This window comes from Melitaea cinxia, chromosome 16, assembly GCF_905220565.1.
Source record: "Melitaea cinxia chromosome 16, ilMelCinx1.1, whole genome shotgun sequence".
NCBI lineage: Eukaryota > Metazoa > Arthropoda > Insecta > Lepidoptera > Nymphalidae > Melitaea > Melitaea cinxia.
Genome location: NC_059409.1, coordinates 15,135,155 through 15,279,333, shown reverse-complemented (window position 1 = coordinate 15,279,333; position 144,179 = coordinate 15,135,155). Strand labels below are relative to the sequence as shown.

Below are 144,179 nucleotides of genomic sequence, written 5' to 3'. Positions count from 1 at the left end.
CAAAAGATATATCGAAAAAATGCTGTTCAAAGACACTATTCTACGCGTACGAACTCATCATGGACACAACTAATACAGACACATATCCCAAGATTTCTTAGAATCAATTTTTCGTTTCTATAACTATGTCCTAGAAAATAGTCTCATTTCTAATCCTCGTGTGTTATCTTGTACATATTATACCAACATAGAATATGCAGCTACATCTGTCAGTTCTATTTTCATATATTAACAAAACAGTACAGATTAATGTAGTTTTTTTAAAGAATGATTTTTTTTAACCTGAATTGAACTAAATCAGCCAGTTCACATTAAAGTGTTTAACAAGGCCTTCTGTATATTTAGATTCTTGGATAGTTTACACCTCACACACACACATACACACACACATATCTGTTACCTTATCATGTTTTTTAATCATCATCATCATTACAGCCTATACAGTCCACTGCTGGACATAGGCCTCCACAAGTTTACGCCAAAAATAACGTGAACTCGTGTGTTTTGCCCATAGTCACCACGCTGAGCAGGCGGATTGGTGACCATGTTTTTTAATAATATTTTTTAATTTTGACTAGCCCGTTGGCGCATGTTGGTGCCGTGGGTTCGATTCCCACCCCGAGTCTGGTTGTAACATAAATATTTATTTATATATTTATATATGTATTATTTATAAGTATGTTTATCGAAAAAAAATTTAGCTATACCAGTCGGCTGTTACCTATAACACAAGCATTAAGTTGCTTACTTTAGGAACAGACGACCGTGTGTGTATGTTGTAGATATTTATTTAATTATAATATATAATTTACTTAAGTTCTTTGTGTATAATTTGCTTTAAGGAATAAATAATGGAAGAGCACACTGGTTCATTGTGGCTCAGGCTTTGCCTTGAACAAGGGAACTCATTTTTGTATGTAAATATTTTATTATGAATAAAGCATTGTTATTATTATTATTATTTACGCATTAACAGCAACATCCGCTATTGGTTGTGTATGATATGGGCAACTTTTAAAAATTTAAGCTAATTTTAGCTTTTAATTTTTCGTTTCTTAACATTAAAAATCCATACATGACAATTTAAGTACACAAGCGACATATCCAAAAATAGAAATAAATTTTTGACAAATACAAATGCCTGCAAGTGGTAAATGAAAATGCTATCACCTTGTAAAAGTGATTCTTTAACAACATTTAAGATTTTTTTTAAATTTTCACGAGCGGCAGTGTTTTTTTCTATATTACGCCAAAATTTCATGCGAATATGATATCATGACTTATTATTTCGTAAACAATATTTATTATTTTGAAATAAAATATGATCGAATACGATTTCAAAGGAATTGTATTATCGAAATATAAATATCAAAACATATAATATAATAGATATATCAAAATCAAAATCTACTTTAATCAAATAAGCTTCAAAAGCACCTTCAAATTGTCATCTTACAAATTAAAATTTTAATTATCATAGTTAAAAGTGAAGCTACCGCCGAATCAAATGTTTTTATGTATGTAATTACGCATTTCAATAAAAATAGTTGCTAACTGAGTAATATTAAGTTCAACTTCCCGTTACAATATTTTAATTAGCTATATATCTTAATATATATAAATCTCGTGTCACAATGTTTGTCCTCAATGGACTCCTAAACCACTTAACCGATTATAATAAAATTCGCACACCATGTGCAGTTCGATCCAACTTAAAAGATAGGCTATATTTTATTTTGATATATTATGTTATTATTATATTTCAGAAAAAAATAAGGTGATACGAAGTTCGCCAGGTCAGCTAGTATTGATTATAAATAATTAAATTAGTAATACTTTGTAATGTACAAGTTACACCCGCATCCATAATTTTAGGAAAGCGTAAAAAGTTAGTCGGTCATCTTTACATGTCCGCCATATTGGATTTAACGTGACGTCACTTTGCTTTTCGAGTTACTCGAGCTGGCCAGCCTTTCATTTGACACCCATATTGTAATAAAGCATAAAAACTTTAATCCGCCATCTTTACTAGCCCGCCATATTGCATTTAGAGTAACATCACTTTATTTTTCAGTTTTTTAAATTGTAATTTTTTATAGTGTAGTATTTTGTGGTGTAAGTATATTGGCTGTTCTGCCACATTGTATTTAGAATGACGTCACACAGCTCATCATGTCATCCAAACTAAACGTGTACACAAAATTACGGCTCAATTGGTTAAAGACATATGCTTCAAAATTGGTTTACACGTAAATAAAAGCTTTTCAGAAGCGTGAAAGCATCAGAGCGTATTGAAACAAAAACTGGTTTGGTCACAGATAAAATAAAATCCTAGTGATTTTTGTAAGTAAAGCCGTTACTTTTGCTAGTATTGAAATTTAATCGAAAATAATCTGGAAATAAATAACACATCAATTAGTCCCTAATTAATACGTTACTGCTTAATTTAGATTAATGATATTGTGACCGCAAAAATTCGTTTTAACCTAAACATACTAAATCAACTATAAAGGAGCATGCACATAAACAATTATATTACGATTCAGTCTGTGACATCCCGCTGTGGAGCATAAGTATCTTTGTCAATGTAGAAGAATGATTAAAGCATTATCCACCACGCTGCTCCACTTCGGTTTGGTGATAACAACTGGGACCGATGGCTTAACGTGCTCTCCGAGGCACGGTAGAGAGATCCACAAGGACAGACAACCAGACCGAAAAGGAATATTTGGATAAACACAAATATCCATCCCGAGCGGGAATAGAACACGTAATCGCTAGCTTATAGACGCCTCCAGCACCAGAAGCATCACAAGCGCGTCACCGACCCTGCCCCTATCCCCCCAATAGCCCTCGTCACATTATTCACCACAGAAACACAACGCTGCTCTTGAAAGCGGTATTATTATTGACTAGCCCGTTGGCGCAGCTTGTACTTTTGTAGTGACCCTTTCTGCTCCGAGGGTTGTGGGTTCGATTCCCACCCCGAGTCTGGGTATAATATAAATATTATATATATATATAAAATATATACATATGTATTATTTATAAGTATGTTTATCGAAAAAAAAAGGATCTCGTAGCTATACCAGTCGGCTGTTACCTATAACACAAGCATTAAGTTGCTTACTTTACGAGCAGACGACCGTGTGTGTATTGTATAAATATTTATTATCATTATTAAGCTGTTATATATATCTTTAGGTATTGAGATGTAAATAGATACTTTAAGAATATATATGCATACTTTTTAAGTACGTTTATCAAAGAATCCATGACGTAATCGCAAATGTGTAAGTACCTTAATATATGAATCAAACTTTCCAATTATAGATATATTTAAATAATATAATTATTTCATGTACATACGGTATTACACCAGTTTAGTAGTCGACACGAACTAACCAGTGTTAACCAGTTTTAAAATAATTATTACTAATTGTCGGTAAGTTGTAAAACACCTTTTTTTTGCTTTCACGGGGGAACTCATATACGAGTGATATCCAAGATGCCCGGGTAGTAAAATACCTATTTAACGTACCGATTAGCAAGTTTTTTATAACACTTTCACTCACTCACACACACACATAATATTTATTTTTATCTTATTATTGTATTATAATGTATTTATCGTATTATTGTAAAATAAAAAGATTGTATATTGAAGTGAAAAAAGATAAATACGTGAACAAAGCCGTGAATTAATCGGACGAATATTTTGTGCTTCACAAATTAGATATTCACGAAGAAATGGCCGAAATACCGGCCTATTAAAAATAGTAACAACAGTGCCGTTTATCAGGAAATAGCAAAACTATCCACAACGCTACAAACCAAATCCTGCGCAAGCAAACTAATTAACACAAAGTACTTTGTCGGGGAGCCATCTTTTTTTTTCTATATAACTAAGTCAGCAAACAAGGGTACAGCTCACTTGATCGTAAGCGATTACCATAGCTAAACACTAAATGCATCGCAAGCGCGTTGCAAACCTAATCCCAAGGAGCTCTGGTCACCTTACTCACCAACGGGAACACAATACTGCTCGAAAACAGTATTATTTAGCTGTGGTCTTCTGTAAGGTCGAGGTACTACCCCAGTCGGGCTGCTCCATATTTTGAGCAGGAAATTCCTGATGTGCCCTACCTCAGTTAAAATGTAGTGTATCTAATTCTCCACGACTTTTTTATCGATTCTTTTATTAAGGAATTAAGTTAAATTGAAATGAATTGTTATATACTTTAACGCAATTATTAAATATTTTTATTAAATACTAACAATGCCCACGACTTCGTCTGCGTGTAATTTAACAAAAAAAAAATATTATTAAGATCGCAGAGTTATAAAATAAATAAATTTCTTAAATGAAAGTAGCTTAAGTTACTCCTTACTACATCAGCTATCTGCCTGTGAAAGTCCCATCAAAATCGATTCAGCCGTTTCAGAGATTAGCCGGAACAGACAGACAGACACAAAAATTGTAAAATGTTATTTTGGTATATATACCGTGTATAAATCCATATGCATTTAGTAAAAAGTGGTTATTTTAATATTACAAACAGACACTCCGCTTTTATTTATTTGTATAGATAATATGGACAGGTAAAATCTCTAAAAAATGTAAATAAGAAATTGACTTTCTGAACAGTAAATTCTGAACAGTAAAACAAAAAAAAAACTGAAAAAATATTAATGTCTGTACCTTTGCAAAATTTCCCACGTTGTTACCAAACTTTCGTGGAGTGGACGACAAAATGTCCATAAATCACTATTAATTGAGCTTATGATTATGAATGCTTCGGTTATTGGACTGAAAAAAAAATACTTTCGATGGAGCACAACTGTATAACAAATTTAATGGATTTAAGTCTCAACTATCAAATTATATTTTAGAGAATACCAACTTTTATAGTGATTAAAATATATAAAACGTCCTAATTATATTCTATTCCGTTAACTAAGTACCTACAATGCAAATATTTGTATCATGTGTATTATGTTGTTCTAATGTAGGTGAATTTTTCTTTTTGAGAATAAAATTCTTTAAACCTACTTACCACGATTGATATTTTTAAGCTTCCGATATTTCGGCGACGACGAAATTTTCCAACAATTGCCAGAAGCCACTCTCGGCATATTCGTTATCAGTTCTATCGTGAACCTCTTTTTTTCAAAGCTGCTTCAAGACTCAAACGATTACTAAGGCCCTTTCATACCATCAGACTATCAAGAATAGCAGGGCCTATAATAGGTTTAGGTATACCACAATCTATCAACTGGATCATGGCTCATTACATGATGTCTCCCGCTAATATATACGTTCATCAGTCACGTGACAATGTTGTCACGCTTATGTTATTTACGTTGGCATTCAACACCTGAGCTTAAAGGGTGTCACGTTAATCTAATGTTTTGACGTGATTTAAATGACATGTTTATGTAACAAATTCTAGAATGTTCATTAATAGGTTTACATTACAATTGAACATCTATTGTGTTTTATTTCGAAATTAATTTATTTTTCTTAGATTCTTTTTTGTTTGTTGTTTATTTGTACTCTTTACACGTCTTTAATATTTTCGTAAATTAATTTAGATAATTCTTTTCTTCTGTAAATATATACATAAAAAAAGTTATAATTAAAACAATTTAATACAAGTTTTTACGAATTATTTTTAATGAAATAATTTATTGTTCTCTCTAACAAGTAAATCTAACCTATAGAGAGAAATTGACCGTAAATACTGTTAGAAACATAATTATTAAAATACCCATAGTTTCCTCAAAATACTTTCTTCTTCACATCATATAGATATACATAAAGCTAATATTTTTAAAATCTGCATAATAACTCGACCTACTTATCACCTTTTATTGCAAGTATATTCTATCCTTGACTCTTGAAAACTTTTACCCAAGCAAAGTGATGATAGCAGACGCTAATAGTAAGAAGTGTCGTTGGACTAAACATTTGAATAACGTTTTTTTTTCTAGCTGCCTTTTTACCGGATTTCGATTTCTCGTCTCTAGTCGGGGTTCGTCTTTATATTGACTTTACCATTCTCTACTAGTCAAATTCTGTTTATAATAGAAAAACATAAAAACAATCTTACACAGTAAATATTTCTGTGACAGGTGTTATAAACAGTTTTAATGTTTTATTTGTTTTATTGTGACTAGCCCGTTGGCGCAGTTTGTAGTGACCCTGACCCTGCTTTCTTGCTCGGACGGGTTGTGGGTTCGATTCCCACCCTGAGTCTGACTGTAATATAAATATGTATTTATATATTCATATGTGTATTATTTATAAGTATGTTTACCGAAAAAAAAATGTAGCTATATACCAGTCGGCTGTTACCTATAACACAAGCATTAAGTTGCTTACTTTAGGAACAGACGACCGTGTGTGTATTGTGTAAATATTTATTTATTTATTTAATTATATGCATAGAATTCATACTTAGGTTTATGTATAGAAGAGATAGAACATAATTATTTTATTGCACACCACTCAGAAAAGATTAACATAAAACAGTTATTTACACATAGGGTTAGTAATGCACAAAGACGGTCTTATCGTTTAGTAGCGATCTCTTCCAGACATCCTTTAGAAAGAGTAAAATATGTATGGAAAAGGTAGGTTTAATTGTAATCGTAATTATCTGTATTATTTGTAAATAAAACATTATTCGAGTTCTACAAACTAAATAAAAAAAATAAAACAAATATATACTTAATACGCCCACAGCTTTTTTGATAGTTATTATGGTAATTGATCGGTGTCACACTTTTCGAGTCTCAAAAGATAGCAAGAAAACTGAAAATAAAAATAAAAAATCATTGTTTACCTTTAAATTTTTTCTATGTATGTTTTAATTACAATGGTCGTAAAAATAAAAATTAAATAAAAAATATATAATAAGCACACTAAATGTATCGGTACCCGACTTTTACTTATCTGTTTTCTTTTAAGTAATATTTTTTTAATAATCCAGTATTTACCGTGTGATCTGTTTAGCACTAAACGAAATAAAAAATTTCATATTTTTTATTAAAAACATTTTTGAATTAAATTAATCTGGTCGGTCGGTCTATCGGCATACACACAGCGTTTAACCGATTGATGTGTGACGATTATTATATAATTAATAAATGCTAGCTATAGTAGAATGGTGTACTTCAGCATTAAGTAGAATATATTATGTACCTAGTTACCTACTGATAATGTTGACAATACCGGTGTCCGGTAAAATTCGAATGAGTTTATGTTGCATCTTATTATTAGTGATTGTAATTTATATTCTTTCGTGTATCATGATAAAAAAATAATAAAAATTAAGCGTTAAACTTGATACGTTAACTGATATATTCGCAAACTCAAAATCTCAATTAAAAAAAAGTTTAATAAAAATTTTAAAAAAGTAAATTAGGAATCACATAAGCAATAATTATAAGCGAAATAAATGTAATAGCTACATACAAGTTATATACTACTACTACTACAAAGTTTTATTATCTATTATTATATTTGGACTCACTGTACTTGTTCTACGTCTTGTTGTTAGTCTGTGATACTTAATGTGATGGGTCATGTATCTTTTATGTTACTATTCTTTATGTAGCTATCCTATTAACTTAATTTTGTTTTGTTTTTCAAATCATTTTAATATCAGCTCTTAATATATAAATACTGCCCTTTTGTAACAGTACTAAGATGTGTAAGATAGGAAAACCTATTATTGGGCTTATTATTGTTAATATTATGTTAAATGTTATACATATACGAATTGTAACGCTGTTGGTTTTCGAATAAAATAAATAAATAAATAAAATATTACAATTGAAACATCTCGTTTTCTGTAACGACCCCTCTAGTCTAGTGTTGGCGCCTACACACCGGCGATCATGAGTCCGATTCCCGCTTCGCGTGGATATTTGTATTTTGTACAAATATTTATTTTCGGTCTAGGTCTGTACTTGTGAATCTACCAACCATGCTTCGGAGAACACGTTAAGCTGTCGGTGCCAATTGTTATAATAGATATCTGATAGCGATACACATATTATGGAATATATCCACCAACCATCGGTGAAGCATTGTGTTGGGTTAAGCTCGAATCCTTTTCCTATGTGGAGAAAGATACCTACGCTCAGCAGTGGGATATTAAAGGCCAAAGCGTAGAGTAAGCCAATCTCATTTTCTATCTCCATATTTGTAAACATTTTATTAACAGAAAAGGAATGATAAGCTTGTATAAAAATAAATTGCGGTGTGGAGGTTGGTTCATTTCCAAGTATGTCCGGAAATTCATGTCATAAAGACCGAAACAGATGTATTCGGTTTAATACAGCACAAAAATGAAAAATATGTTATGGAAAACATTCGACTACTTTAAATAACTTTATAAAGTAAAAAGTTATGAGGTATATTACAGCGTAGGTCGACGAAAAAATAGTTTAGTAAATACACATAATTGGAGATAATATCTCAAGAAGTACTTGTCAGAAAATAGGACCACATGTAGTGGCACCTCATCTCATTATAAATGTGACTGTAAGTTTGTTCGTTACGCTTTCACGCGAAAACTACTGAATCGATTATCATGAAACTTTGTACACATATTCTTGGAGGTATTAGAAGTAACATAGGATACTTTTTATGAAAAAAAATTATCCGTTACGAAAAATAAAAAAATTGTTTGTCAAAAAATCTCAAAATCTAGCTACTTCAACGCCATCTTTGCAGTTCAGTAGTGAAGTTCCAACCCTGAGTACTATAATACCGTTGTACTGTATTATGGATGGTCACGTCAATATCCAATCCAATTGACTATAGTTTCAGCTGTTTGGGATTTTTTCTATATGTATTGTTATTTTATTCTGTCAGTTTGTTAGTTACGCTTTCACGCGAAAACTACTCATCCGATTATCATGAAACTTTGTACACATATTCTTGGAGGTATTAGAAGTAACACAGGATACTTATTATTTTAAAAAAATTCAATTCGAGCGAAGCCGCGGATAAAAGCTAGTTTTATATATAAACCATAGCGCCAGTGATTTTTTTTTCATACAACTAGGTCAACAAACAGGCGGACTGCTTATCTGGTGGTAAACGGCTATCAGCCTATAGACGCCTACAACACCAGAAGCATGGCAAGCGCGTTGCCGACTATCCCCAATCGCCCCCAGAAACTCTGGTCACCTTACCAGGAACACAATACGACTTGAATTTTGAGCAGGATATTCCTGGTGTCCGCTACCCCAGTTAATCATATATATCAGTTATATATAAATGATTATGAAAGTTTCAAAACCTTATTATCAGATTCGATGTAGGTAACTGCATATTGCATACAAGTGGAAGTGGCGTTAATATCGGAATATTTTGTTAAAAAATCCCTTGTCATTTATAAAAAGGTATACGACGTATTGATTAATGAAGGGTCGCCATTCTTTCGTGGGTTCTAATAAATTTAGAACATATAAAATAAGAATGTTATGTGTGTGTAATTTTTTTTAAATTAATATGATCAGTTTTTCTGTCTCAAAATAAATGAAAACTCTTTGATATATACGACTATATACCTATTTACTATCATATATATATATATATATATATATATATATATATATATATATTTATAATACTGTTTTTTCTTGTCTATCTATCTATATCTATCTATAATATATATTTACGCGAAAGGTCATTCATCACGAAATCTCCGAAACTATAACACCTACAAACTTGAAATTTAGCAGGTAGGCTCCTTATAGGGCGTAATCTATTGCTAAGAATGGATTTGACGAAACTCGACCTCTAAGGGGGTAAAACGGGGGTTGGAAGTTTGTATGAAAGTCCCATGTTTTCGAAGTAAGAGACTTGAAATTTAAAATGTATGCTCAATAGATGGTGAGAAGATGTCCAAATAATGTATCTTTAGAAACCAACTCCCTTTTGGGGTTAAAACGGGGGATGGTAGGTTGACTCACTCATCACGAAATCTCCGAAACTATAACACCTACATACTTGAAATTTGGCAAGTAGGTTTTGTATAGGACGTAAAAGATAAAACGGGGATCGGAAGTTTGTATGAAGGCATATGTTTTTAAAGTAAGAGACGAAATTTAAAATGTATGCTCTATAGATGGTGAAAAGGAGTCCAAATAATGCATCGTAATCTATATATATAAAAGAAAAAGGTCACTGACTCACTCATCACGAGAACTCAAAAACCGCTGGATGGTCCAGCCATACAGGATGGACAAAGATGAAATTTAGCAGGGAGGTAGATTATAGTTAGTAAACGTCCGCTAAGAACGGATTTTTTGATATTCCACTGCTAAGGGCGTTTGACAGCAGTTGGATGGATATCCCGCCACCGGTCGGCTTTTTAAGTTCCAAGGTGGTAGTGGAACTATGTTATCTCTTAGTCGCCTCTTACGACACCCACGGGAAGATAGGGGGCGGCTATATATTTTATTGCCGTAACAACAGAGATATTTTGTCCAAATGAAAGTCCAGTAATAAAATAAAAAATAAATAAAACAACTACCGCAGGTTAGCTGGAAGAGACATCTTCTAGAGTTATCTCTACCGGCTTTCTACATATAAATTATATAACGCCTGACTGAGCGCAATAGTCAGTGGTCGTCATCCAGGCTACATCTGACGCCCGTTAGCAATAGTTTTCATTCATTAATTTTGATTCATTGCATATTGGTAAATTACTAAAATCGGAAACATCGACATTTTTTTTATTGTCCGCTTAACTTAAACACGCCAATACGCCAACACGCCAATACGCCAACACGCCAACATGTCAAAACGCCAACACGCCAACACGCCAATGTGCCAATACGCCAACACGCCAATACGCCAATACGCCAACACGCCAATACGCCAACACGCCAATACGCCAATCCGCCAACACGGCAACACGCCAATGTGCCAATACGCCAACACGCCAATGTGCCAATACGCCAACACGCCAACACACCAATACGCCAACACGCCAATACGCCTATCCGCCATCACGGCAACACGCCAATGTGCCAATACGCCAACACGCCAACACACCAATGCGCCAACACGCCAACACGCCAACACGCCAATACGCCAACACGCCAACACTCCAATGCGCCAATGCGCCAACACGCCAACACGCCAATACGCCAACACGCCAACATGCCAACAGTCCAACACGCCAACATGCCAACACGCCAATACGCCAACACGCCAACACGCCAATACGCCAATCCGCCAACACGCCAACACGCCAACACACCAATACGCCAATACGCCAACACGCCAACACGCCAATACGCCAACATGTCAAAACGCCAACACGCCAACATGCCAATGCGCCAACATGCCAACACGCCAACACGCCAAAACGTCAACACTCCAATACGCCAGCACGCCACACGCCAACACGCCAACACGCCAACACGCCAACACGCCAACACTCCAACACGCCAACACGCCAATGCGCCAACACGCCAACACGCCAATGCGCCAACGCGCCAATGCGCCAACACGACAGGACACCAACACGACAGGACGCCAACAAAAATAACAAAACGAACCGTTATTTATGATATTATATCTGTCCCGGTCCGGAAGAAGCCACTTCGCCATCTAAGGACATCGTGGCAAGTTTGCCGGGAAAACTTTGTGACTCACTGATTTAAACGCGGGCGAAGCCGCGGGCACAGCTAGTTTGTTTATATTTTTGACTAGCCCGTTGTCGCTGTTTGTAGTGACCCTGCTTTCTGTTCCGAGGGATATGGGATCGATTCCCACCCTAAGTCAGTGTGTAATACCTTTTATTTATAATATGTATTGTTTATATGTATGTTTATCGAAAAAAAAATGTAGCTGTACCAGTCGACCGCTACTTATAACACAAGCATTAAGTTGCTTACTTTAGGAACAGACAGTCGTGTGTACATCGTGCAGATATTAATTTATTATTTATTACAATTTTTTCTAACCGGCTTCCAAAAAGGTTCTCAATTTAATTGTAACTTTTTTTTATGTATTTTACCTCTGAACTTTTGACTGGGGTGGACCGATTTTTATTTTTTTTTTTTTAAATCGAAATGTGGTGCGCTTCATGTGATCCATTTTTAAATTCACTTGAGATCTGATAAGTACATTTTGAGTTATATCTAACTAGCCGACCCGTGCCCACTTCGTTGGGCGTTAATTATTATTTTTAACCGACTTCTAAAAAAGGAGGAGGTTCTCAATTCGACTGTTTTTTTTTATGTATGTTACATCAGAACTTTTGACCGGGTGGACCGATTTCGACAATTTTTTTTTTAATCGAAAGGTGGTGTGTGTCAATTGGTCCCATTTAAATTTATTTGAGATCTAACAACTACTTTTCGAGTTATATCTAATAATTCGTTTTTACTTGACGCTTTTTTCGTCGACCTACGTTGTATTATACCGCATAACTTTCTACTGGATATACCGATTTGGATAATTCTTTTTTTGTTAGGAAGGGGATATCTCTAGTTTAGTACCATGATAAGGAAACCAGGATCTGATGATGGGATCCCAGAGAAATCGAGGGAAACTCTCGAAAATCCGCAATAACTTCTTACTGGGTGTTTCGATTTTGATAATTTTTAATTGAATGAAAAGCTGATGTTCATCATGTGGTCACATTTAAATTTTATCGAGATCTGATAACTACTTTTTTAGTAATCTTTGATAACGCGTAGTTACTTGACTATTTTTTCGTCGATCTACGTTGTATTACTTGTCGATGTAATTGAAGTCGGTTTTTTTTTTTGTTTGTCTAACACAATTATTTTAATGCAATATAGTAAAGTTTTCATCTCGCTCGTATTTCTGACTTGATTTACATATACTGTTATTTTTCACTAATTTTTTTTTTCAATTACAATAAAATATAGCCTATATCACTCCTGAATAGTGTAACTTTCTGTTAGTGAAAGAATTTTCATGATCGGATCAGTATTTGCGAAGATTACCCCCTACATACAAACAAAGTTATAAACTTTACCTCTTTGTAATATTAGTATAGATAGATAATGCGTATTGTTATGTATGCTACGTTGTATTGTACCTCATATCTTTTTGTCAGGTGCACCGATTTTGATGATTCTTATTTTAGTCGCAAGCTGGTGTTATGTGATTTTGTTTTAATTTGATCGAGGTCTGACTAATAATATTTGAGTTATCTCTAATTATGCGTATTCACTTAATTATGTTTTGAGTTACTAATGTTATTGAAGTCTGTTTTTGTTTTCGTTTGCAAGCACACACAATTATATACTACAGGAATAGACTACCGTATATGTATTGTGTAGATATTTATTTATTATTTAATACTACATAATCAGGTGTATATTTTGTGAGCGTTAATGTTACTTTAACTTACTTTACTTTTATTGTTAATATTGTTATAGAAATAATTTATACACAATTTTGTACTAAAACACAGTTTATATATTAATTTTCAAAAGAGTAACTACGGAGTTTCTTGCCGACTCTTCTCTGCAGAATCTATGTACATTCCGAATCGGTGGTAGCTTTACTTCTACCAGTATAATAATTTATTTTTAAAGTTTTAATTTGTAAAATGACGATACGAAAGTGCTCTTAGGGCTAAAGTCATTTTTGATTTTGATTGGAGCAGCGTGGTGCATTAAGTTCTGCTCCATCACAGTGGGATATTACAGGCTGAAGTATTACATTACAAAAAAAATATCCTTTGTTTGTAATCAATTAACTATAAAACTTAAAACCTAAGATATCTAAAAGTTATCTCAGTACCATGCCGTGTGGTGTCGGCCGAGTAGAATAGCATCATCCCCTTTCATTCCGTGGCGGTCGTAAAAGGCGACCGAGGGCTAACCTTGGCTCAAAATCATCAGGGTCCTGGAGAAGGAAAACTTCATTTCAAACCCGGAATGGGGTCTCCGTCTAACATTCGTGGCATAGCTCTAAAATGCGAAAGACTCCTGCAGCCGAACTGGCTCCACACGTATCGACTCGTCGTTCCTGTGAGCCAGTGAGGTCGAGAGGGTAGCGCAGAGCTTAACGAACTGAAACTGTCTAAATCGTCTGCAATAGACGGACTAAGGCCAACGATGATCTCAGTACCAAAACAACACAAACCTACTTAGTTCAGTAAAAACATGAATCATAATTTGTCAGCAATAGTGTTACTCTAACTCGTACCACGAGTCGTTCAATACTTAATAATATGAAGATAGTACTTCACACCGTACGTTGTGAAATCCCGCTGTAAATGATTTAGTATCTGAGCGTCGAACAAATCGTGTTTATAAATAATATACCAGCCACTTACTCCTGAACGACGCCCGCATCAAGAAGTAGGGGAACAAATTTGATACTATATAAATCTTTGGTAAGGCTTGCACAAAATATTTGTGTACTGTATATTTTATTACACTTAAGATCAATATGTCTCTTTTCAAGATCATTACTCGACGGCTTCTTGAAGATAATAGTCTAATTAATTTTATAATATTATAATAACAGATAATTTTTTTCAAAGATTAAGAAAATTTAAATGGCCTGTATCCGCACGGTATGCCTGACGGTAAGCGGACACAGGGGGTTATGGACTGCAACAACAGAAGCATCACAAGTATGTCACTGACATATACGCTACTACGTAGGTTACTAGTTGATATATGCAATTGTTTTTCGTTGTATGCTATATTGACCTTTTATTATTTTATGTTCAAATAAAAAAATATAATTATGAAAAATCCACGATATCATGGAATATATGAGTCATAAAATTCATTGTTTTTTAAAAACATTAATCTTAAAGAGTTTTGCGACGTAAGAGGCAAGACATACTTAAACAAAAATCTATATCTATACAAATAAATAAAATTGGAGTGTCTGTTTGTAATATTAAGAGAACCGCTTTTTACTGAATACATATATTATGGATGTATACACGGTACATATACCAAAATTACATTTTTTACAAGTTTTGTCTGTCTGTCTGTATTTTCTGGCTAATCTCTGAAACGGCTGGACTGATTGTGACAGGACTTTCACTGGCTGATGTAATAAGGAGTAACTGAGGCTACTTTTATTTAAAGAAATTAATATTTTGTAACTCTGCGAACTAATTTTTTTTTTAATTCCACGCGATTGAAGTCACGGGCACAAGTGGTACACACATATATATATGTTACTTAACGAAAGGTAATTAACCAAAACACAGAGTAAAATACACATATCTAAGATAAACTATGTTTTAAAATAGTTATATACAATATAAATAAGCATTATAAATTAACAATATCATTACACTATCAAGTTTGTTTGAAAAATCTAACAAAAACATTAAATGCCCGGGTCAAGGTATTTTGTTGTATAGCAAAATTACAAAAGAATTTTACAGCCAATTCAATAGGTTTAAAGTTATTGTTTTCAAGTCTTGAATAACTAAAGCATGTCATTCCGGTTCAAGGTTATTTCGAGGGTAAAATTATAAAGGTATTCGTTGTGGTAGCATAATATCTAGTAATAAGTAAAATAAATTGTAAATTTGCTATCTTTATGACAACAAATAGGATTTATATCGTTTATTTTAGTTCAAAAACTCAGTAAGTAGTTACTTTACTAAGCAGCTACCTATGAACGAAAATATGTCTCTGATTAGAACATTTTTTTAATGTGAAAAGTAACTTTAAGACATTTATTTGTCCTCCAGCGGAATGCTGAATGTGGTTGTTGACCGGTGTGACTCGTCACTGGTGTATCCGTGGGTGCAGTTTCACAAAATTGAATTGTGTTACACTGTGTACTAATATTAGTTTTTAACACGTTGAACGCCATGGGGGACAGCAGTTGGGCCTCACTTGTTTAGTCCATGGGGCCGGTTTAAAAGTCCTTATTTACAAAAATTCTTCGATTAGTTTTTATTGCACTACCATACCCATTCTTAAAGATCTTACTAATTTCTCCTTACGCTGTTTGAAATATTTTTCTAAGTCATTTTTTTAAGTTGACTCTGGCTCGCGTTCATGTGGTGTCCCCCGCGCCACCAACGGAAGAATTGTGTGTCGACTACATGGTGTCTCCCATACCCCAAACAAAAAACTAAAAAATGAAGCCGGCGTTTAACGTGTTAAGTTTTAAAATGTTACTAAAAATCGTATTAAAGTAAATTTAAAATAATTAAACTATTATTATTTTATTCGAAGTTTTGTTCGAAGTACGTTTTTTTTAACCGACTTCAAAAAGGAGGAGTTTTCTCAATTCGACCGTATAATTTTTATGTATGTTTGGGGATAAGCGATGAACCGATTTCGATAACTCTTCTTTTGTTGAAAAGGAGATATTCCAAGTGAGATACCATGATAAGGGAACCAGGTTCTGATGATGGGATCCCGGAGAAATCGAGGGAAAGTCTCGAAAATTGTAGTGACAACTAGTGCGCTTGTAAATTTTTTTGGGCAAAACACATGATTTCACGCTATTTGTGGCGTGAACTTGTTGAGGCCTATGTCCAGCAGTGGACTGTGATGGACTGAAATGATGATGATGTTGTCATTGAAGTCGGTTTTTTTTCGTTTGCGAGCAAACACAATTATTAAATATATTAGTTTTAAAATTGTGTTACCTTTTTCAATGAAATATTACCTAACATTAATTTATAGTATTGTAATTCATAGTATTTCATCAGCTTGGACCAAAATTAATCAAATATAGTTTAATAAACCGTGTGAAGAATACTTATATCTATGTTAATAGAGAAACTAATTCAGGGAGTATTCTATGTTACATAAAAATTATATTAAACATATTAGAAATAATTGTGTTTGCTCGCAAACGAAAAAAAAACGACTTCAATAACATCGACAAGTAATAACAACGTAAGTAGACGAAAAAATTAACAAACGCCCTAGTCGTCACTACAATTTTTGAGGGTTTCCCTCGATTTCTCTGAGATACCATCATCAGATCTTGGTTTCTTTATACCACACTTAGAATATCTCCTTTCCAACAAAAAAAGAATTAGCAAAATCACTTCATAAACATCACGTAACAAACTCTATCTAGGCTTCTTTCTCAAAATAAAAAAATTCTATAGAATTAGTTGTTTTCAATTACAGCCTAAAAAACAAAACTTTACACAAACTAATCTGGCACGAAAACCAACATTCACTAAAAATACGACGAAAACATCCTACCTAAAGAAGTAGAGAGATTGATGAGAGATTTTTTCGATTCGTGCTTCGAGTTAGAACCGTGAAATTACAGTGACATGGAAGAACCAATCATTGTTTTGTAGGCACCATTGACATCTCAAAATTGAATTTAAATTACTACTAACGGCCATTTTTAATATTGTATCTCTGAATTTACTTACAAGAGATAGAATTTTGATGTAAGTTCCACACAAATTGTGTCATAAATCGATTACTATTGGGCAAAACCAGAGATAAATAAATGATTGAAAACGACCGTAAATGTTAAAGAATTGATAAAAAAGTATTTGATCTTTGAAGTAAAATTTCTTTACGCATACTTGACTTGGGGAGTATGCTGATGAATGCATGAGCGTTACGAAAAGTGTGATTGGACGAGATGAACGTAAGTTGAGGGAGATATACTATAGAAAGAGTGTTGCGTTTCATAAGTTTTACTTCGTCGTGTGGTCTAAAGCACACTCGTTTTTTTTTAAGTATTTCTTTATTATTTAATAACGTCTATATTTTAATGTATGTAATTGTAATTCTATTTACAGTTTAAAAAAACGCAATCAATTCGAATGATAAAAATGGATCCGTTGAGTGTGAAGCGCTTATTAATTCTTAAAAAAAATCGTTAAAATAAATTAATAAAAAAAAACTAAAACACTAGCTAGCTACTTAATTATAAAATGTTGCAAACAGAAAAAATACTCGTCAACTGACTTTAATTTTTGCAGATTTCAACGAATATGAAGTAAATTATTTACTAATTTTTTTTTAATCTTAACTCTTAAATTTTAAAACAGAGCTTAATTAATTTATTATTTTAGTAATAATTAGTAGGTAACCCACCTAATAATTATAAAAAAATCTATAAAATAGGTACGGAAATATTCAACGAAATTTATATAATTTCGTAGACCACATATATTTTTTCTGAAAAAAATATTTATAATAGTGATAAACAAAGAACAAATTATTATTTATTAATTTTTTTATTATTATTTTAAAAAGCATATCAATATGAATAAAAATGAATGTTGCTAAGCGCATAACTCGAGGATTCAACCAATTCAGCTAATTTATTTTTTTGTATGTTCCTTAAGGCCCACGGAAGGTTTTGATACCTAAAAAAAATATAAATTATTAACTTTTGACAAAAGGAAGTCTGTCCGCTAGTCTGTCTGTAGCTAGTTCTAAATATATTACATCTCTGTGTATAAAACAATTCAACATAACCCAAAGTGTATTATTGAATTAAACGACAAATAAGCTAAAATGAGGAAATTATACCCAACAGTAGATGGGACGAGGTCCGAACTACATCGAACGCAAACACAGGCATCCAGGCCACAACAATTATCTGTATGACGTAAACAAAATTTTACAATATATAAAAAGCATGCTAAGATCATGAAAAGTTACTGTGATCGCTACAGTAACAACTTGACCCATCAAAATAGCTTGAGCCAACTTAAAAACACTATTAACTTTCCGTGACCGCTGTACTAACCAGATGTCACAACAGTTTGAGCTAAAGTGTTCTTCCTTTTTAACTGCCTTCAAAGAAAGGGGAGGTTACTCAATTCGACCGTATATGATGTATGTTCGGGGATAACTTCGTCGTTTGTAAACCGATTTTGATAATTCTTTTTTTTTTTTTTTGAAAGGAGATATCCCATTTTTGATAAAGAAATAAGGATCTGATGATGGAATCCCAGAGAAATCGAAAATCGTAATGATAACTAGTACGCTTGTCAATTTTTTTTGTCTACTTACGTTGTATGTCATTTCGTCGATGTGTCGATGTATTTGAAGTCGGTTTTGTTCGTTTGCTAGAAAACACAATTATTATTCTCCTTCTCATAAATAATTTTGATACTGCAGACTTTACAAATACAAAATATAATAGCACCCAGCTCTTAGTTAAATTAAAACAATTCCGTTATTAATTTAAGTATAAATTATTTACGTTTGTTTGTATCTTTGTTATTTATAGCCCTTTACACCCGACTTGATATGATAGTGAGACTTGATTTTCAAAAATTCTGGCGCGTGCGCAAATTGATTTTCGAGACGCAACCGGCCTCGATAGATCGTGAGACTATCCTTTTCTTATAAAAAACTCGCGCGGGCCTCTTGTGATCATATTTGAACCTGTTAGTCGCCCGTAACCACAGTGAAGGATGGATGCCTTTTTGGGCGCGCGAACTCGCCCAAGTAAGTAATTTATTTTCTATCAAATTATTCCAATTTTTATAGTTTTGTTTGTGTGATTTACTTAAATAAGTGTTGTTTTATACCAATATGTATCTAATTTGAACCTAGCACGCTTACTTAGGCATATATTGTGACTCAAAATCAAAGACGCACGATCGTGTAGGTTAGGTGTTATGTACTAAATGAAAATTCATAATTTTTTTGTACCTTAACAGGATTTTCCTGTATTTATGATCGTTTGACAAGGGTTTTATCTTAATTTTTAGGAATACCCTAAGGGATGACCAAGTAGCGCAAATATTAGCAGATGGAAATGACTCGGAAATTGTGGAATTTGCCGATGATGAGGAAGATATTATAGCGAGAGTCTAAGACCATCTAGAAGAGAGTGGATCTGGTTCTGGCAATGCGTCCTCTTAAGTGGATGAGGTACCACTACTTATACCAATAATTTTCAGAAGCAGGGGATCTTGTAGAGGCAAATCAGGTAGAAAAATATATGGAGGACTGGCTAGTGCAAGAGATAGAGGGCAAGTTACGGGAAGAAAACAGGCTAGAGGAAGAGGTCAGGCTAGAGGAAGAGGACAGGCTAAAGGAAGAAGAGAGACAGGTGAGAGAGTTTGGGCAGAAACTGTCTATACAGATAAAGCTCATGATTACACTCCACTTATGATAAATCAAGTTCGCTCTCCGATTGATTCTTTCCGTGATTACTTTGATGATTCATTCCTGGAAGAAGTTGCTAGGTGCACGAATCTATACCATTTGCGCAAATCCTGCATTGAATTCAAAACTACTAGACTGGAAATAGTGAAATTCTTTGTTCTTCAACTAATCATGGGCTATATCCAAAACTATCTATGTACTGGAAAATGGAATGAAACTGGCATTGGTCAGCGACACCATGACCAGAGACAGGTTTCTAACTCTACGTAATGCACTTCACGTTGTCGACAATGACACGCCAGTAAAAGCTTAAAACGGCAATGCTCTGTGGAAGGTGCAACCCATCCTAAAAAAGGTCAAAGAAACGTGTAACCGATTGGAGAGCCCCCAGCTACTGCTCAATAGACGAGCAAATGATACATTTTACTGATCGATGCAAACTTCGCCAAGTAGTAAAAAACAAACCAAGGCCAGTATTGTTGAAATACTGTGCTTTAACAACCAGTTTTTGTAACTTTTATACCAAAAAAGACTAATAACCTAAGTAAGGAAGAAACATTTTAGTTTTCTATAAGATTGTTGATTCTTTTGTCAAAAACATTATACCAAATGTATAAAAATTACTCATTAATAATATCGTAAATAAATGATTATATGGACTGTTCAATTAATTTAATTTTCATTTAAATAATATTAAAATATATCCACAAACTAGACAAAACTCACATCTCGAGCTATCTCCTAAGCCCCACGCTCGTGAGGGTAAGTTTTCAGGAAACCAGAGACTTCAGGATTTTTTTTAATATTTTTTACATAATACTTAGACGCCCATGAAATAGTCATGTGAATTTCAGAAAAAGCTGAGTAAATTATTTTCTTCGGTTGTAAAGGGATAGGACATCGCTAGGTTACTAAGTCTCCCACACGGCTACGTTTGGCTCGCTGTGAGTCGCAGTTACCCGCACAGTTTTCTATCCGTAGGAATTTTGAATAAAAGCTGCATCTTTTGATTGCGTTGGCTTAGAAGTTTGATTTTCTCACAGCTCTAAGGGACAGTAGACTTGAGAATTTAATATGAATATCAGCTTGACAGCTTCACGCATTCCAGAGCAAAAGGATCTTGACAGACAGACGGACAACAAAGTGTAAGTATAAGGGTTCCATTTTTTCCTTTTGAGGTACGAAATCCTAAAAAGAGTAACAAAAATACTATCATCCTCAAACACTATTGTATACATATTAAAACACTATACTAACTAATAATAATAAAAAGGAATATTAATAAAGGTGTATAAAAAAAAAAATATCCCCTTAACTGTACTCAACATTTCCATATCAAAACAAATGCCTTGTTAAAAAGCGTTCTGTTCTCGAATGTAGCAATTGGTGTCCATTAAAGAGTCTCTAGGTCGCTTGATTCAATTGTAAGAGGATGCTGCGAGGCGCCGTACCTCATTTTATACCAAGATACTTCGCCCCTAAGATCAAAAGTGCTACATAATATCGTTTTATTAGTTAAAAAGTTGTTGTGAATGTGAAAGTGGAAAATGTTCATTCGGAAGGTAGTTCAAGATTTATTTTTGTACATTTTAATATGTATAGCGTGTTCAAGTTGTAACTGGTGATATCGTGTTGGTTTTTTTTTCTACTTTCACCGCAAATGCATCGTTCCTATCTAGTAGCTGACCTGGCGAACTTCGTACCGCCTTATTTTTTTTCCTTTAATATAATAATAACATGTATTAAAATTAAATATAGCCTACCTTTCAAGTTGGATCAAACTGCACACGGTGTGCAAATCTGATGGAAATCGGTTAAGTAGTTTAGGAGTCCGTCGCGGACAAACAACGTGATTACGTGTCGCATAATTATATTAAGATTTCAAAAAAGGAATTTCTTAGTTATATTATTCTTTTTTATTTGTGTTACCTCCTAAATTTTATTAGGTGTACAGATTTAAATGATTCTTTTTTTATTCGAAAGCTGTTGTTTATCATTTGCTTTCATTTAATTTGAGCAAGATTTGACGAATAGTAATTGAATAACGAGCGTGTAGTTGAATGTTAATTGAATTCAATTTTGATTTTGTTTGAAAACACACAAAACTATAATATTATGATATAGATTTGACTAAGATATTTGTTTTTACTCTGGATGATTGTCTTTGTACATCGTAGAAGACGCATGAGTCGGCACCGGTTGTTATCATTAGCACTTTAATACAAATGTCACACTTGTTAATGAAATCATCTGCCAACTCACGCCAGTGCAGCATTCAAGAATAAGCATGTTGAGTCATTCTGTACCCCAATTGTAATTCTTCTAGCGTTATTCGCGTTATTACTCGTTCGTTTGTTATTGTAACTTGTAATGTTTTGCATGCTGTTTTCACAATATCTATACAAATAAATAAAATTGAAGTGTCTGTTTGTAAGATTAAAATAACCACTTTTTACTAAATGCATATGGATACACGGTACATATACCAAAATAAAATTTTTTTAAAAAAAATGTCTGTCTGTCTGTCTGTCTGTTTGTTCCGGCTAATCTTTGAAACGACTGGACCGATTTTGACAGAACTTTCACTGGCAGATAGCTGATGTAATAAGGAGTACTTAGGCTACTTTTATTTTAGAAATTTAATTTATTATAAAATTTATCCACGCGGACGAAGTCGCGGGCATAGTTAGTTTATAATAAGTGACATTACGTTATTTGAGAAAATTATTTTGTTCATTTTCGTCTTATTTACTTTCTCTACAAAAAAATTTGGAGATAATTCTAAAAATTAGGAAATAATATTGTATGTGTGTGAAAAAATAGTAAGTAAGTTTCCTGCTATGTCCTACCTCAGTTAAATCAAAATAATCAAACATTTTTGAATATCATATCAAAAATTGACCGCTCCAGCGGGATTCGAACCCGCGTCTCCGACTGACCGTGTCGGCGCTCTAGCCAATTAAGCTATGGAACGATGTACCCATCCCATGTGGATTACATATTAAAATAATCAAAGATAAAAAAATAATCAAAAATAGCCTGATGCCATGATGACACATTATCCATGTTTTTGTGAGGTTTACGAGATTTTTTGAATTTCTACAAAGCGAAGAAATCGTTATAAGTCTATATGAATAACCAAAACTAATACATTTTTGATGTCTCAGTTATCCTGACCCACATCAACCCAGCCATCCATAAATGACGATATTTCGTACTTACGGTAGTTGATTTTTTATTAATATATGTAGATTAATGGCTTCCACTGATGAGAGGAGGCCACGTTCATTACGGCCAGAGATTCAGAATTGCGATTCAACGAAATATTTCGAACAAAAATTGCTTTAATTCACCCGGACTACATTCGTACAATATTCAACAAATTACTCATAAATATTTTTATGAAGATTTACATAAAGACATAAATATTCATTTACATGTAATATTAACAAAATTGTATAAGTCGGCTAAATATATGTAACACTCTTACAAAAAAGGGTATCATAATTAACATACTTATAAATATTTGTTCAGATCAAAACTTAATTTTTAATATATTGTATCCTAATGTTTAATTATTGTTTATTAATTATTTTAAATGACCGACGTTTCGGATACTTTACAGCAACCATGGTCACGGGAGGACATTTATTTTTAATAATTGTCAATGAATCTCAGATGGTTTGGTCATGTCGAGAGAATGAGTGAAGAACGATTGACGAAAAAAGTGTATAAGGCGAGTGTGGATGGAAGGGTTGGAAGGAGTAGACCTAGGCAGACGTTCCGAGACCAAATAAGGGACGTCTTGAAAAAAGGCCAGGTCAAGAGTACCCTAAACCGAAGAGCATGTATGAAGGGAATAATGAAAGTGGACGAAGCGAAAGAAGTATGTAAGGATCGTAGCAAGTGGAAAGAAGTGCTCTCTGCCTACCCCTACGGGAAAGAGGCATGATTATATGTTATGTATGTTTGAATTATAAGAGAAAATTTCAAAAGTCTAGATATAAAAGTCCCAAAAATATATTTTGTATCTTTCGAAGACATCTATCATATCCCTGGAAGATATTATGTGCACATTGATATGCACACAGACAGACGAAACGACAGTGTGTTAGTACTAGAGATAGCTTAAAAACAGTGAAGTCAATACTTCACGTACCTTCCGATAAATTATTCAACTCTTTCTAAATTAAAAAATTTCGAATACCCCAAACCTCCACGGATTCGGACTAGAGTGTGAATAAAAAATACGCATAAGTCTATCACTCTTCGAAACTTCTTTATGTGTAAAACGACATCAATTTCACTGTAAATATATTATAACTAGCTGACTCGGCAAACGTTTTTTTGCCGCTAAACGCTATTTAAAAATAGGGGTGGTAGAAGGAATTTTGGATTTTATGTATTTTTCAACGCCAAATTATAATAAAATAAAAAATAAATAATTTATCTAAAAATTAAAAAAGATTAGTGGTGGACCCTTAACATTTAGGGGGATGAAAAATAGATGTTGTTCGATTCTCAGACCTACCCAATATGCACACAAAATTTCATGGGAATCGGTCAAGCCGTTTCGATGGAGTTTAACTACAAACACCGCGACACGAGAATTTTATATATTAGATATTCTGTAATATTTGCTTGACGTTCACAAAGCAAAATCTCACCATACATTTTTTCGAAAATTTGTTTTTTTTAAGGTAAAATCTATTTATAGGCATTACAAATTTTCCTTTTTCCTCGTCAGCTGAGCGTTAATCTCATTAATGTTACAATCGTTGAACGAGTCTTCCGTCAATAGCCACTAACTATATTAAGGTCGAAAACGCTATTTATAGATAAAGACGCTATGAGCAAATTAATTCAACGAAGCATAACTTCATTAATTTTTTTTTTAATTATAAGTTCTTTACGCACGCTTGACTTGGGTAAGCTGGTAAATACGTAACGAAAACGAAAAGTGTGATCGGGCGAGGCGAACGGAACGAGAGAGAGGTGCGAGCACACATTTTCTTTCTCTCTTTCTCTCATAGCCAGTTACGTTGCGTATATCCAAGACACAGTGCAGTCCTATTGTGCAGAAGTTCTATTACGGTCGTGTGGTCTAAAGCAGACTCGTTCTTTTTTAGCTTTTTCTTTATACTGCAACTAAAAGAACTAAAATATAAAATGGCGCTCCCCAGAGTACAAATGCAAAAAAATCTGAAATGATTTTTCTTCTCAAATTTGTATTATAATTCTTTGCATAAAAATCATAAAATGAACTGTTTGCTCTTAATTCACTAAATGTATCAAAAACTATGAATAATAATTTATATTACATTAAATTACAATCAAATATTGAGAAAATACTCGAAATTAGATTGTTACTCTGTGACTGCTACCCTCACCTCCTTTTTCAACATTTTCCTTTCATCGTAGCGTGTTGTTGTATAGCCATTTTCGATAATTAAACTTTCTGGCGTTAATTTTTTTCTAATAAAAATTTATTTAATGATAACGTCTGATAAATCGGTGAACACCAGCTGCACGGACGAAAAAGTGTCACGTTCCGCCTGAGCCTGAGTATGCAAGCGGCCCAGGCGTTGCCTTGTGTCACAATTATCTCTCTTCTCGCGCGACGTCAGAGCTAGCAATTCAAAACAATTCAGTGATAATAATTCAATTCAATTTATAAATAGTATGCGTTTTTTCATCAATGTTTCTTTATGACGTTATTATGTAAAGCTCTCATCCGTCAACCGACTTTAAAGACAACCAGTTTTTTTTTATTTCCAACCACTACTTCATATTATAAGGACGCTCAACCAAACAGCTGAAACTAAACAATATTAGCACTAATAAAGCTAAATATAATATTTAAATGTTAATTAATCTAGCTGCTCAAATCCGCTGTATCAATTTTTATATACTTAATCAGTCTGAGAACACAGCGTCTTAAGACGTCTTTACCGCTCCTCTTAAATAATTTACATACAGCATCCACGTGTATTTCTAAGATAGTCTTAAAATCCCCAGAGCTCGAATTTAAATTTGCATAATTAAGTGAGATATTTTGTTAAAAGTACCCTTTACAATTGACGTGCTCTCGAGGAGTGCTCCGTAAACCTGCGGTTGTTTCTCTCAGATCACTTTTATATTAAAGGATTTTTAGATAATTTAAAGTTTTTAAGATTCGTAGTTTAATTCAAGATTTAAATAATATATTTTTAATCTGTAGTGATGCGTTTGCCATGTACGCGCCCGTACCGGCGCTTGAGTTTTGAATTTGTAGAAATATTTCTTTTCGAAATTTAAATATGTATTGCATTCAGCTCGTAACATCCCACTGCTGGGCATGGGCCTCTTTCTCTATGTAGGAGAAGGTTTGTAGTTTAATCGACCACGATACTGCGGTACTGATCAACTAAACTGCGGATTGGCGCATATGTTCCCTACTATGAATAACGATCGCTATCAGATATTTATGATAACAACCGGGACATACAAATTAACGTGCTCCCTGAAGTATGTTGGGGAGACCCACAAGGACAGACATCCAAACCGAAAAGAAATGTTTGTACATATACAAATATCCATCCCGAGCGGGAATCAAACCCGCAAGCCGTCAGTGTTTAGGCGACTACTCGCACAACCACACCAGGGCGTTTGCGTCTCCCAATAATTCTGAGTAACTAATAAAAAAAAAGGGAATTATCTTCATTTGAGACCTACACACATTATGATTAAATGATGACACACATGAGGATGCATAAAAAAGAAATATAACTCAGACCGTTATATCATTTTCCGTAATATATTAATGGAAAAATAAGAATCGTAATCATTAATAATAAAATCAATTTGTTCCAGATCCGCGAAAATTGGAAGATGAGTGGAAGATATCGTGAAAGCAATCACAATAAAACTCCATCATTCCAATCAAATCAAGAATGCGCCAAAAATAAATTACAATGAATCGCTTACGCGGGAAAATTGACATGGATGTCAAGTTATGCGTCAACTCGTGCAAGAATATATCAAAAATAACGGCTTTCACTCTCCGACCACCAGATCTCCAACAAAACAGAACATTCGTGACGACAGACAACGAAACGGGATTCGCGAACTATACAATAGATTTTAGTGAATTAAATTTTGACAGAACGCTTAACGAAACTTTTTCGAATTTGACATTTAGAAATGAAACGTGTAGTGATGTGCATTATAATCTGTGGGCGCTGTCGTTGATAGTGTTCCCTCTGTTGACATTATTTGGAAACGTTCTGGTGATATTGAGTGTTGCTAGGGAAAGGAGTTTGCAAACCGCAACAAATTACTTTATCGTCAGTTTGGCGGTTGCTGATTTGCTGGTCGCTGTTGTAGTTATGCCGTTTGGAGTTTATTATTTGGTAAGTTATTGTATTTTAATATTTTAAAATTTAAATATCGTTCAATAATGATTATTTTTTACGTAAGTATGACTAAGTGAACTAACGAAATACGATGTATTGTGCGTCAGAATATTTATATCCTAAGCTACAATAATTTACTACTTATTATAATCACGATACGCTTTAAAACGAATAATCTCAGTTCAGTAAAATTTCATAATATAACATAAATTTAGTAACCAAAGTTTTAAGAATATTTCAAAACCCTATTAAATACATTTTACAATTCCTATAATAAATTATCAATGAAAATAAATATTCCACCTCCTCCGACCTCCTTCCGAGTCCTCTCGCGACCATGGTTGCTGTAAGGTATCCGGAACGTCAGGCATCTAAAAAACTTAATAACCTGAAAAAATGTGAAATATATTACACCCAGACTCGGTGCGCGAATCGAACCTACAACCCCATAGAAAAAAGCTTTACTGCAAATTTCGCCAACAAGCAAGTCAATATACATACCTACGTACATTTATATATACATATCACACTGAACACAGGGGCGCGTCGGTTAATACAAATTACAAGCATTGTAGTCGGGATAGCTCTGTATCCATCAGCTGATTAGTTTGTTTAACATTATTAAATTTTACAAGCTGTTGCCGCGATTTCGTTTCATCTTATTTTGTATTTAAATATTTCTAACAACATAAATAAAAACTATATGTCTGTATCATTCACAAACGGTTGTCTGTTCCTAAGGTTCTTGTGTTATAGTAACAGCCGGCTAATATAGCTACATATTTCTTTTATAAACATACATATAAATAATACATTTATAAAAAAAAAAAAAAATATATATATATATACACTCGGACACGGAGTTGGAACCAAACCTAATCAAAATAACATGAATCTAACAACCCCCTGTGCAGAAAGCAGTCAAGTTAGAACAGTCAAAAACATGACAAGGAAGTGTATTCTTAAATTAGAGTTTAAGCATCCATAGATTTATTTGACTTGTCTAATAGGTAAATTTTAATATTATTTATTCATTTTATTGTATCTTTCAAACAAACAAACTGCTAAGTTCGTTATATTTATAAAAACAGAGAAAATATGGTACATTTTTCTGTTTTATAAATTTGCTCAGCACCAGATGTTGACTTGCAGAAAAGATGAATTTAACAAAGTAAGATAGAATAATTTATCGTTCAAGAATGTATCTCAATTTTTGAAATATTTTGAAATAAAAATAACGTAATATTTGCCTTAGTTCTTTTGATAATTCAATTGCAGATGAAGATTTTAATAAAGATTCTTTCTACTTCATAATATACAATATCTACAATGTAAAACCATTATAATATATTATTCGGTTCAAGATTATATTAATTATAAAGACATGTGGATTGGGTGACGCTGAATTTCATGCAAGCCATAAATAACTTAATAAAAATGGGTGTCATTTTATGTTTAAATAGTAACAGAGCTTATTAACGATTCATCTCTACAAAATCAACGTTTCTTATTTTATCTTCTTCCTTTTAAAATTTCTGTATCACTGAATCCTTTTTTTTCTGTCGATTAATCAATTTGTTAATATTAAGCAAGCACCTCTTCTTAACTTTGTTATATGTTACATGTTCTATTATAACATCGAAAATTGTTTCTGATTAAGTTATACTATTTTTTTTTGTCATACTGTACAGTATTGTAATACCGTTTGTTTCCAAAATAGAAAGAAAATAAAATAATCAGTGGTAGCTTCACATTTATTAATTTAGAATTTTTTAGGATTTCCCATTAAAATCAAATAACAACAATAATACCAAAATAAACAATCTATATCTATCTAATACTATTAAACGAGCAATTATTGTCGATTTTTATGAAATTTAGTATGTAGAACGTTTCAGGGGCAATAAATCCATCTAACTAGGATTCATTTTTAGAAAATGTCGTTTTATCCCTGTTTTATGGCAATTAAGAAATGGCTTCAATATCGTTAGAATACGAAAACAATTTCGCAATTGTCAGTAAAGTTGCAATAGTTCGAGTGGGAAATCAGCCGGTCGGAAACGACTGTGAAGACCACGGTTCAATCCCCATGTCTCCAGGTCGATAATTGTTATTTATTTATTTTTGATTTTTTATATATTATATATATTTATATTTTTATATATTTATATTTTTTATTATTATCGGTAAAATTGAAAAATATTATATTATTTACATTTTATAAATATGTAACTCATATTTAAATATGAATTCCATAAAACACGATTTACTAAAAATACCGAGCTAAGCTCGGTCACCCAAGTACAAATGATTAAAAAGTATATTTCTATTTATTTTTAAAGGTCATAAACAACATGAATCAATTAGTTAAAAGATAAATATGAAAATATTTAAAAACTGTGTTATTTAATTGGATAAATTGCCACAGATTTTTAAAAAGCAATATAACTCTTTGAAATAGTTTTAACAGTGGGCAATACCAACATTATGAAAATTAAAAATTGAAGTCAAACAATATCGATGACTCATTAAGGAAAGAAATAATTAAGAATAAAAAAAAACTGGTCAATTTCAAACTTAAGGCAAGTAACCTATCGAAATAAACGTCGAGGCCAAAAATCTTTGACGACAGATCGTTGTAAGTACGTGCCAGGGCTAAGGGGTTTAAAGGAAGAAACAAAGAAAGTAAACGTTTTTATTGGCCATTCACAGCTTACAAATGCTGAAACTGAACACATATATTATAACAAAACAATACAAAAAAAAATGGAACAAAAAGGACGAGGAATACAAAGATAGAAATAAAAAGGATAGGTCAACTAGGTTACTGCCTCAGCATTGTTTTTGACATCAAAAATTTGCTGCCAAAAACGCTGATATTCTGGCATAATAGCCAAGTTACCCAAGTTGGATCTGTATTAGGATTTTTTTTATCGTCAGGATATTCTCATAGATACTCTCCGCCCTGGGTATAGGGAGAGTTATGTCAGACCCTTACTGACTAAAACCCCATGGAGTACCCTCGCAGCGCAATAAGCGTGATTATGGGTACGCTTTCGCATTCTTCGACAGTCCTAACTACTATCGTTCGAGATTGAACTCATCAACTCTTCCTGTGTACTCATTCTATATCAACAAACGTGCCAACTAAAATTTTATTGTATATTGTACTGCACCAACTGTCTTTCGTAAGAGTTTTTACTTTGACTACCATTTGGTCGGTATATGCGTCATCCATGCAGCAATTGTTTTTGAATTACAATTAATTTTTAAAGACTTATACAATTTCAATTTGTAAAATGAGGTCTTTGGTTCCAATTCTAATTTGGTTTGGAATAATAGATTCAGCTAAAAAAATGGTAAAAAAAATTACAATTGTTTTCTGCAAAGAATTTTAAATTATAATTCAAACGTAGTTCAACATTCAGACACATGCGTTATGAGGTTAGTAAGTTTGATAAAGTTATATAAGTTTTAGTCAGGGAACGTACATACAATAACAGTTATAGGTCACCAGTGTAGGAATATATCGCTTGTGGGATAAATAAAATGTTCAAATCACTTGGTGTCTCATATATTATAACTCCACCACAAGATATAAACAACAAAGATGGAAGAAGAGAGAGCCACTAGCACAAATACAGTACAAGTACACACGTACTAAATAAAAAGCGAAAACGAAACAATACAATTATCTTTCCTAAAAAGATTTAAGCTTTTCTAGTTCTTAAAAATGGCATAAACGTCTTGTTACTATGGTTATGTCTTGAGATTTCTTTTTACGAAAAAATAAAATTATCACGTCATTATAAGATCTGTATCACACAGAACGTATATAAGTAAAAATAAAGATATGTGCCCACAGTTCTAACTGATTTCAATATTAAAATTTCGCGGTACCGGCTTTTAAGTGCCTTTCTAAAAATTCATGCAGTCCCTCAAATTACGCTTTGCTCAGTGAGGCTGTGGTCACTTAAAAAGGGTTCGCTATGTCCTAAAGAATTTCGCCATTAATTAATCCATGTTATTTATATCCGTACATTATTTTTTTTCTGTTGATTTTATTTCGACAATCACGATTCAGCCGGATACACTCCACGGCTGGACATAGGCCTCTTTCTCCATATAGGAAAAGAATTGGAGAATAATCAAACACGCTGCTTCACTGCGGGTTGGCGGATATGATCGCTATCAGCTATTTATGATAACAACCAGGATGGACAGCTTAACGTGCTCTCTTAGGCACGGTGGGGAGAAGCACAAAGATTTATCACATACTCATGGAATGTTGCGGGTCGAACTGGAAAAGCAGACCTTTATTACTGTTAACGATATTAATCTGCTCGATATAGGTATGGTTAATGTAATATTAAGTCATCCACAATCGTCAGAAGCAAAAATTCTTTATTGTATTTATAACTTAGCGTGTAAGCGAAGGTAGTCTTAAGATGGGGATGTCATTTTCAATACTTGAACAAACCCTCTTTAAGCATTAAAGAAAAAAAAGAACATCAAAACCGGATAACCGGACCGGAGCGGAAATCGAACCCGCAAATTGGTAGTATTTTAGCTGCGGCGTTGTTTTAGGCGCCTAGACGCACTATTACACTAGTGTGGATTTGATTTGATTTTATTATTTTTCTTGAATTCATATAAACCCATAATATTGTATATGTTATATATGTAGGACAAATATATGCTACACAAATATATATGGCCCCACGAACTCCGTGTAGTTTTTTTTTAATCGCGATAATATTGATTTTATTAAAATTTTCTTATACAAAAACATTGTTTTGATAGTTTGTACGTAGTTATGCTCGTACATATGTTTCGACGATTCCTTCGTTTTGTATACACAGATAACAGTCATTAAATTATACAATGGAAATTTTTAAACATTTTGAGAGCAGGACGGATATACGGATTGGCAAATATATTCCTTACTATGACTAGCTATCGCTGTCAGGAGTCTATGATGACATCCAGGACCGACAGCTTAACAGGCTCTCCGAAGCATGGTGGGGAGAGTCACAAAGACACATGAATGTTCATATATCTCCTGAAAACATTACCCTCCTGTTTTGTGTTCGATTAAACAGTTATTTCGATCACAATACAATTGTAATTTTAACATGCATTGGCAATTCCCAAAGTCGTCATAAATCAGTAGAATTAAACAACTGTTTTATTCTATTGATTTATGACGACTTTGCTCAATTGGATGAGTGATATTCATATTCTGCTAAATCAATCAAATGTAGGAAGAAGGACAAATGGTTATTCCATTAAATTAGATATATATAATTTTTATTGTATATAACTAAGTCGGTCGGTAAACAAGCGTATGGTTTACCTAATTGTAAGTGATAACCAGAAGCATCGCGAGCGCGTTGCCGACCCTATTCCCAATTCCCCCCTGGAGCTCTGGTCACCTTACTGACCTGTAAGGTCAAGTTCTTCAGTCGGGCTAAACCAGATTTTGAGCAGGATATTTCCTACTATGCCTTACCTCAGTTACAGTTGTTAGTGATTTTAGATTTTAGACTATTCGTTCTTAGACTATTGTAAAATTGATCTAAAGATGCTCTAATGCTTGCCTCTAATGTTCCTATATTAACTTGATTGAGCTGAAATCTTTATGAAATAATACAAGCTTTTACTTTTGACCATTAAAGTTTATAGTACAATAATTTAATACATAATTGAATATTTTGAATTTTCAATAAATTCTCCCAAATCTTTTTTTTTTAAGTTCTTTTTTTAAATATTCTATTATCTAAATAAAAATGACAGTCAAACTAGCCAGTTTATAAAATGAGTATAACACCTACCTATACAGACTTTTTAAAGTATATATTACCTTTAACAACTATATTAAACTCGTTTCACCTTTCCATTGTGACCTGTGGCAGGTAATTCTCAATTTCTCCTCATCGAACTAATTGTGTACATAAGGCAATTAGCACTTAGTAATACAATGGCTGTAATTACCGTGCACGTGTCAAGTTGTCACGCTTCATTCTGACACGTGCTCGGATTCCACTGACTTGGGAATAGTAATTAATTATGACAAATAAACGTGTCATACTCAACAGCGTTCGAACGACAATTGAGACTTTAATTGGATAATTGTTGTCAAAAATATTGTTGTATTTATGTAATTATAACTTTTTTTAATGTGGAAACTTGATTGATTTATGTTTTGCTAATATTTTTTATTAAATAATTATTTTAACAATAGTTTTTGTCAATATTACTATGGATAAGTACTTCCATTTAAGTATTCCGTTTAATTTACTATAAAAGTCTGGTAATGTTGTTCCAATATGAAAAAAAAAGAAACCCCAGTTAAATAATTGTGTTTGCTCGCAAACGAAAAAAAAAAGCGACTTCAATTACATCGACGAGTAACAACGAGACAACGTAGATCGACGAAAAAATAGTCAAGTAACAACGCATTATCAAAGATTACTCAAAAAGTAGTTATCAGATCTCGATGAAATATAATGTGACCACATGATAAACATCGGCTTTCGATTAAATTAAAAATCATTAAAATCGGTACACCTAATAAAAAGTTATTGCGGATTTTCAAGAAGTTCCCTCGATTTCTCTTGGATCCCATCATCAGATCCTGATTTCCTTATCATGGTACTAAACTAGGGATATCTTCTTTCTAACAAAAAAAGAATTATCAAAATCGGTACACCTAGTAAAAAGTTATTGCGGATTTTCAAGAGTTTCCCTCGATTTCTCTAGGATCCCATCATCAGATCCTGGTTTCCTTATCATGGTACTAAACTAGTGATATCTCCTTTCCAATAAAAAAATAATTATCAAAATCGGTACACCCAGTAGAAAGTTATGCGGTATAATACAACGTAGATCGACGAAAAAAGCGTCAAGTAAAAACGCATTATTAGATATAACTCAAAAAGTAGTTGTTAGATCTCAAATAAATTTAAGTGGAACCAATTGACACACACCACCTTTCGATTAAAAAAAAATTGTCGAAATCGGTCCACCCGGTCAAAAGTTCTGATGTAACATACATTAAAAAAAATACAGTCGAATTGAGAACCTCCTCCTTTTTTGGAAATCGGTTAAAAATAACACAAAACACCTAGACTCGGGGCGCAAATCGAACCCACAACCCCATAGAAAAAAATCTTTACTGCAAATTTCGCCACAGGCAAGTCAATATACATACCTACGTACATTTATATATACATATCACACTGAACACAGGGGCGCGTCGGTTAATACAAATTACAAGCACTGTAGTCGGGATAGCTCTGTATCCATCAGCTGATTAGTTTGTATAACATTATTAAATTTAACAAGCTGTTGCCGCGATTTCGTTTCATCTTATTTTGTATTTAAATATTTCTAACTAACAACGTAAATAAAAGTCTCTTCCTAAGGAACTTAATGCTTGTGTTATAGTAACAGCCGGCTAATATAGCTAAATGCTTTTAGCCTGTAGCTCCTGGAGGGATTGGGGATTGGGTCGGCAACGCGCTTGGGAAGCTTCTAGTGTTGCAGGCGTCTATAAGCTACGGTAATCTCTTACCATCAGGTGAGCCGTACGCTTGTTGACGAAAAAAGCGTCAAGTAAAAACGCATTATTAGATATAACTCGAAAAGTAGTTGTTAGAACCAATTGGCACACACCACCTTTCGATTAAAAGAAAATTTGTCGAAATCGCTCCACCCAGTCAAAAGTTCTGATGTAACATACATAAAAAATAAAATAAAAAATACAGTCGAATTGAGAACCTCCTCCTTTTTTGGAAATCGGTTAAAAATTCACACGGCCACGGTTCGCTTAAACCGAAAATAAAAATCATCATATCAAGAATTTCGCTCTAGCGGGTACATCGTTCCATAGCTTAATTGGCTAGAGCGCCGACACGGTCAGTCGGAGACGCGGGTTCGAATCCCGCTGGAGCGGTCAATTTTTGATATGATATTCAAAAAATGTTTAGAATTCCTAATGTGTGGGTACACAAAAATAAAATCGTACATATTAAAAATGTATTTATTAAAATAAGAATAGGGACATAATTGGTATCAAATACTTGTATATAAAGAAAATAATATCCAATTTCAATTTTCTTTCACAGAGATAGTTATAAATATTTGGAAAAATCGCGTAATGGCAACATACTCATTCTCCTAATTTATATTACTTTTATTTGTTTGTTAGAAATAAGAAATAAATATTTTATGAATATACAAATAGATTTGAGATAATATTTATTGTAGAACGAGATCGGAAAATAAGCGTACGGCTCACCTGATGGTAAGCGATTACCGAAGCTTATGTCTATAAGACTTCGGAAGACGTCTGTCTGCAACGCCAGAAGCATCGCGAGCGCGTTGCCGACCCTATTCCCAATTGCCCCCAGGAGCTCTGGGCACCTTACTCACCAAAAGGAATACAACACTGCTTGAAAACAATATTATTTAGCTGTGATCTTCTGGTACTGACCCAGTCGGTTCTAGTATAAAGTTTCACAAATATACTTTTAATACTATTTCCTCTCGCCTAAGATTATCTGTAAGAGATTGCTAACAATAAAACAAACCTTGCGTGCTCTGTACATTTTCATTTCTTATTTCCATTTTTATATCATGACTTCTATAAAATCAAAATAAAAAATGTAATACTTATTTTCAGCTTTATATTGTTAATAAAAAAATATTTGTCTCTTAAGCTGAGTGCCTTGGAAATCAAAATTATTAAGATAATAGCTCCCAATTTTTTGAATACAAAAGATATATTTGAGTTCTCTCGCATTTTCTAGAGATATGGAACTATAACTTTTGGATTATATTTCATTATGATAATGTAAATTCGCCGATCCGCAGTGGAGCAGCGGGGTGAATTAAGCTCTAATCCTTCAAAAATTGAAGCAGCCGGACTGGGGAAGTACCTGAACCTTATAGACCACAGACAAATAATACTGTTCTCAAGTAGAATTGTGTTCCTGTGGTGACTAAAGTGGCCAGAGCTCCTGGGGAGGGTTAGGTAGGGTAGCGCGCTTGCGATTATTCTATTTTTGCAGACATCTATAGGCTATGCGTGTGGTGTCGGCCGAGTAGAATAGCACCACCCCCTTTCTTTCCGTGGGGGTCATAAAAGGCGACCAAGGGATAAACCTGGCTCAAAACCATCAGGAACCTGGAGAAGGAAAACTTCATTTGAAACCCGAAATGGGGTATCCGTCAAGCATTCGCGGCATAGCTCTAAAATAGAAGACTCCTGCAGCTGAACTGGCTCCACACGTATCGATTCGTCGTTCCCGTGGGCCTAGCCAGTGGGGTCGAGAGGGTGACGCAGAGCTTAGGCAACTCTGCGTTTTCTTGAAGTGTATCCTAGGCGACACAGTGTCTGTCTGACACTGTCTAAATCGTCTGCAATAGACGGACTACTGCCAATGATGATAATGATAGGCTACGGTAATCGCTTACCCACAGGTAAGCCGTGTGATTGTTTGCCGACTCGCCTCGTTACAAGTTAGTATTTTTTATCTTGCTTAGTAATACAAGTTAGTGATTATAATGAGACAACTTTTTCTGATTTTATCTCGGTTTATTAATTTCATAGTCACGGGAGTACATGTGACATGGTTGCTGTAAGATATCCAAAAGGTCGAGCATTTAAAAACTGGTTCCAAAAAATGGTTTCATTGTAATGGATGAAATTCGCGTTAATATTAGAAAACATTAAGTTAGTAATTATTTTAAAGATTAACAATGATTATTCCTATATTAATATTCATTATCGAACTCATTGTTTGCACCATTATTGTTAAAGCTTAGAGATTGACTGTTCAATAACGCCTAAAGGCATTAAGCCCCTCTATTGTTATAAATATGTATTCTATTCATCATTACAGTAAATTAATAAATTTACTTTTCGAATTATTAAGTAACAGACAACCGCTCTGGTGTAGTTGTGTGTATGCCATGTAAGCACCGTTGATTTGGGGATTCGATTCCTACACGGGACGGATATTTCGATAAATATTTCTTTTCGGTTTGGATGTCTGCCCTTGTCTTCTACCATGCTTCGAAAAATACTTTAAGCTGTCGGTCCCGGTTGTTTTCATATACATCTGATAACAAATGTTACTCATAGTAATAAATATATCCGCCAGCCTACAGTGGAGCAGCGTGGTGAATTAAGCTCTAACACTTCTCCTACAAAAAGAAGGAAGCCTAATCCCAGTAGTTGGATGCTATATTCTGAATCACGAAGTGGCAAAATATTGAATATTCGTCTTGCTTAAAGACACGCGACAGCGTGTCAAGTGACAAATATGTATTGATAACACGCTATGTGTAGTAGTGTCACCAAATATCCTAGTCAAATGTTGACCTTGTATTACATCCCAAGTGAACACAGAAGTTAGTACCTATTAGATCTCGATTCGTAGAAGTCGAGAACAATGCGTTCGTTGATACTGAATTTAAAATTTATTGTATTAAAGCTCATTAGCTTTCCCAAATAAAGAGTTACATTATACAACCCAAAATGAATAATGCCTGCGGTTAGAAATGCTACGTCAGGGAACAGACCAATTATGCAATATAAACGACGAGTGCCCGTGTGAGCGAGCTTAGCGCGGTATTTTTAGTAAATTGTGTTTTTTGGAAATCATGCTTAAACACTAATTATATATTGATAAAATATGAATAATATTTTCCGATTTTACCAACATAATAATAAAAAATATGAACTGGTTATTTAAATCAAAAATCGTGAGTGAAATTAGAAAAAAAAGAGGAAAAAAATAATCGAACTAGACATGAGGATTTGAACCGTGGTCTTCTCGGTCGATCCCGACCGGCCAATTCCCACCTGAGCTATTTATTGACAATTGCGAAATTTACCTTCGTATTCTAACGCAATTCATGTATATATATACAAGAATTGCTCATTTAATAGTATTAAATTAACAAAGTGTTAAACAAAATTTCTAGCAGGGTCTCAAGAAGAAATATCTATATATTATAATACGTAAAGTAAAAACATTGTACCCCTTTTTTAAGAAAATTGGGCGGACGGACGAGTATGAAATTTCGTACACTTATAGTTTATATAGAGAAGGAGTGCAGAATACTAATATTTTTTTTAATTATACATAAAATTTTATCATTGTATAAAAGTATAGCATTCTTATTTTCTTCTGTTTAGCGGATTTAAAATAATATCTTGTCTTCTAAGTTAAACTTCTTAGTAACTTCTAAGTTTTTTCACTGTTAATTGATATTACTATCGTGCTATCACAACAAGATACACTTGCCCAATGATTATTATAATTTTTTTTTCCTACTAATCCCACCACTAACTAGTTGTCTTGAAGAGATTGCTATTAAGCGATAAAGCCTGCGATTGTACAATTTCTTTTATTTTTGTATACATTTATTTTTATAACTATTTTGAAAGTATCCTCTGGCGTACCGTAGAATAAATTTCTTTCATTCAAGGTCATCTAGAAGGAAAATTTGAGTAATAATAGCGCTTTTTCTATACATATAATAAAATGGTAGGAAAGTCAAAACTGTACATTGAATATTTATTTTAAAAGAATACTTGGGGTGTGATCTACAATCGATACCGAAGCCAAAAATATAGTTTTTAGAATTTTTGTTTTTTTGTCTGTTTGTCTGTATGTATGTCCGGGATAAACTCAAAAAGTACTGCATGGATTTTACTTGAAATTTGGCACGAATATTATTAAGAAGTCGGGTCAACATATAGGCTACAAATTATCACGCTATCTACGGTGAACGAGCAGTGAACCTCTATTTCTTCAAATCCTTCTGTAACAACGTGTAATCTAACGACGCATATTTGAATGTTGTTATTATGTTAATAACCATGCCATAAGCTAGCTTCATACTATAAATAAAGACATTCTGTAGTGTACTTAGTATCAGCATTGCACCCGTGCGAAGCCGGGGCGGGTCGCTAGTTATGAATAAATATAAATTTGCTTAGCGCACAGATTTAAATCACAGTCACGGTAGGAAAATTAACTAGCCCGGTGACGCAGCTTGCAGTTGTCCTCCCGTGACATAGTTTGCTGTAAAATATTCGAAATGTGAGGCATCTAAAAAACTCAATGAACCGCGATAAAATCCGAAAAAGTTGATTCATTATAATCACCAACATATCATATATTAGTATTATTCCGATCATTTATTAGTATAGATTATTTATCTTTTCAACGTATTGTTCAACTGGCATCCTTAAATTTTACTGCACTATCAGAATCGATATTACAACCTAAATATATACCTAACTAAATGCCTAAATATATGCCTCCACGTATTTCTATAGGGCCCTAAAACGAAGGACGCCAGCTTAATAACATTTTGTATACATAATCATTAAAAACTGTTTTATTAATTACTTTTTAATATGTTCTAAGTATAAAATTTATTATATACTGTACGCTTCTATTAAAATAAATAAATAAATCAAATCAGTAGTAATCAAACAATAAAACAATCGGCATTGATATAACACGCAGCGTTTCACCAAAACGTTGTTGTTTTGATTACACAGCTGTAAACCAATTCTAGGACGAAGGACACGTAGAGCACGCCCGGGGGTGGGCGCTTACACGATAATATTGAATAACCCTAACTTCGGCTATGATATTCCTATTCCCTTTGTAGTCACACGCTGTCTGCAATTTCATATGTCACGTGTCGCTTTGGAGCGGATATTAGTTTGAGGGAAAACTGTGTTAATTATTGCAATTTTGAGATATTTAAATTAATTATTAGATATAATTTTTTATATGGTCTAAGGAGGTTATATGTTGATTTGAGCGTTGACGCACTGATTCCATCAACGACTATTTAACAGAGCTAATATATCACTACATAGTATAAAACAAAGTCGCTTTCTCTGTCCCTGCACATGTATGTACGCTTAAATCTTTAAAACTACGCAACGGATTTTGATGCGGTTCTTTTTAATAGATAGATTGATTCAAGAGGAAGGTTTATATGTATAATAACATCCATTAAATAGTGGAAAAATACTGTTATTTTTGAGTTTTCTAATGTTATGTCGTAAATAATAATTTTTTTTTTTCGCTTAAATTGCAAACGCAGGCTGAACCCTACGAGATTTATCAAAATAATGTACTAAGTATTGTACACATTCATAAGGTCTACAGAAAACTCCGCGATGGTATATACCTATCTCTTATGGATATCCCACAATAACATTTTTTTGTCATTTACTTTTTACGACAAATAATGGCTAATTTTCGAAGCGATTTTAACCAATACAGCATTAATTCTTATCCAATTAAATACCTTAAATATATTTCTTATTTAATATAGATCTATATGGCCCTTTACAGCATATGATTTAAATGAATATTTTCGAAGATATTACAGATTTAAAAATCGCGGTACGTAGCGTTTGCGGCGGTTCCGCGTGTGCGGGCCACGGGCAGTAATGAATAAATCAAAACTACTGGATCGATTTTATTCATTTTTTCAGTGAATGACATAGGCTATAATTATATTTTATACCCGTGCGAAGCCGGAGCGGGTCGCTAGTATATATATATATATATATATATATATATATTTGTGTCTTAAACTCGATTTCAGAAATTACTAATACATTTTTGCTGACCTATCGAACTTTGTACCAGCATATTTTTTTTTCTAACAACAATGCATAACAAATTATTGTATAATTTGATTAATTTCTTCGGATGTCTGGTTTACTTTGTACATGCATGTTAGCGGTTTATTTCACTAACATAGTTTACATATTATTTTCAAAAGCGTAACTGCGGAGTTCCTTACCGATCCTTTTCTGCAGGATCTACATTCCGAATCGGTGGTAGTTTCACTTTTAAAAATAATAATCATCACTTTAAAATTTTAATTTGTAAAAAGAAGATTCGAAAGTGCTTTTGAAGTCTATTTGAATAAAGTTTTTTTTTTTTAATTATTTTATCTGGATTTACGTACCACATATGATAAGCTTTGTGTTGATAAGCTTTTAATAACGTATTAAATACGCGTATTAAAAAATCTAATAAGCGCTGAAAACCAACACAGAAGCAACCATGCACATCTTTTAATTTTTTATGTGGAACAAAATCTACATTGCATAATCTTTGAATTAAATTTCACGATAGTACCTTATAAAAATGAAAATATCGTCATAAAATTGTTTCTTATAATAAATTTTCTTTCCTCCACAAGTTTTAACTCCTAAGTAATTTTGCAACTAAGTTCACTAAGACTATGCTTCTCAAACCTTGTCCGCAACACGCAAAGCCATTTATTTAAACTTGTCCCACGAATAATAAAGTTCTAAATTAGAAAACTATTACGAAGCACGATACTTCTTATTTTATTAGTTTTTTTTTTTACACTAGGGCTTCCACCTGTGTCATGGGCCGAAAACATGGCGTGGCCTTGTTGTGAGCGAGGCCACCCTCACCATTGTGCCAGGGCCCGGAGGTTTCGTCCGGGCCTACCGCCGGGGTGAGGTGGCGAATGCTAGCGCGACCCCATCTCGCCCCACCCAGGCGGACGACTGCTCACACGTGGTGGTTTTTTAGTCAGTAGGAATCTGACATAACCCTCTGGCGCCCTCGTACTGGAGGGTATCCATGATGGATTTTCCCCACGTAAAAACAATAAAAAAATGGGTCCGGAAACATTACTGCGAACGTACATTTATAGAAGTTTACAGTTTTATTATAATGTTCATAAACTAAAAGTTTACGTTAAAAGTAGTCCACACAGACGAAACCGTCGGAAGAAATCTATTATGTAATAAAAATATTTTGATTTTTCTACGTAGCAAAATATTAAAGTCATATGATCAGAGAAAACATTGAGAATCGCTGAACAAAGAAGTCGATATGACGCACTCGTGCCAAGCAAGTTTCTTTTAATCAATTTTGTCATACAAATTTACCTTGCATTTTGTTTGCACAGGTATAGAGTACCTAAGTAAAGTTAATTATAAATTGTTTGGTTTATACTGTCTTGTTTAGTTCAACGCTTTCGTACAATGTTTGACTATGTACCTACTAGCTGACCCAGCGAACTTGTTATCGCTACAGGATTATATGTGACAAAATTCGAGAGCTAAAAAGTTTGGAGAAATGAAAATTTCTGCACAATATGCCTACATTGTGTCTTAGATATACGAAACGTAACTGGCTATGAGAGAAAGAAAGAAAGAAAATGTGTTCTCGCACTTCTCTCTCTTGCTCCTCTCACCTCCCTCGCCCGATCACACTTTTCGTAACGCTCTCATCACGCATTCACAAGCTTACACCCCAAGTTAAGTGAGCATAAAGAAGCTTTACTACAAATAGAGGTAGAAATATCACATCTTTTAAGTGGGATCTAATTACAGATATTTTTATACATAGATATGTAAATATAACCGCCAGAAAAACTAATTTAAGAACTTTATTGAAGTCGACTTTGAAGTAAGAACCATAACTATAAGGTATTGTTAGGACCCGAAAACGTCCCAATTCTGGGAAAATGTAATCTCTCAAATTGAAAAAATATATATACTCGAAATAAATCCGCAACGCCCTTCTACTGCGGATAGACGATGAGAAGTGTCATCATCATCACTTCAACCTATCGCAGTCCACTGCTGGATATGGGTCTCCACAAGTTCGCACCAAAAATGGCGTGAACTCATGTGTGACTACATAATGCTGGGCAGAGTTGGTGAACGCAGGGCTGATTTTGTCGCGCCCAAGACGCTGCTAGTCGTCTTCGACCTTTGTATTTTAAAGACAGCAGTTGAATGGTTATCCCGAGTTAGATGGTTATCCCGAGTATGAGAAGTATACTAAAACTTAAATTAAACTTACTCAGATTCCAGTATATAAACATACAGTTCCTTACCAACCATAAAACTGAACCAATGCTTGGTCTAAAAACTCAAAGCGCAATTTTCTTTGATCTCATAAAGCTTGATTCAGTGTTCATACGGGATTTTACTACGTGAGTATATTCTGGAGACTAAGATTAACCCGTTTATTGTTTTACTAGCTTTTAGTCGGATTGGTTACCTACTTTAACAATTCGTTATGTTCGGTTCGGTTGGTTACTTTAAATAAATAATTAAATATACCATTTATTTATCTCATTCTAAAGTATTGAACATAGAATATAAAAATTAAACTAAATAAAGAAGTACAAACAAAGGAGGCAAACAATGAATTTTCATTAGAAAACAATTTTTGTTTTTATTTTACAATACGTTCACATGTGTTAGAGTGCTGAAAAATGGGTCTCACTCTCATCAACTTATTATTTTAACTTTAAAAGCCACTATACTCACTTAGATTGAAAATTCAATAGGGCGGGCTGAAGTCGGTGAAAAGCGTATTTTTTTTTGTATCACATGATTATTGATTTTTGTGTTCGTCAATTTTTATACCTTATATACCGTCGGCCAAAAAAGTGGTGTGCCACACTAAGGTTGAATACCGCTTGCAGATTCATAGGTGATAAAGATTAGTTTCGCTTGCAGATCGATCTGACAACTTCTTTTGCCGTCATTATCTGATTATAGACAACGATATTATTTATACCTAATAGAGTTTAAAATGTCATGTATAATAATGACGTATGAATACTTATCAATTAGGTTTACGTCATTATTATATGTCTCTTTCAATAATATCTTTTAATAACGAGCCTTGTTGTAATTTTCGATGACCAGCAAACTAAATCAAAACTGGTACACCCTTTCTTGGCCGACCGTACATGTTCACACAAATATAACATTTTCTCTGTCTGTCCAGCTGTACGACATTCTTTCCTGACTAGTGTAGTCAAGTCAATAAGTTCAAAAACGTGTTAAATAGATATAAAACTCCAGAAAATATGAGCCATAGTTCATTCGATCCGGAATGACGTCTAGAAAAATGGCTCTGAAGGATCTAGCAACCGAAAAATTGCAAAAGTTAGTAACCAAATAAGTTGGAAAAATTAATTTTGGTTTTCGTCGATAACTCTGAAACTGTTAACATTTAAGGAATTTTAATAACGCTCTTTAAAGAGGAGGAACTTTTCGATAAAAATATCCACCTTTCGGAGTTCTATCTCTATTATTTATAATTTACCTTTCACATTGAAAAAAAGGCTCAGTAAGCGCTGCCACCAAAGCAAGTACGTCTTTAATTATTTTTTTTGAGTTGAATATTAATAGTAAAATTCAAGAAAATTCTAGTGTATTTTAAACACTTGAATAAATTAATTTCCGTTGAACAATTTTTCCCAACCTCCGTCTTCATTGCAGATAATAAAAAATGTTTAAATAATTCCTTTATAAATTTTTCGCTTCTTGGAGCCTTTCTTATATATATATACTCAATAGAGATATGTGTGTGTAATATGTTTATAATTATTACGTGTATTTTGTTTATAATTATTTTTTACTTAGGAAAAAATGAATTTTCTTATTTTAACATACAAAAAATACAAATAGTATTAACGTTATTTGTAACAGGCAGTTGAAACATTTGTTAAAATATTAACTTTAATTACTCATTAAATTTATACTTTTAATTCCTGTACATTTTTAAATAAAATAATACATATAAATAATTTTTATAATGGTCTTACGATACACAAACATACTCTTAACTTCACATCACTTCAGCCTATCGCAGTCCACTGCTGGCCATAGGCCTCCACGAGTTCGCGCCAAAAATGGCGTGAACTCATGTGTTTTGCCCATAGTCACCACGCTGGGCAGGTGGGTTGGTGACCGCAGGGCTGGCTTTGTCGCAGCAAAGACGCTGCTGTCCGTCTTCGGCCTGAATATTTCAAAGCCAGCAGTTGGTCGGTTATCCCGCCATCTGTCGGCTTTTTAAGTTCCTAGGTGGTAGTGGAACTGTAATATCCCTTAGTCACCTCTTACGACACCCATGGGAAGAAAGGGGATGGCTGTATTATCTACTGTCGTAACCACACAGCACAACGTACTCTTCAATTTTAGTAAATTACTAAAAATAAATACAAGTAAATTCAAGTTAATTTCACGGAACAGGATCAATACTGTCAAAATAATATTGTCATTTCAAGTTTATTTCATGCTCAGCATGGAGTGTTTACTTAGACGCACAAATTGTAATTAGAATTTCAAATTATCTTAATGATGTTTAGATTGTATTTATTCGTGTACATCTGAGGACCATTTCAAAGCGTTTGTAAATTGAAATGCGACCGATATCGCAAATGCAAAACGTTCGTGTCGATTTCAGGAGGTCCAAATTGAAATATTCAAATGTCTTTGATGTCCACTGTCATGCAAATATCGTCTGAAACAACTTTTAAAGGCTTGAAATATGCTTTTACGTCTAACATAATTTACTGCATGTAAAATTTTGATATGTTTCACGTTTTTTTCTATTGGTTACCGAGTTTAGATGTAAAATGGTCGATGTGTTATGAGTTATAGATTATCATCTCTATATTCTAGGAACGTTTCATAGCTAAATAAAAAGCTTGTGAATATAAGAGCCAATTAGAAAAAAACGAGTGTGCTTTAGACCACACGACTGAAGTAGTTCTTTAGTTTTCAGTAATATTTGAAACGTAACTCTCTTTCTCTCTATCTTCAGTAACTTACATCTCCCTCTTAACTTCCTTAAGCCTCGTCCGGTCACACTTTTTGTAACGCCCTCGTCACGCATTCGCCAGCTTACTCCCTAAGTCAAGCATGCGTAAAGAAGTTTTACTCAATTCTCGACCTGTTTGCAGGATAGCATACAAAGAGTAGCGGTATGTTATGCCTGCGTCTGTGAAGAGGTTAATGGGAATTTATTCTGCGTCTAGTCAATTTCGATATTCATTTCATGGATAGAGTAGCATTTGGTTTAGTCTAGTTTGAGACGATCTACGTAAAATTGCCGGTGTAGGCTGGATGAGGATTGCGGAAGACCGGGTTATCTGGCGCGAACTTGGCGAGGCCTTTGTCCAGCAGTGAACTGCGATAGGCTGAAATGATGATGATGATGAGAAGATTGATAATCGGGGATAGTAATAACGAATAATCTATTAACGCGGCATTTATATATTTATACTAGCATCCCGTCCCGGTTTCGCACGGGTATTTAACAGAAAATTTAAAAATATTTTTTTCCCTAATTTTTGAAACTATAATATAGCCTATGTCACCCGCGGATAGTAAAGATTCCTAACAGTGAAAGAATTCTTCAAACCAGTTCAGTAGTTTCAGAGCCTATTCAATGCAAATAAACAATCAAAGCTTTCCTATTTATAATATTAGTAGTATAGATAAGTATAATAAATTAAATTCCAATGAATGGGTATATTATTTTGACGTTTTTCTTTTATTCAAAGTTCTATGTACATTTCCTTAATGATTTTGTTGTGTCTTTTGTTCGTCCTTATCTGGCGGAGATCGTTCTTCTAATGATAAGAACGCTTTTAGAAGTCTGAGTTCTGTTTGAATGCGCGATTTCTAAACCAAAAAAAAAACAACGAACAACCTTGAACCTGTCGAGAAATTTGTATCGCAATATTTAATTTTTCAAAATGTAATCAGATTATACTTGTATGTAAAGACAATATTCTGAAAATCACAATTTAATTTGCAAAAAAAAATTACACGTGATATCTAGGTCTGTGGGGGGATCTAAAACCTCACTAAATATCACCAGGGGGCTTAGGAAGTCTAAAAGTTGATAAAAATACATCACGTGATTACTGGAAGACCCCTTAGTACTATTATTAGAAAATAATCAAGATAACCGACTTCTAAAAAAGGAGAAGGATCTCAATTCGATTGTATTTTTTTAATGTATGATACTTCAGAACTTTTGAGTGTGTGGGCCGATTTCGTCAATTTTTTTTAATCAAAAGGTGGTACATATCATTTGGTCTTATTTAAATTTATTTGAGATTTAACAACTACTTTTCGAGTTATATAATGCGTTTTTACTTGACTATTTTTTCGTCAACCTACGTTGTATTATGCCGCATAACTTTTTACTGGGTGTACCGATTTTGATGATCTTTAATTTAATCGAAAGCTGATATTTATCATGTGGTTACAATTTTATCGAGATCTGATCACAACTTTTTGAGTAAGTAGTAGAGTACTTTTCGATATAATTGAAGGCGGTTTTTTTTTGTTTGTGAGCAAAAACAATTTTTTTTAATTATGCATAAAAATATGTTAAATCAGTAAAAAAACACAATACACACTACCATATATTTGACACATATACGCATAATACTCTTTTGTTAATTGTTTATATGTCTTTGACAACAGGTCGAATTTCGACCACTAGGCGACCACTAGTAAAGTCAAATGGTTCATATAATTCAGTTGGCATTTAGTCGATACGAGTCAATTAGACCTAACTCAATTATAATACATCTAAAGTCAATTACCGGATTCAAAAACATTACAACCTATCCCCTTTTATACGGGATGTTATCCTCGGTTACCGTAATTATAGTGAAAAGGAAAATTTGATACTTGTTGTTGTTCTGCTCTTAGCAAACGATTAAAACTTATTTATGATGCTAAAGTTATTTTAATTTTAAACACCCGTATAAAAGAATTGTTTTAATGAACCATAACGTGATATTGTTAGATTACTACAGATTGGAGTGTATGACTTTACTCGCATAGTTTTTCATACGAGTTGTATAGAAAAATTTTATTACATAAGAACTTTAACTTTTATTACATAGGAACATAATCATTATCATTATCATCAACATTACAGCCTATACAGTCCACTGCTGGACATAGGCCTCCACAAGTTCACGCCAAAAATAACGTGAACTCATGTGTTTGAACATAAACAATGCATAAATTATAAATATGAATTCTTACAATTTAATAATAACATTAACATAAAAGAATATAATAAAAAAAGACTAGGGCACACAGAGACAGCAATAAAAGAAAACAGGCCAACTAGGTTACTGCCTCAACATTGTTTATGACAGCAAAAATACCTACTTAATACTATTTGAACTGTTGAACACCTATTAGTACTAAGTGGAGAGGTACGTTTAAACACTCTATTCCTTAAGATATATATATTCCAATTATAACAAATGTATTGGATTAGACATCTATTTATTGAGAAAGTTTTATTAGTTGTTATTAGAACAAACAATTAATAATCAAAGAAATAAGATTTTTAATATAGGCACCTGCGTTCTATAACAAATTGCTTTTGCTTGGTGTTGTTTTTAGTTTCATATAATCTTCCTAAAAATATTCAATTATAAAGAGAATTCATTAATATTTCACGAAACTATTAGAAACTAAATTCAATCCACAAAAATCATTAAAACTTTTGGACAAACTATTTTTAGGATAAGTAATTTTGTTTCTAATATGTAAAGTGATCTATTCGCTTAAATAGATATCGAATAAAATACCCATTAACATACGTTATAAACTAAAAAAATGAGAAAAACAAAACTTTCACTTTTACTTGACATTCATTTAGTGGATAAAGTCGTTCCAACGCTTTTAAATTCTGCGCCAGTAAAGATTTCTTATAACCGTTTCACACCTGAAGAACTTTTCATTTCAATGAACTAGATCACTTTTATGAAAGGCGTTCGAATATCTTTATGACGAAATTCAACTGACTTCAGTTATGTTCTCTTATTCAACGAACTTTCGAAAACGACGTACTCGTAATTAAAAGATTTCCAAGACAAACGAAACGTTTTTTTTTTTTTAATTGAAACTTCGTTTGCTGCATGAGGGGTAAAATCTTTACAGATCTAACGCGTCACGGCGTCACGATTTTTAAGCGTTCATACCACGTTGAATACATCGATTCCAGTCCGATCACCGAAGTTAAGCAACGTCGGGCGCGGTCAATACATGGATGTGTGACCCCTTTTTTATTTGTTTTTTTTAACCTACTTCCAAAAAAGGGGGAGGTTCTCAATTCGACTGTATTTTTTTTATGTATGTTTTGACTGGGTGGAGCGATTTCGACAAATTTTCTTTTAATCGAAAGATGGTGTGTGCCAATTGGTCCCATTTAAATTTATTTGAGATCTAACAACTACTTTTCGAGCTATATCTAATAATGCGTTTCTACTTGACGCTTTTTTCGTCGACCTACGTTGTATTATACCGCATAACTTTCTACTGGATGTACCGATTTTAATAATTCTTTTTTTTTTTTTGTTGGAACGGAGATATCCCTAGTTTGGTATCGTAATAAGGAAACTAGGATCTGATGATGGGATCCCAGAGAAATTGATGGAAATTCTTGAAAATCCGCAATAACTTTTTACTGGGTGTACCGATTTTGATAATTCTTTTTTTTTGTTGGAAAGAAAATATCCTTAGTTTAGTACCATGATAATCAAACTAGGATCTGATAATGGGATCCCAGAGAAATCAAGGGAACTACTTGAAAATCCGCAATAACTTTTTATTGGGTGTACCGATTTTAATAATTTTTAATGTGTTCTGATGTTTGTCATGTGGTCACGTATAAATTTCATTGAGATCTGATAACTACTTTTTGAGTAATCTTTGATAACGCGCAGTTACTTAAGTATTTTTTCGTCGATCTACGTTGTATTACTCGTCGATGTAATTGAAGTCGGTTTTTTTTCGTTTGCGAGCAAACACAATTATTTAATTAGTTTCCCAAAGAAGTTTTACTTCTGACATGTGTACTTTGTACGCACGCAATTATTCATATACAAACTAGACTTAGTCCTAATAAGTCTGAAAGCATGAAATTTTAAACAGGATATAAAACTCCTCGTGCCTCGTGCAATGTAGGTGATTATTTAGGTATAAGATACTGACTTGTTGTTGTAAAGGATCATAACCTAATCTCCTGAGATGCTCCAGAGGCTAGTTAAATACCTAAGCTTTAGATTTTCTCAGTAAACGTACATCTTTTCTCGGGTTTGCTTATACTTGTGACAAGTATTGGCAATTATGTAACGAATAGTTACTGACAATTTATTTTGTAGCCACGATTATTTGTGTCTGTAACTGTTTGGTTGCAAATTTATCAGTTTCCCGCATGCTACTTGCCTTCATCATTATTACAGCCTATACAGTCCACTGCTGGACATAGGCCTCCACAAGTTTACGCCAAAAATAACGTTAACTCATGTGTTTTGCCCATAGTCACCACGCTGGGCAGACGGGTTGGTGACCGCAGTATTGGCTTTGTCACACCGAAGACGCTGCTGCCCGTCTTCGGCCTGTGTATTTCAAAGCCAGCAGTTGGATGGTTATCCCGCCATCGGTCGGCTTCTTAAGTTCCAAGATGGTTATGGAACCTTGTTATCCCTTAGTCGCCTCTTACGACACCCATGGGAAGAGAGGGGGTGGCTAAATTCTTTAGTGCTGTAGCCACACAGCACTCTACTTGACTTACTATTTCGTATACCGTTTTAGTGCCTATCTAACTGGATGCGTTAACGCATAACATGCGGGTGGAATTCCATTCACTAACTTGAGTTGTGTTACAATATTACATTATAATTCGAATCAGTCAATTAAATTGTACAGTTGATGAGCTCATGTCGACAAACAAGCTTACGACTTACCTGATGGTAAGCGATTACCGTAGCTTATAGACGTCTACAACACCAGAAGTATCGTAAACGCATTGCTGACCCTATAACCCCCCTAATTATATAAAACTAGGTTAGTAAACAAACGTACGATTCACTTGATGGCAAGCGGTTACAGTAGCTTATAGAAGTTTGTAACACCAGAAGCATCGCAAGTGCATTGTTGACCCTATCCCCAATTCCCCTCTGGAGCTATGGTCAACTTACTCACTACAGGAACACGACACTGCTTAAAAGCGGTATTAGTTAGCTGTGATCTTCTGTAAGGTCGAGGTACTACCCCAGTCGGGCTGCTCCATATTTTGAGCAGGAATTTTCCTGTTGTGCCCTACCTCAGCTTAAGTTAATATATACAAAAGTCACGATCAAACCTTATCATCGCTCCAATTTTCAGATGAATTACTATTTATACTTATTTCTCTAATTCCTCTAATAAAGCTGAGCCCTTTGTTATAAATTATCGTAGTATATAAAGCATTTGAAGCCACAAGAAATATTTAGTTCATTTCACACATGAACTATTTCATTGTTTCTCTAAGTTCTCCGGCAAGTTAGTTACTAACTTACTTGCTTAGATTAGTTTGTATAAGACGTTAAATATTAGTGCCGGAGCTTGCGATCAAGTTTGATACAATTAGATGATGTAACAAAATCCTCGAAAGTTAATAATTTATATAACTCATATTTATAGGACTTGAATGCTTCCTTCGTAATCACTTTTTTTTTTTCACACACACAGAAGTAAATTTAGAATACATGTTTTGTTGCGTGTGCCTGTGTAAATGTAGACATGATATCCTGTATGTAAACGTAGGTAAAACATGCATAGGGTCGGCAACGTTCTTAATATAATAATATTGATCACTACTAATGATGATATATGATAATATACTTAATATAATAATATTGATGACTGTAAACGCTTACCAAGGGAAACGCGTGCTTATTTTTCACTTTATGGTAATTAAAAATAAACACGTATTATAATATTTTGATACACTTTTTTTCAAAAATTCGATAAATAAAAATATAATTTAATTAAATAAATAATAATTTTTTAATCGGTCACCAACCCGCCTGCCCAGCGTAGTGACTATGGGCAAAACACATGAGTTCACGCCATTTTTGGAGCGAACTTGTGGAGGCCTATGTCCAGCAGTGGACTACGATGGGCTGAAGTGATGATAATTTAATTTTTGATCGACTCAAAAAGGAGGAGGTTTTCAACTCGGTTCACATTTTTTTATGTGTTTACACCGATGACGACGAAATTTCTTATCCGATTTACGTAATTCTTTTTTTTATACGAATAATTGCCATTATTTTCATTTTATGAGCATTTTTGTTTACTTGGACGATATAATTGTCACGATATTTTAAGTACGGATCTTATTAGGTCCTATTGTTGTTTATAAAAAACCTATAACCTATGAACAGTAAAACGTAAAAAAAAAGTTTATTTCAAAAAACCGACTTCAAAAACTAAAAAGCAAATAACTACTCAATAAAATTTTATTAATATTAACATTATCAGACTCCTTAAACTCAATCTTCTATACTTGAAAACGTAGTTTAATACTACTAAACTTACTATGGTAGTTAGTAGTTCTAACTTAGTTTAGAAATCACGCAAAGGGTAAAGGGTATAACAAAACATTTAGTATCATTGAAGAAACATTTTGGTCCACAGTTCGTAAATGCTACAGTTCATAATCGTTATAAACATTTGTGGGGCATAAATGTCTCGCCTTGAGCTACCTCCAGCGCTTGATTCCCAAACGCCGTCGGCCATTTTGTTCTGTACTTCAATTACTGTGACTTTTTTGTTTACGCATACAGATTATAAACCGTCATGATGTCATCTGCTCTTTTGCTGAATTTAAATGCTTTATTTCGCTTAACTGTGACCACTGCGCCACTGCATGATCTATTATTGACAAATCGAAGTTTTATTACATTACATTACATTTTTTATTACACGCAGATAAGTAAATATATGCTTTTTTGTCTACACAACCTACTCATAATTGCAAAATTAATCAAAAGCTTTAAAATCATTAAAACTACCATCCACATCCTACGAAACTCTGACTATTATTATGTAACAAAATCGCAAACCACATTTGTCTTTCTGTTCGGCTATAACTTCGGAGCTTTTAAGTGAGCTTCGATGCGGATCGGAACGATGTAGGTTTACTATGATAATGTGCTATTCACATCGGCACAAATGTCGGCTATGTCTTATAAAACTTCGTCTGCTATTTTGACTTCCAAAAAGCAATAGGTTCTCATTATTTATATTTTTTTACAAATATTTCTTCCCGGTTTGGATTTCTGTCCTTATGGGACTCCTCACCGTCCCTCATAGAGGACTTTAAGCCATCGGTCCCGGTTTTTATCATAAATTTCTGATAGCGATCGTCACTCATAATAAGTAACAATTCCGCAAACCCGCATTGGAGCAGCTAGTGGATTAAGCTCCAATCATTCTCCTACACGGTCAACTTTACAGAAGATCGATACGATATGACTCAACCTGTAACATTCCATTGGTACACTGCACCATGCACTTACTTTTACTCCGTTTACAACATACTGATTCAATTCCCAAATTTATATTTTAGTATAATAGATGGAAAAAAGTTAATTAAAACTATTTAAAGCTATTCAAAGTAATCAATTAAAAATAGATGCCATTAACTGATGACACCATGTGATTTGTAAAGGTAAAGAGTTAAAAAATTATAGTTTAAAAAAACTAAAAAAACCACGCTTTTATAGCTAATCGAACTAAAAAGTTTAAAAATATTTTTTTATTACAAAGAGTTTATATTACTGTAACGCCACACCATATTGCCTAGCCGAGCCTTATGACGCCACGCCATAGCCAAGCGAAGCCAAGCCAAAGCCAAAGCCATACGGTTCGATAACGATCTTCCGGTTGTGAGTGACATTACGTTCCACCGCCAAATAAAGAGGGTATAAATGAGCCGATTGTTGATTTATGTGATTATTCTTGTGTTAGCATTCAAATAAGTAGAAACGCTGCCAGTTTGTATAAGTGATTTTTAATAAAGTAATAATTGTATAAAGTGCTTTAAGTGTTTGTTTTACCTCTGCCGTTTTACTCAGAAGCGGGATAATGAAACGTAATCGCCCTAATGAAGCCGGCAACAGAGTCCGACCGCCTGGATGGAGTGAGCAAGAACAATATACCAGCGAAGATGAAGAATGTCCGTCACCACCCGCAAGAAAATTATTAAAGTCCTTGCTAGAGAACAAAGTTGAAAGAGCTATACGCGAACTTAATGAAGAAAGCGTACCACTTGGTAATTTTAAAGATCATCGCGCCGCGTCCCTCATACCAGAATTTGACCCCGATGGAGAAGATTGCACAGTATCAGCATGGTTAAAGAAGATTGATCAGTTGGGTGACATACATGGCTGGGATGATAAAGTAAAAGCCTTTCACTTACAAGACAAACTTCGCGGGCAAGCTCGAAAGTGGTACAACAGACTCGATGAATATAACTATACTTGGAATGAGTGGAAACATTTGTTGGTACGAGCTTTTCCCAAACATCGCGATTATAGTGCTTTATTAGACGAAATGATGCATAGAAAAAAGTTACCGAACGAGACAATGACGAAATACTATCAAGATAAAATCGCCATGTGTTTTCGCTGCAATCTTTCTGATGCTGCCAGTGTCTCGTGTATAATCAGAGGATTACCGACTTCACTACAACCGAATGCACGTGCTTTCCAATGCCAGCGTCCGGATGAACTTTATGAGGCATTTCTCTGTTCCCTCGATGATTATCGTTCACCAGTATTCGAAGTACGCGCACCAATCAAGGATACTAAGCAAATGTTCACCGCTGATAAAAAAGTTAATCCTGAAATCGATCCTTGTCCGCGTTGCAAGAAGACAGGTCACATTTTACGAAATTGTACGCTACCTGATCAACGAGTTTGTTTTAAGTGCGGTCGGCAAGGTCATATTGCCTCCCGCTGTTCAAGTATATTAACTTCACAAGCCAAACCGAACCTTGAATCTGATAGCAATACCAAGGAAATCAGAATAGTGCAAAATTATAACGAAATTTATAAGAAAGTTGTGAAGGTCAACGGAATTTTTCTAAAGTCATATATAGATACGGGTAGTCAAGTGAATGTTATAAATTCTCAAATTGTTTCTCTTTTGTCACTGAAAGTTTCACCTACCAACACTATTCTAAAAGGTTTTTCTGGTGGTTTACTTACAAGCCGCGGGGAAGTACAATTTGATTTAGAAATCGATAACACTGTAGTACAATGTACTGCACATGTTACAGAAATGGATATGCAAGACATTCATTTATTAATTGGACAACCAATTATAAACGCTGATCACATATCACTTGTGGTGACAAATGGGACGGCTACGCTAAGAGTGGATTCTGGTCCTTTAACTGGATTTGATGTAGTGGAAAAAGTTAACAAGTTTAAAGTGGTGACTTCAAGCAAGGAATCTCTACCACCCGGTGCCTCAATCATCAAAGTTAGAGTGCTGGGTAATACGTCCGGGAACGATGTTTGTACAACGCCACGGCACTATGAACTGCAGGGCGTGTCCTACATGTTACCAGCGACCTTGCTCCGAGGTAGCGAGGGTTACATTAAGGTTGTCAACACTGGGACCGTCAATGTTGACTGGGAAGCCGGCGAGATTTTAGCTCGAGCCGAGAGCTATGACGAATTAGCCAGTCAGCCTAGCCAGGTGAGTCAAGCCAAGCCATTTTTATCCAACTTGCCTGCTACTTCACCAAATAATAGAAAATGCTTAATGACTTCTACTTACAATATAAATAATGTAAATTCGCCTGCCTCCATCTTTACGGTGAACCAAATATCTAGTATTCACATAGGCGGTGTACCTATTTGCGAAATTAGTATGGGAAGTTTAAATGAAAACGAGCGTAATAGTTTAATAAATTTATTGCTACAGTATAAACATACCTTTGCAAATAATACGAAAGATCTTGGTTGTACAAACATAATACAAATGAAAATAAAACTTACTACGCAGCAACCAATATATCGTCAACCTTATAGGTTATCGCATACTGAGCAACAAATAGTTAATTCCAAAGTCCATGAATTATTAGATGCTGGTATTATAAAAGAGTCCGAGTCAAATTATGCCTCTCCGGTTATCTTAGTCAAGAAAAAGAATGGTGATAGTAGATTATGTATTGATTATCGTGCTCTTAACGCTATCACTATTAAAGACAGATATCCATTGCCTAACATTGACGATCATATTTCTAAATTAGCCGGTAAGAAATATTTTACTAGTCTTGATATGGCCCAAAGTTATCATCAGTTATTAATGGCACCAGAGGACACTCACAAAACTGCTTTTATTACACCTCAGGGTCAGTACGAATATTTACGTGTTCCATTTGGCTTAGCAAATGCACCATCTGTTTTTATGCGCGTGGTTAGCAAAATTGTTAATCCGATTCGTTGTACACAGAGTGACAGTTCACGTCATGAGATTCTCGCCTTTTTAGATGATTTACTTCTACCCTCAATAGATTTTATTTCGGGTTTAAGAATGTTAGAAGCGGTATTACAAAAATTTCAATCGGAAAATTTAAAATTAAATATGAAAAAGTGCTCTTTTTTTACAAGATAAAGTAACATATTTAGGACATGAAATTTCTCAAGACGGGATTAAACCTGCAGAGCCAAAGTTGATTGCGGTTTCACATTTTCCTATACCTAAGAATGTACATGAAATACGTCAATTCATAGGACTTTGTAGCTATTTTCGAAAATTTATTAATAAGTTCGCGATTATCGCCCGCCCTTTGACAGAACTAACAAAGAAAAATGTACCGTGGGTATGGGGTGATAAACAAATTGATAGTTTTAATGAATTAAAGAAATGTTTGTGCTCTAAACCAGTTTTAGCTTTATATGATTCTACTTTAAATACAGAAATACGTACCGATGCGTGTAAGTTAGGCATAGCGGGTATATTATTCCAGCTGCAGCTTGACGGAACCCTACGTCCGGTCATGTATTTTAGCCGAGTAACTTCTAGAGAGGAAACTATGTACCATGGCTATGAGTTAGAGACGTTAGCGGTCGTGGAATCTTTGCGTAAATTCAGAGTGTACGTTATAGGTAAACACGTAAAAATAATCACTGACTGTACTGCCGTCCGTGCCACTCTTACTAAACGAGATATTATTCCCCGTATCGCTAGGTGGTGGTTGCTAATACAAGAGTACGATATTAGTGTAGAATATAGACCCGGGGAACGAATGAAGCATGTGGATGCGTTAAGTAGAAATCCTATTGATGCAGTAAATATTAATCGCCTCGAAATCTCGGATTGGTTCTATACGATTCAGTATCAGGATGATAAATTGAAAAGCATAATCGATCAACTAAACTCTAAGTCTGCTGGGCCCGATATAGTGAATAATTATGTAATATTAGATAACAGATTGTATAGAAAAACGCTCAACGGCAATCGCCTCGTAGTTCCTGGGGCGGCAAGGTGGAAGATCGTTCAAATGCACCACGATGAAATAGGCCACGTAGGATTAAAACGTTGTACAGATCTAATTAAAAATGAATTTTGGTTTCCTAAAATGACACGGTTTATTCGAAAGTATGTAACATCTTGTTTGCACTGTGCTTATGGTAAGGGGGAATACGGTAAAAAGGAAGGTATGTTACACCCGATTCCCAAGCCAAATGAACCCTTTAGAATGGTCCATATCGACCATTTAGGCCCTTTCTGTAGAACTAATAAAGGTCACGAATACATGTTGGTTATAACGGACGCATTTTCGAAATTTGTAATCGCAGAACCTACTAGGACAGTCAATTCGGTAGAAACATTAAGAGTACTCAAAAGAACATTTTCATTATTTGGTTATCCAGATAGAGTAGTGACGGATCATGGTAAAGCTTTTACCAGTAGGTATTTTAAAAAGTTCGCGATAGACAAACAGTTCAAACATACATTAAATTCAATTGCGTGTCCGCGTGCTAATGGACAAGTTGAACGCACTAATCGAACTATACTAAATGCTCTACGCACCACTGACCCTAGTGAAGCAGCTAATAACTGGTCTAACTGCCTCCCCGACGTTATTTGGGGTATAAATAATACCGTAAATGATACTACTGGTTTTAAGCCCTACGATTTGATGTTTGCACGTGATGGTAGGCCAGTGTGTGATGTAACGATTCCAGATCAGGTATCAGAGTCAATTCAGTCTAAGCGCGAAAAGGCCAGTGCACGTATTGATAAGGCCACCGCTAAGATGAAGCGAAACTTTGACAAACGCCGCAAAAGGAGTCATATTTACAAAAAGGGAGACTTGGTTCTATGGAGGCAGGCGCCTACAAGTAGTGCTGCTAAGGTTAACACTAAACTAGATGACTTATATTCAGGCCCTTATATTGTAACTAAAGTTATAGGTAACGATAGGTATAGAATTAGGAGCATAAAGGGGTTAAGAGGCTACAAAAACTTTACTGGGTTAGTTTCCGCTTACTCTTTGCGACCCTATCGTAGTGTAGCCCTAGTGTCAGATAGCGCGAGCAGCTCTGACGACCAACTAGAAACTGAAGATCTTATTGACCTTCTAGAAAGCTAATTGACAACGTCTTCCCATTGCGGGAGCAATTGTTTCAGGATGGCCGACTGTAACGCCACACCATATTGCCTAGCCGAGCCTTATGACGCCACGCCATAGCCAAGCGAAGCCAAGCCAAAGCCAAAGCCATACGGTTCGATAACGATCTTCCGGTTGTGAGTGACATTACGTTCCACCGCCAAATAAAGAGGGTATAAATGAGCCGATTGTTGATTTATGTGATTATTCTTGTGTTAGCATTCAAATAAGTAGAAACGCTGCCAGTTTGTATAAGTGATTTTTAATAAAGTAATAATTGTATAAAGTGCTTTAAGTGTTTGTTTTACCTCTGCCGTTTTATTACAGTAGTAGAAGATCGGACAATCAATCATAATTAATTACTTCAAAATAAAATTAGAGTAAAATTTAAGTTATTAAGAGAATAATTCAATTCAGAGTAAAAAACGTGGGGTGCATTTTACTATATTTTCATAACTTTTTACTATGTTTTTATAACTCTCCGCACATAGATAGTTGCAGGTAGAATAATTGTTATGTTTAATATATCAAGCAAATATATAAGCAATGGACGTACAGAATGGTTCAGATTGGTTGTTGCGTACTCCTATATCATAAGGATATAGACATGTGTAGGGTGTTTTTTTTCAATTTAGTTTTTTACCTAACTTTTGATCATTATTTTTTATACAACTCGGCAAACAAGCATACTCTTGAGTTATGCCTCCCCTGATGGTAAGCGGCTGCCGTAACTTATAGACGCCTGCAACACCAGAAGCATCGCAAATGCGTTACCGACCTTACCACCAATCCCCACCAGGAGCTCTGGTCACCTTACTCACCAAGGAACACAACACTTAAAAGCAATATTCATTAGCTGTGATCTTCTATAAGGTCCAGGTACTTCCTCAGTCGGGCTTCTCTGAATTTTGTGCAGAACATTTCCTGCCATGCCCTAGCTTCGTAGAAATATATGACTATCTCAGTTTAAGGGTATAAGGCAATGTTTTACCTAACTACTCATTCCTGCTTTGTTAAGAATCTGTAGTAAAATGTACAACAAAGGAACGAAAATTTCGTAAATATTTAAACAGTGTAGAAACTTCCTAAGGGTTGTCGGACAGTGTTTTATGTAAATATGTTTGCGCAACACACTAAAGTCACTGAAATCTTAAGTAAAACAGTTTAACAAAGCACAAGTAATTAATATTTCATGAAAATGTTACATGAAAATTTTAATTAATTTTCTCTTGTATGATGAGGAGAAAAAGTTTAATATAACTGTATTACTTAAGGAAACTTTGACAACGCTTATGGTCCGTCTCATGGTACACAGTTACCGTAGCTTATGGGTGGCTGCAACTCCAGGAGCAATGTTGCTACCCTTAGAGCTTTCCTAAAACAAAACATCCCGAGGAGTTCCAGCTACATTACTCACCACTGCAACACTTACTTGAGATCAGTGTAATGTGGCTGTGATCTTCTGTACCGTTCTGATCGAGTGGTGCGTGTAGTCACCTAAAATACCGATAATTTACGGGTTCGGTTACCGCTCGGGATGGATACATGTATTTGTACAAATATTTCTTTCCGGTTTGGATGTCTGTTCTTGTGTGTCCCCACTATGTGTCAGAGAGCATGGTAAGCCTTGTGTCCCGGTTGTTATCATAAATACCTGATAGCGATCGTAGGGATCGTACCCACCAACCCGCAGTTTAGCACGGTGGTGTTGAAAGAGGCCTATGCCCAGCAGTGGGATGTTACAGTCTGAATCGTATCGTATACATCTTCTATAAGGCTAAAATCGGGTGGATCCAGATCCGGAGCAAGATATAGTATTAACCTCTCATCATCATCATCATCATTTCAGCCTATTACAGTCCACTGCTGGACATAGGCCTCCACAAGTTCGTGCCAAAAAATAGCGTAAACTCACGTGTTTTGCCCATAGTCACCACGCTGGGCAGGCGGGTTGGTAACAGGGCTGGCTTTGTCGCACCGAAGACGCTGCTGCCCGTCTTCGGCCTGTGTATTTCAAAGCCAGTATTTGCATGGTTATCCCACCATCGGTCGGCTTTTTAAGTTCCAAGGTGGTAGTGGAACTGTGTTAACATCTAATATCTTTTTATCGTTAAATTAGTCGCTTCAGCTTCGTTCCCGGTTGTTATCATGTACACCTGATAGCGATCGTTACTTATAGTAGGGAATATTTCCGCCAACCTGCATTGGAGCAGCGTGGTGGATTAAGGTCTGATCCTTTTTCTACGTAATTAGTACATAATTATATAAAAATAACAAAAGTGAAATAAATGCAAAAGTATGTATATTTAAATGAATCTTCAGGAACTTCGACTTGTTTGTATTGGAGCTCCTGGAACTAGTAAATATGCAAGTACATCACGGATATATCGGTTGACACTGGTGATTATGGTACAGATCAGAACCAGTAGCGATTTAATTTTAAATTATAACGATTATATATTGCAAATATTATATAATGGATAGTGCTTTTGAAGCATAATTACGTTTGTTGCGTTGGTAGAACATATTCCTATGAAAAGTAACAGGATAGAAACTAGATTAGTATAGATTAGTGTAACGGGCCAGACGGGCCAGATGGGCCAGGCGGGCAGGCGGGCAGGCGGGCAGTTTCAAAATAAAATTCTTACTCTGCAAAAAAATATAAAAAATCACGTCAATTTAATATTATACATGAATATATTTAACATATTTAAACATTTGAAGATCTATGTATTTATGTTTCTTCGCTTATCGTTTTTTTACTTTTTTTTCTGCATAGTGAGCGGTCTTACCATCAGTGTAGTGCGTTTCTACCGTCACTTTTTTACTTCCTGTGACGATATCGTATAATGAACTATTGTATATTACCGATAGGCGTGGCTAGAATTATTGTAAACTTATAACTATTTAAAATTGTATTCTTTCTAATACATTTCTTATATACTCTTTTTTTAAATCTTTTATTAAATGGGAGTTTAATCACTTAGTGATTTTGTCACCCTCGTAACATAACTGATACAAAATGACAACAACAAAAACATAGCCATATAACAATGAGTAACATTATACTTAGTTAAAAAAAATACACTGCGGACCAAGAACAAAACCACAGTTATGTGTGATTTGTTTTTGGTCCCCCGCATATCCTAACTTGACACTTACAATATGATTGATCTAACCTTAATTATTCTCTTAGATATACAGCAAATAACATCCTGCACAGAACCCTAGCATCCTCCGAAAAGGGGGAGGCCAAGACGCTGTTGCAAGCCCCTATACATCTAATCTCCAGCCTAGCACTTGTCTTTCCGATACGTTTCGGTCACACTCCATCAACACATGATAAACATCATCAATGACATCACAAACTCATATATTCTTATAGGAATAAACATCTTTGACCTGATATAGTTCAAGTTACAATAAAGCGAAAACCTTCTATAGTGTACGAATTAGGAAGTGAATTCAAAGCAGAACCACTGTTGGAACAAGGGAGACGACCGTGGTACCGACGAAATCGTCTTTGCTCTTGTGCTCATCGGAAACAATACAAGTAAACAAAACTACTTGGATTGACAATTTAATGCGACTATAGTCACTATGCATAAGAAGGTGTTGTACAAGTAAATGTTATGTAAAATAAAAAAGCTAAACTAAAACAATCTGCGTCTGTTATTGAACGTCTGTTCGTCCAAGTTGTGCTGTATAATCTGGAAGTTATATCATAACTAGCTGACTCAGCAAACGTTGTCTTGCCGCTAAACGCTATTTAAAATAGGGGTAGGTGGTAGAAGGGTGAAAATTTAGAGTTGTATGTATTTTTCAACGCCAAATCATAATAAAATAAAAAATAAATAATTTATCTAAAAATTAAAAAAAAGTAGGAATGGACTACCCTTAATATTTAGGGGGATGAAAAATAGATGTTGTTCGATTCTCAGATATACCCAATATGCACACAAAATTTCATGAGAATCGGTCAAGCCGTTTCGTAGGAATTTAACTACAAACGCCGCGGCACGAGAATTTTATATATTAGATTGTTTTCAAATAGAATATATTAAATTATGCAATGTAAAACATATATCTACGTTGACTTGGCTATCTGCAACTAAGCAGTTTTTAAATTTAATACTAGAATAATATAAATATTGAAAAAAATGGATAAGCTTTTTAAATTTATAATAATAGTAACGTAGTCTTTCTTGTATTCCAAAATACAAAAAAGGTTCAAAACTAAAGTTGCATTAAAGCGATCTTAATATTAAAAGGCCAATTTCTATAAAAGACGCAATCTTTGGGCACAAGACACAATAATATAGCAGACGTAGAAAAGCTACTATAGGAACACGTTTTGTATTCCGCATAGCTGCAAAAAGTTTTTTCATTAAATCTTAAAAATTATGAGTTACAAAGTGTGATTAGGTAACTTGACAGCATCGTAAAATGATGTTTATGAAGAGGTCGGTAAAGGTGGAATGGTAATAAAAAATTTAATAGACGAAACACATGACAAATAGCATGGTTATAACTTTTTACGATAAATGCGATGACTAAGACAATTTACGACTTTGGATCTTGAAAACACAGAAGATATGAGATCCAGAAATGACCATATTTCATACATTTGAAGTTTAACAAAAGGTTACTGAGTCATCGCTAAGGGTTTTTTTTCTGCTAAGATAGTAAAAAACATATATTTAAAATTCTGCAGTCACATAAAGTGTGATACATTTTTCCTATGCTTATGAATTTTAAACTTTTTTTTATGAATTATGACTTTCCTTAACTAGCACAAAACTTAGCTATTTAGCTTTCTTACTTCAGTAAATGAAAATTTATAACGCTTGCAAGGTAAATAATTCTAATTTATTGTGTCACGCTACCCTCAGCGGAACAGTTTTTTTTTTTTATAGAAAATCAGGACTGTTTGAAAAAAAATTAGGACATAAATGTTTCTAATCCGGATTTGAAGTTTTCAAGGCAGAAATCAAGGTGTTAAGATAGCTCGATTGGAAATATATGAAGATCCAAAAGAAGGTATCTTGACGTCCTCTTAAAATCCGTCAATTTCGATTTAACATGAAAACGCCATTTCTTTTAACTCAGACCATTGTTGATTCCGAACCACTCTAAAGTTTACTGTGCATACCCATTTATTAATTACAAATGAGAGATAACATTTCGTTCCATTTAGTTGAGTATACATCGAGGACGATTTACTGTCTGATTTACCGGAAAATTATTACTTTTGAAAACGAACCTAAATAACGTATCAGCAATTTTTAAATATATACTACTTATAAAGCATTAATTCCAATTAAATTTCAAATCGGATTAATGTGGTTGTAAGGGTCTATTTCATTGTTTGTGGATAAAATTCATCCAGTATATAAGCTACGAATAAAGTAATGACTAGGGCTACACGCTTGTGAAGTTCCCGGTATCGCAATCTGGTATATCATCGCTTTCTTACCATCCTAGTCCAAAAAGTTCTAAGCCTTCTTCTAAGTTAGGCTCTTTTCCCAAATGTGGTATTGTTATATAATACTAAAAGAGTAAAATTGTAGACTAAGTTATTACAGTAAACAAATATTCGTTAATAGGTATACGTGCTTATCCCGTAGGGTTTTCCCACCTTGTCTCGAAAGGTATGTAAATTTTCATAATCACCTGACAACGATCTTTAGCGCGTGGTTGGTAATTATCGTAGTCTAAGAGGTTCTTAAGGTGAAGTTCAGATGTTTGTCGCGCCTTAATTAATGTTAATTCTTAGTTAATTCGTAATTAATGCTAATTTTAATTTTAATTTTATTTTATTTTTATATCTTTATGTAGAATAATTTGAATACTGTTTTTGTAGTAAAACTTCTTTACGCTTGATTTGGAGAGTAAGCTGGAGAGAGTTACGAAATGTGTAATCCGGAGAGGCTAACGGAGCAAGAGAGAGAGGTGCGAGCACACATTTTCTTTATCTCTTCTTCTTCTTCTTCAGTTAGCTTCTAACTGCAATGTATAATGACAATTTATTATACTGTTAATATTGTTTTTTTTAACATTGTACATTGTGTTGCTCTTCCTATGAAATATAATATATAAATAAATTAAATATTTTTAAAATGTTAGAATAAGCAGTTTTCGTTAAAAACTTCGCTAGCATAAAAATGTCTGATAAGTAGAAAACTGATAAACTAAAGCTCGAGCGATTTCTTTGTATTTTGACACTATTCCTCTGAATGCTGATTGTTCAAAATCTTCCGTTTCCACTTTTTTGTACAACTTCATAGAATGCGTCCTATTTATTAACTGACTTCAAAAAAGGAGGAATTTTCTCAATTCGACCTATATATGTGTGTGTTCGCGGATAACTTCGTCCTTAATGAACCGATTTTGATGATTCTTTGTTTGTTAGAAAGGAGGTACCCCAAGAGTCTTACCGTGATAAGGACAGCAGGATCTGATGATGACATCCCAGAAAAATCGAGGGTGAACCTTCGAAAATCGTAGTGGCGACTAATGCGTTTGTTATTTTATTTTTTCCTTTGTTTACTTTGTATTATTTGCCGATGTAATTGAAGTCGTTTTTTTTTTCGTTTGCTAACAAACAAAATTATAATATATGAACTTTTAATATTTATACGTGTCTTTTTGCATTTACCTTAACGTCATAAGCGTCTAGGATTTTATTTTTATTTATGTAGTTTGACTTAACTTCACAAAACAGAATAGAATATGAGAAACTTTGATGAAGTGACTTCCAGAATCTCATTACATTGTCATTTAATACACATTTGTAAAGTTTATGAAGTACTACTTTAGTCAACAAATCTAATAATTATTCTGATTCAAAATGACTTCAGAATGACGACATGACAGGATACCGACGCATCAATTGCATGTCAGAATTTCAAATCGACAGCAGCGCTAACGAATACGATTTAACGCACTAATTCTGTCTCTTTTGCGTTTTGGTCACAGTGGGGGATTGACATATGATTGATTTAGAATGTATCGTAGTTTAGCGTTGGCAAAATTATGCAAACTACCTATCATTTATTATGATAAAGGGTAGGGGGTACATTTTTAAGGAAATGAACTGCAGCTTAATGTGCAAAAATTTATTAATAATTAATTTATACCAGTTAGTAACGAAATTTATTTCAAAATATATTCTCTCGATTATTTCCTTCATAGCCAATTGTGAAATGACTTGTAAACCACGGTAGACAAAGATCAAAGAAAACTAACCTTCACTTAAAATCGACTCAATCCTTAGACCATCTTAAGTTGTTTCGTAGGAAAGCTTTTAGTATGGGCCATGTTTCAACCGACGTACATCTGTTGCATCCACGACCTTGACGAGTCAGCTTCGATCTGTAACACACGTTAAGTTACCGTGACTAGTTGATAGTGTTATTTTCTGTAAAATAGTCTTTCTGATTTTATGGATCTCAAGTTATTTTCATCAGAATCAATTATATCAATATTAAGTAGGTCTGAGGAACAAAAAAATTTCAGAATCAAAAATACCCGTCATTTAAAAATACTATAATAATCATGTTCAATCTGTATTCTTAAAAAAAAAATTCCAAGTAGGCGTCAAAAGTACTTTTAAGATGTCATTTAACTTTATTTACATTATCTTAAAAATGTAACTACTATTAATGTTAAATTAACACCACCAACCCAAATATACATTCTGCAGACAAGAATCGGGAAGACACTCCATCTTTACTCGTAAAATCTTATAATAATGGTTGAGGATATGCAAATTGATAATTTTAATAGTAACTAATAATCTTTTTTCCAGTTCAATGGCGTGTGGTGTCTACCAGCCCTAGTGTGTGATTGCTACATCGCAATGGACGTCACGTGCTCGACTTCAAGCATTTTCAATTTAGTCGCCATTTCTGTTGACAGGTATGTACTGTGAGAATTTTTACTCTTGATCTAGTTGTTGTTTGTCACTCGAATGACTTACTATTATCGCTACCGACAGTTTTCTTACGGACGAATACCGAATAGTAACTAAGTTGCCTATAGATTTTTCTATGACGGATTGATGGCCGTTAACCGATACCGATGGCCCTCTATAACTTTAACGTACACTCGATTAACAGATTCTAATACTATCAAAGACTAGCTTTTTATTAAATATATAGGTCGGCAAACAAGTGTACGGCTCACCTAATGGTAAGCGATTACCGTAACTTATAAACGCCTGCGACACAAGAAGCGCGTTACCCTAATCCCAATATCCACCAGGATCTCTAGTCACCTTACTCAACACAGGAACACAACACTACTTGAAAGCAATCTTATTTAACTACGACCCTTATAAGGTCAAGGTACTTCTCAGTCAAGCTTCTCCAGGATAATAGGATATATCCTCTGCCCTACCTTGGTTCAATTTATCTCTTACTCACATGAGATGTTGCGCCTCTCGTCTCTGTTACGCTATTTATTAACATTGCTCAGAATACCTTCAATGTTCTGTATTACTGGATCAATTACAGTTTTATTATAACTTATTAGAGCTTAATCCTTAGGAATCGTATTTCACATAAGGCCCCCGGCATGAAAAAAATATGAGTAAAATCTACTAAGCGAATGACCTCGTTATGTTGTTGTTAACGCTATCTAGCGATATAGCGTTACGACGTTTTCTAATAACGCCATCTATTATTATATTGGGTTCCGATAGATGGCGTTATTTGATTCGTTTGTTTACCATTTGATATAGTATTAACATTTTTCTTAAGCTAGTAATAATTATAATAAGTGATGTGCCGGATCGTCAAAAATGTATATCCGCGGATATGGATCCGGATACTGTTATTTAGTGTCAATATCCGCGGATACGGATACGGATCTTTATTTACTAACTCAATCGGCGTCGGCGTGTGACCTGAAAACGATAGTTGACGTCACGCCCGCCGTAACGACGGGTAGAACAGGTTTCAACTTGAATTGCGCGCGTATTTTTTTAAAATGGAGGAGATTCTTAATTCGTCGGTATTTTTTATGTATGCTACCTCTGAACTTTTTACTGAATGGACTGATTTCGATGATTTTTTTTTAATCAAACGGTGGTGCGTGTGACATGGTCCTATTAAAATTTAATTGAGATCTACAAGTACTTTTCAAGTTTGAACGATTACGTATACGTATTTACTGGACTATTTTTTCGTCGATTTACGTTTGTATTATAACGCGTAACATTTCACTGTGTTCACCGATTTTAATAATTCTTCAATCGAAAACTGGTGCTTTTTTTATCATTACAGCCTATACAGTCCACTGCTAGATATAGGCCTCCACAAGTTGACGCCTAAAATAACGTGAACTCATGTGTTTTGCCCATAGTCACCACGCTGGGCAGGCGAGTTGGTGACCGCAGTACTGGCTTTGTCGCACCGAAGACGATGCTGCCCGTCTTCGGCCTGTGTATTTCAAAGCCAGCAGTTGGATGGTTATCCCGCCATCGGTCGGCTTCTTAAGTTCCAAGGTGGTTGTGGAACCTTGTTATCCCTTAGTCGCCTCTTACGACACCCACGGGAAGAGAGGGGGTGGCTAAATTCTTTGGTGCCGTAGCCACACAGCACGTGCTTTTTTTAGTTTCATTTAAATTTGTTCGAGACGTAATGAGTAATCTTTGATGACGCGTATTTATGTAACGGTGCGTATGCGTCGTTGTCGTCACTTATTTTTTCATTAACGTTATTAGAAACTACTTCGATTTGAAATATCGTATATCGTACTGAGCTATATTATCCACTAGAGGGCAGTGACAGTTTATTGTTTATAAATAATTTTAAGATTCTTGTTTTAATCGAAAGCTGATGTTTATCTTGTGGTCCCATTTAAATTTGACCGAGATCTGATAACTACTTTTGTAATTGAAGTCAATTTTTTTTTTTTGCAAGAAGCAATTATTTAGCAATCAGGTCCAGAAAACGTCGGGCATCTAAAAAGCTTAATAAACTGCGATAAAATCCGAAAAAAATGTTTCAATAAAAAGTTATTTGTTTTTCATTTTATTATATTTATAAAAATAAAGTCATAACTTTCTATGTGTAATAGTGATCTTATAAGATAGATTTAGTATCTTTGAGTTCTATATTAGTATGGTAACATACTAGAATATATGTTCGGTAGTAAAGGTGCCAAATATTTGATTTTAAGAAATAAAAAAATACTCTGAATGGGCCAAAACGCCAACACGCCAACAGACCAATACACCAACACGCCAACATACCAATAGGCCAACATGCCAACATGCCAACAGGCCAACACGCCAACAGGCCAACATGCCAACACGCCAACAGGCCAACACGCCAACACTCCAACACTGGGCCAACACGCCAACACACCAACAGGCCAACACGCCAACGCGCCAACAGGCCAACATGCCAACACGCCAACAGGCCAACACGCCAACACTCCAACACTGGGTCAACACGCCAACACGCCAACGCATTTTTTAACACGTTCGCGGACTGTATCATTGTAATTTCTGTTCAAGAACAACAAAAAAAATATATACAAATAGACTTGACGTTACGTACGTCGTGCTGGCATCATATTAAATGTTTTGAAGACTATACGACAGAAACGTCTTATCACGTCGTCGTATATGTTTTATCATTAAAACTACAACTTTTAATATGTTAATGCAGGGACTACTAAATGCAGGGGTGCGGGTAGTTAGTGGGATGTATTGACACGCTGATCCTGTATGTAACGTTGCCGCAAAGTCCTTACTATCCATCATTTTGACATACGCAAATACTTGTTCAATATGACAGTAAAGTTTAGAGTATTTGATATCTTGTGACACAAGGTACACATAGTAGAATTTTTACTTTAAAGTTCATCAGAAACGAACGTTCTGGTATCATCATTTCATCATCATCATTTCAGCCTAATACAGTATCTAATACACTACTGGACATAGGCCTCCACAAGTTGGCGCCATGACTTGATGATGATGAAATGGCGTGAAGTTATGTGTTTTGCCTATAGTAAGCCCATATTTCAAAGCAGTTGGATGGTTATCCCGCCATCGGTCGGCTTTTTAAGTTCCAAGGTGGTAGTGGAACTGTGTTACGTTCTGATATACAAGACCGTATTTTTTCTAACGGCAGGTACGTTGTGCTATTATATGATAATCTTACATTCTGACGCACTATCACGTACTATCCGCGAAAGTGTTAATTATACTACTTAATCACATGATCTAAGTTATTATGCAGCATTTTATCCTGTCAATTGAATTTGTAAATTAATAAAAGATCCGTAAAAGTTCCGCATGAAAAGTGACGGATACGGATCTCGTTCCCCGCGGATATTCGCGGATACGGATGCGGATATCCGCGGATACGGATACAGATATCCGGAACATCACTAATTATAATAGTATAAAGTAGTGTTATATATTAACTTATTATATAATGTATTATTAAAGTTGTAAAATTAGTTATAGTACAGGCTATATAATATCCCTTAATGATTTACAAGTGTGGTTTTAAAACCATAAAATGGAAATAATCTTAAAGGAAAATATAGATCAACGGAATTATTAATTTAAATGTTAATTAAATTTATTTAAAAGATTGGTATTGATGTTTAAGCTCTTCATTAGCAGTGGAATCAATCTAATCTCGATGTAATTTAAAAGGCCTGTTTCACACTTTACTGGTAAGGTTATCAGCTGTTATAATGTATCAAACACATCAAATTTTAAACTAATAAAATTTGACCCGGCGAACTCTTACCGCCATTTTTTTTTTTTTTTTTGTTTTGTTCATGAACTCATCGATAATTTTCTTTAATGCAAACTTTGTTCTAATCATAAAAAAAAAACAAAAAAGAGTTTTTCAAGTTGATACAATCGTTCGGTAATGGTTAACGGTAAACATTTCAACAGTTTATTTTTATTTATATATATATATATATATTTTTTTTCAACTGGATCGACAAACAAGCGTAGGAACGACCCGATGATGCCTTACTTCAATAAAAAATATAAATTTTTCTTTTTTACCAAACTCAACTTTAACAGCTAAATATTTCTATTCGCTATTTGCGAAACCACTTGTATTTTATTTGTTAAATCTATCTGATAAAATCTATCAGTACCTTATTTATAAGATAAATATTATCAACAACCAATGAAACATGCTCCTAGACGCTTCATTAGCCGCTAAATCAATCTAAACGCGATATGATATTGAGTGCTCTAAATACTGGGGATTCAATCAAGCGTTTATAAAGGCTATTAACGACTATATCACCTAACTAATCAACACTAAAACTATAGCGCTGAAAGCGAAAGGTTAAATGTCAGTTCAATATCAAAAGCAATTTCAATATCAGATTTTGCATTAATAAATGTGAAACTTCTTTAGAATCGTTGTGATTTCAAACTCAATCTAATGAAAATGCGTTACGATAAAGAAATAATTGTGTTTGCAGGCAAACGAAGAAAAACCGACTTGAATTATCATCATTATCATCATCATTACAGCCTATACAGTCCACTGCTGGACATAGGCCTCCACAAGTTTGCGCCAAAAATGACGCGAACTCATATTTTCTGCCCATAGTCACCACGCTGGGCGTGTTGGTGACCGCAGGGCTGGCTAAATCGCACCGAAGACGCTGTCCCCCTCTTCGGCCAGTGTATTTCAAAGCCAGCAGTTGAATGCTTATCCCGCCATCGGTCGGCTTTTTAAGTTCCAAGATGGTAGTGGAACTGTGTTATCCCTTAGTGCCTCTTACGACACCCATGGAAACAGAGGGGGTGGCTATATTGTTAAATGCCGTAACCACATACCACTTTATTTTTATTCTAATAAGACGTACAAAACATATCTACATATTAAAAATCGGTAAACTACAGAATATAGGCCTCCACAAGTTCACGCCAAAAATGGTGTGAAGTCATGTGTGTTGCCCATAGTCACCCCGCTGGGCGGGTGGCTTTGTGACCGCAGGGCTGGCTTTGTCGCACCGAAGACGCTGCTGTCCATCTACGGTCTGTGTATGAAAGGAAATGTCTTATGAAAAGTCGTATTGTGCTTTAACGGTATCATTGAAGTTACATTTATTTTTGATTTATATGATTGTAAACCACAATTTCTTTTCTTTACATTCCCTTACATACCCTTAACATTCCCTCTCTTAACTTCGATGAGATTAGAATCTTTTCGAAATCTTTCAATCCCACATAACCTAATATCAGTTCATTTTTTTTTTAGAATATCATTTTATATTTCATATTTATATCATTTTATTTTCATATTTTATGTTTACATATTGAAACATGGACAAATACGCTGTACTTCATATATATTACTCGTATAAATTTATTGAATAATAAAAACTTGATCCATAGCTGTGACTATTGCCACGCTATGAACATAATATGACACGCCATATGACACGCCATCCCGTTGGTCCGGTTGCAACAACGTAACTACATTTATAAGTATTATAAAGGGAAACCTATTATTGGCCTTACTTTTTGTAATTGTTAATAATATGTATTAACTGAAACGCTGTTAGTTTTCCTAATAAATAAATAAATAAATTAAAATAAATAAATAAATCATTTTCTATATACGAGGTATGGTTGGGCCAAACAGTAAGTGTACAAACATCAGTTTTCAAATAGAAACACAATTATTTAGTAGATCCCCTTCAAATCTGAATCTAAAATATCCTTAGAGATACTTGAATTCCTCAACCTTCTTTCCCCGCTTGGCTCCAGTATTTATAATGGAATAAACAAGTAGATATACGCGAGAGGCAAACAATTGAACTACGTAATACATACTTATTTTAAGCTCTACCCAAAAATCAATAAAAAATTATGAGTTGTCATGGGACACCAGGTAGGAACGAAGTTCCTTCGGATGGTATAGAAGCAACACAATTTTTAAAAAAATGTTGAATTTTATATATATATTTTCTAGTTCTTGATTTTTTTTTTTAATTTTGTTGATTGGTTTTTAATTAAGTACATAGTATTTAGGTAATTTAGTATTTTAGAAAATAACAAATACCGTAAAATAAAATAAATCAAAGAAAATAATAATAATAATAATAATTCAAACTATAAAGTGAAATAAAAACATATGTCTTTATTTATTTTTGTCGACAGTATAAAATTACATAAATAATTTAAAATTTACTAGTAATATTTTAGTTTTACAAACGTCATATTATACAATCGTGTAACTGATATTACGTCACTTCCGTTATATATTTTTCTTACGGTTTTAGTATCACATTTTTTTCAGTTCGGCCGACCAGCCAAATATCAAGCCTGCCATAAGGAACTTCGTACCAATAAAATAGAAGCAGTTCTTTTCTATTGTTTTCTAATGTTTACGCAAATTTCACTCATTATAACGAAACAATTCTATCGGATTTTATCGCGGTTTGGATGCCCGACGACTGTCAGTCCTCCCGTAGCCATGATTGCAGTAAAGTATCCGAAAGATTGGACATTTAAAAAACTGAAAAAACTGCGATAATTCAGATTCATTATAATTAGTTCTGTACTACTTTGTTCCCAAAATTGTAAATACGTACTTTAATTTGACACATCTTGCTATTGTTTGACAGGATGGATCAACTAAGTAAATACATTATAACACAAAAGAAATACATTACAAACAAATAAAATTATATCCACAGGTATATAGCCGTCACACAGCCAATCAAATACGCAAAGCACAAGAGCAACGCGCGTGTCTGGGCTATGATAGCAGTGGCCTGGTTGGTCTCGGGAGCCATCGGCTCACCAGTAGTCCTGGGTCTCAACAACACTCCCGATAGAAGTCCCGACCAGTGCCTCTTCAACAGCACCGACTACGTGATATACTCATCGCTCGGGTCCTTCTACATTCCATGTATCATCATGATGTTCTTGTACTATAAAATATTTAAGGTGAGTTAATGTTTGATCTTTATTATGTCCTTTAGCTAAGAAGAAATATTTCATGAACAGAAGCACTAATAATCATTTATTTAAATCAATAACTTTCATTATTGTCACAATAACAAGAATGATTTATCCAATGCCTCATAGAAAGGGGAATATGCAAAATTAAAGCGTAGAGAATGTATCGCTTACGAAATTATTACAAAAACTAATTTGTTAAAATTAAAAATTTTGTACAAAAATATATCTTTTAAAAAGTATACCAGAATATTTTTTTTTTGCTATTCTAGAGTATAATTAAAAATTAAACTTCGTAAATAAATATAAATCTATTTATCAGAAATAACATTCATTTAAATAATTTCCATTTTGTCAATTATGAAAAAAAAACCTTCTAACTTTGTAATAAAACATGAATACTGTTCTAGAAATCGTCAGAAAGGATGCTCCTTATTGATTTACTAAATTCTGTACACAAGCCCTTAAGCTGACGTTATCGTTTAGGCGAATAGCTGCAAGTGACTTATCGAGACCCTTAATATGTCCAAAGTGTCGGATAGTTATTTGCTGTACTCTACTACAACTGTCACAAGGACTGAAAGACATTTTATAGATTTTCTTTTTCGCTCATCTGTCATTAAAGCGAACGGACGTGTTTTGGTGTGTCTCCTAATGTATAGATCAAAACAGTGGTTAAAAGTGATTTTCTGTGCTTAGAAATCGTTTAATATCATAATTTGAATTTACAATTACAAAGCGTACTGTTAGTTTATATATTCAACTGGTGTTATCATTATTAATCGGCGTGTTTCGTTATTCAAGCTGTGAGTACTTTAAAATTATATCGTGACATTCCGAATAATATTTCGAAGTGACCGCATCTTTGTTACGATAATTGAATGACTGGAAGAGTGCGTTTTGAAATATACGCAATATTCACAAGTTATATGCATGTCACTATAGCTTTTCAAGTTATAACATAGATTTAAGACAAGAATAACCAAGTTCGATCCTCACGCCCTGCCTGTGTTGCTCTTTTATTTTAATTTTGTTGTAGCTTTTTATTGCTTGTTTATTTATTTATTTTTTATTTCATTCTTTATATATCTATATTTATTTATTTATTTTAATCTTTTTTTTTTTTTTTTTTTTTTTTTTTTTTTTTTTTTTTTTTTTTTTTTTTTTTTTTTTTTTTTTTCATAGATTGTTGAGTATAATACATTGTCCACACAACCTGTACATACGTTAGAGATTGTTACATTTATCTAAATTCTTAAACATAAAAAAATAAAAATGATGACTCGTGGATCCAAGGCGCGCCAGGCGGAGGAACAACTCCGGCTGGCGCTCCAGGAGCTAAAGACATACAGGGTACAGTGTGAGCAATTACTAAGGGAGAGAGACGAAAATGAGAAGGAGTTAGAGAAGATTTTCAAAAAAAATACAGAATTAAAAAATCAAATGTCACAAATGTATACTGAATATACTAATGTAAAAAATGAAAATGAAAATCTTCTCAAAATAGTCAATGGGTTTGACCAGTGCAGAGATGAGTATGAGGAAACCCTCAAATTCAACAGTGAATTGAAACATCAGCTGCATGAGGCAAATAAACAAGTTATTCAGCTTAAAAATATAAACCATAGTCTAACAGCCTCTCAAACCCAGTGTCTATACAATGAATTGGTTGAAAACGCACCAAACTTAGTGTCTTCTGTCTCAAACTTGAAAAATAATATTAGTGTAATAGATTTGACCAGTGATGACTCGAACACTACCATCCCTATGCCAAGTAAAAATAAATTAAAAAAATATATCAAAATTAATAAACTCATCAAAAAATGTCACAAATTCTTAAAAACAAAAAATATTTATAAAAAGTATAATAATATTTGTAAAGAGAAAATAGAAATTAAAACAAAAATGATATCATACTGTCAAGAAATTAATATATTAAAAAAAGACTATGAGGCGGATGTTAGCTCACTGCGGTCTGAGATTGGAAATTTAAAGCATAGTTTAGAAATATTAACATCTAAATACAGTACTGCTCAGAAAGAAATTGCTGAACACATATCTGCCATGGATGACCTGGTGAAACTTGGCAACAATAACCTCGAGCGTTTTGACTCTTTTATTAATTATCATAATTGCGAATGCCACCTTTCAGCCTCCGGTCCAACAGGGCAGATAGATACTAGCTTAACTAGTGAATCCCTTACTCGGCCTGCGGGGACTCACACCGACCCCAAATATTATAATGTACAACTACCTGTACATTCCATATCTATTCCTGAGGAAAAAAATAAAATAAAAATTTACAGTGATGAGTTAGGAAAAGGTATGGGAGTATTATTGAGTGATTTTTGTGTGGGCCAGCGAGTAATCAATCATTGCATGCCCGGAGCCACTTATAATCAAATAGTAAATAGCATTTTGAGTGAGGCTCACTGTCCCAACACAACTATTATTTTATTAATTGGGAGAAGGGGTAATGTAAACAAACACCTAATGGAAAACATTTTAAATAGATTGAATCAGTTAAATATAAATAAAATTTTATTGTTTACACTACCTTATTTAGCTAAATTGCCACAGGAAAATAGGTTAAGATATGACATTAATAATCTAATGCACACAATAACTACTTGTAAGTATTTAAATGTAAATATTAAAAAAAGTAACAAAATTGATGTTATTGACATAAATAATTTATGGAACAATAATAATTATATGTTGACATATAGTAGGCTGAGCCTACCATTTTTCTTTAAACGACAGATAGCATCTGTGCTATCATATTATATACAAACTGACATAGCCAATAATCTGGTTACTTTGATATCTGCTCATATTGAGCAAAATTGTAATATGACATTTTCTGACGTGGAATCCGTTCCAAATAATAATTTAAATTAATTATTAAGACAACAGAGGAAACCTCTAGCATATTAATAATCCATGACATTAAATCAGATAAATGTCATAATAATTTGGTAAGGAAAGCCCACAGTTGTAAAAATTTATATACTGTAAACCTGGTGCACCAAAATATACAGGGCATGCTAGGTAAAGATCTTGAACTGGAGTTATTTATGAATGGTGAAAATATCAATATTTTATGTTTAACAGAACACTGGCTCTCTATTTCCCAGTCCATATTTAACTTCAGCGGTCACCAGGTAGCTAGTATGTTCAACAGAGAAAAAGCTATACGCGGTGGCTCTTTAATAATTGTAAGTAAACTTTTTAAATATAAAGAACGTAAAGACATTGTGAGCCTCTCTGTTGAGCAAACTATTGAATTAGCCTGCGTAGAGCTTGAGCACTTCATTGTTGTATGCGTATACAGACCTCCTAGTGGGTTATATGAGTACTTTGAGAAAGTATTGGAAGAAGTTTTGTTAAAATCAAATAATTCTAATAAGGCTATTGTTGTATGTGGGGATTTTAATATTGATTTATTAGATAATTCTAATATAAGTCTGAGATTTAAGTCCATGCTTCTATCATATAACCTACATAACTTATTTACTGAACCCACTAGAATCACTGCTACTAGTGCTACATGTATTGACAACATATTTACAAACTGTAAACCTTATTCTAAAGCTATTATTAATAAGTTAAGCTCAGACCATTGTGGCCAGTTAGCTTCCTTTTCTTATTCTTTAAATGTCAACAAAAATATTTTAAAAAAGACCTTTGTACCTATAAGTGCTACACGTATGGAGAAGTTTAGAGGTAGTATTGTGGCAAAACTTCCTTATTTATCATACATTAATGACCCTAACTACTTATATAACTCTTTATTTAAATTAGTAAAAACTGAATTTTCTACAATATTTACTTCAAAAACAGTCAATTCAGGGGGTCTCTTGACATTTGGTGAATGGGCAACTACTGGCATATATAAGAGCAGGCAAAGGCTTTATGAATTGTACAGTGAAAAAGCCTATAATCATAGTGTATCGTTTGCTTCTTTTATAAGTGCCTACTCAAAAATGTTTAGAAGAGTATGTTCCATGGCAAAATCCTTGTATATTAAAGACAAAATAAGAAATGCGCATAATAAAATTAAAATGACATGGAACATAATTGCTTGTGAAAGTGGAAGAGTCACAGATCGCAGCTTCGATTTTAAGTTAAATGTCAATGATAAATTTGTTACCTCAGACCGAGAAGTTGCATCTGAGTTTGAAAAATTTTTCACTGACATTCCGCTTTCAATAACGCAATCACTTAATTCGTCTCCAGGCATTGCCGAATTTTTGCTAAAGAAAAACGTTAAAGAATGTAATGTAATATTTACATTTAAACCTGTAAACCCCAAAGATATAATAATAGCCTTCAGAAGCCTGGACGTCAAGAAAACAGCTGATCTATGGGGTTTATCTGTAAAAGTCGTTAGTTCGATAATTGATGTTGTCGCACCTCATCTAGCTACTATATTTAATGGCTGTATAGAACATGGTGTGTTTCCTGATCTAATGAAACACAGTAAAGTAATTCCTATTTTTAAATCAGGCAGTACCCTAGATCCTAATAATTTCAGACCAATTTCAGTACTCCCAACATTTAGTAAAATTTTTGAAAAAATCATCCTCGGGCAAATGTTATCGCATTTTAATGCACACAATCTACTACATAAGAAACAGTTTGGTTTTACAAAAGGTCGCTCCACAACAGATGCTAGTGTTGAGCTAATTAGAAATATTTTTGAGGCATGGGAGAGGTCGCAGGATGCTCTTGGGATATTCTGTGACTTATCCAAGGCCTTTGATTGTGTGCACCATGAGACGTTGATCAGGAAACTGCATCATTATGGGATTAGAGATAAGGCACTCAGCCTCCTGAATTCCTATTTGAATAATAGAATACAGAGGGTTGATGTAAATGGTAAGAGATCTCCTGGGGCTCCTCTGGATATGGGGGTTCCACAGGGCTCTATCCTTGGCCCATTTCTCTTCCTTATTTACATAAATGATTTGCCATTTTTTGTACAGGACAAGCATGGGATAGTATTGTTCGCTGATGACACTTCACTTATTTTTAAGGTGAAACGTAATTTACTTATGTACGACGATGTAAACGATGCTCTCTCAAAGGTTGTCTACTGGTTTGATTCAAATAATTTATTATTAAATAACAAAAAAACAAAATTAATAAAATTCACGACACCTAATGTTAAACTTGTTGATAATGGTGTAGAATTGGGAGGAGAGATGTTAAAACCGGTGGAGTCCACTAAATTCCTAGGCATCACTATAGATTCGAAATTGCGGTGGGATCTTCATATTGAGGGGATAGCGAATAGGCTCAGCTCTGCAGCGTTCGCGGTTAAAAAAATTAGACTTATTACTGACGTAGATACAGCTCGCGTAGTATATTTTAGTTATTTCCATAGCATTATGTCATATGGAATCTTATTATGGGGAAATGCAGCTACTGTCAATACTATTTTTGTCCTGCAGAAAAGAGCTATTCGTGCAATTTATAGTTTAGGCCCTAGAGTATCATTAAGAGATAAGTTTAAAGAAATAAAAATATTGACTGTTGCTTCTCAATATGTGTACGAAAATGTTATGTATGTTCATAAAAATATACACGAATTTCCCAGGAATTGTGACATGCATAGCATTAATACTAGGAACAAACATAAACTTGTAGTGCCTGTAACTCGCTTACGCCGAGTCAGTAATTCCTTTTATGGACAATGTATACGCTTATACAACAGGCTCCCAGAAAACGTTCAAAAAGCTTCTATTGCTAAATTTAAAAAAATTGTGAAAAAACGATTGTGTAGTAAAGGATATTATTCGATTAATGATTTTCTAGAAGACAGTACGCCTTGGGAATGATGTGATCGCTTCCAGGCTATTTCAACTTATAAAATTATTGTTCAATTCGATTTGCTTTGGGGAAAAAAAAACATTACTGTAAAAAAAAATGATATTAGTCCCGCTGAGTTTCTTCCGCCAGTTCTTCTCAGGTCAGAGGCTTCTTCTTTCCGAACTGGTAGTAGACTCATGACGTTCAGTAAGAAATTGTAATAATTTTATGCTGAATAAAATATTTTGAATTTGAATTTGAATTTGAAGATATATGTTTAGTGACTAACCGAATACTATAAATAATTTTGACGACGCGTTGGCGCCAATTACCTTACTGCACTTATTCTTTAAGATCTTACGGCAAAAATGAAATGTAATTTAAGCATTATATTGGTCACAGATATTCTATAAACCCCATATCGACAACCTCTAATATTAGGATTGGAGCTTAATCCACAACGTTGCTCCACTGTGGGTTAGCGGATATGTTCACTATAAGTGACGATCGCTATCAGGTACTTATGATAACAAACGGGACAGACAGCAGTGCTCTCCGAGGCACGGTGGGGATACCCACAAGTACTGACATCCAAATCAGAAAGAAATTTTTATACGAATACAAATCTTCGTCCCGAGCGGAAATCGAACACGTAAATCGTCGCTGTTTTACGCGCCTACACGCACCACAACACCAGGCGTAAATTTAAACTATTTACGTGATACGGACTGATGTTAAAGGAATCTTGGTAACATCCCTTGGGTACCCTTTTGGATACCTAACCCTAAAATGTAAATTTTCATTAACATTGTAGTAATATAGCCAAGTTGTAATCACTAGAACTACTTAAATTCATCTGCTACTCAAAGTTAGTTGGTGTTTCAAATGCTTATAATTATACCCAAAACGTTATTATTAAAAGTGTAGTTTACGCGTGTTACATTTTGGATTAATGTTTGAATTTGTCATTTTGCTACAGTGTAAATATTATAGTTAATGAAATAATGAAAGTCATTCTAAGTAAATTCCCGTTTCTTATACATATAAATATATATACATAACAATCTTTAATGTCTTTAAGTAAATTCAACTTTAATACATATGTTTTTACTTTATGCAACTAAATTGGAAAACAAAATTACAATTTGCCTGATGGTTAGCGGATAACTCTACCTTACCACATAATCTTTGGTTATGATCTTCTAAAAGATGAAAGTAATTTTCCAGTTGAGCTACTCCAAATTTTGAACAAGATATTTCCTGCTATGCCTTTCTGTTTAAAATTGGATTGGTCGGTTAGCAAAATTTTTTTTCCACAAATAGGAAAGAATTTTTTCGAAACTGTGTCCGGGTTTCAAAAGTGTTTTAAGAAAAATTTCAATGTTGGAAACATAGTTGAAATGAGTAATTAAAATGAAGGTTCATGGGATGAAAAAATTTTGATTAATAAATACAAATTAATATTCCGATCGTGCGAAATATACGCGTAAGCAATAATTATATTAAAAACACGCTATAATCTTCGCGTAACACATCTCCGGTCACGTAAAACAAAATAGCGTAGAAAAAAATATCCCTTTATTATAACCTAATCAATTACTACAATTCTCATCATCTATCTCATCTATAATTGAAATGGGTTCATTCGTATATTAAAGATTCAATATCTTTCAATTTCGTTAGTGAATAGTACGAGCATATATATTTACTTTATTAAATGTCTATTTAATTTTCACAATTGTATTGTGAACTAAAAATGATTGAATCCAACCTTTCCCTTTTCCCCTGAAAAGGAATAATAAAGCAGACGTTTGTGAATAGGAGACGTATATATCAAAAAAGGATAAAGGTCAGGCATCGAATTTTTGTCTACTGAGAATAGTTTCATCTTAAAGCTATCTTCAATAGCAACGAATCTTCAACCTTATGACCAAATTAATGTAGTGTAATTAGCAAAATATTTTTGTATTATTCCCGTAGCACATTTTAGTTGATAGGAATTGATACAGTAAAATCTACTCAAATGGTTAAGTAACTTGCTAATTTATGTTCTGCTGTAAGTTTTTAATTATCTAGGGTTCTAGACTATTCTTAAAAGGAATTATTGATAAAATTTAAGGAATCTGATAGAATTTAACTATTTGTGGGGTATATATAAGAACTGACCCGCAAACTTGTTGGGTAAAATCCTACTGTTGGCCTTTTTCTAAATCTACGCTGCTCCACTGCGTGTAGTTATGTGTGTATTGTTTCAGTATAGAAGTGCATGTAGTCCCATAAACCAGCGGTAGCAGGTTCATTGGGTGTCGGTAGTCGAGTCGTTCATCACAGCAGCCTTTCGCAGTCCACTATTGAACAAAGGCCTAAAAATGACGTGAACTTTTGGAGCTCTTTTTTTGCTCATGTGTTTTGCCCATAGTCACCACGCTAGGCAGGCGAGTTGGTGACCGCAGGGCTGGCTTTGTCGCACCGAAGACGCTGCTGCCCATCTTCGACCTGTGTATTTCAAAGCCAACAGTTGGATGGTTATACCGCCATCGGTCGGCTTTTTATGTTCCAAGGTAGTAGTGGAACTGTGTTATCCCTTAGTCGCCTCTTACGACACCCACGGGAAGAGAGGGGGTGGCTATATTCTTTGATGCCATAACCACACAGCAGTCGGGTCGTTGTATTTATGTAAATATTAATAATAATAATAATAATAATAAATACTCTTTATTTTACACCACAAAGAAACATTACAAAAAAAAGTGATACATGAAAAGAAAGATGTACAAAGGCAGTCTTATCGCTAAGAGCGATTTCTTCCAGAAAACCTATATATATGTATAAATATTAGTTTGTTGATTTGGGTGTACGTTCATTAGGATCTACCTACCGTGCCTCAGAGAGTACGAGAAGCTGAACTACAAGAAGCTCGGCCTCAGTTATCATATGCGCCGAATACTTAACTTTACGGTGGGGAAATAATCGCAGCCAAACCCAAATAAAGTATGTGGTAGGTTTTTTTTAAATTTGTTCAAAAATACAAAAAACACATACTTAAAACTTATACATAAGCCTGCCACGAAAACTCACAAGAGCTTATCCGGACAAGCCGCCGCTTCGGTGATATATAGGTGGTAGTTAAACTAGATTCTTTTCTTATATGGAAACAGTGGCCAGAGTTCAGCAATGGGATGTTGCAGGTTCATTCGACAGTTCAGTAAAAGTCATGCTAACTCTTTTTACGAACTGTTGTAGCTATAAACCCACAACAAGACCTTTTCATAACTCAGTTTTATCGATATCCCAACATACTACACATAGAAGCACGATTTCCTTCTTTTAAAGGAAATACAGAACAATTTACCTTTTTATACACATAAAGATATCCCTGATTTACCCGAAAAGGTTTCCCCAATGACCCTATTTCTCGGGTCGCGGAATAGCTCTTCTAAACTTTTACGATCACTAGTCACTGATTAGATTTAAACACGATACAAATCTCTTGCCAATTTCCTGTAACGAATAAATATTGTGCTTATTCTTGGGCATTTTTCCTCTTATCTTTTAACGTTCTTAGGTATCTATCTATCAGTACGTCGAAATAAATCTAATAATAAGTCTATTCTTTCTCGAACGAGCCTATCCGAATAAGATCTAACAATTATCTACTGATATATATATATATATAAACATAATGAACTAAGGAATACTGGATGTCCGTTTATAAGGTATTATCTGGATTCTATAAGAATTTGATTGTCTTTTGTTTTGCGTTACAAAAATATACAAAGTAAATTATTAGAAATACATTAAACAATACTAGGAAATCTTCACTATGGTAAAGAAATCAATGACTTATAACTAAGCTCCTAACTTATCCAACTGTTCTGTTTTTAATGAGAAAAAAAAAACCTTTGTTCAGCAATAGAAAAATCACTGGCAACTACAATTTCATTATTGGTATATACGTAAAATTATTTAAGCAATTAAAGAGGCATTTTTAATTTAAATTTAATAGTAATAATTGCACAATATTTGCAACGGGCTTGGTTATTGTTAGTTGAGTGACAAGCGACTTAGTTGACTAATTCATACTTTAGAATAATTTGAGAAAGCGTGACATTGAGGTTTACAAGTATATTATATTGTACGTTGTATTTTTATGTGTTTTACATGAATTAACTAATAATAAAGATCATCTTGTTTGTTCATATTTAATATTACGTACGTGAGATTTTTATTCGTATAACTATTGATAATAATTATTATTTTACTGACGATGCGTTGGCGCAACGGTCACAGCGCTGGCTTGTGTCTGTTCGCGCTGGCGGTTGCGTGTTTGATCCCCACATATGGCAAACTTTTGTATTGGCCAAACATATGTTTGCCGTGGTCTGGGCGTTTGTGCTTGTGTATTGTGGGAGTTTTCCGACAATATAATCAAAGTAAATCCTCGTAGGGCTGTTGAGTGTGAGGCATTTATTATTTTTATTATAGGCTTTTAAATATTATTTAAATACGAGTATTATACTACTAGTAATGGTTACGTTGAGATAAACGTAAGTTTGCTAGGAACATAAGTTCTTTTTAATTTCTTATACTCATCCATTCCAGGCTATTCGCCAACGCGCTAAGAAACAGCGAGTGGCTAAAACATCCTCAGCGCTCAGTTCCGCCGTGTCCAGCGGTACAGCCGCTGTTGTTATCGAGAACTTCGCGCAGACGCAGAAGTTCGTCGACGTTCCAGAAGATAAACCGACCAACACTGCTTCTGGAAGCAATGAAGATGATGATGACAAGTGAGTTTTAATTCGTTTGCCTTGTATATTCCTTTTTCTTTATTTCTTTGGTTTTATATGGGCTGTTACAATGAAATGCCAGCCCTAGCATACACAAAATAAACAAAAACTTAAAATAAAAAATAATGTTATAAAGATATCTGTATATATATGTATCTGTGTTTTTCTCATTAATAATCATCAATCATCAGACTATTTCTTGTTGTTTTACTTTATCAAACTATACCTTACTTATTATTAGGTGTATATAAAATTTCGGACTAAGTGTAGTATGGCTGTAAATTTTAACCTTTACTATTATCAAGAATAGACAGAACTAATAAAATTTTCAAACACGAGAGACAAAAATAAAAGAACTTTATAAACTCTTATCCTCTGTAACCACTTAAAGGTAACGAACTTCGAAAAATCATTTTGTAGGACGCTTACAATATAAAATCAATAATTTCTGAAAAATGTCAAACGTTTTTCACTAGGGGTTTAGGCTAGACTTTGACAAGTTAGATATTCGTTTTTTTTATATTAAAAATGGATTGTTTCTTTTTTGCAAAATTAATTTTAAACCGTATAACGTAAATATAAAATTACATATATGAAAAAAATTGCGAAACATCTCACACACATTTGTTAATACTCAGCGAATTGAAATGACACACATTGAACCGAAACATTTGAACCTATCTTTTATAAAGAGGTCATAAAAGAGTTGAATATGAAATACACTTAGAAATCACAAAAAGAACTAAATGTGTATACATTTACGTGTATAGAATCTAGACAGCTCGAAACATAATCCAACGAAAGGAAAAGCGCCGCCTTATTCGTTTTATTAAAGGACAGCGTGTGGATTTATCCAGAATTTATGATATCTTTGTCTTCTTTTATTTGTCATAATTCCGTGAATTATATTCAGAGTTCGTATAATATTCTCCACGTAGTATATAAACTATGTTATGTAAAATTTAATAAGAACCAAACCACGTGATATAAATATATAAACAATTTTTTTCAGCTACAACATACGACTTTTGAAGTATAACTTATTAAATGAAAAGAGAAGAAAATTCGCTGAAAAAAAGGATCTGGGTTCAGATTCAGTCGAAATATTTCTAGAACGTTCAGCGTGGTGACTACAGGCAAAACACATGAGTTTACGCCATTTCTGGCGTGAACTTGTTGAAGCCTATCTCAAGCAGTGACTGTGTAGGCTGAAATGATGATGATGATGATGACTTCTAGAACTTATTTTTTTACGATTGCCGTCTCTAACTCGAAACATTTTTAATTGAACCCTTTGTTCTGCGTGAGCAGAAATGTTTTAAAGCTATGTAATAGAACGCTATGCGAAGATATCAGTGATATCTATAGACACGTCTATAAACTTAAGTTCTATGTTCAATTTGTTTCATGTTTTATGTTCATGTGGTTATGTTTTGATCAAGAAACACTTGATCGTTTACATGTTGTCTCACGGGAACGTCACTCGCGATAATACTAAATTACAAGATCTTACGTGCATACAAATCGAACATATTGAAAGTGTCAAAATAAAAACCTCTTACATAAATAAATAACAATACGCTTCGGCCTGTAATATCCCACTACTGGGAATAGGTCTCTTTCCCCATGCAGGAGAAGGATCAGAGCTTAATGCACCACGCTGTTTCAATGCGGGTTGGTGAATATATATTCTTTATTATGAGTAACGATCGCTATCAAGTGTACATGATAACAACCGGGACCGATGACTTAACGTGCTCTCCAAGGCACGGCGGGGAGACCCACAAGGACTGCACAAACACCTAGAACATGGCGAACACCTATATGGCCATACAAATGTTTGTCATGTGCGGGGATCGAACCCGCAACCGTCAAAAATAACGTTGACAAAATATCTAATGTATACTCGTAGTATCCTCCTTTAATTTTTGCCTTTTGTACGTTTCACCGTATATACTCGTACTACTTATAACAACAGCATATAACACTAAGCCACTTAGTGTTAGATCGACTTTCATTGGGTTTGGTTTATCTCATGACCTTCTCTCATAAGACGTCTCTCACTCACTTGTAGACTGCGATCATTGCACCTTTGATTTTTACCCGACTGCCAAGGAAGGGTTATGTTTTTCGCGCGCGTATGTATGTATGTATGTAATATTCTTTACTATCTCATATTTCCAGAACCACTGAACGGATTTACATAATTGAGGTATTGTTAGGTTTGTTTTAGCTGCCCAAGTGTTCTTAGATAGGTGAAATTAAAAAAAAAATTAAACATGGCGGCTGCGCGAAGCCATTGTAGTTAATGAAAAAAGTTTTTTTTTCTCGAATACTACAATATGGGTATCAAATTAAAGGGCACAATACAAGGATTTTAAAAAGTTATATCATGATTATTATTACCGTAATACTAATAAAGAAATACAATATTAAAGTTTAAAAAATGTGGACTTTGCTCTTTCCCACGCCTATGCCATGCCAAACTCGCCTCCTAGGCGACGATCAACTTCGGGGTGTAGCCTTTCTAATAAAATACAATGGTTAAAAAAGAAACATACAATTAAAATTACAAATTAAAATTAATAAATGTCGCACCAATTTACAATTACATTAATAAAATCAATAACAAATACATAATACCAAATACAAACAAATAATATTAATAATAATTTCATTATATTAAAACTAATAGTTGTTGACTTAAGCAGTCACCTATTAGCTAAAGGTCAGGCTTACGTTGCTTTGAGCAGAGTGAGATCTTTCTCCGGGCTTGCTATCAGTTCTCTTGACCCTAAAAAATTACTTAATCAACCACATGATGTAAACTGTTTTAATGAATTGAACCGATTACGTAATTTGTCTGACTAAAAAGACATTAATTATTAATATTTGTCATTATAGCGACCATAGATATATCAAGTGTGTCCAATCAGGATATAAAATACATCCTGTCATAAACAAAAGTATGAACAGTTGTTTTAATTTATATTCTTTATTGCACTTTTAAAAAAACATAATTCCAAATTAGTTCTAGTTTTAGTACTAGGTCTCGTTACAGAACCCTAAAACAAAAGTTTTTCTTAGTTTTGATAGATCAGAGATGGGCGTCTACGCTGATGATTTAGCAACGACTCGCTCAGCAAGATTCATGCTTGCTGCTGTCGTCGAGGAGACAGGGCTGTAAGTAACTTTAGTATTATTTATATACAACTAGGTCAGCAAACAAGCTTAAGGCTCACCTGGTAAGCGATTACCTGCAACAACAGATGCATCGCAAGTGCGTTGCCGACCCTACCCGCAATCACCCAGGAGCTCTGATCACCTTACTCACCACAGGAACACAACACTGCTTGAAAGATTTTGAGCAGGAAATTTCCTGCTGTGCCCTACCTCAGTTATTAGTATTTTATTGCCTTACCTTATTCTGCTTGATACTGCACCGATTTTGGCTCACCTGCCTCGCATCACCTCCACACTCCACGCCAGGTAATACTCCACTGCCGCAGTATTTCCTTTCTATCTTCTAATCTCATCAGTGTTATAGTACGGTCCTCGGCCGATTTCATACATACAAATAGAGTTCAAGAACATTCTTCTCAAACATTATTTTATACATTTCTTGTATCCATACATATGTATGTTATATTAACACCTTTACGTTACATTGGCGAAATCATTCGTAATATTTTGACTATCTTCTTTTGACGATGATATATCTACTTGTTTAAGTCTTCAAAAAACTATTTTTCAAAATATTTTTAAGAATACTTACTTATAAGATGAGAGATGGTTGTAGAGTCATATATGAATCCTCCAATCCGCAATGGAGCAGCGTGGTGGATTAAGCTCCAATTCTTCTTCTACATAGAGAAAAAGGCCTATGCCTAGCAGTGATGCTACTGGCTGAATCGTATCGTATATGTGTTAACCCATATTTTACTTTTAGCTGTCCCATATGGTAGTAGATACTTATATTTGTTTCTGATTATGGTGTATGTCTTTCTCGAACTCCCCAATTTGCATCGGAGAGCACGTAAAGCCATTGGTGCTGATTATAATCAGAGAAAATAACTTTTAATTCGGAAATTAGACTAGCCCGTTGATGCAGATTGCAATAGCCCTGCTCTCTGCTCTGAGGGATGTGGGTTCGATTGTCACCTGAGTCTGGGTGTATTATTTATATATGTATCATTTGTATATATATTTATCGCAAAAAAAATATTTAGCTATCGGCTGTTAAATATGATACAAACAATAACTTGCTTACTTTAGGAACAAACGACTGACCGTGTATGTGTGTAAATAAGTATAAGTTTTTTTTTTTAATAAATAAACGTTTAACACTCTCGTGCTCCAGTAGGATTTTCTTCTGTGTCGGGGGTCCAGAAACGCAAGCACAAACGCCCAGACCACGACAAGCTCCGGAGTTTATCGCTAACATACATCGTGATACGAAATTTTTATACATATATTTTCAATCTTATTTTATTAAAATATTAGCCGTAATTTATCTTTTTAAGAACTATTTACTGACAGACATAACTCAACAAGATTTCTTTGTCATATTTTGTAAGGTCCTGTTTTATGAGGTTCACTGGATTTTCTTTTAATATCGCCGAAATAAATATTATATAGAAAAGAAAGAAATCGCAGAGAAATAGAAGTGAAATGATGAAGACAGCTAATCTTGTATTAAACTATATACAAAACATAACCTAACAAGAAGATTTGGTATTCTAAAAAAATAGGTACTTATTTTTTTTCATATTTAAACACGTGACCAAAAAATTGCTGAATTGCTGTCATGGATTTGGAAATGCACAGACTATAAATACAAGCAGCAAGCTCGACTATTAAAATAATATGTATGACACATACAAATATCTATGATGTCAGCGGAATGTTGCTCTGTGTGTTGATAACACAAACCCATCAATAAATCACACGAATAAATTCTCTTATTCAGAATTATAATATTTACGATACACGCACACATACAGCCTACAATCACTAACTAAATTAATTTGATAAAGTGTCTCAAAACAAAGCACATTATTCAACATATTTAAATTGAAAAAAGAAAAAAGGGTGATAACAATATACCAAACTATAGCAGTAATCACGCGTGTTCTCTTAAAATGAACTGTTATTCCAGGATAATGGCAAACCTGGCTTCACCTATCCCAATGATGGACCCTAACACGAACAACGACTCGGGGTATGCGCCATCCAACATGGACGTCGATAAGGAACACACCCCACCCCCCTCCCCGATCAAGGAGGAGAAGAAACAAGAAGAAGTACCAAAGAAACCGGAGTTGAAGTAAGTGTGTAATATGTTCTGCTAGGTGAAGTGATTTTAATAGGACGACTCAGCTTGTAACATACCACTGTTGGACATAGGCCTCTTTCCATATGTAGGAGAAGGGTTAGAGCTTAATCAATCTCACTGCTCCACTGCGGATTGGTGAATATATTCCCTACTATGAGTAACGTTCAAGTCTATAATATGATAAAACAACCGAGGCCAGCTTATCGTGCTCTCCGAGGCACGGTGGGTAGACCCACAAGGGCAGACAGCCAAACAGCCAGGGCAGAAATTTTAGTATAAATACAAACATTCATCCACATCCAGTGACCACGCAGCTCACGACTTAGTGGCATTTTGTTTACTATAATCACATATGTGTATAATTTCGTATTCCTGTAGAACAAAATCTTACCACATTACCAAGTATCAAAGCGGTATTAATGAACTCTATAAACACCAAAATCACAGTACTAAAACATTATGTCACATTGTTAATTGGACATTAACAATTACTTAGATTAAAGAGAGGGTATATCAAAATTATGCTTGATAAGCTCTGCTGGAAACCAGCTCACACTTAAGCTTCAGAATATTTAGTACATATGTCTCAAGACGTAGACTCCAAAGAGAATACAGTACTTATGATTTGATAGGCCTTAAATAAACTAGTGGTAGCCCAGTGTTCGAAATTCGACCATAATTAATTTAAATTATAAGTTTGAACATTAAACAAAAGAGTATATATGCGTGTGTGTGTGTGTGTGTGCGTGTGTGTCAAATACATGGTAGTGTGTGTTATGTATTTTTATGCATACATAATTTAAAAAATTACCATTCTGCACTCCTTCTCTATATAAACTATAAGTGTGCTAAATTTCATACTCCTCCGTCCGCACAATTTACGTTAAAAGGGGTACAGTTTTTGCTTCACGTATTAATAATTATATAGATAAATAAATCTTTATTTTAGGTAACAAATGACAACCATTTTAGATAACAGTGACCTATAGGACAATTCTTCTTGTTTTTCTGCTTTTACATCTTTATAATACCAATAATAATAATAAAAACTCTTTATTGTACACCAAGAGTGAGCAAAATTACAAAAATAAAAACAGGAGATAAGTACAAAAGGCGGCCTTATCGCTAAACCAATATTTCTAACTAACAACGACTTACATAAAAACAAAAAAAAAACCAACTTAATGTTATATTTATACTTCAGGAGATGTCCTTTGAAGGTACATAAATCTATTTAATAAGTAAGTCAAGGCAATCAAATTTTGACACTCAAGTAGTAAATCAGCTATAGACTTTCGGTGACTCAATAATTAAATTTTTCTAAAAGAAGTATTTATTAGGAAAATTTACATGTCTTTCTGTGGCGAGGTGCGTGTAAGATATTATTATATATGCGTGCGTGCGTGCGTGTCTTTTTAACCATTTTAAAAAAAAAGGGGGAGGTTTCTCAATTCGTCCGTATGTATGCGTATATGTAATGCTATAACGGGTGGGAGGTGTAAAGTATCCGAAACGTCGAGCATTTAAAAAAAACCGCGATAAAATCGAATAATAACGAGTGAAATTCAAGTAAACATTACAAAACAATATCTGAACAACTTAAGTTTTACCAAAAAATATTCACCACATTTTTTTTTTTTTTTTTTTTTAATATCAAAAGGCTTTTGATATATACGTTTGGGTCTCTTATAGATATTTTGTAAATTTAAATTTTTAAAATGGTTAATATTTAAATTTGTCGGACTGGAACTCTCATAATCTTGAGACAAACGTGACTGAGCTTGAATTTTATTTGAAATGTTTTTTTTTTTTATAACTCTTATTTAAAAAAATAAAGATGTGACGATAATTTTATTTTATAAGAGTTAGCTTTTTTGACTGTAAATGAAGTTGGAACAATGATTCATGTTGATTATAGCTAAACAATTCAATATTTCTATACAAGCTGATTAATGCTAACATGGATGCTCCTCAGCTTCTATCTTTGTTAAAATATATATTATATATAAATACACCTAAGCGCCTACCGAAAGTCAACAAATACAGGCCTTTTGCTCAAAAACGTGCTAGATCCAATCTGGGGCTGTTTTCTCCTTTAAACAGAGTCACGAAAGCATACAATGCTATTCATAATACCACTGTGTCCGTCAACCACTCAAGCCATGAAATTGATATATTCTCTAATAGTCTGAATTCATTTAGAAAACGTATAGGCTTAAAATATTATAAATTGTAAGCGATAGTTTGTACTTGGAATTCTTGATGTATGTATATAATGTCCTTATAGTTTTGCATTTATCTACGTCTATTGTCAAAAATTCACATTTAAATAATTTTTAATTTTTAATTCAATCTAGCTTATACCGTCTCTTTATATTTTTATTCTCATTTAGTTAAAATAATTAAGTATTAATCAATGTTATTCTAATTAAGTGTTTTATTATATATGTTCTAATAATTGCAATTTAACTCGGTGTTAGTTACTTAGTAATTACTTGTTATGTTAAATTGAAGTAAAAATTGTCTAATTCGCATTGTGGTTTGCACCTGTAATTGAGATGACACTCAACAATCAACATTCTATATTCATGCTACTTTTGATGTATTGGTGTTTATCTTGTTGGTGCAACTAAATAAATAAATAAACAAAATGTTAAAAAAATATATAGTAGACTAGGAACTCGCCAGGAACTTTGTCCCCCTTATATTTTTTTTTTGTGGCATAATAATGATACATACTGAAATAAAATATCGCCTATATTTTAATTTGGACAAAGTTACATATGTGTACAAAATTTAATTGAATTCGGTTGGAAATATCTTGTATTTATTAGTCGAGGTGAAACCAATCATCTGTTGATAAAATCTATCATCAACTTATGTGCTAGATAAACCTTTTTCAACAAGCGTTCAAGCAGGCCTTGTATGTATTATATTGTGTACACATGTACACAACGTGGAAGTGAAAGGAACAATATACAATATTGTGTCGAAGTTAAAATTTCAATTTTATTTTCTTATTTCGAACACAGTAACAAGCGGCTCGTTGGTCTAGGGGTATGATTTTCGCTTAGGGTGCGAGAGGTCCCGGGTTCAAATCCCGGACGAGCCCAATGTTTTTTATTTTTTTATTCTTTTATTTTGTTTTACTATATGGAGTTACGCGAATTTATTACCGTGTCTAACTTTTACTCGCGGCTTCGTTCGTATTGATTTTTTTTTTTAATATCCTATATTACTTTTAATACCTCCAATAATATGTGTACAAAGTTTTTTCGTGTGAAAGCGTAACAAACAAACTTACATTCACAATTATAATGTTAGTAGAGGTTATCTATATTCTATATATATATAAAAGCGAAAGGTCACTCACTCATCACGAAATCTCCGAAACTATAACACCCACAAACTTGAAAGGCAGGTAGGCTCCTCGTCCTTATAAGACGTAGGCATACGCTAAGAACGGATTTAACGAAACTCGACCGCTAAGGGGGTAAAACGGGGGTTGGAAGTTTGTATGAAAGTCCTATATTTTTGAAGTAAGAGACTTGAAATTCAAAATGTAAGCTCTATAGATGGTGAAAAGGTGTCCAAATAATGTATCTTTAGAAATCAATTCCTTTTTAGAGTTAAAACGGGGGATCGTAGGTTGACTCACTGATCACGAAATCTCCGAAACTATAACACTTACAAACATAAAATTTAGCAGTTAGGCTCCTTATAGGGCGTTAACTACCGCTAAGAATGGATTTTACGAAACTCGACCCCTATGAAAAAAGAATCAAAATTGTAATTCAAAAAAAAAAATCGGCATTAAATATGAGGTTTATCAAGGGAGAGAAGATTACTGTCCTCTCCTCGATGTTAGATGAGCAGATCCACTTTTATCACCCTAATAACTGACCTAAAGCTGAGTCACCAGTACATTTATAGCGTTAGTCGATGCTGTAAGATTTTTATAGCTTTTAATACTTTCAATTTTTTTGACTTCATTTTTAATATAACTAGGTTGGCATACAAGCGTACGGCTAGCCTGGTAGTAAGCGATTACCGTAGCTTATAGACGTCTGCGAAAATGAAAGCAGTATTATTTAGCTGTGATCTTCTGTAAGGTCGAGGTACTTCCCCAGTAGAACTGCTCCAGATTTTGAGCAGGATATGTCCTGCTGTGCCCTACTTCAGCTCCTAGGAGTTTTAGAATATGTACACACAAATATTTTATTTTGTCTTTTATCTGCGGAAGACGACCCTTAACCATTTATCTTTTGTCTATGGAGAACAGCCCTTAACCATCTTTTTCTTACCACTTGGCTACTAAGAGCTTTGGAATGACGTGATATGTTATGAAAGAGATTTTGTATACTTGACGCGAATAATATATTATTTCACTTAACTTTCTTATGAAAGTAATTTCAAAAAAAATATGTATTGATGTAAAGTTTTTATTTAATTTGTGTCCTATTGTTACTGTTTATAGGAAATCTTAGTTAAAGAACTTGGGTAGTTGCGAGTCATTCCCATAAGTATAACCGATAACTTGTTGGAAAGACTCAGTGTAATTAATATTCGTAATCAAGATTTAAAAAAAGAGAAGTACATATTAAACGACAACTATTCTAGTGTAGTAATGGATGTTGTCGCATAACTGGGGTCTGGGGTTTGTTTCCCGATCGCAATGTTTGCTTAGTAAAAAAAAAATATTTTCGATGGGTGAGAGTGCCTCGGAGAGCACATAAAGTTGACAGTCCTGGTTATTGTCATAGACACGTTTTTTTAAAGATGGGGAAATGCTATTTACGCACTAGACCTGCCCCCCGAGGGCGACGGGAGTGTGGAGCTTCCAGTTGAATGCCAGACTATCCACTAAAACCACCATCTGTTTTCCGTCGCCACCTTATTGCGGACACCATGGGATCGTATTCTACCACGATACCACCGGTTGTCATAGACACCTACCTGATAGCAATCGTTACTCAAAATAGAGAATATATCTGCCAACACGGGCTAGTCTCTAGATTAAGGGCAGTCAGTTTGAAGTTAGATAGGTTAAGGTATTTTTTTTGTAACGAAATGCTGATAAACACTCAAATTTTGAACTTATTTATTTTTATTTATTTATTTATTTATGCATTAAAAAAACTTAGAACTAACATTACAGTAACCCAATGCGTTAGTTAAGTTTATCACAACAAGTAATTACTTAGATAATTCGACGGCCCTTATTCTAAAGACTTACCCCAAGACGCAGTGGAACAGCCAGCGTGACCTCCGATCATTCTAATAAACGGAGAAAGAATCCAATGTCCAGCTGTGGGATGATATCGATCAATCAATTATTCCACGTTTAAAGTAGTTATTATTACACCTTTATATAAAATTTCAATTTCAATTTTTTTTTATTTCAATGTTAATGTAAAAAAAAAACCAATGGAAAATAAATTTACTGCTGGGTATATAATTAGGCCTCTCTACCCATTTGGGAATAGGATATTTTAAGAATGTATTATAATTTATAAGATACTGATTACATCTATGTGGGTTCAATACCTTCCGACTATTCCCTTTTTTAACCGCCTTGTAAATAATTGTGTTTGCTTGAAAACGAAAAAAAAACCGACTTCATTTACATCGACAAGTAATACAACGTAGGTAAACAGAAAAATAGTCAAGTAAATACGCGTTACCAAAGACTACTCAAAAAGTATTCATCAGATTTCGTCAAATTAAATTAAGCACGAGCTTTCGATTGAAAAGTCTAAAATAATCGAAATCGATCCACCCAGTAAAAAGTTCGAGGTAACATACATTTAAAAATAGAATCGAATTGTGAACCTCCTTCTTTTTAACTGACTCCAAAAAAAGGATGATAGATTAAAGATGATAATGGAAAGTTTGCCTTGCGGTCCCTGTTACATTAAAACGATCTCAAAGCAAAATTACAAAGAATCAGACGATATACAAAACCTCTCGCGAACGACGTAAATAATTACACACGAATAAGCCTCTTTATAATTAGAATACAAATTTATAAAACGGTTTATTAAATAACCTTTTTTAATAAACCTCCTTCAATATCATTTAATCTGTGCTCTCAACGAGAAAGTGTTAAAACGTTTATTTAACAAAAAACATTAATCAAATAAATATCACGATTCTAAAACCAATTAATATGCTAAATTGTTTAAATCCAAACAACGAGTGATATAAATATAAGCTATTTATATAATAAGTCGACGCGGTTGCGTTGAAATGTCGTGTTTTGTCACATTTTTAACGGACTTAAAATAATTTTGTTTGTAAACCGACGCATATGACTGTTGAGAAGAGTGGCAATAAATTCAATAGTAAAAACTGTCAATACATTACTTGACCATTATGAATTCAGTCATAATATACCCTGCATAAAACAGCGCTAATAAACCTATAATTATTATTATTATAATATAAAATGTAACAACAAAAAGTTTATAACGCTAAATAATTCATTTGTTTTTCAGTTTAAATTTACGTACAAGATTACAAGAACCGTTTTGACGTTAGAAGTTATAATTATAGTATAATTATACTTATCATTTTAATTCGAACCTAATTGGTAGGAAGCCTCTACCACGTAATTTATTCGTAATTATAATGAATATTATGTTATATTAGCTGAGGTGAAATTAATAATTTTGTCATTAATCGTATTAATGGATTTTTAATGAATTTCGGTACATATACGTAATTTCAATATTTGAACGTCAAAAAGTATCAATTAATTTTTGTCATAATTAATTTTAAATATATTAACTGTTAAAATTATAATTTATATTAATATGCTGCATACGCATTTACACCGAATTAAAAGATACTATAGTTTGTAGAACTACCCACCTTATTTTTGATTACTTAAATGAGCTGTATTCAAACTTAACACTCCGGAAAAATCTCTGCGATTTTTGGAGTGTATTACTAACTAGTAATTTTTTTAATGTAAAATGAGTTTGAATAAAAAAAAATAATAATTTTATCTGTTGAGTAATAATGAGGATTGTTGAGTTTATTGACGGTTCTTCTCAACAGAATCTACATTTCGAATGGACGGTAGCTTTCTATTAATAATACTTAGTGAATTGAAAACTAATAATGAACTTAGTTTGTTAAATGACAATTTAAAAGACCTTTTGAAACTCTTAAATATAGTAAATTTTAAATTTCTTTGATTCAAATATGACATATTTTTCCAATGAATGATGGATTTTATATAAAATCCCGACGAATGTTCTAAGCCCTTGAAATTCGGTTAGTCCGGATATATCCGGATGGCGTCAAGGCTGTGTAACAGATGGCTCAAATTTTCCTGACGAGTTATCACGTACTTGCAATTCCCATATTTCACAGAAATCTTTTTCGAAATTATTAATTTAAATATTATTTGTAACTGTATTCCTTACCAATCCTTCATTAGAGGTACCTATGTATGGTTAATGATTCAGCCCTTAACATCCCACTGCTGGGCATAGGCTTCTTTCTCCATGTAGAAGAAAGATTGCCGATTAATCCACCACACTGTTCAACTGTGGTTTGGCAGATATTTTGACGTAAAATCTGTTAAACAATCTATATATAATTATTAATTATTTTTTATCTTCGCAGAAAGAAGCTCAGTCGTATCAGCAACAGTTCGTTAATCTCAACGCCAAGGAGGAGATTCAGGAGTGCAGCGTCCGCAGCGAGATTTACAATATTCAGAGCGAACAGAGCTGGGAAACTGAGGGCAAAATCTTTTGCAAAGAAGGAGAAAAAGGCGACGCAAACTTTGGCTATCGTTCTTGGTGAGATATATTTCGTTTTTTTATTTACATATATTTTAATATTTTAACTGAGGTAGGGCACAGCAGGTATTTCCTGTTCAAAATATGGAGCAGCCCGACTGGGGTAGTACCTCGACCTTACAGAAGGTTACAGCAAAAAAATCTGTTTTCAAGCAGTGTTGTGTAACTATTGGTGAGTAAGACTCCTTAGAGCTAGGGGATTGGGGGATGCTTCTGGTGTTGCAAGCGTCTATAAGCTACGGTAATCGCTTACCACGCTTGTTTGCCGATCTACTTATACAAAAAAAAACTCTCTGATCTGATGAATTTTCTAATGCCATAAATTTTTTTCATACAAACCTTACTCTCGCAATACCGAACACAAAAAAGTGTGTGCCAGCTCCCGACTGGAGTTTACTCCTTTAGATCGACTGTCTAAATAGGCACAAAAAGACTTTACAAAAGATCAATACCATATCAAATGGTAAATAAACGAATCAATTACCGCCATCTATCGGCGTTATTAGAAAACGTCGTTGCGCCAGCGATTTTGCATGCCATAATTCAAAAATAAACAACAAAACTACTAACCGTATCGAGTGGGATATTAAAGAACTTGATTAGCTGATTTCAAATATAAGTACATATATTTGTTACCTTTAAATTCAATGCTAAAAAAATTATCCATATTTTCTTACGCCTCGCTGTCACTGTGTATTGTTTAAAGCTATGCAAAATTTCTTTAAAAATTATAATTTAAACCCGAGTCACACGTATATGTGAGGGTGAAATTTCACAACGTCTACGAAAACTTAGCTCAGTAAGCATCAGAGTGCCTAGTGCGAGTTTTGTTCTCCGTCTCGCAATAACGGGCGTAAATTTTAACTTCATTTTGTATGGGAAATTCGGGATTTCAACCTAGTTCTTGCGTTTGCCGCTAGATGACTCTGTATCGATTGTATCGTATACTATTCTTTATCGTCTAGGCTGCAATGTTCAAATTCGCATGCAAAATAATCTTCACGTATAAACGCGTTTCTCTCATGTTTCTGTAAATAAAACTCGCACTAGGCACTCTGAACTCTCCGCGATGATAAACTAAAAAGTCTGTAATAAAAATTAATTATTAAAAAAACAACTGCTTTATTGTTAAGAGTATTCAGTGCATCGTGTTATTATCATATTCCTTTCGATACTTTCATAAAGTACAAATATTTTAGTGTATTAATAATAGTACCTGGGTGAACGAGCAGGGCTCGGTATTTTTAGTAAATCCTGTTTTTTGGAAATCATATTTAAATATGAACTACATATTGATAAAATATGAATAATATTTTCCAATTTTACCGACATAATAATAAAAAATATGTACTAGTAGGAGGCATAGGATTTGAACCGTGATCTTGCGGAGCGATCTCGACCGGCCAGTTTTCTATCTGAGCTAATACAACCTCATTACCAATTGCGAAATTTACCTTAGTATTCTAACGATATTGTAGCCATTTTTTCATTGCCTAAAAACAGAGATAAAACGACATTTTCTAAAAATAAATCCTAGCTGTATCGATTTATCGCCCCCGAAATTCCCTGCATACTGAATTTCATGAAAATCGTTGGAGCCGTTTCCGAGATTCAGATTAGAATTGCTCGTTTATCAGTAGAATCAGTGTCTTGTAGAACTTTTTTGTCCCCGTTTGTTGTAGAACTCGTTTTTTTTGTGCTTTATCAACTTTTCTTATTTCCACTTCAATATTTAATTATTAAAAGCCAGTAAACACCAAAGCCTTACACGTTCAGTCTAATAATAAGGGCCAATAAATGCAGATCATCCATTGTAAATTTGATCTTGGGTTCCGACATTATTGAGAAAGGTTTTTGTAGTCTTGTTACGTACAACCATCACAAGGGAACAAGAATCCCTACTTTGGAAAATGTACACTTCCAAGAAATACTATGCCAACGGAATGTTGAATGCTTTCTGGTTTTAGGGAAACTTCGCTTATAGAATGCTTGTCTTAATAGTATGCTTTTACCTATTGATTACAAACTGATTGATAGGTTTAATTACTTGCAGTTCCTGTAAAGCTTACTAAGATTGTTTAAGTAAAGTAGCGGTTACCGACGTTTTTTGACACGATAACGTCTAATTAATAGATGAACGCCGACGGCATGCACGAAAAAGGATGATTCATTGCGTTACGCCCATTGTCCCGTTACGCTCAGTGATAGTATATGGAATATAGATAGATGCGACTATCTCTCGATTGGTATAGTACATCCGAGGAGATGTTTTGTTATGGCGTTGTCACGTTAAACTATCGTCCGTAAACTTACTTTAACCAACTTTACAGACAAGCCAATTTATTGTTATAATGGAATCTTTACACTTTCGATTCATCAAGATATATGACATTAGTTAAAATAATTCTCTTACTTTGTAAACACTTTTTAATCCCTTCAATGAGTTATTAATAAAAGATAATATTAAAGAAAAAAGGGATTACAAAGCGATCCTTTTAAGACAATCAAAATATATCCCCGTTTTAATCAATCAAATTAGTCTGTGGCCGTCACGTAAATTTTCTTACCTTTCGTAATTTACAATTCATTTAATTAATTCAACAATTTCATTCTTTTTATGCCATGAAGCAGGAATTCGTTATTACTTTGTAATATCTGTCTTTTGCTACGTTTTAACTACGTAAATCAGATCGATATATCTATTGGTTAGATTTTTATAATTTGAAAACCCAACTAAAATTCTCCATTCGACTGTATTTTTATGTATGTTTACTCATAGCTTTTTACTATACCTCTATAGTAGATAGATAGGTGGTGCTTGTCGTGTGGGGTACTATTTAAATTTAATTGAGAATTTACGAGTACTTTTTGAGTTACCACTAATAAATGCGTATATACTTGACTATTTTTTCATCTACCTACGTTGTATTACTGGTCGATGGATTGAAGTCATTTTTTAGGGTTCCGTGCCTCAAAAAGAAAAAAACGGAACCCTTATAGGATCACTTTGTTGTCCGTCTGTCTATCAAGACCCTTTTTCTCAGGAACGCGTAAAGGTATGAAGCTGAAATTTTTATCAAATACTCAGGTCTACTGTCTCTTAAAGCTGTGAAAAAAATCAAACTTCTAAGCCAACGCAATCAAAAGATACAGCTGTTTATGCTGCAAATTTTCTACAAGGAATCAAAACCTACAGGGTACTCCCCGTGAACTCAGAATCTTGAAATTTAGTACGAAGCAATTTCTTATAGCGATAGATAAAGGAAAAATTGCGAAAAACATAAAATTTTAGTTACATCATATAATAAAATATTTTAAATAATTTTGTTTGTACGGAACCCTCGGTGCGCGAGTCCGACTCGCACTTGACCGTTTTTTCTGTCTGCGAGCAAACACAATTACTTTTCGATAATAATTTTAAGGAATAAATGACGACACATTAGAACATGGTCATAGCACCTGGCTGGTGGTAGTGTTGGCGAGATCGATCCCCACATAAGACAAATGTTTTTATAGGTCACATAAATGTTTGTCGTGGTCTGGGCGTTTGTGCTTACGTTATATGTTCAAAGCATTCTACCGATACCGACTTATCTCAAAAATATCTTTAAATTACTTGTAAAAAATATTTCAATTTAATTTTTGAATATGTTATCAATTAAAATTTGAGATTAGATGTGAAATGATTCTCATTTCATCTTCTTGTTTCTCAGCGTGTTAAAGATCATTGTAGTGTAGTCACAGTATAATAAAATCACAGCTAAATAAAACTGCTTACAAGCAGTGTTGTGTTCATGTGGTGAGTAAGGTGACCAGAGTTCTGGGGTGATTGGGGGCAGGGTCGACATCGTGTTTACGATTTTGCTGGTGTTGCAGGCGTCTAACGCAAGGCAAATAAGCTAGGGTAATTTCTTATAATCAGATGAGCAGCCCTTGTTTGCGGACTCCGGTGTAAAAAAAACCATTAAATTAGAATACTTACCCAATACTTTACCAATTTTCTAATTAAATATCGTGAAGAAAATCACATATTCCTAAATGTTTTTTTTTCGCAGGCGTCTTCCTGTTCTGCTGGGCACCTTTCTTCACCTGCTCCGTCTTGGACGCGATTTGCACCAAATTCGGCTTCAACCACTCCCCAGGAGTCACGGTCTTTATCCTGACCACTTGGCTGGGTTATATCAACTCCTTCCTCAACCCAGTTATTTACACCATCTTCAACCCTGAGTTCAGGAAGGCGTTCAGAAAAATCCTTCACTGCTCCTAGCGCGAGGATTTTTACGTAGTATACACATAATAGTTTGATATTGGTCGGTTGTGTATGTTAGCGATATGTGTAAATAAAAGATTTATTTTAATTTTCAATATAATTACTGTTAATGTGTAGCTTTTAATGTATCATATTATGTATAGGTGTTATAAATGTATATGTATATGTATACTAGATGATCCTACAAAAGTTGTTTTACCATATATGTTATTAACTCCCTTAACCCCCCCCCCCGCCCCTATAACTTAAGAGTATTAAAAAATAGATATTGGCCGATTCTTAGACCTACCTGATGTGCACGCGAAATCTCATAATCGGTCCAACCGTTTCGGAGAAGTATGATAACTAACATTGTGACATAGAATTTTATATATAAGATATTCATTCATTTAATATGATGAATAAAATTAACTATGTTGTGTAGATTGATTATTTTGAATTGTGTTTCTTTCTATTTCTTTTGAATTGTCATATACTATTTTTCATAAAAACTTATCGTTTAAAATATACTTATATAATAACGAGATTCAATGCACAAATTAATATTTTTTTATAATTAGCTGTGCCCCGCGGTTAGTCTCGCGTTCCTTGCCAAATGGTCTATCAAACACAAAAATAATTTTTCAAATCGAACCAGTAGTTCCTGAGATTAGTGCTTTCAAACAAACAAACTCTTCAGCTTTATAATATTAGTATAGATTGTGTTTTTATTAAAAATAAAAAATAAACGTATTTTGGTGTAACTAAAATGTACGAACGAATAAATATTAAATGTATTACATGTTCAAATTGTAAATGTTAAAATAAATGTAAAACCTATATTGTATAATAAGATTATAGCATTTTAATTTCAAGAGATGATCAGATTAGCGCGACTGTTGATGTAGATGTGGACAAAGCATAATAGTCTGCAGATTGGTTTTAAAAAGCTTGTAGCAAAATAAAATTAGCTCTCATTGTGCATTTGTGTTCATTAAAGACAAGTTGATACAACTGTTTCATTGAAAAACGTTGCAAGCTGCTACGTTCTACTAATTCATCTGTATTATAATTCTGAATCAAATATTTTGATTCAGTCTGTAACACCCCACTGCTGGGCATAGGCCTCTTTCTCCGAGTAGGAGAAGGATCAGAGCTTAATCCATCACGCTGCTCCACTGCGCGTTGGCGTAAAATATATCCTTACTATGAGTAACGATCGCAATCAAGTGTAGATGGTAACAACCGGGACCGACCGCTTAACGGACTCTCCGAGGCATAGTGGAGAGACCCACAACAGATATCTAAACCGGGAATAAATACTTATACAAATACAAATATCCATCCCGAACGGGAATCGAACCTGTAAATTCACTTTCAGTGTTTAAGTTAGTCGTGTTATAAGGCGACCTGTCAAAAAAAACTACAAACAAGCATAAGTGTCCTGTTCGATCTCCGACAGTAGAATTAATTTCAATTTGTTTTATTAATTTGAATTTTATTTCAACTGGAAGTCCGAGGCGTTATTTTTTTTATTTTTTATTTTTTTCATAAAACGAACGTCGTATACAAAGGTACAGTCTTAATCAGATAGCGTACTCAATGGTAGCCTACAATACCAAAAGTCCGACCCACCCCAATCCTCAGGGTACCTTACTAACCACAGGAGCAGTATTGTTTGGCTGTGATTTTCTGTAAGGTTGAGAATACTTCCACAGTCGGGCTGCTTGACAAATTTCGAAGATTTTTTCTGCTATACGCTACTTTAATAGATTTAAGTTGACTTTAAATCATAACACATTTTTCTAAGTGTAAATGTTATAAAGCATGAAAATATATGTACTAAGAAATTTTCATTACTTATCACTTATTAAATTTTCATTTACGGTTGTGAAATTAATCCTTGGAAAGCTTTAAATACATTTTAAGACGAATTATTTAATTATTTCGATCGATAATTTACTTTTGTCCAAATATGTAAAAATTAAATTATAAATTTAGTAATAGAAGTAAAAAAACTATTTTATCATTGATGTAGTATTAAAGTAATGTGTAAATAAATGTATAATTAAAGAAATATAATTGATGTTGAAATACTTACTTCTGCATTTTTTATTCTCAATAAAATATGAGCTTATTGTTTCATTCATTTTATCAACCGACTTCAAAAAAGGAGGAGGTTTTCGATTCGATTGTATCTTTTTAACAGTTCAAAAAGAAGGAGACTACTCATTTCGACCGTATATATACACATATGTATATATATTTTTATGTATGTTCCGGGATAACTTCGTCGTTTATGAACCGATTTTGATAATTCTTTTTTTTTTTGTTGGAAAGGAGATATCACTGCTGTGGTACCATGATAAAGAAACTAGGATCTGATGATGGGATCCAAGAGAAATCGAAGGAAACTCTCGAAAATCCACATAACTTTTTACTGGGTGTAGCGATTTTGATTATTTTTAATTTAATCGAATGCCGATGTTTATCATGTAGTCACATTTAAATTTCATTGAGATCCGATTACAACTTTTGGAGTAATCTTTGATAATGCGTATTTACTTGACTAATTTTTCGTCTACCTTCGTTGTATCACTTGTCGATGTAATTGAAGTCGGTTTTTTTTTCGTTTGCCTGCAAACACAATTAGGTATGTATATTCAACATGCCTTAGTTGAAAGAATACAACGTTGTGTACTTTAACCTTATTGTCTTTTGAAATGAATAGTAAAAATAGTCAAGTAAGTCCACGTTATCAAAGATTACTCAAAAAGTAGTCATCAGATCTCGATCAAATTTAAATGGGACACAAGACATGCATCAGCTTTCGATTAAAAAAGAATTATCGAAATCGGTCCAGTAAAAAAATACAGTCGAATTGAGAACCTCCACCTTTTTTGGAAGTTGGTTAAAACCTCTATAAATCATTACTCACCAGCGTCACAGCTGTTACTTTGTTCCACATGACTCGTCCATATTTTTTTGTTATACAGCGTGCCTTATATCATTTCTTAAGATGTACGATCCAATAATCGAAATTTAACGCGCTTTTAACCAAGTGCTGCATCAAGTGATGAATGCATTTCCTCCAAAAACAAGTGTGCTTTAGACCACACGACCGAAGTAAAATTTTCTTTGCTTTTCTGGGCTGCACAATAGGCCTGTACTGTGTCTTAGACATACGAAACGTAACTGGCTTTGAGAGGAAGAGAGAAAGAAAATGTGTGCTCGCACCTCTCTCACTCTTGCTTCACTCGCCTTGCCTGACTACACTTTTTGTAATGGTCTTGTCACGCCTTCACCAGCTTAGTCCCCAAGTCAAGCGAGCTTAAAAAAAATTTTACTTCAATAAACCCTTTGTTCTGCGTGAGGGGTAAAAAATTTAAAGCTGTGTAATAGGGTGCTATGCAAATATATCAGTCATATTACTCCTAAAATTTCACAAAATAGTCTTAAAGGAAATCTTAATCAACCGTTTGATATAAACTTGCCTTTTTCTATTTCGTCGTCAAACAAAATTCCAAACGAATCCGTTTTGCCTTTACCAACGAGCCTTTTGAGCTAATTCTCGAACTTTCGTCCGTATTTTTCCTGCTTATAATTACTTTCATATGTCAAAGCGACTCTTGTCAGATTTGCCTTCTGTGATTAAGTGAGAGAGGCTTTGTCTAGCCGATGTTTTTGTGACTTTGATGATATCAAGGTCAAAGCGATTACCTTAATTATTTTTTAGAGAATGACATCAAGAACTCAGCATCTCTCATTAATGCCACTCTGGGTAATTCCACAGATAATCAACGAGGCATTCTTGTACCTGTCAGCTAAGCATAATTATGACTAGCGCTAATCGTTAAATATACGTAGGTAATTATTCCGTAAATCTTAAAACTGACTGACAGGGAGTCAGCCAATGAGTAAAATTACATCACACCTATCTAAAATATAATGATTTTTATTTCTTTATTATTATTATTTTTGATGTCACTAGGTCGGCAAACAAGCGTACGGCTCACCTGATGATAAGAGATTACCGTAGCTTATAGACGCCTGCAACACCAGAATCATCGCAAGCTCATTGCCGACCCAATCCCCAATCCCCCCCAGGAGCTCTGGTCACCTTACTCACCAACAGGAACACAATACTGCTTGAAAACAGTATTATTTAGCTGTGATCTTCTATAAGGTCGAGGTCCTACCCCAGTCGGGCTGCTCCAGATTTTGAGCAGAAAATTCCTGCTGTGCCCCTACCTCAGTTATATTATATAATGATAACTTTACCAAATCACACGTAGGGTTGCCTTAATTTTAATGGACTCGTATTCTACAGTTAGTATACCCACGTGTAGATTTTAGTTAAATTCCAAAAGCCGTATTAAAAGCTCAAGTTCCATATGATTAGTTTTTCTAATCTAGAAAAAGACTGTCCGATATGTAAATTTCACCGAGCATTCGTACTTCGTCAACACAGGATTCGACTGAAAACTTAATACTGTGAAAGAATAAGAGATATGTTTGCAAAAGAAAAGAAACCATGCTATCGTTAACACACGAAACAAAATAACGTAAGTGACAAGTAAATAATTGTGTTTGCTGCAAACGAAAAAAAAAACCGACTTCAATTACATCGACGAGTAATACAACGTAGATCGACGAAAAAATAGTCCAGTAACTACGCATTATCAAAGATTACTCCAAAAATTGTAATCAGATCTCGATGAAATTTAAATGTGACCACATGATAAACATCAGCTTTCGATTAAATTAAAAATTATTAAAATCGATACACCCAGTAAAAAGTTATTGCGGATTTTCAAGGGTTTCCTTCGATTTCTCTAGGATCCCATCATAAGATCCTAGTTTCTTTATTACGGTACTAAACTAGGAATATCTTCTTTCCAACAAAAAAAGAATTATCAAAATCGGTATACCCAGTAAAAAGTTATTGCGGATTTTCGAGAGTTTCCCTCGATTTCTCTGGGATCCCATCATCAGATCCTGGTTTCCTTATCATGGTACTAAACTAAGGATATCACCTTTCCAACAAAAAAAGAATTATCAAAATCGGTACATCCAGTAGAAACTTATGCGGTATAATACAACGTAGGTCGACGAAAAAAGCGTCAAGTAGAAACGCATTATTAGACATAACTCGAAAAGTAGTTGTTAGATCTCAAATAAATTTAAATGGGACCAATTGACACACACCACCTTTCGATTAAAAAAAATTGTCGAAATCGGTCCACACGGTCAAAAGTTCTGATGTAACATACATAAAAAAAAATACAGTCGAATTGAGAACCTCCTCCTTTTTTGGAAGTCGGTTAAAAAGTATTTTATATACTAAAGGCTAAATGGAATATTGTGTCCCTACCTAAAGCTTAGAGAACAAATAATTGTTCTCCATCTTTCTTTAATTTAAGACTAATATTTGATTTTTATTACTAGGAAAATCGTTCATATAAAAAAGTTGGGATGTATATATTTCAATATTAATAAGCCAAGAATAGTATATAATAAAATAAACAGTAGTTGAAACAATTGGATTAAATCTCTCTCAAAGGTGTCGAGTATTCGCGAGGTATCGCTTGAATTTATTATGTTATGGCTTTCGAGTGCTGCGGAAAAGTATTCAGTATTTTTTTTTTTTAAATAAATAAGACTATGAAATGCAAGAGACCATATTTATTTATATGTGTACATTGCTGTATTTCGCAGTTCTAAGTACCTATTATCACGAGCAAGAGAGCAGAATTAGGAAGTTGAAGTGGCAATGGACTAGTCACCTGTGTCGCAGAACCGATGAACGTTGGAGAAGACGTGTCCTGTAGTAGAGACCGCGTATAGGAAAACGCAGTGTAGAACGCCCTCCGCCCCGCTGCCGCTGGACCGACGATCTACGTAAAATAATTGCTCTCTGAATATTTCTTTTATTTCTTGTATGATACATTGTTAGCACTTAAATAAACCTGCAAGGTTATTTTTCAATTAATTCTATTATAGATTTTATAATAATTGTGTTTTGTAATAAATGTAAGGTGTGAAAGCTAGAACATAACCTTACGTAGAACATTAAAAAAGTATCAAAACAGCTTAGGTCGGGGAAAAAACTATTTGATATAATAAAAGTCATGTACAACCATTATGTACAGAGACAAAAGTAATGTCCCAATAATAAAGAAGAGACGAAACTCAGTCCTCCAAAAGCTGTGGAAGGGAATGATACCTTTAATACCATTTTAATACGATCAAAGGGCACTGTCTGGCAGCGGATTCGTATTTCCTTCGTCAGTATTCTATTATTTTGTAGAGATTTTATGGAAACCATATATTTGTACCTTTGACCGAAATATTACAGTGAATAAAATAAGTAAATTTGAAGCAGAAAGTCGGGAAATTGAATTCGAACTATGCTTTAGTTATTTGTATTTATTTTTATACAACTTGTCATTTACTGGCGTCCTTCCGTTTAACTGCGATGTCAGAATCAATATTATAACCTAAATACGTAACTTAATACCGTGTGGTGTCGGCTGAGTAAAATAGCACCACCCTCTTTCTTCTCGTGGGGGTCGTAAAAGGCGATCGAGAGATAAAGCCGGCTCAAAATCATTTGAGTCCTGGAGAAGGAAAACTTCATTTGAAACCCGGAATGAGGTCTCCGTCAAGCATTCGTGGCATAGCTCTAAATGCAAAAGACTCCTGCAGCCGAACTGTCTCCACATGTATCGACTCGTCGTTCCTGTGGGCCTAGCCAGTGAGGTCGATAGGGTGGCGCAGAGCTTAGGAAACTCTGCGTTTTCCTGAAGAGTGTCCTAGGCGACACAATGTCTGTGTGACACTGTCTAAATCGTCTGCAATAGATGAACTAAGGCCAATGATGAATGATGTAACTTACCTATTTCCCCTAAGGCTTTAATAAAAAAAAAATATTGTTTATAAAATTACCGTCGGTTGTACCTACGTTAGTATCGTGTCAATGACCGATTAACTAGGATTTTACGTTGGCTTTTTATCTATACATATAATAAAATGGTAGGAATATTTTTTTAAAAGAATACTAGCGGTGTGATCTATAATCGATGCCGAAGCGAAAAATATAGTTTTTAGAATTTTTGTCTGTTTGTCTGTATGTATGTCCGGGATAAATTACTCAAAAAGTACTGCATGGATTTACTTCAAATTTGGCACGAATATTATTAAGAAGTCTGGTCAACATAATATAGGCTACATATTATCATGCTATAACCTACCAGGAACGAGCAGTGAACCTTTATTTCCTCAACGCATTCTGTAAAAACGCTGTGTGGCTACGGCACTAAAGAATTTAGCCACCCCCTCTCTTCCCGTGGGTTTCGTAAGAGGCGACTAAGGGATAACAAGGTTCCACAACCACCTTGGAACTTAAGAAGCCGACCGATGGCGGGATAACCATCCAACTGCTGGCTTTGAAATACACAGGCCGAAGACGGGCAGCAGCGTCTTCGGTGCGACAAAGCCAGTACTGCGGTCACCAACCCGCCTGCCCAGCGTGGTGACTATGGGCAAAACACATGAGTTCACGTTATTTGTGGCGTAAACTTGTGGAGGCCTATGTCCAGCAGTGGACTGTATAGGCTGTAATGATGATTCTGTAAAAACGTGTACTCTAACGACGCATATGTGAATGTTGTTATTATGTTAATAAACATGCTATATAAGCTAGCTTCACACTATAAAAATCACGCAATATAAGTAACTAAGCCGATAAACATAATTAAATAAATATAAGTAGACAAGACAATTTAAAAGCAGCGCGATCTATAAGATTTTTCTGTAGATATGAAATGTAAAGAAGAAACGAGTAAATGAATGTTATTTTAAAAGGTATAATCGTAGGTATTTTTGGTGCTGTATAGCGTTCACGCAGACGACGTCGCGGGCAGCAGCTAGTTATAAATATATAAATACAAATATTACACCCAATTTTATTTTTATGTCCGATTCGTATGGACTAAAACCTCTGGGGTAAAAAAAAATCACAAGGTCACAAATAAATATATTTCTTACTTCTTTCTTTCTATAACAAAATTATTTTTAAAATACGTACAATGTAGGTGTAGGTACATATAACCACTTATAACAATAATAATAATAATAATACTCTTTATTGTACACCATTAAAAGAAACAACAAAAAAAAACATAAAATGAAAGATGTACAAAGGCGGTCTTACCGTTGCAAAAGCGATATCTTCCAGACAACATTTGGGTATAGGATATGAAATAGAAACTGCAGTTAGAAAGTAAACAAATAATTGGTGTGCGAATTAGAATATTAATATGAAGAGTAGCGTTGTGAACATAGAAACGAACGAGAATGAATCCTTCAAGAAAACAAGATATGATCTGTACGTCCAATAACATTTTCTATTCTGTACAAAATTTGCTATTATTTAATTGTACTCAAATAATATTTTTTTATACTTAAGTAATATATATAGTCACCAACCCGCCTGCCCAGCGTGGTGACTATGGGCAAAACACATGAGTTCACGTTATTTTTGGCGTAAACTTGTGGAGGCCTATGTCCAGCAGTGGACTGTATAGGCTGTAATGATGAAGTAATATTTGAGGAGTTGGGTTCTTGTTTCATCAACTTTAAGTTATTTATTTTAATTTAACAATTTATGTACACTACGATAGCAAAAGGAAATACATAGCTCTTATAAACAATGCTAGTACAAAGGCACTACTTATCCCATGATTGAATCTGTTCCAGTAGTCCTGCCACAGGAAACTTATAAAACAGTCGCAAAATTAGCGTGTACAATTTATACATATTGAAAAATATAATATATAATAAATACATAATTATACAATATATAAATGCACACATACATAATAATGTAGACACACGTAGATACAAATAATATGATACTTATTATTTGGAATCAGAATCTTTTTAAAGTTATCCTATTCAAAAATATAAGGTGAATCGATTTCATCACATCGTCATCATCATCACTTCAACCTTCGCAGTCCACTGCTGGCCATAGGCCTCCCCAAGTTCGCGCCAGACATCCAGGTTTTCCGAAATATTCATCCAGCCTACACCGGCAATCTTACGTAGATGGTCAGTCCAACGGGCCGGAGGACGTCCCACACTGCGTTTGCCAAGACGCGGTCTCCACTCCAGGACCCGTCTGCTCCACCGGCCATCGGTCCTGCGACACAGACGTCCAGCCCACTGCCGCTTTAACTCTAATTCGCGGGGCTGTGTCGGTTACTTTCGTTCTCTCGCGGATAGTCTCCTAATCAGACTTACAACAATATGTTTTAAAGATCTATGCAATGAAGAAAAAGCTAAATGCTAAAGCCCTTGCTAAATGCTCATATATATATACATACTTATTTTATACATACTCATTACATACATACTTATGTTGATTGTTTGTTATGAGCTAAAAAAAATTTTGTTGTTTCTGGAACTAGTGTACCAATTTTGATGGTTCTCTGTCTAGTAAAAAGCTACAACATTACTGTGTGTCATAAACTACTTAGGTATATTTTATTTCCGTTATAATAAATTCTGTCAAAAAATGTTTTTTTTTAAACAAGCTATACCTACTCGTATTAACCCTATTGGATTAATAGGTGTTTTACTTAGAACAATTGTATTTTGTATGTTTTTTTTTAAAGATACCTATGTATGATAGCTTGTAATATGCACAATAAAGTATATTTCTTCTCCTTCTTACTTGAATCGCAAAATTTCTTTTCAATTATTTTTCCGCAAGACTACCTACAAATTTAAATTAATTAACAATTAATACACAAATAAAGATAACAACAATCCCTGCTTATCGATTTAATGTAACTCAAAATAATATAAAAAGTAACATAAAATAAAAAAATAAATTATCTTAACGGAGTCAGTTTAAAAAAAAAGAATCTGATATTAATTATAAAATTTTAAAAGCCTTCAACATTGGAATTGAATAATAACTAAAAATAAAAAATAATTTATGATCTGCTTAAATCACTAATTTTAGCACGACAAGGGCTATTAAATTAATTAATTCGCTGATTTTCAACACTATAAAAATTTTAATTTGTTATGTTTCTCATTTAAAATTTTACATTAAATGTTTGAAGTTTGAAGTCAACATAAAAGGCTTATTATTTATTAAAGTACCTACATTAAACATAACTAAATAATCATATTTAATTGTAAAAAAATAATAATTATAGAAGAATATTAGCTAATAGCCTCATACGTTCATTAATTATTAGAACTTATTATTATTATTTAGATAAATAAAAGTTTATGCGTATTATTTCAATAAACAAAAATGTGGACTGTATCGCCATCTAGAAAAAACATTAATAACTATTTGATAATAACACCGTCACCGAGCGACTAACATCATTCTTAATTTTTATTTGTATATTTATTTTTGCCTTAAGATTATTAATAGAAATTTGGTTGAAATAGAAACATATGCTGTCATAATATAATATAAAAATTTACAAAATACAAATACCATTACACGTGTATGAACCACACCAACAATTCCGCACTTCCTACTTTCGATATTAACTAAGAGAGGGCGCTGCAACTTTAATATGCATGTATTTGTCACGCCCAAATATAACGTAACTACACAGTCTTATGTGATTACGCGACATTGTGAAATAGATTATTATTCTTTAATAATCCCTAACAGTTTTCAAGTCATCAAATTTGTAAAAGAATCTTATTAGCGTCTTTTTCCTGTGCAATAATATTGCAAAAAGAAAATGACGTTTGTTGTGTTTCTACTCTTTTTCAATTAATTAAGTTGAACAGACTATCTCACTCCCGCATCGGTGCGGTTCGCGTGTAACAAAAAGAGATAGCGTGAAACTCTATTGCGCTTGAAACACAACAGCATTTCGTATCAGCTGACAACCAAAGCAAAACAGTCGGTGCGCGACCATCTTGTCAAAACTGGAGTCAGTGACAACAAATAAATATTTTAAAATGCCCTAAATCACTCGTAATGACTTAACAATAGCACTGTATCTAACTAAATATAGTGCTTAAGTGATTTCTGTGTTGTTTTTGACTCGGTTACTATACATTTCGCTCAAAAATTCGGGTTTGTGTTGCGTCAAATGACGTCATGTGTGTGATACACGTATTGCTGCAGAGTTCGTAAGTATTTTCTATTATATCTCTATTAATTTAATAAATCGATGGATTATAATGAATATATAAGCTCTGGGCCGATGCTAGTTTCATTCATGATTCGTTTGGAAATCGAGTTCTGAGCGCAGGGGCTGTCCATACTGAAAGAGAAGTTGGCATCTTATTATGCCCTTGAAAATTATGCAGCAGAAATCACTTCGTCGCTAGACCAATTGACTGGTTTGTGTTACCGTAGATCATAATAGCTATCTTGTACCACGAATTGAATACTTAATTCACAGGATTTCTAGACTAATATCCGCTCGGCAACTAATATACGAAAACGGCACGCACTTGACTAAAAATGGAACGCTCTCGACATATAGAAAGTATTGTTTTGTATTAAACATTCGATATTGTTGCTAACGATAATATTTGTGAAAACGTTCGAAGGATTTACGATGAAAACGTACCTATTAATATATAATGAACGATAAATACTTTCGTATCGTCACACAACGGCGTCGTTTTAACATACATCTGTAAAATAGAATTTAATTACAAACAGTTTTTTTTCTGTTTTTGTAGCGTCATACAAGTATATATTAAATATAAAATCTTGCCTTTGTGGGCGTAATCCTCTAAATACAATTAGAATAACACAACTCATTAGTGTCGACCGTGTCCTAACAATTGAAATTCTTGTGTGTAAAAATCACAGACAAACAAAACGATAACATTTTTTTTAAAGTAAATAGCTAATTAATTTAGTTGTTCGTTGTTAATTGGCGCTATTATATTAAAAACAAGTTTTAATTAATATAGTTTTGTTTAGATTTGAAATCAATGGAATGAAATATTAATGATAATTTTATTTCGCAACTATTTTTAATCTATCCGTGCTTCGTTTTGCTAGTTACATTTTTATTGGTCACGTGTTGAAATATGGCGATGTTTACCTACTGTTTACGGCGGATATGAATATTTACGGGGGCATTTTCATAATAATATGATAAAAATCCAAAACGCGCTTGATTAATGTTATTAAATAACAACTTTCATTTTCATAAATAGTTCTATTTATAGATAATGTCGTTTGATGTATATTGCTCGGTACGTACAGCGGTACAGCTATCAAGCGTGATGTAAAACGGCTTGCTCGATTCGTAATCAATAGAAATTTTATTTTATCGTGAAATTAAAAACACAAACTACATTCAACCTCGTATTTCGCAGTTATTAGTAATAAAATGACTTTATTTTTTTAATAATGAGATAAGATTTGTATGAGTTAAGTTTGAAAAAATCAATTTCAAATTATCTTTGTGTGTATCGAGATCCATTTTTATTATCAAAAGTTTCAAATTTTATTAATTTATGAAGTGGGTACTAGCTTGCCGTTCGTGGATTCCCCCGAGTAGAATAAATAATGTTGAGTGTTTTTGTTTTCTCCCGTTCAAATATAGTCTATATTACTCAGTGACAACTAGGGTTGCCAACCATACTTTATAATAAAGTATTCTACTTTATTTTTGGTAAATATACTTTATACTTTTGCATACAAATAAAGTATATGAAAATACTTTATTTTCAATCTTTACAGTGATGCGTGAAACAAAATACACATTATGGGTACTTAACTATTTAACGGTACACATAAGGTAAAACGGATGATGGAATGGATTTAAAATTACTGAACGAAATTTTAGATGTCAGATGTGGTGTTTTGAATGTGACAGGACAGGTGAAAATCTGACATTTGTCACAGATGTCACTACTCACTATCAACGATATTGTAGAAAAATTGACCGTTGGCTTTGTTTATATGTAGTTAAGGAATCAATTTTTGGAAAAATGGTTTGACCTTAGCGAAGATAACTGGCTTTCAATACTGTCGTGTCCTTAAAAAATGCGGTTAAATTTGAACATTTTGAAATGATATTTATAAAAACTAAATTACAAGACGGATTAAATATTAAGATGCAGGATATATATTCCGAATGTATAAGACAAAAAAAAAATCACTAATGATGATAAAGAATTTTCAGTGAAAAGTACAGTTGAAAAATGGCAATATATACTTAAAAATGCACCTCATAGCTTACCAAATATAAAAAAAAATCTTACTTACTCTCTGTTCCCACTACTTAAGCTTTCACTGAAAGGGTTTTTTTTGTAATGAATCTAAAGTAGCGAGAAGAGAGAAATATAGCGTCAATAAATTTAATTAGAAACGAATTTTTATTTATATAAATTTAAATATTGATTGTTAAACAAGTTTGAAACATTTAAACACAACAAAAAATTGTTAGCATGTGCTAAAGGCACACAAAAATACGTTTTTAAACCAATAAAAACATAAAATTTGAAAATACTTTATTTTTCTTCCAAATACTTTATTTTTTCCTATCCAAACCATTTTATACGTTTTTTTTTGTCAAAAAAGTTGGCAACCCTAGTGACAACGTAACATTCGCCTGATGTAAGAATTTTAAAATGGTTCCAGTAGTTTATCTATTGCTTACAAACAGATAAATTTTTTTTTTTTTATGTATAGTTAATAATTATACACATTAGTTTTTTTTTTTAAATATTAATGTAGACTAAACTTTTTCACTCGAGCTGATATTAATACCGACTTTTTCGCAATAGATGTAAATAACTACCTTTTTATTGTAGATCAAGCAAACCTAAGAAATAATGTAGATAGATGACCTTTTTGAGGTTTTGGGCTAGTTAAGAAGGCTTTTAGTCGCTTAGGTACGAGCCCCTTTCATCAAATATCAATTTCAAATTAAAATTGTTAATAATATTTATATTGCATCGTAATTATTACTCCGCTTTGACGTAGGTAACTAGGTGATTATGGCTTATCTTAATAGTTGGTCATTATGACAATTCAATTTAAGAGAAATATAATGATAATACCCAACAATAATTTTTCGATCTTGTAAATATTATATTTTTAATGTTTTCAAAGTTGAATGGTAGGTTAAATTTATGTCTATACTAATAAACCTTCCTCTGGAATCACTCTATTTACTAAAGAAAACCACATCAAAATCCTTTACGTAGTTTTAAAGATCTAAGCATACAGACATCGGGAAGCGACTTTGTTTTATACTATGTAATGATGAGAATAATAATAAATCCAAAGAAACCCAGACAAATGGCAGTCCTAATGTTGAAAATTAAAGCCCCATTATTGTAAGTAAAAGTTACACTCGATTGAACCAACCTTGACCTAACCTACGAGTACTAAAGGGGATTTTAAGGCTTGTTGGAATATCTTACAAACTCCATAAAAGCATAATTTTTGATGGCTCTTTGAACTAATTGTAAGAAAACATCGTTACCTTCTAAACTCGTATTCAAGCCGTTTATTGCGCCAAACGAGCATAGTTTGTTTCGTCATTGCCACGTAAGAAGTGTCAATATCAAAGACCTGCACTCTAGCAATGTCAATGACTAAACGCAAGTGAATGTCTGTAGCTATGCTTTATTTTGCTTATATCTGTATGAAATAGCGTGTTTTAAATAGTTGAAGATCTCTTCTGTAGTTCTGAACCGTCGAGACACAGTGTATAAACTGTTAAAAAGGTTTTTTCGTATCAGCAGAATTGTCTATTTATAATGCAACGACTTTTTTACGTTTTGCGGTTTATTAAGTTTTTTAGATGTTCGACGTTTCTGAACTTTACAGCAACCATGGTCACGGGAAGACTAAAAATGTTGTTTCATTATAATGACTGATATTCGCGTAAACATTAGGAAAAAAAATAATGTCAGTGTAAAAGCTATTTAGTAAATATACGTGGTAGAAAAACATACTAGATACCAAATAATGGAGTTGTTTCTAAAATGACGATTAAAAAGAGTTTTTAAAGCTTAACTGGCGCTGTGAGTAGTCAGTTATTTCGAACACATTTAACTATATAACAGTACTTATAAAGAATATATAGTTTAACTATTATATTTTAACTGTACGATTGTGGGCAAACGTAGAAATGTTTCACTCGTGAATGCGAAAAAGAAATTGACGCATGATACGTACAATACGTGTCCCAAATATGTTATATTTCCACTGTTATCATACACCTTATTTATTAAAATCAATACACATAATCAAATTAGTGAATAATTACTTGTTCGACTGGCTGTTTTTAACCGACTTCCAAAAAAGGAGGAGGTTCTCAATTCGACTGTGTTTTTTTTTTTTTATGTATGTTACATCAGAACTTTTGACCGGGTAGACCGATTTCGACTAATTTTGTTTTAATCGAAAGGTGGTGTGTGCCAATTGGTCCCATTTAAATTTATTTGAGATCTAACAACTACTTTTCGAGTTATATCCAATAATGCGTTTTTACTTGACGCTTTTTTCGTCGACCTACGTTGTATTATACCACATAACTTTCTACTGGATGTACCGATTTTGATAATTCTTTTTTCGTTGGAAAGGGGATATCCCTAGTTTGATACTGTGATAAGGAAACCAGGATCTGATGATGGGATCCTAGAGAAATCGAGGGAAACTCTCAAAAATCCGCAATAACCTTTTACTGGGTGTACCGATTTTGATAATTTTTAATTTATTCGAAAGCTGATGTTTATCATGTGGTCACATATAAATTTTATCGAGATCTGATAACTACTTTTTGAGTTATCTTTGATAACGCGTAGTTGTTTGACTATTTTTTCGTCGATCTGCGTTGTATTACTTGTCGATGTAATTAAAGTCGGTTTTTTTTTCGTTTGCGAGCAAACACAATTATGTTAATTACCATACCGCTTCAAGATTGTGTGGACAAGGTTTTCTATTGTTTTTACATGCTCAGGCATTTGACATTTTACGTTGCTCAAAGTTGCTTAGAACCAGAGGAAAGTAGGTTTTAATGTTATCACATATGTACGTATTTAGTCTTAAAATAATTTTACAAAACAGATAATTTAAAATAGATAATTAATTATGTTTTGTTAATATAATAAAATTTCACAAGTTATTTTTTTTCTATTGAAATTGTTGAATTTCAAATATTCTTATATCTAATAAAGCCTGATTAGGAGCGTCAATGGGTTTTGTTTGGTTTTTTATACATATGGCTGCAAACAAGCATGTTATCCGCCTGATGGGAAACCGAAGGCTATAGAACTCAGTGGTATTAGGAGATTACCAAGCGCGATGCCAATCCTACCCCTGCCTTACTCAGGATTACCTTTAAAGATAGCCTTTATTACCAGAAAATATATAAGTACATGCTGATATTGAATTTTATTTATTTAGTCCTCAGTTTGTCCTTTTACATAGGCCTCCTTTAACTTCCTCTATTCCTCTCTGTTGCCCGCCTTCATCGTCCATGTGGTTCTAGCTGTCCTCTTCACATCATCCCTTATTTCTTTTTTCTTCTCGGGGGTACAAACGAGTCACATTTTGTGACTACTTTTGCACGAAATTAAAAAAGCCCCCGAGAAGACAAAATAACGAACGAGATACTTTAAGCATCGTTAGAAGCCTTATCAAGTCCTTTAGCTAACTTATTTAACGACATATTGACATCGGAAGTAGTTCCAAAACAATGGTTTTTAATCACAATAATTCTATTACATAAAGAAAGGAAATAATGAACAAATAAATAATGACAGACCTATAAGCCTTATGTCTAAATAGTCATCATCATAATAATGACAGACCTATAAGCCTTATGTCGAAATAGTATTAGGGCAAACATTTTAGACGAGACTCGTTATTGAACAAGCAGGATTCCGCAGCAACTACTCGACAGTTTAAAAAATATACGAATATGTACATTACACAATGTCTCTCCTAAGGCAGCCAAACAAATCTCTGACTAACAAAAATATGAAGAAGATAGAAGTCTGTCTGAACCCTATGCAGAGGGGTGCTTTTTGATTACCTTACTTACCACAAAATCACGACACTATTTGAAAGCGGTATTATTTAGCTGTGATCTTCTATAAAGCCCTCAATCATACTGCCCTAGTCGAGCTTGTCCAAATTTCGAGAAAAATATATCCAATTCTACTCCAATCTGCTATCGAATAAAAAATGCGGCCAGTATGGTATGGGTATGGTAGTTTTCTATAGTATTTTATAGTTTCAATCGATCTCAATCACACAAACAATCAACCGAACGTGTATTACTAGCGTTTTTCGACTTCTTATCAAATTATAATGTTGCTATATAATCATATATTGTTTAATTAAAAGCGATAATAAAACACGTATTTTATTCTATACGTAATAGTTACTTGTTGAACACTCGGCTCGCTTTAAATCATAACTTACCGTACTAAATTCACGGAAGTTACAAGAGAATCATTACGGTGAACTAATATAAAATACCTGGTCAAATACGGTCCAAATACGTTATATAATGTAAAATGTTGTGTTAATAATTGTCAATAATATCACTAACTACTTAGCGCTCTACAACATGGCATTGCATTGTTAGTATCTGAATAGTGAATACCCGATATGATCAATTTTTTTTAAATGTTTTAGGTGTAATACGCTTGTACATGAGCTCTAAAATGATATCTTTGGTTTTGTTAGTGTGCAATGAATCACGTTCAATTAGAACTGATGTTGCAGGTGTCTATAGGCAATTAATAGCGTGCGGGTAGTCAAAATATCATAGTAACATAATGTAGAACTGAAATAAGTAGAGCACTCGTCATAAATAATAACCGATCTGTCTCAAAATAAACATTTCGGCTATAAATAAATCATTATTCCATCGTTACTACTCGTAAACAAATTGACTAATAACATAACTTTAATAATACATAATAAACTTTAAGACATTTATAATCAATTTAATCGGAGAGGAAATTATGATATTCAAGAGACCTCTGTACAGAGTGATCTAACGTTACATGTCGCGCGGGCTCTTTTATACGTCAGTGGTAACAATTGCTGCTCAATAGCCACTGACATCATAACTGTCGATGAGGCTTCCGATTCACAGAAGTTAGTAATGTTTTAATGACGAGTGTTAGAGCGGTGATTCCCCGCATTCTATATTTATAGTAAAGGGAAATACCCTATAAAAAACCTCGATGATTTATATTTAAAAAATATTGTTCTTTTCATTATTTAAAGCTCTTATTTATCACAGATAAAATCGTTTGTTTGATTTTATTATAGGTATATACATAAATACGCATTAATTATTATAACTCAAAAAGTACTCGTAAGATTTCGATCAAATTTAAATGTGACCACACAACTAACACCAGTTTTCGAATAGTTAACAAACAACCGAAAGTCGGCTATTAATGCATATTAGAAAGTTAACTAATTTTAAGCATTTACTAGAAAAAAATCTAACACAAATTATTAAAATTAAAACGCATCATTTCAAAATAACAATTTTTAAGAAAGCTAAAAAATAACTAAGTGTACCATATTATGTAACAATTAATGTATTTAGGGATTCTTTTAACGCGGAATTAGGTACCTTAAAAGAAATTAATTTAACAATTTTCACAGAATAGTTGGACCTCACTTGATCTACAGTACTTTATATTCTTGTGTTGCGGTTTTCTTAATATTATTGTTTTTTAATTACGTAAACAAAATTACGTAATACACATGTAGTCTTTCGACTAATTGGAAGCTCCTTTTCTATATTTGCAGGGCGCGGGCGTAGGTTATACTCGCACTCTTTTCAATATTATGTAGGTAGTACTTAAAAAGATTATAACGAAAATGTAACGTCCACCGAACACGTGTCTATCGTGTGGCGGAGGGAGTAACTCAGAGCAGTGCCTAGGACTTGCGACCCAGGTGTAGGTTTAAGGAGGCCTCCTTTAAGATGCACATCAACGCTCACCTTCACTGCTCGAGTTATACGTCCCGCCTAGCCAAATTAATCGTAATAGATAACAATTAATTCGTTTGCACAAATTAATTATTGAATGAGTCTAGGTTAAGCTACTAGCAGGATACAAGAAGTGTATCGTGCCAAGCCAGAGCCAAGACTGCCTTAGCGGCGGTTGCACCGTTCGTTTCGTACACATCAGAATAACTCGAGTAATATAATAAATGAGGGTAGATGACTTATCGAACAATGTGCTAGGTGGCGCGATCGCTGCATCTGTTGCTTATAAATTCCTTTCTAATTGCGTATGACGGCGCTAGTATTGACACACACATACATCGCTTCAGCCTGTAATATCCCACTACTGGGCATAGGCCTCTTTCCCCATGTAGGAGAAGGATCAGATCTTAATCCACCACGCTGCTCCAATGCGGGTTGGCGGATAATTCCCTACTATTAGTAACGATCGCTATCAGGTTTACATGATAACAACCGGGACTGACGGCTTAACGTGCTATCCGAGGCACGATCGGGAGACCCACAAGGACTGCACAAACACCCAGACCACGGCAAACACCTGTATGGCCAATACAAATGTTTGTCATGTGCGGGGATCGAACCCGCAACCGCCATCGCAACAGGTACAATCCATGACTATAATCGTTACCCAACCGGCGCCAACACACACACACATATATATATAATAAATATATATGTGTTTGTGTTCGTGTGCGTTTGCGTGAATGAAGCGTAAAAAGGTGTCGAAATCGATATTAATATTATAAAGTTGGATAGTTTTGTTTCCAGTCCTTCTTGCGCCCACCAAGATTAATTTTTATAAAGTTTTTTTTTTTACATTTAGGGCACCAGTCTTTGGACCTTCCATGTAATATATCGTTATATGCGTAACGGATACTTTTTATCGTGAGCCCCTACTTCTGTATTTATATTATTGGTATTTTTTTTATGTTGTCCTCATAAGATATAATTTCAGGCTTTCCTCTACAGGGCTTTCGTCCTAGTATGCGTTTTTGCATTATATAACATTTAACGTACACGAGTATGATATTAGTTTATTTCATTAGTCGCCTGTAGGATAAGCATAATGCATGATATTTCAACAAAAAGCGCGGGCAATGTAGAAAAACATCCAAAGTGGATGCAGTGTAGAGACATATTCAAAATTTAAATAAAAATACGCACATACACGAAAGTTTAGTTTCAACCGAAATATGAAAACATACGATCACAACAAAACTAAAAATAACACGCGATGCCCAGCCCCAAACAAACATTTAGGGCGTACAAATATTTGTACATTGTAAATATTTAGGGTATTAACGTATACGTATGAATTATATTAAAAAATGACTTTAAACGTTAATTTTTTTTTTATATAAAAAACTTATTTTTTTTCTTTGTTTTCAATATTATACATATATGCCGTGTAGTGTCGGCAGAGTAGAATAGCACCACCCCCTTTCTTCCCGTGGGGGTCGTAAAAGGCGACCGAGGGATAAACCCGGCTCAAAATCATCAGGGTCCTGGAGAAGGAAAACTTCATTTGAAACCCGGAATGGGGTCTCCGTCAAGCATTCATGGCATAGCTCTAAAATGCGAAAGACTCTTGCAGCCGAACTGGCTCCACTCGTTGTTCCTGTTGGCCTAGCCAGTGAGGTCGAGAGGGTGGCGTAGAGCTTAGGGAACTCTGCGTTTTCCTGAAGAGTGTCCTCGGCGACACATTGTCTGATACTGTCTAAGTCTTCTGCAATAGACGGACTAAGGCCAATGATTTCAATATTACATATATCTAGATATCTGTATACGTGATCGTTTTGGCCGACTAATCGCCCAATTAGTCGGTCTTTTTACAACCGAAAACCGACGGCTGGTGGTCAGTCATAATCGACACATCACTAATAATTACAATATTTTTATGAATAAGTTTTGTTAAAAATAAAATAAAGTAGTAATAAAAAATGAGTACGGTTTATCTGATTTTTGTTCTAAGCACTTAAAGTTGGAATGCTCAAGTGAATAAAAAAAAACAGTAAGATATTGCCGCTCGCTCTTGAGAACATTAAAAGAAAAACTTCTTGACTTACAAATAAAATCTTCAATATTCATTGAAGTAGGACACAGCGGGATATACACTACTCAAATCTGTAGCAGCCTTTCTGGGGAAATACTTTTCAACCTTACATAATATCACAGCTAAATAATACTGATCTCAAGTTGTGATGTGTTTCTGTGGTGACTAAGGTGAACAGAGCTCCTGGGGATAGGGTCGGCAACGTTTTTTTTTTCTTTTTTTTTATGTCACTAGGTCGGCAAACAAGCGTACGGCTCACCTGATGGTAAGAGATTACCGTAGCTTATAGACACCTGCAACACCAGAAGCATCGCAAGCGCGTTGCCGACCCAATCCCCAATCCCCAATCCCCCAGGAGCTCTGGTCACCTTACTCACCAACAGGAACACAATACTGCTTGAAAACAGTATTATTTTACGATGCTTCTGGTGTTAGAAGCGTCTTTCATCACGTGAACCATAAGCTAGTAAGCTAGCTTATAAGTAGTTTGCCGACTTAGTCGTACAAAAAATATTGAAGTATAAATAATGTAACAAAGAACTCATTTTAGCTCGCACACATCGATCTCGTTTATGTCTTTTTACGGGTATGAATATGTGAGTGCTTTTGGGTTTGCATGTGTGTGCGTTTGTGTATGAGTGTGTGTGTATGTAGTTACGCGTGGTATGTGATTTGTAGACTTTATTCAAAGCTTCCATATCTTAATAGTTAATAAAAACAATAAACAAGTTTTTACAATAACAATATTTCGAGCTATTTGTATTTATTTTTCTGTTATTCATGCTATAACATAAAGGAATCGTCATTTTAAAGTTGTGATAATAATTATTTAAACGCGTTTTTTTGTAATTTCGTTGGATATGAGGAAGTTATTTATTTTATCGCAGAAATTAATTATTATATTATCTTTATATTTTAAATAAAATGAATGTTGCTAAGAACAGAACTCGAAACGGCTCGACCAATTCGGCTAATTTATTTTTTGTATGTCTCGGAGGGTTTTAATACTAGAAAAATGAAAGATACAAAAATGTATATAAATAAAAATCTATTAACTTTTGACATAACGAAGTCTGTCCGGGTAGCTAGTCTGTGACGTCACTCTCAGGGCTCATATATAAAATTATCAGCTACATAGTAACAACAGAAGTTATTAAAAATATTAAATAAAATCTAGTATGTGTATGAGACCGATGTGGTCTGAGAAATGTTGTAGGTTATTTTGCATAATTATGTATTGTAGTAATTATTTTCTTGAAATATACACTTTATTGTTCGTAAGTTCCTATTTTTAGCGGCCGATCGGTGATCTAATTAGGAGAATGATACTCACACATGCATGCTATCAAATTATGCAACGTTACTAGTATGGAACGGGTTTGATGACCATTTTTTAGGTTCAATTAAATGATTTGATAACTTTTTGACTCTTTTTACAAAATAAATGCTACTCGCAATTAAGTCTTTGTTGATTATGACGAATATATTAACAGTATACTTTATGTGCAAAGGGGAATGTAACAAAAATGTATGAAGTAAAAATGTGTGATCTCGGCGTTTGTGTTCGTGTGGTGTATCTGTTTTTGGACTCCATACAAGTCAGGTTCGAAGCGTTTATTTGCTAGATTTTTTTTTCTCAATCAATTTTTTTTTCAATGAAGTTTTAATTTAAAAAAAAAATCATGGCCAAGTGTCAAAAAAATAAACATTAGAAAATTAATTTGAAATATATCCAGTGTTCTTATTTTGTGATATACGAGTACACATCATACGCAACGTTTAATCGCTGTCATTTAATAATAATTTATACTTGTGGTCTCCGTGGTTAAAATTCGGCCGTAATTAATTTAAATGTTTAATTACAAAAACAGTAAATATTCGTGTGTGTGTGTGTGTGTGTGTGTGTGTGTGTGTGTGTGTGTGTGTATATGTCAAATACATAGTAGTGTGTGTACTGTTTTTTTTTTAATGATTTCATGCATTTTTTCTATATAAACTATAAGTGTGCAAAATTTCAAAGTCATCCGTCCGCGCAATTTTCGTAAAAGAGGATACAAAGTTTTTGCTTCACGTATTATAATATATAGATACTCCATGTTATATTAAGCCGTAGAACTAAAAATAGCTTCAAACATTAATAAAAAATTTCATTTATATAGGTTAATTAGTTATACATATATATATATATATATTTATGTGCTGTGTGGCTACGGCACTAAAGAATTTAGCCACCCCCTCTCTTCCCGTGGGTGTCGTAAGAGGCGACTAAGGGATAACAAGGTTCCACAACCACCGTGGAACTTAAGAAGCTGACCGATGGCGGGATAACCATCCAACTGCTGGCTTTGAAATACACAGGCCGAAGACGGGCAGCAGCGTCTTCGGTGCGACAAAGCCAGCCCTGCGGTCACCAACCCGCCTGCCCAGCGTGGTGACTATGGGCAAAACACATGAGTTCACGTTATTTTTGGCGTGAACTTGTGGAGGCCTATGTCCAGCAGTGGACTGTATAGGCTGTAATGATGATATTTTTTTATACAATGATTTTTGATGCTTTCGTTTGACCAATATTTCACCTGATGATAAGTGAAAATGCGGTCTAAGATGGAGCACGCTTACCTAGAAGCAACGTATAAATACTAATACATATTGAATATAATGTTAAGTTTAGCCAAAAGGAAAAATTATTTTTTCAAATGTCACGTAGCGTGGGATGGAAATACCACGATGGTTTGATAATAGCTGTTATTAAGTTCGTCATTAGTCACGTCAACCTATTTGTCAGAATTCGTTATTCGCTGTCAATAAGCAGAATAAAATGGATTTGTTTTGAAATGAATTTAAAGCTATTGGTGCTAATATTAATTTTAATGACTATTTATTTTTTTATTTTACAATAAAGTAAATATATATACTATTAATAAATGAGAAAAGTAAGGTGTTGTTGAGTGTATTAAATATTATTGTATTGTCAAATGTAGAAATCGTCCGGATACAGAAGGATATTTTGTGTTTTTGTGATTAATTTAGTTCTTAAATGTGTTACAACAGTGTCGAGTGTTCTGATTTTTAAGTTAAAAGTCACGTTAAACGCCGGCTTGATTTTTTTTTTAGTTTTTTTGTTTGCGATATGGGGGACACCATGTAGACGACACACAATTCTTCCGTTGGTGCCGCGAGGGACACCACAAGAACGCGAGCCAGAGTCAACTTAAAAAAATATGACTTAGAAAAATATGTCATATAAAAAAATATGATAGAATTTTTGTAAATAAGGACTTTATAAATTGGCCCCATGGACTAAACAAGTGAGGCCCAACTGGTGTCCCCCATGGCGTTCAACGTGTTAAGGATGCTGAGGGTTGGAGCAACCTCATAAAGTTTGCTGTTTCATAAACTGTTTATGACATGAACAAAAATTTGTTCTTTTTAACCGACTTCAAAAATGGAAGATGTTTTTCAATTCGACCATATTTCTTTATGTGTGCGTTCTCGGGTAACTTCGTCGTTTATGAACCGATTTTGCTGTTTCTGTTTTTGTTAAAAAGTGGATATTCCAAGAGTCGTACAAGGAAAGGTCGTATAAGGAAACCAGGATCTGATGATGGCATCCTAGAGAAATCTTCGAAAATCGTAGTGACGACTAGCGTGCGTTTGTTAATTTTTTTCGTCCACTTGTCGATGTAATTGAAGTCGGTTTTTTTCGTTTGCTAGCAAACAGAATTATAAAGTATACCTATAATATTGATGTACTTATAAATATATAAATTAACGAACAGACAGACATATAAATGTTACATTAGTCTAAATAATGTACGATAACGGCGACCAGTTTCCTCATAGATAACAACAATACGTTTTGTATAAAATTTATTTATATTTATTAGTTTTGAATTTAACCCAGCTTTTTTACGTTAACGTTGAAAATAATATATATACATATATGTGCATGTTATATAATCTAATATGGGCGATTCTCTGTAATTTTGTAATCGGCTGTCCCGACCGTTTTTTTCAAAAAGTAATTTAATTATTTTAAAAAAAATTACTCCTAATGAAACTTTAGCCTCGAAACTTTACGAGCCCATTGTTTTTAGAACCATAACTATTTTAATTTTTTTTCTAGACGTGATAGAAGCTCTAAAAATACAGTCCCCAGGCTGTCCCCATCACTGTATTTCCGCCTAGAAACGAGATTTACGAAAAAGTTATTGAAACTATGTACATTTGGCAGTTAATATGATAAGAAAAATAACAAAATTAATATTATTTTCTTAAAACAAGGTCTCAATACGAATTTTATTATATTAGTAAACACCTGTAAACTTTGTCCCCAGAATTTTTAAACAGTCCCCTGCCAAAAATTTAAATCCATAATTAAAAAAAACATCAATATTTACAAACGTTTTTTAGAGATAAACGAAAGGCAATTATTGTTAAGTTGGACACCGTGCCGAATGCGGCGACAAAACGCCATTTTTTTAAGTGTCAGAGTGGCATTTGTGTTGTGAACTCACGTTTGATCCGCTACCGCACACAGTCCTCTGGTAAGTAATAATATTTGTATGTTAATTACTTTAATTATTGCTTTATCCTTCATTGTTTTATTATCTATGTCTAAATTGATCAGTAGATTCTTAGAAAACTATTTTACATCAGTTTTGTAAATATTGTCAAATCTAACCTTAATACACAGTCCCCTGGCAACAGTCCTCTGTCTGAAGATGCAGCAGGGGACTTTTTACACAACAGGGGACTGTGTATTTTGCATATTGGTTATTATTTCTATGTATTGTTTGTGTTAAATTATCCACTAGTATATTTTTTTAATGTGAGAATCATCAAAGTATCATTGCTTCGCATTATTTTCCTTTATAAACTTATATTATTTTACATAGGTCTATCGAAAACACATACACTATGGTTCCTAAAAAGAAAAAGTTATCCCGAGAGGAATTACTACAGAAAAAGAGATAAGCAGAGCGACTACGATACGAAATAAAAAAATACCCTGAAAAGAGAGAACAAATGAGAAAAAAGGAGAAGTTGAAGTAGCAAAAGAAGAAAGAAAAAGGGTTGCGAAAATTAGTAAAGGACATAACACCTCGTGACCACAGAGCTACCTTAAAGAAGTGGAAAGAACATTGTACTGTATACCGAGCCAAAAGACTAAGACTGAAAAGCGTCACTAATAACTTTATACGAGAAAAAACGCCGATCCTGAAGCAGATACTCTTCTACAAGACCATCTACTCCAGTTCAAGATCAAATATCTCCAGCTCAAAGCCCAGTAGTCTCCAGTGCTAGTTTAAATCAAAGAAAAAAAGTATTTACAAAGCGACGAATGAAGTTTAACAGAGAAAGAATTGAAAATATCGCACGCTTAGAGAAAAAACTTGAGAAGTACAAAAGAAGATTAGCGATTATTGAAAATGTTAGAGGAGCGTGATCAAAGAAAAGAAGTAGTCAAGAAAGCATTGTTGGCGACGTCATTAGTAAGCAGTTGAAAGAAAATTATTCCACATTGAAACGTACAAAAGAGAGACAAATTTTTAAGAAAGTTGTTACTGGCTTGTGTAGAAGTAAAGTCACTCGATACCTAAAGAAATGAAGTTGATGTCTAGACCTGGAAAAAATCTAATCTCAATGATTTAGATGTACCTGTAGCTAAACGATGTAAAATACCTCATAGTCATAAAAGGATTCGGAATTTATGTAAAAATACTGGAGATTACGCCCTTGTAAAATATCCAGCTAAAAATGTAGAATATCGTTATGCTGCCGTAATTAATGAGATTAATGACGATGAAGTACGTAGTTACGTGTTACTTTCCTCAAGATTTGTAACCAAAAAGTGCAGATCTATAGAATCAATGATAATCCTAACTTGATTTTGAAGGAAAATAGAATATTTTATCAGTTTCCTACTCAAATAAACGTTTTCGAGCGCTAACTTTTTTAAATGTTAAGTTCATTTTGATTAAACTTTTTATGTGCCATATTTGATTTCGAAAAATCCTTAGGATTTGATTGGAGGTATCAGTTGAAATATCATATATTTGAGAGAAAAGATTTTTCTAATCATTATATTAATAATAGTAAATATTTTAATGAATATTGCATAAAGTATTTAATGATTGATATTATTAAGACTCTGTTGATCTCAGTGAATGAATATTTAAATTTAAATAATTACATTAGTAATAGTAAGTATTTCATTTAATAAATAGTATTATAATAATAAGACTTTATATTGATCTCAGTGAGCACAAAATGTTTCTAGTACTTAGGGCTAAATTTTTGATATAAATGCTTAAAGAAAGTTATATTTTGTATTATTTTATTATAAAAAAACTTTTTTGATTATTGATGCGAAAATATGTCATACAAACAATAAATATTTGACTAATGGTAAATGATTTTTTTAAGTACGACAATCCTCTCTCATTTAACAGCCCCTTTTCACGTTCAAAACAGTCCCCTGATGCCTCAAACAGTCCCCTGTCATGATTTTTTGGAAAATTGCTAATTTCTCGGAAAATACGTATAAACTCAGTGGGCCTCCTTTTCTAACTAAAATAATAGTTAATTTTCTTCGAAATGTGACACGGTTTTTTATCAAATAGCAAAAAAAATTGCCAGGACAGCATTTGTATGGGAGCTGTACAAGCTTACAGAGAAATGCCCATATATAAAATTCTCGTGTCGCGGTGTTTGTAGTTAAACTCCTTCGAAATGGCTTGACCGATTCTCATGAAATTTTGTGTGCATATTGGGTAGGTCTGAGAATCGAACAACATTTATTTTTCATCCCCATAAATGGTAAGGGTAGTCAAATATAGTATAAATTATTTATTCTTTATTTTATTATGATTTGGCGTTGAAAAATACATACAAACCTAAATTTTCACCCTTCTACCACCAATCCCTATTTTTAAACAGTTTACCGACAAGACAACGTTTGCCGAGTCAGCTAGTATCATATATTATATTAATACGCTAAGGTTAAGATGTTTGCCTCCCTTTTAAAAAAAACCTCAGAATTCCTCCACATTAATTAGGTATATATATCATTTTATAGACAATTGCTTGCTCTACCGGCATCAACGACAAAAAAATATTGTTTTTGTAAATTAATTAATTATTAAAATTATATATATATGATGGCTTTCATTTTGAAACAACGTCAACATGACTGACAGTCGGTAACTTTTTTATTCAATTTCAGGCTATTTTTTTTCCTCAAATCAACGTGGGTGAAACCGTGGAGCCCCGTCTTTATATATATATATTTATATTAAAAACGTAGTCGTGGTGTACAATAAAGTATTAATAAACAAATAAAATAATATCATAAGGCAGGATCATAAAAATATTTGTGATCAAAGTAGCATAAAAGATAAAAATATTTATCGGATAGCTACTTCGATTTTATAGCACAGTTCAAAATTTAAATGGGTAAAAAATTGAAACTACGCTGCGCTTATAAAGACGCAGAATTTTATCCGTATTAATTTGCTTTTGAAAACCGCTATTGAATAAACATTATTTCACACACAGTCGTTTGTTCCTATAGTAACCAACTTAATTCTTGTGTTACAGGTAACAGCCGACTGTTATAACTATTTTTTTTTTTTTGATAAATAAACATAGAAATAATACATATATAAATACACATATTACACCCAGACTCAGGCGGGAATCGAACCCGCAACCCGCGGCACAGAATGCAGGGCCCCTACAAACTGCGCCAACGAGCTATGTTTGAGATAAAAGCATTATATTTCAGTCGTAAATATCGATATTGATACAGCTTCTATCCTGAAGTGACGTGTTTTATTCAAAATATGCTCTGAAATTTAAACTCAGTATTTAATCAATGATTATGGGTTCTCTGAATGAGGATTAAAATATAAAAATTAAATTTAAATGGTGATCCCCTGAAAATCATCTCAGTTTAATAGAGTACCCTCCGCGTTTAAATTTTGTTAGTAAAAATTAACGAGATGATTGCAACAAAAATAGCACTTTAAGCGCTTACAAACAAAGTCTTCAAAGTTTAAATTAAAGCATTATATAAATCAAAATGCACAAAAATAAAGGCAGTCACACACACACACTAAGTTCTCACACGTAACGACTAGTATCCCCACCGAACTGCACTCACAACAAAAGCTTGGCCTTGTCATATCATTTTCGCAAACTAATATCCGTACGAAAGACGAAAACAAACCTTGGACGCGTGATGTATGTGACCTTACGTACGATTACATTGGACGTGTGACAAGCCTGTTGTTCGGAATCCTACTAATTTTATAAATGGGAAAATGTGTGAGAAAGTATGGATGCATGGAGGGATAGATGTGTGTATTATTTTTGTTTCTAATGTTTACGCGAATTCCACTCATTATAATGAAACATTTTTTTTTTTTTGGATTTTATCGTGATTTATTAAGTTTTTTAAATGCCCGACGTTTCGGATTTAAGCTCTAATATTCCATATATTAAGGAGTCAGTTAGCACTTTCTGCGTAGAGAGGACTAATTAAAATATTCATGTAACGTAGGGTAGTTTCGAATAACTTTGTAACGTTAGGACGTCTGACACCTCAGTCCTCCCGTGACCATGGTTGCTGTATGTGACGACGTGCTGGCGCAACGGTCACAGAACTGGTTATTGGCTATTGCGCTGGCGGTTGCGTGTTCGATCCTCGCAATTGATTGATATTTTTTGCTACCTCAGTTAAATTAATGAAGAGAATGAAGAGAGAATGAATTCGAGAATTCGCGACAACGCCCAACCATTCGTGATCCTCGTAATTCTTCAAAGCTTCAAGCCAAAAAATAATGCTCAATCTAAGTAATGTATGTGTGTGGAACGTGTATTCATTAACAACATTCTATAAGGAAAAATATAAACAAGGATGGTAAAAAATGCTGCCTCATGTTTCAATCATGTACTTGATCAAATCAATACAATGCATAAACATTATGAGGCCAACGTTTTTTTTTTGTCATGACTCGTGGAAGACCCGTTAGCATATTGCCTCAATTACACGTTATTATAGTTGATTTTATCTAAGCGGTATAAAATATAAAAATTATCTTATCTGATAGCTGCTCTGCTTCTATAGCACAGTTCGAAATTAAAATCTGGACGAGGATTACGGAAAATCTGAATGTTTGGCGCGAACTTGGAGAGAACTATGTCCAGCAGTGGACTGCGATAGGCTGAACTCACTCACTCACTTCAGCCTATCGCAGTCCACTGCTGGACATAGGCCTCCCCAAGTTCGCGCAACACATCCCGGTCTTCCGCAATCCTCATCCAGCCTACACCGGCAATCTTACGTAGATCGTCGGTCCAACGGGCCGGAGAACGTCCCACACTGCTTTTGCCAAGACGCGGTCTCCACTCTAGGACCCGTCTACTTCAACGGCCATTGGTCCTGCGACACAGATGACCAGCCACTGCCACTTCAACTTGCTAATTCTGTGGGCTATGTCGGTTACTTTCGTTCTCTCGCGGATAGTCTCATTTCTAATCCTGTCTTTGAGAGAGACCCCAAGCATAGCCTGAACTGTAACTGTAATAATAGTAATAAATATATAAACATCTTTTAAAGTTTGACTGTAAACAATTAAAATCTCAATCACTCAGCGTATCATTGAGACAATGATGGTAGCTAATTGTCATGACTTATTTATGTACTTACATATTTCGTGTCGTATCTTAGATAGCAAGGAATAAAGAATGGTCCTATTCATGTGACGACGACGATAGACGCCTGCAACGCCAGAAGCATCGCAAGCGCGTTGCCGAGAGCTTATGTCACCTCACTCACCAACAGGAACACATACTGTTTGAAGCACAGTGAACAGTATTATTACACTTGAACAGTATTATTTAGTTGTGATCTTCTGTAAGGTCGAGGTACTACCCCAGTCGGGCTGCTCCATATTTTGAGCGGGAAATTCCTGCTGTGTCCTACCTCAGTTTTTAATTATGAAGAAATGAATTTTTTTAAATTGATACAGTATAGTGACGTACTAAGTAGATAACGTAAATTTCCAAATAGCTACGAGATACGTCGATGCTACCAGCTGTAAACAAATAAATAGAAAAAGCTAACCAAAGTCATGCATAAAAAACAAAGGTCGATAATGCCTCGTGTTTGGCCTATTTAAAGTGTCGTAATAAAATTTTGTTGATCTGATATTACTGATGATATTTCTAACGTGATGACTCAGTATGTGTGTATTTATGTATTTAATAGATAAACTTGGAATCTCATCCGCTTTAAAGCGCATCATGATAACGATTGGAATGTTTTAGAATGTTTAGGCAATCGTTCAAAAAATATATTTTATTCCAACAGATCAGTAGTTTTTCGCACTATTGGATAATATGGAAAGAAATTGAACAATTTTTTAGTGTTTGAATAGAGTATTGTATGTAATCACACATCACATCAGCCTGTCGCAGTCCACTACTGGACATAGGCCTCCACAAATTCGAGCCAAAAATGGCGTGAACGCATGTGTTTTGCCCATAGTCGCCACGCTGGGCAGGCGGGTGGGTAACCAACGTAATCTCAATAACTAATAATTCGTGTATAAGTAATGAGAAATTAACTATTTATTTTTGAGTGTTAGTGTTCATACTTAACAATCCTATTGCTTAATTATGTTGTCCGTTACAGAGCTGTATTTATGGAACCGTTGTATGTAAAGAATATAGTCATATAAAATAGAAAACTTAAAACTATGTTGCAAGGTTTTAATTCCAGTTCCCCAATAATGAAAAAATTTCGTCTTTCTCACCTCGGTGATGTTAATGTGCTAATCGTATGGTCAAGGATCACAGATAAATAATACTGGTTTCAAGCAGTGTTGTATTCCTGTGGTGAGTAAATGAGTAATGCGCCTGCGATGCTTCTAGTCAACACCAGACCAGGAGCTTATAAGTTACGGTAATCGCTTACCATCCGGTGAGCCGTATAGTAATAAAAATATTCATTCAAGATATCTAAAGCGCTTTTGGGTCGTAACAGAGTATAGAATATTTTGTGACAGAGTATATAACTAACAGTATATAAGCTATACCACCAATGTGGAATGTGCTTCTTTTAAGAAGTATTTATATTGAGAGATTATTTTTATTATTAAACTTTTAAAACCGGCAATCGTTATAAATACAATTGATGACAATGATCACTTGGTGTCAAATGGATTATCTCGTTTACTACATCTATAAAAACATTGTGATAAAAATTTTGCCTTTATGTTGAAATCGCCATCTAAATATTAATACGTGAAGCAAAAACTTTGTACCCCCTTTTTACGACAATTGCGCGGACGGAGGAGTATGCGCACACATATAGTTTATATACAGGAGTGCAGAATGCTAATATTTTTTTAAAGTTATGCAAAACGTATATATCAAATCAATAAAAAAAAAACATTACACACACTACCATGTATTTGACACACACATGCATATATTAATATCTCTTTTGTTGATTGTCAAAGTCGGTAGTCAAATTGAAAAATTTAAGAAAGGTTATTTATTTTTATATTTTTTTTTTTTTTTTTAATTTTTAATTGTGGCCGAATTTCGACCTCTGGGCGACTACTAGTCTTTATAAAATAGAAAACCCACTGAATATATTTAAATGAAAGTCAATGCAATGATGCATTTATAATAAGGCAAACAAGATGGAATCGTACGTTTACAGTGAAACGTGGCAAAAAGTTGTCTTACAAACAGACTAGAAATATCACGATCTTTATTTTGTAATGCATTTTTAATGTTTAAATTTGAATAAAATCTCTTTTAGCGTAATTTATGTTTTTCAATAGAATATGATCTATTTAGTTTTGAAAAAAAAAATATATTCTTAAAAAGTTAAAATGAGATTATAATGAACCGTATTATTGTTGACAATTATTTTGACATCAGCTAAAACTAAAGGGTCTACACTGAAAGGGTTATCTGCTTATATGAGTTACAGGGTGACGATTTATAGGCTAATTCATGACTATTATGTATAACTATCTATAATGTTAATATTAAGAATTAATACGTACTTACGCTTTCGCTTCAGCTTTGTAATATAATATCCCACTGCTGGGCACAGGCCTCTTTCTCAATGTAGGATAAGGATCAGAGCTTAATCGACCAAGCTGCTCCAATGCGGGTAGGCGGATATATTCCCTAGTATGAGTAACGATCGCTATCAGGTGTACATGATAACCTTCATTTACTTTAGTTAGATATACATATGACATAAGATACAGTATGAACTGAATAATAATTTACCTTTCAGGGATGGCAAAAATGCTATCTCTATTACCTAAACGTTTATATATACTGCATACATTGTAATGCAATTCATGACAATAGCAAGGTCGTTATAGTATTCTAAAGCCGATCATATTGCAGCGACCGTTCTGATGATAATAGGTATCAGTTTCCTGACCGAAGACGAGGAAATGTAACAACGAATAAATTGATAATTTAATTTTAAGTTTGTATTGCAATGGGGTATCATCATTTCATTGGTGCCATTTTGAATATTATGTGACGTCACAAAGCTAAATAGCATTAGATCAATGTTAAGGGTTTTCCCGCTTCGTCGGTTGCTAATAGATGATCAGATGTCTATAAATTATTAAAAGCTTATGACACAAATATTTTTTTCACTAACAATCTATCAGATATTTCTATTTGCAACCTTAAGCCTAAAGTTGTAGTTTAATAATAAAAAGTTAAGTATTTAAAAAACAAAATAACATGTTTAATGTTATCATACGTAATACAGTAATTACAGTAATTTCACTACTTTGATAGGATTATTCCATTATCCTAATTAGGATCGTCATTTTCCACTTTTTAGTTTGGTTTATTCATAAAAGCGTGTTTTTTTTGTTTTTTTTTTTTAACTATTATTTATTATTTTATAAATATTAAACTAGAGTATATTACAGCTACTTTAGATGTAAATATGACATTATCTATATAAAAATTTATAAAACTTTGTTTGGTTGTTGGTTCGCTTATGTCAGGTTCTATTGGTTTGAATTGAATGTTTTTTTTTTTTTCTCTTCGATATTCCATTTACCCTAGGAAGGCTATAGACGATAATATAATATTTTAGTAAGTTTTTTCCTAAAATTAAAAACCACGAGCCACGGTTACTATACAAATATTAAGACACGTAAACATTGTGCAGTTTCAGTTGTGCCCGTAATATTTTTCACACTGGAAGGAGTTCGCGACCTTGACCAAAAACCTAAGTGTGTCGAGGCAGTCCATCGGCCCTCGAAAGTGAAACCGACGCGGTGGGACGCGCCCGCCACGCGACTGGACCGGTTACTTAAACTGTATGAAATGGATCAATTCTTTAAAATGGCTCAAGGTTGTAATTTATTACACTAGAATACTAGATGATCCGGCAAAGTTCGTACCGTCCGTCATAGATTTTTTTCGTGAAAGTATCGTATTTTTTGTTTATTTTATTTTTTTGTTTATCACTGTACTCCTAACACAAAAAGAAAATAATTGTTTTTGGTGTAATCGATCGATCAAAATACATTTTTTTTATAATAATCGATAAATTCGGAACGGCATAAATTTAATAATTGTTTTGTCGAAAGTTTATTTGCGAAGATTGCAGTTCTGCCGATATTACCGTCTGTGTTCGTTACGATTATACGAGTATTAAATAAAAGGTACCTTTGAACATCTCCATTATTTTTTGTTTAATTTTTTAATGATACGTATTAATTGTAAAAAATAATATTAGACAGTGTTAATTGTTTAGTAACATATTTATATATATATTTATTTTTTTTAATTAAGTAAGGAATTCTGTCTAATCATGTATTATCAAACGGCGTGAGGCATTATCGTATTATACACTAATATATTAATAATCTACAATAATAATATAACGCTGAAAATTTTGTGAAACTACTGGTTTGAATAGATATAGATTAACGCGGGTGAAACCGCGGGGCACAACTAATAATCAATAAAAAATCAAAAATAATAATAATAATATATCAATAGGAACTCCTCTGCCCCTAGGTTGCCTGGAAGAGATCGCTTTTCAACGATTAGGGCCATGCATTTAATCATGGCATGATCTTCAGCATAGAGGACACTCTTCAGGAAAACGCAGAGTTACTTAAGCTCTGCGCCACCCTCTCGACCTTACTGGCTAGGCCAGTTCGGCTGCAGGAGTCTTTCGCATTTTAGAGCTATGCCACGAATGCTTGACTGAGACCCCATTCCGGGTTTCAAATGAAGTTTTTAACAGAAAAATATCTCATGAATATATCGGAATTCGGAAAAAAAGAATAATAAATTAAAAACTTTTTTTCTGTTGGATACTGTCTAACAGGCACTTATAGCCTGTTCTACCAGTTATCGATAACGCTATTTGACGGATAACGTTACAAATAGACCTTGACAGCGAGAGGTGGAATAGTCCAATAGGACCTGTTTCTCCTCAAATACTAAACTACAAATTTAAGATTAATATATGCAAATTAAAATATCTCATAAATTATTAGAATTCGATGATTAAAAAAATAACAATGAATCGAAAACTTTTTACTGTTGGATACTGCCATCCATTATTAGTACTTGCGTTAACGTTCTAATAGAGAAGGTCCGATAGTGTGTTGTCATCCTTTATAGCAGTGTCTATTTACAGTAGTTATCAAGTGAACATTTGTGTTATTTATAACAGAAATGTTCGCAACCGTACAACATTACATTAAACACACACACACGCATACACACAAGACGAGATAATAATAATAAAAAATACGAATCATGCAAATAAAACATATTTATAAAATTTTGTTTTTAAAGTGTTATCAATCTCTTATCAAAATGATTGTATTTTCTTTGCCAAGTACAAATTTAGTCACGTGGTTAGGCGGTCAATGACTCGATTTAATGATGTTAGATTCGAACGACTTTGCTTAATTCGATACAATGTTGGGATCAACATTATTATAACAGACGCGTTTTTATACAACTAGGTCCGTAAACAAGAGTACGGCTCACTTGGTGGTTAGTGATTATCCTAGCTTATAGACGCCTGCAACACCAGAAGCATGGCAAGCGTGTTACCGACTCTACCCCGATGCCCTTAGGAACGCTGGTCACCTTACTCACCATAGAAAGACAACACTGCTTGGAATCAGTGTTATTTAGCTGTAATCTTCTATAAGGTTGAGGTACTTCCCCAGTCGGACTGCTCCAGATTTTGAGCAGGTATATTTCCTGCTATAGTATAGAGTTAGTTATAAGAGGAAAAGGCCATATATAGACATGTACAGAGCAATAAAATTCCCATTTAATTTTTATATTTACCGCGCCGTAGCCACAGCGCTCCACAACAGTGTTATCACAACTGATAATGACATTTAATATCTTAATTATCAAAAGTGGACATTTAGCGTTCCGCTTGAAAGTCAAACTCGACACATTTCTCACGCAAGTTTGGGGCTTAGAACAGTAGTAGGGGGGTTAGGTTATAGGAAAACCGATGCGTTTGATGGGAAATTTTGAATTTTACTTCGATTATATTACTAGATTTTTAAACATTTGCATTGGCCATACAGATGTTTGCGGTGGTCTGGGTGTTTATGCAGTCCTTGTGGGTCTTCCCACCGCGCCTCGGAGTACACGTTAAGCCGTCGGTCCCGGTTGTTATCATGTACACCTGTTAGCGACTGTTCCTACTGTAACCTTGTAGGGAATATATGCGCCAACCCGTATTGCACTGGGATATTGCAGGCTAATGCTAGGCTGCGTTAATATGAGAACCGGAACCTGGCACCGTGTAGGCGTTCACATAATATTTTTAACAATACAAATATCCATTCCGTACGTGAATCGAACCCGCGGCTAGCGCCGCGTACGCACACGCACAACTACAGAGCGATGTCCAAAAACCTCTATAAACTTTAAATATTTTTTGAGGCTTGTCAGGAAGCTGTTAAAAAGGCTAGCATATTATCGTATGCAGATATAAATAACTCTTGCATGATACTGCTATATCATTTTAGTAATTTCTTATATATATACGGTTTCATTAACTTATTTTTGTTTAATATATCGTGGTATTGCATTTCGTTTATAAAATTTTATTTGTAGATAAAACGGGTTTCGTAGAAAGTAACAATGTTCAAAACATATATAAACATAAATTCAGTAACTACCAACTTATCTTCTCTCTATCACCTGTATGCAGACGATCTTCAAATATACACTCACGCTAAGCTGGCTGATCTACCCACGAGTATCCACCAACTAAATAATGATTTGGACCTTATTTTTAAATGGAGTAACGCGTACGGGTTAAAAGTTAATCCTGCTAAGTCTCAAGTGATTATCGTGGGTAGTCCAAAACTAGTCAGTAGCATTGATTGGTTACTTTTGCCTCCTGTACTCTTCAACAAAGTTGTTTTGAACGTCAGTGATAAAGTGAAAAATCTAGGAATAACTTTCGACCGTCATCTCTCTTGGTCACCTCAATTAACTGAGCTAAGCCGGAGATTGTTTGCAGCCGTCGGTTCACTCCGTCGACTCCAGTACTTTCTTCCCTTGCCTACCAAAATTGCGCTGGCACAATCACTACTTTTACCAATCCTTGACTATGCAGATACGTGTTTTCTGGATCTCAAAGAGGAGCAACTAAATAAGCTTGAACGCCTTCAAAATCTCTGTATAAGGTTCATATTTGGTCTTCGCAAATATGACCACGTCTCCGATTTTCGCAGTAAACTCAAGTGGCTCCCAATTCGCCTTCGCAGGAATACCCATGTACTTACTCTACTCTACTGTGTTCTTTTTAATCCTAATGCCCCTCATTACCTTAAAGAACGGTTTACGTTTCTTTGCGATTCCCATGAGCGCTCCCTTAGATCTGAATCCAATTTGCTTCTGAAAATTCCTCCCCATTCTACCTCCTTCTACTCCAATTCATTTACTGTTAATGCTGCCCGTCTGTGGAACTCTCTTCCGCTTTCAATAAAACAAGCTCCAACACAAGCTTGTTTCAAGCAACGCCTTAAAAAGCATTATATGTCGCTCATTAAGTCATAACTGTCGCGATTTGTAGTTTACTTTGTGTTCATATATGTATATATTTATGTGTGTGTGTATATATGTATATATTTTTATATGTGTATGTATGTATGTGTGTATGTATGTTTATGTGTGTGTATATGTATATTATATAGTATACATTAAAATATTTACTTATTTATATGTTTTTTTTTTTTTCTTTAATAATTATGTAAGTCTATCATATCGTAGTTTTTATCTATTTATTATTGATTTTTCCACCTTAATTTGTACACACTTCTAACCGCTGCTACTGTATCGTGTCCAGTACCCAAAGGTTATCTGGAAGAAATCGCTATTTAGCGATAAGATCGCCTTTGTACATCTTGTATTGTATCTTTCTTTATATGTGTCTGTATTTTGGTGTACATTAAGAATAAATAAATAAAAAAAAAAAATAAACATACATGTATTTCTTTAGATCGATATTGGACACTCTAAAGTCACTTTGTACAGAGTATATAAATCTTTTTTTTTTTTGTTTTTATTAATGAATGGTCAAGATTGAACTCAAAACTATCAACTCAAAATTGACTTAAAACATAATTTCTTAAGATTCGTATAATTTTTTAAACAATTTAACTGTTTATTGATTTTTTAAAGCTTCAAACTTTAGCGTTTATTTATCTCTCTTTCAGATAATACACCATGCAAGAGCAGGACGGCGATAGCGAGCCGGCGCACCACGCGCGTCGACCGATGAATGCCTTCCTTATATTCTGCAAGCGACACAGAAGCGTTGTCCGCGATAAATACCCGAACTTGGAAAATAGGTATATATTTGTTAGCTTTTTGATTTTTGTCAAAACTGATTATGATAATATATTGCTGATTAACTCAACTTATATAAAGATCCGCCTATAACAGAGGGTATTCATACCTTGATAGGATTATATCAAAAACAGTTTCACAGATAAGAACTACAAAGCGAACAAGTTGGTTGCTGTAAAAATAAATATATTTACAATGATGTTTGGGAATTTATTTACTAGCGACCTTGAATGTGAGAAGATTCTAGTATGTCTATCTCACTTGCTCACACTAGCTATCAAGTATGAACAAAAGAGCAAAAGATAATATGGTTAACACATATTAGACTACAGTCTGCAGCTTATCAAAATTTAAGGGTAATGAAGATTTTGGCAAACAGCTTTCTGCTGTAGTATTAATGCCGCGTCAAAAGCTACGAATTCAAATATAGTGGGTAAATTTTAATGCATAATAAATATATTTTAAGTAAAAATACCAAGATATTTCAAGTACTCTTCAAAACCTATAGATACATTAAATAAAACAACCAGGCCATCAACAATAATCTCTATTATGTATTTTAATTTTATGATTTTTGTTTGATAATGATACTAACCCAAAATATGAAATTAAAAAATTGTAATAGAATTAAATAGTCTAAAAAATTATAATTTTCAGATCTATCACAAAAATTCTCGGCGAGTGGTGGGCCAATTTGGAAAAAGAAGAGAAAGCTTGTTACACAGGTCTTGCTAAACAGGTATGTTACATTAAATATTTTGAATACCCAATATCAATTCAAAATTAATCTCTAAATTATGCTAATTTTATTTACAGTACAAAGACGCATTCTTCAGCGCCAATCCGGACTTTAAATGGTATAAGTTGCCCGCTCCGCCTCTACGCAGTCTCTCCTCTCGTCCTCGAGAATCTACTGAGAAAACGCTTGAGTCCCCTAACAATGAATATACTGAAAGCGAACTAGAAAAAACTAATAATAATTCTACTAAATATGATTACAACAAAAAATCAACAGACAATGGATCTGATGTTGACACTAAACCTTTGTCCATGTTTACGCCTGGCAAGTTGGCAGACGAAGCTCAAATGGGAGGCCTCAGCAGCCTCCTAGCTACTAAGACTGAAGTTCAACCTCAAAACCCCTATTACCTACCCCCTTCATATAAATTTACCGCGATCTCAAATCCAAACGAATACAAATCTCATAACATTATAGACCGTACGAAGTCGAACAGGGAAGACAGTATACGTGAACTTCAAAACGCTCTCACTGAAACCACCAAAATGTTCGCGGAAGATTTTGATGAAAAGGAAAGACTGTATCGCTACGGTGTAGCTAATGATCAGTTCACGAACCAAGATGTTATAGACCAAATAGTTGATAAGCGGTATTCTAAAGAGGAAGAAGGATATCAAAGAAATTGGTCAGAAGAAGACGAGAAAAATTCGAAATCCGGCAGATCATGTAAGGGGAAGAGGTATCAAGAGTTTATGGCCGTTGGAGGACTGATTGTGAATAAGAGGCAGAGGAGAGACTACACTGACAGATCTCCAGACGAAGACTATAGCGCTTCCTGTAGCTGGGACCCTGGATATTCTCGCGAAGAATCGACGGGAACCGAAGATTCTAAAAACAGCACCGTTAACGACACGTCTGTCGAAATAGACATTAAAGACGAACACAACGATGCGCCCGATCCAGACAATAATGCAAACAAAACATTCAAGGCTGCCGACTTCGATTTAGACGCTAAAATTAGGGCGTTACCTTCCCTTAGCTTAGAAAAATTTCAACAGAAAAAACGAGATAATAAACGGAAGAAAAAGACGATAAATCTTAAACCGAAAGCGCTGGAATCGTCACAGATAATAAACTCCGTACCGCGTCCAGTACTGGAGGAGAGACGCGACCTGGCCGAAAGTTGGCGAGAGACGGTCATCGGTAGCCAAAAGCGGAAACCGAGGAAAATTAGTATAACAAGACTCGAAATTAACAGCCTGGTCTCGAGTGATATGAACGGTGGTAATAAAATCAGTCCAGAAATAAAATTGGCCACCGAAGCTCCATGTACAGTCGTACAAAGCATGGACATGTGCAATCAGACCCCAAGCAATGTGGACTTGTTCGCTCTCGCCACTTTGGCTGAAGTAGCGGCCAAATCCTCCAAAATCGAAGACACGGACATAAACGCCAAAGCGACCGACGACAACGCTTCCCAGGTATAATATACCATCACATAGAGCCTTAATGAGATATTCCAAAAATTATTTACTTTATAATCAGATAATATTTATATATAGATCTACTTTTACATTGTACGCATAAAGATTAATATGATTGTACACTTTTAATCGTAGTTTTTGTAAATTAAAGATAGAATCTATTTATATTGGTAATGATAAACATAGAGAAACTATATGTATACTTAGGTTGAATTTGACGTTTAGGCTGCGATATATATGCTTCATAGAAATAAAAGCCGGTGATAGATAGGTTATTTAATGTTAAAAATTATCACGAGAATGAAAAAGAGCATAATCTATTTTAAACGTAATTTTGAAACAAACAAAAACTACAACTTTTTAATTAAATGCGGCATACAGCGTATCTTTACAATATTGTCAATTAATGAAAATTGATTTACATAAAGATAATACTGTATTCCGGCCTTTCATCACAATATTTTTTTTTAAATGCCAAAAAATAAGTCATACATGTAATATGTATATTTTTTAACCTCATTATATATAAAGTTAGGTTATTCGAATCGCCTTAATATTTTAGAATATAGATCAAACTAAGACACCAAGTGCATAGACTGCATTGCATTTTAACGGTGATTTTTTTTTTCGTTTTTGTCATCGCTGTGGACAATTGTAATTTACATATTTATATAAATATTGGTGACGTGGGTCACTCGTGTGATTACAACGTATATCGTAATAAGTAACAAGAGAAGGGGTCATTAATTTTAATGTTATATCAATTACGTTCGTATTGTGTATGAAATAAAATTAATGATCTAGTTTATAGCGGCGTAAGTCACTTACGCATTTATTGTGGGTCAAACCTGCAATATATCCCTTGTGATAACTTTTAATTAGTTTTAGCAGAAAAAATATATATTTCATTTTAATTTATCATTTATCTATCACTCGTTAATGTGTCAAACTACCCTCGATAATTTTTAAAAGTTCTATCTACTTTCGATCATAAGAAAGTTATGTCCCAATTAGGTACCTGAGGTTTATCGAAAATTTTCATGAATTTCACTTTACAAGAAAAAGAAATCATTGCATCGTTTTTTTTTTTAATTTTTTTTTTAAGCTAATTCTTAAGAACCATTAATT

At 33.9% G+C, this 144,179-nt stretch overlaps 2 protein-coding genes, 1 long non-coding RNA gene and 1 other non-coding gene across 4 annotated transcripts; all 4 read left to right on the top strand.

Moving 5' to 3' along the window:
* The first annotated feature begins 27,092 nt into the window (after positions 1–27,092).
* On the top strand, positions 27,093–102,025 carry LOC123660980 (dopamine D2-like receptor). Its single transcript, XM_045595995.1, has 9 exons — positions 27,093–27,503; positions 66,663–66,772; positions 73,559–73,811; positions 84,240–84,424; positions 87,456–87,473; positions 87,512–87,607; positions 89,583–89,750; positions 97,395–97,573; positions 101,629–102,025. Exons 1-9 carry the CDS (start codon positions 27,093–27,095, stop codon positions 101,838–101,840), a joined length of 1,632 nt encoding a protein of 543 aa, XP_045451951.1. The 3' UTR covers positions 101,841–102,025.
* On the top strand, positions 55,839–59,141 carry LOC123660797. The gene is made up of 2 exons (XR_006744247.1): positions 55,839–55,929; positions 58,873–59,141. It is a non-coding gene; the product is annotated as an uncharacterized LOC123660797 (long non-coding RNA).
* Trnap-agg lies at positions 92,800–92,871 on the top strand. The gene has a single exon. It is a non-coding gene; the product is annotated as a tRNA-Pro (tRNA).
* Positions 102,026–112,741: 10,716 nt separating the features above from the next.
* On the top strand, positions 112,742–143,100 carry LOC123661134. Its single transcript, XM_045596129.1, has 4 exons — positions 112,742–113,000; positions 140,696–140,830; positions 141,486–141,567; positions 141,645–143,100. Exons 2-4 carry the CDS (start codon positions 140,706–140,708, stop codon positions 143,052–143,054), a joined length of 1,617 nt encoding a protein of 538 aa, XP_045452085.1. The 5' UTR covers positions 112,742–113,000; positions 140,696–140,705; the 3' UTR covers positions 143,055–143,100.
* The last annotated feature ends 1,079 nt before the right edge of the window (positions 143,101–144,179 follow it).

Bases quoted from the DNA above. Each gene is read 5' to 3' on its own strand.
- LOC123660980 (XM_045595995.1), top strand. From the start codon at position 27,093: ATGGATGTCAAGTTATGCGTCAACTCGTGCAAGAATATATCAAAAATA. The intron at 73,812-84,239 runs GTGAGTTAATGT...CATCCATTCCAG, and splicing joins TGTACTATAAAATATTTAAG to GCTATTCGCCAACGCGCTAA. The intron at 87,608-89,582 runs GTAAGTAACTTT...CTGTTATTCCAG, and splicing joins GTCGTCGAGGAGACAGGGCT to GATAATGGCAAACCTGGCTT.
- LOC123661134 (XM_045596129.1), top strand. From the start codon at position 140,706: ATGCAAGAGCAGGACGGCGATAGCGAGCCGGCGCACCACGCGCGTCGA. The intron at 140,831-141,485 runs GTATATATTTGT...TATAATTTTCAG, and splicing joins TACCCGAACTTGGAAAATAG to ATCTATCACAAAAATTCTCG. The intron at 141,568-141,644 runs GTATGTTACATT...TTTTATTTACAG, and splicing joins ACACAGGTCTTGCTAAACAG to TACAAAGACGCATTCTTCAG.